This window comes from Molossus molossus, unplaced genomic scaffold (assembly GCF_014108415.1).
Source record: "Molossus molossus isolate mMolMol1 unplaced genomic scaffold, mMolMol1.p scaffold_m16_p_13, whole genome shotgun sequence".
Classification (NCBI taxonomy): Eukaryota; Metazoa; Chordata; class Mammalia; order Chiroptera; family Molossidae; genus Molossus; species Molossus molossus.
In genome coordinates this window covers 67,060,276-67,204,454 of record NW_023425348.1, presented here as the reverse complement: position 1 = coordinate 67,204,454, position 144,179 = coordinate 67,060,276, and the positions used below count along the sequence as shown (strand labels likewise).

The window sequence follows — 144,179 nt, the reverse complement described above, 5'->3', positions numbered from 1 at the left end:
TTTCTTGTGAAACGCTGTTCCCCCTCCAGGTATGTACTTTTCCCCAACAGTCAAACTCGGTCAACACAAGTCTGGGCTTCCCTCTCCCCACCAAGGCAAACACTGTCAATAGCAGGAAAGAAAAAAAAAAAAAAAAGTCCGTGGCTGGAATTTGAAAACCCATGCTTTCATGTGAAGGATCAAGAGCCCTCCACCTTGTCAAACATTATTTGACTTTTGTCGAACCAACACTGGAGTTGAAGTGACACCCTTGAATTCAATATTTGGCATAGGAATCATGGATGATTATTCCCACTTGGTGTACTGGTTAATTGCTTTAAGATAAAGGGACAGACCCTGCCAGAGACTGTGAGTACATTCGCATTGCCTGACTATTTTTTACGTAGTGAAGAAACTGAGTCCCAGAGCAGGTGACTCACCCAGGATTAGTCAGCGACTTCAAGAGTGAGCCGTGCAGAGCAGAGAGTGTCTTTTCATCTCCAGCAGGCTGATGTTTCATATCAGTATCCACTGAAATAAAGCTATTTGTCTTGGATCAGCTTGAAAACACATTCCTAAGACAGGATCTGCTAGCAACTCATAGTGTTTACCATGGCTAAATGTTCTGACTCAGTTTACCAGAATCTCTAATGTTGTGGTTGAGGGTGCAGTTTCAGGAATCCACCTAGGTTTGTATCTCAGCTGCACCACTTATTAGCTGTAGAGTCTTAGAAAGTTTTACCTCTTTGCACGTTAATAACATCCACCTAATGACGTTATTGGGAGAATTAAATGAGATTATACAAACACAGAAGTCAGAACAGTGCCAAGCACATCGTCAGTGCCCGAAAAATCTTAGGCACCACCACATGGGACCTTCAGAAATTTGCTTTTGCGTTTATCACTCATTAGCCTTTTACTCTCTGTGCCTCTGTTTTCTCATCTGCGAGATTATAAATTCTTATTGCTCCACCATTTAAAATAGAATGAGAGTATTACAATGCTGTGTGATGGAGACACGTATTTATTTGTTAACTTATTCATTGCTGAATGAATATTTATTGAGCACCACCTGTGCCAGGCAAGACCGAGGAATTCCCTGTTTTCAAGGACTTTACAGCCTGTGAGGGAGACAGAAACTATATGAGCAGACTCTGCGGTTCTCAACCGGTGGGTCGCAACCCCTTTGGGGGTTAAACCACCCTTTCACAGGGGTCACCCCAGACATAACAGTAGCACAATTACAGTTATGAAGTAGCAACAAAAATAATTTTATGGTTGGGGGTCATCACAACACGAGGAAAGGATGGTAATTGGAACGAGAGCTGAAGTATGGGGTGCTGTGGAGATGCACAGCTGGGGTGACTCAGTCTGAGGGTGCAGGGGGGAGGTTAAGGAACATGGCTTGGAAGTGATGATCATGCCAAAACCCAGAGGACGGGTAGGAGTTAACCGGGCATGAAAGTCCAGCGACTGGAGAAAGCAGCAGAGGAAAGTGGTCCTATCGTATTTCATCTACTACGAGACAGCGTTCGGTCTAAGACGTGCCTGTGTTCCCATACCCCTAAGGGAACAGCATCCACTGCCAGTGAAGCTAGGGCATATGGCTTTCTAATCACTTAGGGTGTTAACACTTTTCGCAAGAACCCTTTTTAAAAAACTCTTATTTGGACATGTATTATATAGCACTCTGTCAAATATAGCAACATAAAACTATTCATGAAATCATTTGCTTTCAGTATTCCTGAAACTTCACTTTTAGAATCAGTTTTGTGAAAGGCATGTCTGATTCCAGGGCATCAACCTCAGGCTTTTCCACGCGATGTGGTCAAGAGCATTGGTGACACGCACTTCTATTGGTTTTTTTTTTTTTTTAATAGAGTGGGAAGGAGAGAGAGGGAGAAACATCGATGTGAAAGGGACACATCGAGTGACTGCCACCCACACGACCCAACCAGGGCCGGGGACAAACTGCAACCGAGGTACATGCCCTTAGCGGGAACCGAATCCGGGTCTCTCTGGTCCGCAGGCTGATGCTCTAACCGCTGAGCCAAACCGGGCAGGGTGACACACACTTCTAAAGGCATTTGAGGACGAGCTGAATGAAGGTCACTGGGGCTGCGCGCTTAGGCTGGCTTTGTGTGTGGAGTTAGTCTTGATTCCCACCTGGGCGAGGTTGCCAACACCTCTGAGCCACTACTCGCCTCTCCACCTCTGCACGACATTTGGTGTTTAGGGTTTAAAAGGTGGTCCGCAGCTGCCTCTGGGATTCCCTTACAAGCTGACACCCATTCTGACAGTTTTGAAGCTGGCGCTTGTCATGTTTGTGCAGGGAAGACCAGAAGGTTTAGTTAACAACTGGTGCCTGTTTTAGGATGATTTTCAGGTCTGCCCCAATCGCAGGGGTGTGATGACCTGAAAAAGTGCATTTCCAAGAATGGAGGGTGTGCATGTTTGTGTGTGTGTGTGTGTGTGTGTGTGTGTGTGTGTGTTGCAGGGAGCAGGCTGAGGTGGACAAGTGGTAGCCTGTGGTCAGATCAAATATCTTAAGGTGTTTTGACTTGATCCTCAAACTGTGAGTTAAGCTAATAAAGATATCAGGCAGAGGAATGACAATTCTTGCAGCTGAGCGTAGACTAAATTGGGTGGGAGCAAGACGAACTCGGCGGATCCCGAGAAGAGGCTGAGGGGGCTCTCTGCTCTGCAGGTGATTGTACGAAAGAGTGGGGGTGTCCTCGTCATCTCGGGGGCTCTCAGTCGGGGCTGCATCCACGAAAGATTACTCATCCAGCCCCCTCCCCGCCCCGCAGTTTCCAGGAAAGGGTGGAGTTCCTAGAGCAGGTTTAAACACAGAAAGATGTTCAGATTTTCACTCTAAATGAATATTCCAGATAACTAAAATTTACCCCTTTAAAAATGAAATTTGTTGATTAAAATCTCTCAATTCAGTACCAAATTAGATGCCTCTTATACTGTTGCCTATTAAATATAACCTATTTTATTTTTACTGAGCACTATTATTAAGAATATAAATATTTGCCCTGGCCAGTTTGACTCAGCGGTTAGTGTTGTCCTGCGGTCCGGAGAGTCCCGGGTTCGGTTCCCGCTAAGGGCATGTACCTCAGTTGCAGTTTGACCCCGGCCCTGGTTGGTTGTGTGGGTGGCAGCCACTCGATGTGTCCCTTTCACGTCAATGTTTCTCTCTCTCTCTTCCTCTCTCTCTCTCTCTCTTCCTCTGTCTCTCTCTCTCTCTTCCCCTCTCTCCCTCCCACTCTTTCTGAACAAAAAATGGAAAAATGTCCTCGGGTGAGGATACAAAAAAAAAAAAAAAATAAGTATTTTTTGAATGAACTGTCAATATTAATTAATGAATAGGAAAGCAATGCAATACGTTCCAAAAGGCCATGAATTGTATAAAACAATTTTCCCTGAATTTTCAAAAAAAAAAAAAAAAGTGGTAATACTTAATATTTGCTCCCCCTGCTATTGTTTTTGAAGGATATTTATAAGGTGTGTGAACATCTTATTTGACTGTCACAGCATCCTTTGTGCCAAATCAGGTCCTCCAGGAAGCAGATGCTTAGATAAAATTAAAAGTGCAAGAGAAGCATTGAGGGAAATGCCTGGGAAAGGTGAAGGGGAGAGGGAGCAGGAGGAGGCAGGGAGAACCTTCGAGGACAATGCAGGTCCGACAGCCAGGACAGGGTGAGACGAGGAAGGAGACTTGGGGAGGAAGAGCCTCAGACTGCAGAGTAGCTGTGAGCAAATACTGGGCTGACAGGGTGCTCCTGAAGAGAGTGCTCCTCGGAGGAATCCTGGGACACACGGAAATGACCTGGTTCGTTGTCCGTGGCCGCCACACCTGGTGAGGTAGGCAGAGCAGGTACCATTCGTCCTATTTTAAAGAAGTTTCAGGTCATTAAAATGTTCAGTGTGATAGTGGCAGTTTCACAGTTTTCGTGGTTGTCTTGTTAAGTGAATTGTTAAAGTATTTTTGAAAAGTCAGGTGTGATAGGTGGTTCTCCAAGATGCCTACCATCTATTACTCCAATCCTGTTGGCCAGTCTGCTCCTCACATTCAGAGGTGGGGTCTGTGACCCCCGAATCTGGGCTGGCCCTATGCCTGGCTTTGACCAACGGAATGCAGACAAAGTGATGTTCTGCAGGTTTTAAGAAGACGGGCAGCTGCCCCTCTTAGAAGTTAAACTTCATGCAAGTGGTGTGACCATAACTTCATTCCAAAAGAACTGATTAGTACTTTTCGAAGGTGTTAAGACCCTGAAAGACGAGGCTGATGAACTTTACAGATTGGAAGAGACTAAGGGAGAAATAACAACTGAATATGATGTGGGATCCTGGATTAGGATCTCGGGATAGAAAAAGATCATTAGTAGATCAATTGGTGAAATGTAATAGTGTCTGCAGCTTACTTGATAATATTGCACCATGCTAATTTCTCAGCTGTGATGATATATTAAGGTTGTCTAGGAAGGTAACATTATGAGACCCTGGGGGATGACTATGGAAACTCTACATGCTAGTTTGGTAACACTGAATTTCAGGGTAATGTTTGATGCAGTGGTAGATATGTTATTGAAGGGTCTTTTGGTTTTCAACCAATCTATTTGCTGGTCTATCGTAAAGCATGTAATTCCCATTCTTCAGATAATCCACTAATTTAAGGCAAGTGCCATAAAAGGTATCACACAACAGTAAATCTGGGAGAGCCACCACAGAAGAAAAATGTTTGGTTAAGTGTTTGGGAAATAATTGCACAATTTATCTACTCTTTGAATATTAACTATGGACGTTAGTATATGAAAAGCTCTGAGAAATTCTACAGAAATCTCTGTAGCTTTATTTAATCTAGAATTTTCCCCAAATTTATTCAATCACAGAATTCTAAATGTGTGTATATACATTTTTTTCTATGGAAGACACTTTAGGAAGTGCCAGATAAAAGCATCGTGAGCTGCAAGGGATTTTGGTAGCCAAACGAATCCCCTTTCCCTAGAAGGAATAAAGAGGAGGCTGAAGGTCAACACTACTTTAAACAGGTCTTCTTCATTGGAAGATAGTTCAAACTCAGTAACCTCTATATATATCCGTTTCCATTTCAAAAGTCAGTCAATGGAAGAGTGTGTCCTAGTCAAACTTTTACAACAGAATTCACTCTGGGAAAAGGATTTGTCACATACATTAATATTAGAGACACCAATTAGTTTATTAAATTTAAATGAGGGCCAAGGAACTTGTTTTGACATTATACAGCTAGAAGAACACAGCACGGAGAAACCCCCAACCCCAGTATGAAGTCATCTAGAAGGAATCCTCTGCCAAGGATGTCTACCTCTTATTACCTATGATGTCAAACTTTAGTCATCACTGCACAGAACCAAGTGCCACGGAAGATGTGGTCCCATGGAGTGTGACCACTACATGATATTACTCTCTTTCTTGTTACTTCTGCTTCCCAAGGTTTGAATGGATATATCTCTTCACAGACTATAAATCATACAATAGATTAGCTGCAAAGGGTTCTGGGAAATGTCGTTCTCCCATTTTCTAGCTTTTATGATATAATGTAAGAAGTTATAATATATGAAGTTATAATAGAAGAAGGCACAGGAGAAAGGTTCTTGAACAAATGTGGAGTAAACCAATATGCAGCATCGGCCACAGAGTGCTACATGTACCCATTCTTCATCGATATATGCAAATATGACACTGGTTTCATATCGTGATTGTCATTTTTTCCCATTTCTACCCAGACCAAAGAACTACTTACTATAACACTAAACATGGTAGCAATAATAAAATATAGAACTGCAATAATGATAATTATCACCATAAAAATAGTACTAAGATAATACATGCAGTATAGTATTAATAGCAAGCCAAGTATTGTAATTATACTTATACTAAAATCCAAAACTATGGTAATAAAAGTTAATGCTAATAAAAATGCATTACTAGAGTAGAATAAAAGTAAGTATTACAATGGCAATAAAACTGAACTTTCTTTTTTTTTTTTTTTATCCTCACCTGAGGACATTTTTTCACTTTTTTGTTCAGATAGAATGGGAGGAAGAGAGAGGAACAGAGAGAGAGAAACATCGATGTGAAAGGGACACATAGAGTGGCCGCCACCTGCATGACCATCCAGGGCCAGGGACAAACTGCAACCAAGGTACATGCCCTTAGCAGGAACTGAACCCAGGTTTCTCTGGACCGCAGGTCGATGATCTAACCGCTGAGCCAAACTGGCCAGGGCTAAAACTCAACTTCCTAAATAGACTGAATGATATGGTTTAAATCTCAGTATTTGAACTTGGTTTCTCTCTTCTTAGTGGTTAAGACCTTGAGTTTTGGTACCAGAGTGCCTGGCTCTTCCCTGACCTTCTGACGTGAGGTTCTCAGTTTCTCACTATGAGAATCGGAGATAATAGTAGTATCTCCCTCATAGGCTGTTGTGAGAGTTAAATGAGAAAAAGCTGGGAAGTATCCTGCCTGTAGTTAGCACTCAATACATGTTAGGTGATAGAGAAGAACGGAAGGGTATGTCAACGGAACTTTCTCTGCTTCCTCAGACACAGGAAGCCTGCCTCTGGAATCTAGCTCTCTATGACAGATTTCCTAATATTCCCTATTTAGCTCTTCCCTGCTGAGTTATTGCTCGTTAGAGGGATGTGCCATTCATTCCCAGTTTTAGGTTAATCCTTACTTTTAAACATGGACTTTGGGAGCTGCATTCTGTCGTAGAGTCTGAGGGCCTTTCTGGGTTTCAGTTTTTAGGGACTAGCCTCCCCTTGAGTTTAGGAGTCTGCCTGTGCCCTTAACTATCTTTCCTTGGTTGCAGTTTTACAAAGAGAGGAGAGGACTTTGGAGCCAGTTACAGTTGGACTCAAATGTTTTCTGTGTTTCTTATTAGTTGAGTGACCTTGGGCAAATACTTTCACTTCTCTGAACCTTGGGTTCACATGTGAAATGGCTTTACCGATACTTTTCTCAAAAGGTTGCACTGAAAAACAGTTAAGTAATGTTGGATGGTGTCTGGTGCAGTTTTTAGCACATAGCAGGTGATTTGTAGCTAGTATCCAGCCCCTCTCCACTCTCTGACTTGTGCTCTGTCCCATGGTGCCATTATTCCTTGTTCTCGTGATACGTGTGTGGAGCTGGGGGCTGGAGACAGAACCTTGAGCTTGTTCTGACCCTGGAAAATCCATGGATGTTGTTGTGAATTTTGTTTTAGTTCAAGAAAAAAAAAATCAGTGTGTTACCTTGTGTATTTCTTAACCTAGAAGTTCAATCAGCTCAAATTCTGCGAACAGAGTGTTAAGGTTAACTAGGTTCTGCTTGAGAGGTTTTGCTGAGTCTCTCCATTGAATGGGTTGTTCCGGTCTCTTGCTTGGGCAGATACTTGACTTACTCTTATGGGGTTAAAGACTACATTTTCCTTAGGGCCCCCAGACACTTTGCACAACTTCTGAGACTTTGTATCAGATCTTAGTATAATTGTATAATCTTAATATAATTATTACCACAGTGCTGACATTCACTATTTTGGCTTTTAGAGCAGAGAATTCAAGGGGTCCGGTATTAGATCTAGACTGAAGTCCTAGGCCATGGGACACTGAGAAAATGAAATCACAAGCTCTTGTTGTGCCATAAAAGGGTACACTAGGTGCTCCAGCTCCTGGGTGGCCAGGACCCTACAAATGGCAGCACTTACAATGAGCTGTACAAATGGTCCCCTTTTCTATTTGTACTTTGACACGACACACCCTGGGTTCTTCATCTGTAAAATGATGATAACAATAGTATCTACCCCATCGGGAGCTGTAAGGATGGAAATAATTACTCTCTACAAAATGTTTAGCACACAACCAGTCACAGAGTACACAATATACCGCATGTCGGCCATTGTTTTTAACTCTAATTGTTATGTAGCTAGTATCTATAAAAGGGGATTTGTAAAGACTCTAATATTAGGTGGTTTTGTGGCTCGGTTGTTTGGGCTCTGGGCTCGGAGCGCTCTCTGGCGTTGCGTCTCCCTCCCGCCTGCCTCCCCCTGCGCTGTTTCTAAGTATTGTCTGGCACCTCCTGATTCTCCAGTCTGTTCTTTCCCTGCCGCAGCTCGGGGACTGGCCATTTCAGCAAGGTGCCCTGCTGTCTTGGATTGAAGGGTGGTATTAGAAACCAAGGTGTGGCCCTGGCCAGTTTGGCTCAGCGGTTAGAGCTTCGGCCTGCGGTCCGGAGAGACCCGGGTTCGGTTCCCGCTAAGGGCATGTACTTCGGTTGCAGTTTGTCCCCGGCCCTGGTTGGTCGTGCGGGTGGCAGCCACTCGATGTGTCCCTTCACTTCGATGTTTCTGTCTCTCTCTCTCTTCCTCTCTCTCTCCCTCCCACTCTATCTGTACAAAAAATGGAAAAATGTCCTCGGGTGAGGATTTAAAAAAAAAGAAACCAAGGTGTGGGTGTTGGATGAGCCACTAGATTCTCATCCAAATACTTCCACTGTTTTGTTATGTTTGTGAAACGTAACGGACTTGAGTGGGTCGGGGAGGCCCTGCAGGGCTGGGTATAGATTAATAATATCCCCCAGCAGCCAAGGAATTGTTTATTACACTGGAGCCCAAGCATACTCAAAAGGGAGCTGTGCTGAGGGGAAGTTGTGGAAGACATCGTGCTTTTTTAAAAATCCTCACCCGAGGATATTTTTCCATTTATCTTCAGATAGAGAGTGAAGGAGAGAGAGAGAGAAACATCGACGTGAGAGAGCCACACTACCGGTTGTCTCCCTCACGACCCCGACCAAGGCCGGGGATGAACCACAAACCCGCAACTCTTGGATCTGCAGGCCTACGCCCTAACTGCCGAGCCAAACCGGCCAGGGCCGTTGTGCCTGCTTTTATAGGCGGCGTGGGAGCAGTGATCTTGGGGCAGTGGTTGCATTCTGGTAACTCCCGAGTGATTTTGTACTGCCGGAAGCCTTTCACGCCGTCCCGCCTCTCCACGGCCGTGTAATACATTACTCCAAAACGTAGTGGTTGACAACAGCCATTCTTTATTATCTTCTTGGTTTCTGTGGGTTAATAATTTGGAGAAAGACTCTGCTGGCTGGTCCTGGAGTCCTCCATTCAGTTTCAGAAGGTTGGTGGCTGCAGCCGGAACAGTAGGGGGTGCAAAGCCGCTGGGGACCAGCCAGATGTGCTCTCTTGTCGAGCTTCTCCGTGCGGTCTCTTCCTGTGAACCGGGCTGGCTTCCTCCATGATGGCCTCAGAATAGCTGGACCATTTACGTGGTGACCAAGGCCTTTAGGGCAGGTATTGCAGTGGACAAGGCAGAGGACCCTCACCCTTTCCGACCTCACTTTGGGATTTACGTCCACTGCATTCTATCGGTTCTAAGCGAGTCCCAGCCCACTCACATTTAAAGGCAGGAGCCCTGGCCGGTTTGGCTCAGCGGTTAGAGCGTCGGCCTGCAGTCCTGAGAGACCCGGGTTCGGTTCCCGCTAAGGGCACGTGCTTCGGTTGCACTTTGTCCCCGGCCCTGGTCGGTTGTGCGGGTGGCAGCCACTCGATGTGTCCCTTTCACATCGATGTTTCTCTCTCTCTGTTCCTCTCTCTCCCTCCCGCTCTACCTGAACAAAAAATGGAAAAATGTCCTCTGGTGAGGATAAAAAAAAATAAAAATAAAAAATAAAGGCAGGGGACATGGACCCACTTTTCACATTTTAAGAAACACCCATGGAACAAGACACATTGTTTTGGTCACCTTTGTGAAAAAATTCTGCCCACACTTCCACCTCAGCTCTGCTGCCAAGATTTAAAAATGTGCTTCAAACTCACCAAGGTTGAAAGCTGCTGACTTCAAATTGATGGGTCTTTGTGTCTTTCTGTATTTCTTTCTCTCCGTGTACGTTCATACTCCCATGGTTTCCTAGCACCCTTGCCTACCCGCTACCATTCGTCTGCCTTCCCATGTCGTGTTTTTTTTTATTCTTTCTTGAAGGGCATAAAGATTTCTTTTAAAACCACTGTTTCTCTTAGCATTTGAAAGACTGAACAGTGACATGTCAAATAAAGAAAGCATGTAGATGGAAAGAAAAGACACAGATAAACAACAGAGAACAGTAGGCATAAGTGATGTTGGGGAAACAGAGTCAGCGGCATTGAATGAAATGCAAGAGCACACAAAGAAGGGCCCGAGAGACATGGAGGAGTGGAAGTAAGGAAGTATTAAAAAATGTGAAAAATTGCACCAGTCCTGAAGAGTGCCACAGGTCTGTGTTTAAAGGAAGAGTGAACCTAGAGATCAGGGATGGGTTTGAGGGACACCCTTAAACCATCAGAATTATGTGCTAAATTGTCCATTCATCCCTTCTCATTCGTTTGTTCTTATCGATGTGTAACCTATGTCCCCATTTTAGCAACTGCCATTGTCCACTTTATTCCACAACTGGGCTCTTTCTCAGACCACCTCAGCCTCTCTCTCTCTCTCTCTCTCTCTCTCTCTCTCTCACACACACACACACACACACACACACACACACCTTTGTTCCTTTTGGTCATTAGAAATTATTTTTCTCCTGTGTGCAATGAGATAAACTGGACATGAGATCTCCATGAATGGAGAAAATGTGGCAGAATCTGGAGGTTAAGAAATCTGTAGAAGAAATCTGTAGTTCATGGCCATGGAGGGACAGGGTTTAGTGGGTTCAGGGGGGACCCCACTGGGCAACAAGAAGAAACTTTATTCTTTATTTTTTTCTATTTTCATATAGTTTGTGAAAGGAAACTGTGTGTGTGTGTGTGTGTGTGTGTGTGTGTGTGATAAAGGCTGTGGATAATTTCCAGTGCAAACCACTAGATGGAGTTCCTGCCTAAAGAACACTCAGAGGCTCCAGCACCGGAATCCTGCCAATTTCCTCCCGGAGATGCAGATGTGAATTAGGGGCACCAGATGAAGCCCCAATCCATCCAGAGGGCTCTGTAATCTTATCTTGTGGGACATGCTTCCTCTCGAATTGCTTCTGCAACTTCTTACTTAGCAACTGCCCCAAGTATGGGTTGTTGAGTACCCTGGTTCATTACATGTAGACAGCTATAGGAATGTAGGAATGTTTACTTTTTCAATCCTTTTTTCCTTTGAATGCCAGATGGCCGGCTTTGTCTCTTATTTTCCATTTTACGACCTTTAAGTGCTGCCTGTCCTGTGAAGAGTTCTTTGTTTCTTCAAAGGAAACCTTGCAAACATAGGTAATTCTTCCAGTATGGGATTCTGAGTGCAAGCAAGGCAGTCAATAAACGCAGACGAATCTGAAGCTAGCTATCCTCTCTTTCCGGGCTGAGTTTTTCTGACTGATACGAATTACCCCACAGCTAAGGAACTTGGGACAGGCTTTCTTTTTTATTGTAAGAATTACTAGAAGCCAGTGTACATTTATTCTGCAAATAAAACTCCATTAATTGAAACATACTATAGATCTATTTAATCTGCTATATACTCATAATATTTGATTTTTTGCTACAAAAAGGCTTCACACTTGAGATTTAGAAGAGAACTGACAAGCCACAGGGTTTGCCTGTTCCCCTTTTGTGTGAGAAATCAACAACTTTGCACTTGACAAAGAATGATTTGTTATATAGCCCAGCCAGATGAAGAATTAGGTTACACTAACGTTAGCCTTGGGAAATCTTGATATTGAGTAGCCTCTGAATCCCTGCTTGCTAGGCTGACCAAGGTCAAGGTGTCGGAATTAAAATCGAGGGCTGGAGACGTTTCTTTCCAGTGTCCGTAGTGCTCCGTCGGAGTCCCCGTCACCGTTTAGCTCCTTTACCTCTGCATCCTTTGCAGGCAGTAGCTGGGAACATGTTTTTCATTTTGCCTGCTTGGCCCCACCCTTTCTCCAAGACGGGCAGAGGCAACATTATCTCACAGTCCCAGCCAACTAGACCAGGGTGATTCCATTGGGATCTTCCAGGATAACTTAAAGTACCCTGAGTATTTAAAAACGAAGGAAGTTATTTAATGCTGTTAATGGGTTACATGCATGATGGAAGAGCTGAGAAGTCTAAGAGGGCAGTAGGACAACCCAAGAAGTCATTACTACCCCTAGGCTGGAAGGGACAAAGGGAGAAGGTGGTGTTACCCGAGCCCGGGGCTGAGGATCACCAAACAGAACCTGGAACTGGAGCCATGGGGAAGATGCATTCCCTACTTGAGATGCCACCAAGGCAGAGCAGGAAGGGGGAATACTGGCTCTTCCTTCCATTGGTTCTCCAGTCTTCCAATAATGCCTTCCAATGGCTGAACTGATCAGAAACCCGCTGACAGGGATCTTGGGAAACTTCCTACAAGGGGCCAGCACCTGCGCTATAGATCAAAGCAGAGGAAGGGCAAATGGGTGAACATCCACACTAGGCAGATCTTCAGGAATTAAAATTGACCATGGAAACAGTACGGTTGCTTCGGGGTGTTGTAGCTGGGAGGTCATACAGAGCTAGAACTGAGGTTTTCTGTTATGATTTTGCAAAAACAGAGAAAACCAGTAGGGATGGAGAAAAGGAGAGATAGAGAGAGGGAAAGTTGGGGAAGGAGAAGGCAAGAAAAAAGGTACATTTAAGAGGAAAAGGGAGAAGCAGAGCTGTTGGCAGCTTTACCAAGCTGGGAGATAAAATGTGGGAATCAGGGCCTTCCAAGGACTAAATACTCCAAATAGAAGACAAAAACACAGGTAGCACTGAATGATGCTTAGGAATATCCCTGATTACGGAAGAGTCTTTTGATGGAGCTTCTAATTTTAATTGGTGTGTTTGTATTCTGTTCCACAATAGACAGAAATAAAAAGCCTACAATTAAAAAAAATATTTTTTCTTTATTTTAGAGAGAGAGGAAGGGAGAGGGAGAGAGAGATAGAAACATTGATGAGAGAGAACATCGACTGGCCTTCTCCTGCATGCCCCTCACTGGGGATTGGGCCTACAACCTGGGCATGTGTCCTGACCAGCAATAGAACCGCGACCTCTTGGTACATGGGTCGACACTCAACCATTGAGCCACACCGGCTGGGCAAGGCCTACACTTTTGTAGCATCTAAATTTGGCGACACATTCAAAAGAATCATACAACTTTTTTTTTTCTTTTTGGTAACTCTTGCCTTATAATAAAATAATCATCAAATAAAGATATCTTAACCAGAGGCAAAAAGAGAGCACCTTTGAGCATATTTGGGCTGATTTTTGTACATTTAATTCAAAATGTAGAAAACGCTGATGTCCTCTACTTAGCAGATTTTTAATTGTGTTTTCTCTGAATCTCAATATCTATAAAGTAGTTTTAAATGAAATATATAATGGCCTACTGAGAAGAGTCACTTAAAGGTGGCACCAATTTACTAACCATAAATATAAATGCAGCTTTGAAGTTTGCAGACAATTTTATGACAAAACTAAAAATAAGATTATGTAAAACCAATGATCAGTAGCATACCAGTGACACAGCATTAGACCCAGGTATATGTTCCAACATTTGCTCACTTATTTTTTTCAATGTTTACAGTATTAATTTAAAGAAGCTTTAACATATACGCACAGATGTCATTTTAACGTTTTAAAATGAATTCAAAATAATTCAAAAATTGTATACATTCAGTAATACAATAAAACTAATTTGTCAATCAGTAAATAAGTATTAAAGGCTCAGAGACACTGTTTGCTGGCTCTGAGCTGCCCGGCAGCTCCCATGGGGAAAGACATAGCCTCTCATCTCCTCCTCCCCTTAATTTTACTTGTGGACATTTTATCTCCTCAGCAGGGGTATGTAAGCCCCCAACTCTCAGAAGGACCCTGTAGTATACTTCATGTTAGTCCCCTCCTGTCCCAGAGCAGACTGTTAGTAATTCTTACTCACATCTCAGAAATTACCATAGAACAAACCAGCAGGCTCCTGGAGGAGAAAATACCCCACTTGCTTGGACTATGGACTCTTTCTGCAGATGATATCCTTATGCTTTGCAATGACATAACTCAGATAACCAGAAAAAGTAAAACAAACAACAACTTGCCTAGAAAAATTTAAAAAGAATGTGAGAGCAATTCAAATTAGAATAAAAACAGGATAAACAATGAAATAAACTTGAATCATAACAAGGCTCTAAAAAGAACGAAAGCTAGATAGCAGTAAAAGTAATAATAAAAACACAAAGTAAACCAAGGACAATAAAACTAGTGTAAAACAGTTAAAATGAAAAGAAAAAAAAAAAAAAGATTCAAAGAATAAATCAAGCTAAAAAGAGCTGAGAGTTAGTACGAGTTTAGGTTCATAAACACTAAATCAATTAAAGACTGGACACGGAGTTGGCAGCATTAGGGGTTCTTTGTCTCACCCTGTCATACAAAACCGTCATGGCTGCCTCAGCCAGCCCTGTAAATCCTACAGACCTCAAAGGACTCTGGAAGGAACACTAGGGCCAAGGGCCCTCGAGGCTATGAGGTGAATACTGTAAGAGAGTTTAGATCTGTTAAGAAAAACCTCTCAGACCTCATTGACTTATTTAGGTCACCGATCATGATGCAGTAGATGGTTCCTTAGAAAAATCATCTAGTCCAATGTCTTTTGTGTAGATTCATTCCAAGGCCCGTGTTGAAGAAAAACAGTGTAATTCCAGTGATGGGGTGGGTTGGTGGCAACGTAGGGAACTTTTCTTGGCAACACCATCTGATTAGGAGGCGTGTCTAATTAAAGACCCGACTTTCAGCACCTTCTTAAATCATCCTTTTTCTTGTACCTGAAGTTTTGCAATTGGCACAAGTGCGTTTGAAGTGCCTGGTGGCCAGTTAGCTCCTCTGGGGTCCATTCCCTACGTCTAGTTGGGTTGCAGTGAGCGGGGCTGCGCAGCTGAGACGTGTCCAAGAGCAGTGGTTTCTCATTAAGGACACAGGAAGCTCTGCTGGGCTGGGGTGAGTGAAGATTGATGCACAGGTGGAGGGTGGGGGAGGAGAGTCCTGCAGAACCCTTGGCTGGGTTTGGTGGAACAGCTGGAGGAAACCCCTCCAGGGGGAGAAAGATTCAGGGCAGGCCACAGCCCGGGCTGGCCCCAGGTTCACTTGGCCTCTCAGGTGGGGCCTGGGGCTGTCTGCAGAGCTGCCTCGGAACCGCCCCCAACACGGAGCTGGTGGCGCCCTGCAAGGCATCTACAGTAAGACCCAGAGGGCCTGCAGATCTCAGTTATGCTGGTTCCAGAGGGAGGGTCTGTATTAGTTTCCTCTTGCTGCTGTTAACAAGTTATTGACAACCTTAGTGGCTTAAAACAACACACATTTAGTATCTTATCGTTCTGGAGCTCAGAAGTCTGCAGTGAGCCTTACAGGGCTAAAACCAAGGGGTAGGCAGGGCGATTTCCTTTTGGAAATTGTAGGAGAGAATTCAGTTCTTCCTTTTTCTGGCTTATAGGGGCTACCTACATTTCTCCGTTCCTGTCTCCACATCTCACCTCATTTCCTTCTCTCTTTCCTGCATGTATTTCCTATGCTGACCCTCCTACATTGCTCTTATGAGTGCCTTCGTGATTCTTTTGGGCCCACTTGGATAATTCAGGATAATCTACTCATCTCAAAATCCTTAATTTAGTTACATCTGCAAAGTCCCCTTTGCCATGTCAGAACTCATTCACAGATTCAGGGGGTTAAGATGTGGATATCTTTGGGGTGCCATTATTCAGACGACTACAGCGGCTTTCATCCCCTGTCATTTCAGTAGATGGCACAGGGTTTTTGCGGAATCACCTGCACTGGAGATGCCTGTTCTGCAGCTCCTGGTCCTCTGCCTTGTGACGTCATTAAATGACGAGTCATTGAAGCAGACGCTTTGGGACGAGTTTGGGATTCCACTTCCTTTGGAATTCTCAGCAACTTAGGCCACTAATTTGTTAGGAAGAAGGGAGCTGAGAGTTGGGTGTAAACTTCATAGTACTAGACATGTCGACTGAGCAAACATATACTTAGTGCTTATAGGGCACTGAACACTAAGCTGGGCAGCAGAATATGATTGGTGAATAAGATGTGGATTTTGTTGATTTTGCTTATTTACTGTTTCCCCATGTAGTCTAAGCTACAGCATCGACTTCGTCGTATATTCTTCACTACTAAACCCTTCTGTTCCCCTTTTTAGGGGTGTTTATGGTAAATTCTTAATAAATTTTTGCTGAATTGGGGAAAGATATAATCTTTGACCTCAGTGAGATTATAGTTTAATATACCGAACTAGGGGTTGGAAAATTCTGCTTCTTGGGCCAATTCTGGCCTACCACCTGTGCTTGTAAATACAGTCTTATCGGATCACTGCCACGGCCATTCATTTACATAGTGTTTTTGTGCTACAATGATAGAGTTGGATGTCTGTGACAGACTACATAGGTTGCAATTTTGGGCTAAAATATTTATTATTTGGCGCTTTACTGGAAAAGTTTGTCATTCTCTGGACTGACACATAAAATAGTAACTGTACGGAGTATATGAGATCTGATAGGAAATATACTACAGGATGTATAGGGTGCCTTAGGAGTGCGTGAGAGAAGCGTTATTTTGGTTATTCTTAGAGCTTCCTATGCTGCCAAGACCATGTCTTTAGAAGGCCCTTTAGGGTATTTGTCAAACTGTCCAGTGGTTGTCATGGAGATGCCATTATTTCAGTTTTCTGGTCCCTGCAAGTTTATTGCTTTCCAGTCATCTAGGAGGATCTTTGTTGAGGTGGGAGCTCTAGTGTTAGGTAGAATTTAGAGTCCTTGGATAAGCCATTCTACTTTCCTTCTTAAGTTCTCTTCACCTTCACTTTCCTTCTATCCTGCCTGTTGAAGTGTAGGGCTTGGATCCCTACTGTTCACAAACTTCTCCCTTTTCCCTCAATGGCCTGCAATTGTTTCCTATGACCTCATCCCTTCTCTCTCCTCTCTTCCTTCCTGGAAGTCTAACATCATCTCATTTCCTCAAAAGATGTAGATGTTTACAAAATACCTCAGCTTCTAATGTTCTCCTATCAGAATGCTCACAGCAAGAAATTACAAAGCTTTGTTACTAGTTTGAAATAAACATTAAATGGAAATGGTGATAACAAACAAAAATTGTATTTGGGAAATTATCTGGTCTTATTTGCATTGCTAAACAGTTTGGATCGTTACCTGAAAGCAATAAATTTCAAATAAGAGAAAAGTTTTAAGGAAGACAGTGACAGGATTAGCCATCAGGATGACATTCAATATTTAACAGCTGCTACATGCAGTGACCCTTCAGTCCGAAACAACTGTTGCAGCAATATGGATACATAGCAGCTGAGGATCAGTTGGATTTGTGTGTTGGAAGCTGTCTAGCTGTCAAGGGCAGAATAGATGGGAGGCATCCCTATAGGATTAGAAGGACACTAGGGAAGAGATGTTAAGTATCGTAATCTAGGAAGGAGATGATGGGGCCTCTATTTAGAAAGTGACAGTGGGGATGGAAGTGAGCGTACAGACTCTTAACTGTCATTCAGGTATAGAATCAAAGGGGTTAGGTGAGTGATTGGATGCCAACATTGAGAGGGAGGGAAAGGGCATGGATTGCCCATAGATTATGGGCTTGGGTGATGGGATGGATGGTGAAGCCCTTCACTGAGCTAGGAGACAAGGTGGAGGAGCGGGTGTACAGTGTGTGGGGAAAATGTAGCATGAACTTGGCTGGAGCACTGAACCTTCTGCTCTACCTCTGGAGTCACTTTGAATTGTTTATTAAGGGACCTCGGAGGCCCTAGGCACTTTAGGAAAGAGAAAGTGCCTTAAGCAGGAACGGTGGACATCTCTGCATTGAGGGAACCATTCTGCTTTGTGCTGGCTCAGTTCAGGGGGCTGGAAAGGGTGCATGTTGTGTTGGGGACATAAATGTTTACTAAGTCACCTTCTGCTGTCCTGCCAGCATTTGTGTGCATAGACCTCTATTCAGTTGGGAACCCTCTGGTCTGATCTCTTTCTTCTCTGTTTGGGGTCCAGATTGTTCTAGGAGGCCTTTGCAATCTCGTGAAAGACACAAAAAGCCTTTTCCATTCTGATTTGATTAAGAGTATGTGTCTTTAATTTACTTTTTCTTTCAAAATAAGTTTTATAAACCCCCCAAAATACAATCCATGTTGGGTCCATTTACTGTGATTCCCCACAGAGAGATTTCCTGACAGGAAAACACAGATAAGACATGTGGCAACACTAACATTCCGTCTATATTTTTTTATAACCTCAAATATCATGAAAAACACCTTCTCCCACAAGGATAGGATCTGACCATAAGCAAATGGTCATTTTAGGCTGTCAAATTATTATCTGCCATTGAAGCAGATGGCAAAGTTATAAAAAGTCTGTAAGACTACTTTCTCCTCTCTCCCCTCCCACTTTCCCCATCTTTTTCTTCTTTTCTACCCTCTGTTTCCCTCCCCACCCATGTTCCTTCCTCCCATAATAGTAAGCACCAGTGACCATTCAGTAGTTTAAACACCCTTCTCTGCTTAGAATTCCCAAAATAGAAAATAGGGGTGAGGTTAAGAAATGCACTTATGAAGTATCAAATGATGGAAACTGTTAAAAACTTTTCCAAATAAAATTTAGTTTCCGATTCAGTCCAAATTCTTTTTTATTTAAGTGGTTGGATCCCACTTAGGATCTCTTCAGAGAGTAAAATAAAATGTTAAGAAGCAAAATTTTTCTGGTAATTTAACAATACAAGGGCCTACTGTTTTTGGCTTCCCATTAGAGTCATAGCCAAAGGACAGATGTGTTGAACATGTAAATGTGCTTTTAGAGACAGTTTTTTTTTTTTTTAATGCCATATTAAAGTGTATATATATATTAAAAAAATTTTTTCCCCCTTTATTGATTTCTAGAGAGAGAGGAAGTAAGAGGGAGAGAGAGATAGAAACATGGATGAGAGAGAGCATCCACTGGCCACCTCCTGCATGCCCCCCACTGGGGATCAGGCCCACAACCTGGGCATGTGTCCTGACCGGGAATCAAACCGGTGACCTCTTGGTGCATTAGTTGACGCTCAACCACAGAGTCATACCGGCCAGACTATATATATGTTTGTTAATTTTATTTATTTATTTATGTTTTTATCTTTATTGTTGTAGTACAGATATTTCCCCTTTTCCCCACATTGATCCCTCCTCCCTGCTCCCATCCCCCTCCTGCTTTCCCCAAACTATTGTGTGTGTCCATTGGTTATGCATTTATGCATATATCCCACCCCCTAGCCCCCTTCCCACTGAGGTTTGTCAGTTTGTTCCCTACTTCCATGACTTTGGATCTATTTTGGGTGACAGCTTATTTTGTTCATTGTATTCCATAAACAGCTGAGATAATGTGGTACTTGTCTTTCTCTGACTGGCTTATTTCACTTAGCATAATACTCTCCAGATTCCTCCATGTCATTTCAAAGTGTGAGAGGTCTTCATTATTTTTAAATTCATAAACAATTTTTAGAGCAGTTTACTGAAAAATTAAGCAGAAAGTACAGAGGATTCTTGTATATTCCCATACACATGAACAACCTCCCACATACAGTGGTACATTTGTTATAATTGATGAACCTACATGGACTCAACACATCACCCAGAATCCATAGTTTACAGCAGGGTTTGCGCTTGGTGGTGTACATTCCATGGGTTTGACGAATGTGTAATGACACATATCCACCACCACAGTATACAGAAAACTGTCACTGCCCTAAAATTTCTCTTCAAAACACCTTTACAGATTCCTTCAGATATAGTGTTTCCTAGTTATCTGGGCATCCTGCAGCCCAGTCAAGCAGACATAAAAAATTAACCATCAGAGCAGTATCTGCTTCAAATATTTTAAATATTAAAGTATTTTAAAGACATTAAGAAAGAAAACTTGTTTTTAAATTTACTCAGTTTTTACTATTTTGGATGCTTTTTGCTCATTCTGAAAGATCTGTATTTACCTAAGGGGTTTAGCAACGGTTTCTTTACCTGTTAAAGAATAATTAAAAACGTACTGTGGAATGCTCACCAGTGTCTTTCATAATGGAGGTATTTAGTATATGCTAGATTCTCTCACTTTGTGTAGCTCCACCAAGTAAGGGAGATTACATATATCAGATAAATGGAATGCAAAGTGAAATCGTGTTTAACAGAGGATTATGCAGAGGAGCAAAGAAGCGAGACCATCTCCCACAGTATGGAAGGAAGTGGGAGAGCTTCAAGGAGAAGATGTTCAAGCAGAGCCTTAGCGGGTGAATAGAGAAGACAGGCTCAAAAGCACACAGAGGTTCCAAAGCATGTGGCGAATTTGGGAGACCAGAGATTGTTACAGGTAGAGTGAAAATGCCATATGGCAGTAGAGGAGGGAGTAGAAAATGTGGCTTGGATGATTCATTCAGGTTTGGGGGTTTCATTTTGTATGTAATGAATGACCATCATAAAATTTTAAAATAGGAAAATGATATACTCTTAATTTGGAAAGAGAATTTTGTGATAGTGAGACCAGGAAATTAAAGGTAGGATGATTAGTTAGGAATTCTTTACAGTATCAATAGCTACCATATTGATTATTAAGTATAATATATTAATATGAAGTGTTAAATATACATATCAATCATGAATAAATATTAAATATTTGTTTTAAGCATAATTATTAAGACACTGGGATAGTTTTTGAAGATAATGTCATTTGTTTCTTGTATAATATTTAATCTTCATAGTAATCTCTAGATTATTGACTATTTTAACATCATTTTACAAATGAGGAAGTTTAGGCTTAGAAAAGCTAAGTAACGTGCCCAAGATCACACAACTATTAAGATCTCTTATCCTTTGAGATGGCATGGAGGGACCTGGAGAGTATCATCCTAAGCGAAACGAGCCAAGCAGAGAAAGACAAATATCACATGATTTCACTAATTTGTAGAATATAATGAACGTAACAGTATGAGGAACAGGGTAGACCCAGAGACGTGAAAGTAGGGTACAGACTGACCCTTCAGAAGAAGGGGTGGGGGGAAGAGATAAACCACAGAATTTATTTGCATATATGCATAATGGATGGACATGGACAACAAAGCTGGGGACGGGGTGGGGGAAGATGGGGAGGAGGGTGTCAATGGGGAAAAAAGGAGAAACATCTGTAACAAAAATTAATTAATAAAAAATAAAATAAAAAACCAAGCGAAAGAACTGAACCAAGTTCTGCATGACTCTAGCAGTTCAGGTGAGAAATGACGAGGGTAAGAATTAGGACAGAGCAGGATGGAATCTTTCCTTTTGTGTTGTTCAAGTGAGATCTAGTTTAGTCTTCTCAGAATCATCCTTCCTTTCTTCCTGCAGTTCATCGTGCAGATCTTGATTGCCACAGAATTAAGCTGTTGTTATTCAGGAAGCATTGCTTAAGAACCACTGTTGAAAGAGACGCAGATGTCCCATTTATGAGAATGCTTCTTGTACTGATGTTTTGTTTTTTTTACAAGGTCAGGTTTTTCCTTTATCTTCTAGATTATGTGTTTTACCTAAGAAGGTCTTCCCTACTCCATGATTATAAAATAGTCTCCTCTAGTTCTTAATATATGCTTATATTTTCTGCACTTATTTTGACACCATAATCTATCTGGAGTTTATTTTTGTATATAGAATAAGGTGGGTGGGGGTGGGTTCGGGGGAGAGTCTACATTTAAAGCTTTCAATATGGAGGGCCAATATTTATTTTTTTCCAATGCTGTTTATTGGAAAAAACATCTTCTCCCCATTGATATGAAATATCACTTTTATTAAAATAACATTATAGATATGTTTCTGGACTCTATCTTGTACCATGAAAGAGTTTTCTATTCTTGTGCCAACAACATGGTTTTTGTTACTGCAGCATAGTTTGCTTTGACATCTGGTGGGTACAAGTCTTTTCTTTGTTTCTCATGTTCTTGGCTATTTGTGCACCTTTTGTCTTTTACGTGAATTTTAAAATTAGCTTGTTATAGATCATAAATTAACCAGCTGGAATTATGGTTCTAATTTTATTTTATTGCAAATTAATTAATTGGAACAGAACCGACATTTTTATAACATTGAATTTTTCCATCCAGAACCAGAGTGTCTCTACAATGTTTAGGTCTTTTTATGTGCTTTAGTGAAGTTAACACTGTTTTTCATCTTAGTTTTTCATATATGTTGCTAGATTTATTTATTCCTATCTATTCCAAGTTTCCTTTTAAATTACCATTTCTAATTGGTATGGCCAGTCTTATTTTGGCAAGAATTTACTCATCTCAGAGAAATTAATTTGTTTGAGTCATGTAAGATTCTGTCCTGCTGAATAATATGGTAACATTAATTTTAAGTAGAAGAAAATATACTAGATTTAGAATAAAAATAGGATTATGCCCCACTACTTATTCTATATAAGTCATTTGACTTTTGTTATTTTGTTCTCAGATTCTCATCTGTAAAATGTGAGTAGTAATTTCGACTTCACACAGGGTCATTATGAGTATCTAATGAAATAATATTTGGAAATATGTCCTATATTAATGTAAGGAACTCTCAGTAAAATTCTTACTTTTCACTAAAATTCTTGGGAAAAAGGTGAGTGAGTAAACATTTTTATGGATTAAGAGGCTCTACAGGATCCTCCTGATGGAACTATTTCTTCATGTTACCATAACCCTTTAAATTAAAGCAAAGTGAAAACTTGGTAGAAAACTTTAAAAAATCCTATTAGAACCACTGCATCGGTATATTTTGAGAGCTTCAGGTTGTCTAATAGTGATCATCTGTTGAGCAGCATCTAGATTTTAGTCACAGCACTAAACCCTTTACACATATTATTTAAATCTATAGGTAGATATTATTTTCTCCATTTTAATGATTCTTTCTTTCCTTTTTTTTTTTTCCTTTCAAACTTACTGAAAAGTTGCTATAAGAATAGTAAAAAGGCCCTGGCCGGTTTGGCTCAGCGGTTAGAGTGTCGGCCTGCGGTCCTGAGAGACCCGGGTTCGGTTCCCACTAAGGGCACATACCTCAGTTACAGTTTGTCCCCGGCCCTGGTCGGTCGTGCGGGTGGCAGCCACTCGATGTGTTCCTTTCATGTCGATGTTTCTCTCTCTCTCTCTGTTCCTCTCTCTCCCTCCCACTCTACCTGAACAAAAAAAAAGGAAAAAAAAAAAAAAAGAATAGTAAAAAGGATTTTTGTATAATCTTAATTCAGATTCTTCAAAAGTTAACATATTAATATATTTATCTTCTAGGTTTCCCTTTCTCTCATTTGTAATTTTTATCATTGTATTATTATTTTTGTTTTTCTTTTTTTTTTTAAATTTTTTAAATTTATGTTATTGTTACAGATATTTTACCTTTTTTACCCCATTGGCACCCCCCTCCCCACCCCAAACCCACCCCGTCCCCGGCTTAGTTGTCCATGTCCATTGGTCATGCATACATGCATATAAGTTCTGTGGTTTATCTCTTCCCACCCGCCTACCCCGTCTTCTGAGGGATGTCAGTCTGTGCCCTGCTTCCATGTTTCTGGGTCTACTATATTCCTCAGACTATTATGTTCATTATATTCCGTATATGTGAGATCATGTGGTATTTGTCTTTTTCTGCTTGGCTTATTTCACTTAGGATAATACTTTCCAGGTCCCTCCATGTCGTCTCAAAGGATAAGAGATCTTTCTTTCTTACTGCTGCATAGTACTCCATTGTGTATATGTACCACAGCTTTTTATCCATTTGTCTACTGATGGACACTTGGGCTGTTTCCAGATCTTAGCTATTGTAAATAGTGCTGCTACGAACATGGGGGTACATATATTCTTCCTAATTGGTGTTTCAGGCTTCTTAGGGTATATTCCTAGAAGTGGGATCACTGGGTCAAATGGAAGTTCAATTTTTAATTTTTTGAGGTAACACCATATTGTTTTCCACAGCGGCTGCACCAATCTGCATTTCCACCAGCAGCGTATTAGAGTCCCCTTTTCTCCACACCCTCACCAACACTTGATGTCTGATGATTTGTTGATGGCGGCCATTCTGACAGGTGTGAGGTGATACCTCATTGTTGCTTTAATTTGCATCTCTCTGATGATTAGTGATGTTGAGCATTTCTTCATATGTCTCTTGGCCGTTTGTATGTCCTGTTTGGAGAGGTGTCTGTTCAGCTCCTCTGCCCATTTTTTAATTGGGTTCTTTGTCTTCCTTTTGTTGAGTTGTATGAGCACTCTATATATATTGGAAATTAACCCCTGATCTGATACATCATTGGCAATGATGTTCTCCCATACAGTGGGTTGCCTTTCCATTTTGATGATGGTTTCTTTTGCTGTGCAGAATCTTTTTAGTTTGATGTAGTCCCATGTGTTCATTTTTTCCTTTGTTTCTGTTGCCTTAGGTGATGTGTCAGTGAAAATTATGCTGCGTATGATGTCCGAAATTTTGTTGCCTACATTTTCTTCTAGAATTTTTATGGATTCATGGGTCACATTTAAGTCTTTTATCCATGTTGAGTTTATTCTTGTGTATGGTGTAAGTTGATGGTCTAGTTTCATTTTTTTGCAGGTAGCTGTCCAATTTTCCCAACACCATTATTAAAGAGGCTGTCTTTACTCCACTGTATGCTCTTGCCACCTTTGTCAAATATTAATTGGGCATATTGCCTTGGGTCCATTTCTGGGTTTTCAGTTCTGTTCCACTGGTCTATATGCCTGTTCTTGTGCCAGTACCAGGCTGTTTTGGTTACAGTCACTTTGTAGTATAACCTGATATCTGGTATTGTGATCCCACCTACTTTGTTCTTTTTTTTTCAAGATTGCTGTGGCTATTCGGGGTCATTTTTGGTTCCATATGAACTTTTGAAGTATTTGTTCTAGTTCTATGAAATATGTCATTGGTATTTTGATGGGGATTGCATTGAATCTATAGATTGCTTTGGGTAGTATGGACATTTTAATTATGTTAATTCTTCCAATCCATGAACAGGGTATGTGCTTCCACTTTTTTATATCTTCCTCTATTTCTTTTTCCAATGACCTGTAGTTTTCTGCAAATAGATCCTTTACTTCTTTGGTTAAGTTTATTCCTAAGTATCTTAATTTTTTTGGTGCGATGATAAATGGGATTGTGTTTTCAGTTTCTCTTTCTGTGAGTTCATCATTGGTGTACAAGAATGCCGTCAATTTCTTGACGTTAATTTTCTATCCTGCTACTTTGCCAAATTCATTTATTAAGTCTAGTAGATTTTTGATGGAGTCTTTAGGGTTTTCTATGTATAATATCATGTCATCTGCAAATAATGACAGTTTCACTTCCTCCTTTCCAATTTTGATCCCTTTTATTTTTTCTTCATGTCTGATTGCTGTGGCTAAGACTTCCAGTACAATGTTAAATAAGAGAGGCGAAAGTGGACATCCCTGTCTTGTTCCTGTTCTTAATGGAAATGTTTTTAGTTTCTGTCCATTGAGTATGATGTTGGCTGTAGGTCTTTCATATATGGCCTTTCTTATGTCGAGATATGATCCCTCTATTCCCACATTGCTGAGTGTTTTTATCAGAAATGGATGCTCGATTTTGTCGAATGCTTTTTCAGCATCTATTGATATGATCATGTGTTTTTTATTCTTCATTTTGTTTTTGTGGTGTATCACATTTATTGATTTGCGAATATTGTACCATCCTTGCATCCCTGGAATGAATCCCACTTGGTCATGGTGAATAATTTTTTTGATGTATTTCTGGATCCGATTTGCTAATATTTTGTTCAGGATTTTGGCGTCTATGTTCATCAGGGATATTGGCCTGTAGTTTTCTTTCTTCGTAGTGTCTTTTTCTGGTTTTGGAATTAGAATTATGCTGGCCTCATAGAACGTGTTTGGAAGTCTTCCTTCTCCTTGAATTTTTTTGAAATAGTTTGAGAAGAATGGGTGTTAGTTCTTTTTTGAATGTTCGGTAAAACTCCCCCGTGAAGCCATCTGGGCCTGGGCTTTTGTTTGCTGGGAGAGTCTTGATTATGTCTTCAATTTCCTTAGTTGTTATTGGTCTGTTCAAGTTTTCTATCTCTTCCAGGTCCAGTTTTGGGAGACTGTGTGTTTCTAGAAATTTGTCCATTTCGCTTAGATTGTCGAATTCGTTGCCATATAGTTTTTCATAGTAGTTGTTAACGATCTTTTGTATTTCGGTGGTGTTGGTTGTTACATCTCCTCTTTCATTTCTGATTTTATGTATTTGGGTTCTCTCTCTTTGTTTCTTGGTGGATCTAGCTAAGGGTCCATCAATCTTGTTTATCTTTTCGAAAAACCAGCTCTTTGTTTCATTGATCCTTTGAATTGTTTTTTTGGTCTCTATGTCATTTATTTCTGCTCTGATCTTTACTATTTCCTTCCTTCTACTTGCTCTGGGGTTTTCTTTTTGTTTGCTTTCTAATTCTTTAAGTTGTGAGGTTAGACAGTCAATTACAAATTTTTCTTGTTTCTTGAGGTAGGCCTGTAGTGCTATGAACTTCCCTCTCAGAACTGCTTTCGCTGCATCCCATAGATTTTGTGTTGTTGTGTGTTCATTTTCATTGGTTTCCAGGAAGTTTTTGATTTCTTCCTTGTTCTCCTCGGTGACCCATTCATTGTTTAATAACATGCTATTTAGCCTCCATGTGTTGAAATGCCTTTGCATGTTCTTGTTGCAATTGATTTCTAGTTTCATGCCATTGTGATCTGAGAAGATGCTTGATATGATTTCAATCTTCTTGAACTTGTAGAGATTTAGTTTGTGTCCTATCATGTGGTCTATCTTTGAGAATGTCCCATGTGCACTTGAGAAGAATGTGTATTCTGTAGTTTTGGGGTGTAATTCTCTGTAGATATCTATTAAATCCATTTGGTCTAGTGCTTCATTTAGAGTCTCTGTTTCCTTGCTAATTTTTTGCCTAGAGGATCTATCCAGTGCTGTCAACGGGGTGTTGAAGTCCCCTGCTATGATGGTATTGTTGTCGATTTCTCCTTGGAAGTCCTCCAGAAGATTTTTAATATATTTGGTGCTCCTATATTGGGTGCATATATGTTTATCAAGGTTATATCTTCCTGTTGGATAGATCCTTTCAACATTATGTAGTGGCCTTCTTTGTCTCTAGTTATGGTCTTCATTTTGAAACCTATTTAATCAGAAATGAGAATTGCTACCCCAGCTTTTTTTTGCTTTCCATTTGCTTGGAAAATTTTTTCCATCCCTTCACTTTCAACCTATGTGAGTCTTTTGTTGTAAGGCGGGTCTCTTGTAAACAACATATAGGTGAGTCATGCTTTCTTATCCAATCAGCTACTCTGTGTCTTTTTATGGGAGCATTCAGTCCATTTATATTTAAGGTGATTATTGATATGTACTTATTTATTGCCATTTTTGTTTAGTGTGGTTCTATTTTTCTTCCCATTTCTACTGCTAATTACATCAATCCTTTTAACATTTCTTGCAGTGCTGGTTTGGTGCTAATGTATTCCTTTAGCCTTTTTTTTTTTGTCTGGGAAGCTCTTTATTTGACCTTCTATTTTGAATGATAGCCTTGCTGGGTAGAGTAGTCTTGGATTCAGAGTCTTGTTTTTCATGACTTTGATTACTTCATGCCATCCCCTTCTGGCCTGTAGTGTTTCTTGTGAGAAGTCACCTGAGAGCCTTATGGGGTTTCCTTTGTAGGTAACCTGTTGCTTATCTCTTGTTGCTTTTAGGATTCTCTCTTTGTCTTTTTTTTTATGCTCACTCGAGGACACTTTTCCATTTTTTGTTCAGACAGAGCGGGAGGGAGAGAGAGGAAGAGAGAGAGAGAGAAACATTGACGTGAAGGGACACATCGAGTGGCTGCCACCCGCACGAGCAACCAGGGCCGGGGACAAACCGCAACTGAGGTACGTGTCCTTAGCGGGAACTGAACCCAGGTCTCTCTGTACCGCAGGCCGACGCTCCAACCACTGAGCCAAACCGGCCAGGGCAGGATTCTCTCTTTGTCTTTAATTTGTGGAATTTTAATTACTATGTGTCTTGGTGTGGGCCTGTTTGGGTTCTTCTTACTTGGGACTCTCTGTGCTTCTTGAACTTGAATGCCTTCTTCCTTCACCAAATTAGGGAAGTTTTCTGTCACTATTTTTTTGAATATATTCTCTATCCCTTGCTCATTTTCTTCTTCTTCGGGGACTCCTATGATGCGAATATTATTACGTTTCCAGTTGTCCCACAGTTCTCTTAAGCTGTCTTCCTGTTTTTTAATAGTTTTTTCCTTTTGTTTTTCTGATTGGTTGATTTTTTCTACCCTGTCTTCTAATTCACTGATCCGGTCCTCAGCTTCCTTCCTCTACTCTGCTTTTTAAACCTTCCAATGTGTTTTTCATTTCTGATATGTCTTTTTTTTATCTCTTCTTGATGGTTTTTAATTTACAGTTGGCTTATTTTCAGTGTCTCTATGTCGTTACTCATGCTGTTCAGCTTCCTCAAGATCATGGCCCTGAATTCTAGCTCTGTTAACATGCCTAATTGCTCCACATTAATCTCATCTCCGGTGGAGGTCTCTTGCTCTTTCATTTGGCTTCTGTTTCTGTGTTTCACCATTTTGGCTATCACTGTGGGCTTTGGAGCCTGTCTTGTTTTCCCTGTGGGTGTTGGTGTTCTGCTGTTTGTGGCTCCCTCTCCTGGGTTTAGATGAGCGAGGGAGGACCCACGCTGAACACCACTGTCAAGTCTTACTTTCCTGGTTAAAGTTGCCAGCCCAGGAAACTACTGTTATCCTCTAGTTTTTTGCCTGGAGGCTAGCAGTCAAGGTTACTTGATGAGTTTTGGGTTGTCAGTTGATTGAAAAACTCCCTCAGGTGCTCAGAACACAAGTGATTTCCCAAGGGTAGGGCAGATGCTGGTTGTTAGTGAGCCTCAATTAGCACTTCAATGGCCCACAGGGTGGGGTTGGATCTCCGAGGGAGGGGCTGTTGCCTCTCCTCAGAGCCCTGGGAAGGAGCAATGTGGCCCCCGTCCTGCGTGGCTGCACTCAGCAAACGCTCTGAGCTCCCTCCAAACCCCGAGTGTCCCGACACAGTTCCAGTCCAGTCCGCCCTCCCTCCGCCGGAGCCTAAGGTGAGTGGCTGTGGCTGTTTTAGCCTCTGTCCCGGCTGCGCTGTGGAGCCGCCTGGGAGTGTGACCCGAGGGCGCTGCTCCCAGCTGAGGCCGCTGCCGAGCTGCCGACAGTGGGCTCCCAGCCCCCGTCTCCCGCCTTCGCAAGCCTACCGGGATGGAGTCAGTGTCCCTCGTTGTATGGTCCTCGCAAGCTGCTTTTCTGTTGCCTTTTCCTGTCGATTTGTCCTTGTTATAGTTGTAATTCCAGTTTGGTTCTGGGAGACGGTCTGTGTAGCTCCGTTCACTCCGCCGCCATTTTTCCTCTCTCTGTATTATTATTTTTCCAACATTAGAGAACACGTTGAAGAGATAATGCCTTATTACTCTTAATTAATTCAGAGGCCCTCTCCTTTAAAATCATTGGACAATTATTAGAACCAAATAATATTGATATAATACTACTGATACCATTGTAATTAACATAGTTATTAATAACAGGAAAGGAGCAAAGGGAAGGCCACATATTATAGGCATGTCATTTGGGTAGCTTCACCAGGAGGCTACAACTTACACTCCCCAGGAAACTAGGCAAAGGGAAGATAGATGCATGCTCAGTAAAGTTGGGGGGACTCTTGAAGGTACTTGTTGTCACACCTGGGAGCAGGTCATTGGCTAGAATGAGTGTGACCACTGCAAGGACATGACATTTGAAATATTTAATCCCCTAAACAAAGGAGTTCCCTGTCTTGGTTGCCCTTGACTGCCTTTGGGACTCTTGTTGCAGGAGGCATGCTTCTTGGTTCCCCAGCATCCACCCACATGGTTCATGGCCTTGTGGGCCCCACACACAATGGACTAATGAACTTTAACTAGCCTGATGCTGAACTGAACCCAGCTGCAACATGGGGCAGAGACTCTGGACACTGGCTTTGCTTCTAGCTCTACCGAATCCCCAGCTACACTTCTTGAATAACTGGACTAAGGGAAATGGGACTTTGGAAATCCTGAGATGTAATTCCATGAAAATAAAAATCACTCATCCTCCAGTGCGAGTCTCAGAAAATTATTTTACTCAAGATATTGTAAGTTCTCCACCCTACGTGTGGGAAGGGATACCCCAATTTCTCTGATAACACTACCATTCCTATGCAGACCCCACATTTAAACTTTGCCAATTGTCCCAATAATATCTTTGTCAACAGTATTCTTTCCTTTTTCTCCAGGACACTGTTGAGGATCACCTGTTGTATTTAGTTGTCATATCTTTTTAGTATCTATTTGAACTATCACTTTTGATGTTGTCTTTTATTATTTAGTTATAAGTAAAGTCCACTTTACTTTGTATTTATTAATTATAAGTAATTATATTAATAATAAATTAATACATATTTTATGGTGAGGTATTTTGAGACTATGTAAATACTTTATTCCTCAACAAACTTTTATCTATTAGTTTCAATATTCATTGATGATTTTTATCTGAATCAGTCATTTGTTAGATGCTCAAATTGTCTTCAAATTGTCCATTTTCAGTCAGTTGAAACCCCCTGGCTCTTGTGTCCTTTTGACATGAATTATGATTCTTAAGGCACTTGTTTCTTTGTCACACAAGAAATTTAGCTTCACCTGTATTTTTTTCTTTTTATCTGAAATCATCCTTTTAATTTAATTTAATTTTTTCAATCCTCTCCTGAGGATATTTTTCCATTGATTTTTAGATAGTGGGAGTGAGTGAGAGAGAGAGAAACACAGATGTAAGAGAGACACATTGATTGGCTGCCTCCTGCAGGGCCCCAACCAGGACCGGGGATCAAACCAGCAACCGAGGTCCATGTTAATGCTCCAACTGCTGAGCCAAACTGACCAGGGCTGAAATCATCCTCTTTTGATGGTTCTGGAATCCGCCACGGTTCCTAGAATCTCTAGTTCCTTTGAGTGGATAATGGCATTCAGCCCTGAGATGTCAGCAGCCAGTTCACAGCATCCACTATTTATGGTATAGGACAGTACAATATTCCTCTTTGTGTAATGTGTTTTTGTTTTTTGTTTTTGTCTTAAATACTGTTTTGAGAGAGTGTTGCCACATTTTTTTGATTTCACATATTTTTCCTATATTTTTTCATCCTTTCTGTGTTTTATCCTTTTAAGTGTCTTTTGATAAATAACATACTATTGGATTTTTAAAAAATCTTTTAAAATTTCCATTTGCAATTTCTTTTAATTTGTAAGCTTACTCCTTTATATTTATAGTAATTGCAGCTATTTTGGGACTTATTTTTCCCATTTCTTTCTGTTTTCTATGTTGTCTTTTTTCTTCTTTTTAATCATATGTCCCAATTCCCAAGTTCATTCTTAGCTGAATTAATCCTGCTGTTTATCTCATATTTATGCCCTTTATTTCAACTACTGAATTTTTCCTAGCTATTATTTTTTTCCTCCAATTTTTATTAATTTATTTTTGTTACAGATGTTTCTCCCTCCCCAGACACCCCTCCCCCCTCCCCTCTATTACCCCCACCCCCCCAGCATTGTTGTCTATGTCCATTGGTTAGGCATACATGCATATAAGTTCTTTGGTTCATCTCATCCATCCCCCCCGCCTCCCTTCTCTGAGATTTGTTTGTCTGAACCATACTCCTTTCTATGTCTCTGGGTCTACTTCGTTCATCAGCCCTCCTTGTCCATTATATTCCACACATAAGTGAGACCACATGGTATTTGTCCTTCCCTGATTGGCTTATTTCGCTTTCCTAGCTATTATTTTTACTAATGTTTTTTAAAATAAATTTTTATTAGTCTTCTATTGCTATTTCTTTTATATTTTTAAATATATATTTTCTTGTTTATTTTAAGTTATTCGTCCATTAGTTCTGTCTCATTCTTTGGTTGCTGCCTTTCTTTTATGGTGGTCAGATCCAAGGTGACTAGTTATTTTGTCCGGTGAGATCACATTGCCCTGGGGGTAAGAATTACTCTGGAAATAAATATTAAGGAAAAGCCAAGGCTACGCTCTAGTCTCTGTTCAGCTCCGTTAGTTTGAGGATGGGCAGAATGAGGCTCTGCACCCCACCTCCGAAGATCATTCTCATTTCCGCCTCTTCCCCTGGTAACTTCTCTCTTTACTCTTAGGAGACAGGAGCAGTGTGGGGAGGTGATGGCTGCAGGTTGTCATGTTGCCAGGCCTGGGGTTTTGGAAGTAGAAGGGTAGGATCCGGGAAACCGTACCCATTTTCAACAGTTCTTCACCTCACTGAGCTTCCTAGATTGTACCTGGCTGCCGCCTGCAGCTCTGGATGGTGTTACTTCGGGTGCTGAGGGGACAGGCCGTGCTTTTCCCAGGGTCACAAGCCTGAGACAAGAAGAGAATTGAAAAGATTTCCCCCAACTTATCTTCTCGCTGCTTTTCAGACCACGTTCAGCTCTATGCTGCATCCGCCCACTTCCTACACAACCTGGTCAAGAGAGTCATCATTCTCCGCAGGGTTTCTCACATTTTCTTGATGCTTCTGGAATCCGTCTTTTCCTCTGATGGCTGTGGTTTCATCAGGTTGGATATTTGGCAGGGAGCCCGCCGGTTTGCTGTTCAAACAAAAACTTGCAAAGAAGGTTTTTATATACTCAAATGGCTGTAATTTTTATTGTATAATTCTGGGTTTTCAGTGCAGGTTGCACACGTAGTGTCCTAGGTTTATTGTCAAGATTTTTATTCTTAGAAAAATTTAAGCTGTGTATCTATCTGTAATTATTTATTTTTTGTAGATGGTGTGAAATCAGAATAGGGAGGTTTCTATTTTTAGCTTTCCAGAAGAATTCCCAATGGTGTCAGTCATCATCAATTAATAAAAATCCATCCTTTTACTTTGGAATTAAACTACCATTTTTGTCATATACATTCTTTTACCTGGTAGGTTTTATTTCTAGATTCTCTGCGCCATGTCCCTGATCTGTTTGGCTATTTCAGTACCAATACCACATGAATGGATTAAAGTAGCTTTGCTAGGAATCCCTTGAAACATTAGGGGCACAGCTGAAGTTACTATCCGGACGATTGTGTCACCAAGGAAGAGACACATTTCCAGAGTCCCCAATGCTGGCTATGACTCACTATTTCAACCAGAAATACTTGCTGAACCACTGTTTCTGTGTGCCAAATGTAAAAGGTAAAAATGGCCAAAATATCAGCATTTGCTGTAAGCGTCATCTGGTTTGGTTGGTCTATTAGATAAATAAACTGTATTTTTTTTCTTTTTAAATACCATATTTTTTTTTAAAAAGTAATTTAAATGCTATATAATTAGTGGTTGTTGCTAAGGGAAAGCCAATGGCATCTTAGATTGTCTTACTTAGAGGTTTCCCCTTGGATCCTGGTTCAGTTTGTTCGCCAGATGCTTCCAGCAGAGAGCAGCGTGGTAAGAGCTTCGGACGGGGGCCTCTTAAACCCCGAGATCCTTTGGTTCCTGGGAAAGAAGGCACATTATTCATCATCATCCATGCTTTCAGTTGTATCCCAGAAAAAGTGGAGGACTTTTCCAGAGATCATTAGATGCTGGCTTTCACGAGCATTTCATTTTAATTCTGGCTGAATTCAATATTTCAAAGATGCTGCCTAAAATTTGAAAGCAAATTGTGTAGGGGGAAAACAGAAACCACTAAATAAGTTTTCTTTCCATGTGCATATTTATATACACTTCATCCTTTTTCCCATCTGGATCTGCCCTACCACTGGCCCAAGAATTAAGTCTCTCTCTGTTTGATTTAAGTCAAAACAACTAGGACTGCAGTTTTGCCCAAGAGTATTAAAAAGGAAATGCTGTAATTTGTGTCTTAAAATGAAACCGCGTATCTATCTGCATTGCATCTTTTGTACCCCACTACCCCACCACCAGCTGAAGAATTAGGTTTCTTTGAGTATGACTTAACCCAGAGCAACTCGGGTGGTAAGATCTGTAATTTTGCAGAGATCTATTAAATAGGAAACCTTGTGATTTATATCTTTAAATATGTAATGAACATTAAGCAGCTGGGTCAGCACAAGAAGATTTCTTGGAGAGAAACCCTAACAGTATTTGGGTTCATCAAACATCATTGACAGTGATATTTTCCATATGTCTTCCAGACAACGTAAAGCATAGCTCAGAGCCACTGCTTACATTATGCATAAATAAGCCAAAAGAAGCCTTTTTGTGCTTATTGTAAATGTTTTCTCATTATATTGATTTCAGCCGTTTGAGAACATTTATAGCCAGCATCTTCCAGGCCACATGATAGGAGGACCTTTGGAAGTGCCACTTTCTCCAAAATGAAAAGTAAGGGAGAAAGATTTCCTTTCTACCTACCAAATAGAAAATTTGGATTATTTTCAGAAGAAAAAAATCTGTACCCAGAAGTCATACTTTGCTTGTGTATTCAGCAACAGTTCATTGAGTGTCTCCTGGGTCCCATATATGCTGTGTACTGTGAATATCACAATGCCCAGGGGGAAAAACCTGGATAATTAATTATGCAGAAAACCCTTTGATTACAGTTATGATAAACACTTCCAAGGAAAAGTTCAGTTTATAAGGAGAGTGTGTGTGGGCAAGAGTCTGAAGAAAGAATCGACCCCCTGGGAATGAAGAAGGATCTAATGATAGTCCCCTAATAACACAGAGTAGGGTAAGGAGACCCTCTTTGACATCTCTTTCACTACTGGTCTACCAAAAGAAGATAAGGAAAACCTTGAGCAAGGAGAGTAAAGCAAATGCAGACAATGTGTGGCTATTAAAAGTCTCAGAGGCCTTTTAAAAAATGTTTTCTTCTAAAAAATTTTTTTATTGATTAACTGATTTTAGGGGAGAGAGAGAGATCAATTTGTTGTTTTACTTATTTATGCATTAATTGGTTGATTCTTGCAGGTGCTCTGACTGGGGATTAAACCCACAACCTTGGGGTATTGAGCCAATGCTCTAACCAACTGAGCTACTTGGACAGGGCCCAGAGGCCTTTGAAGTCAGGGCTGGTATGTTTCTTTCAGACCATGTAATCAGAGCACTGTTTTTTGTTGTTGTTTTTTAAATTTTTTTTTCTTTATTGATTTTTGAGAGAGAGAAACATGGAGAGGAGAGAGAGATAGACACATCCATGAGAGAGAACATTGATTGGTTACCTCCTGCATGCCCCCCACTGGGGATTGGGCCCACAACCTGGGCCCATGTCCTGACTGGGAATTGAACCGGCGACCTCTTGCTGTTTAACCACTGAGCCACACCGGCTGGGCCAGAGCACTGTTCTTAAAGCATGGTCCATAGACCACCTATAACCAGATCCTGGGGATGCTTGTGAAATATCAAGATTCCTAGAACTAGACTTACTAAATCCAAGTGAAGGTGTACTGGGAGTCAGCATTTTAAACAGGATTCCTAGTGATTTTTTACACGTTCCATAATTTGAGAACTTTTTCAGTGATTTAGATTCTCATAATTATGAGATCTTCAAATGACCTTGGTACCTTTTCACTTTATCTCTAAATCCTCACAGTGTAGAAAAATAGAAAGAAAGAGAACTGAACTGAAAACCAATACTAGTGTTTGAATTTTGGCTCTTGTCACTCGTTCTATTTGGACATGGGAAGTAATTTCTCCTCTCTCATTCCATTTCCTCGTTCCTAAAATTATCAGCATTTCCCAAACTTCAGTCAGTGGAGAACCACCTTCAAAATAGTATCACCTGTGCTATTAGAAATATTTTTCTTTCAATAGTTACGTAAAGTTAATTTGGAAAAACATGTTTATATCATTACTAAAAATAGAGAACTAATCATCACTTACTGTAATTAGGTCATAATTATACAATTACAATGAAAAAGTTTATCCCTGAAGCTCAAAAAATCAAGTCCTTGAATATTCTGTTCTGTACTTTTTTTCAGTTCATTTTATAGCCTTGGAAATTTTTATTTTTAAATTCTCAAGCTCAGAAATTCTTTCCTTAGCTGTGTCCACTCCACCTGTGGGTCCATCAAAGATATTATTCATTTCTGTTATAGTGTTTTTGATTTCCAGAATTTCTTTTTGATTCTTTCTTAGAATTGCCATTTCTCTGCTTACATTATCCACGTGTTCTTGCCTATTGTCTACTTTTTTCCATTAAAGCCCTTAGCTACTAATCATAGTTTAAAACAATTTCCTTGTCTGGTAATTCTAACATGCCTGCCGTATCTGACTCTGGTCCTGATGCTTTTGCAGACCCTTGAAACTGCGTTTTGGTCTTTTAGCATGCCTTCAAAGTTTTTTGTTGCAATGTGGACATGATGTACTAGGTCAAAGGAACTGGGAGGACTAGGCCTGTAATGATTTAGTGATAAGATGTGGGAGAGGAAGAAAGTGCTCTGTGGATCTATGATTAAGTCTCAGTCTTTGGGTGAACCTGTGCCTCTGGGCTGTGAACATCACCAGTGCATCTTAGTTTCACCCCTTAGGTGAGACAGGATGGCTGGAGGGGTCTGGACTCGTGTATTTTTCTTCCTCCAGGCAGGTTAGGCTCCAACAAAATAGTTTCTGAGACCAGGATAATCTGGCACATTTCAAAATGATCTTTCTTCCCCTCCTCTGGGGAAACACAGAAGGATTTTTTTCTGATAGTCTCTATGAGGACCTGTTAGAGCTTCTGGAGGTAAAACATGAAAAATGTGAAGGCCTCCCTGTGACTGGGTCCCCTGGAGTTTTTATCTGTTAGGCTTGTCCATATTGAGCATTGGCATTTGTCAATTTTTAATCAGGTTTTCCTACCCTGGCAACGGTTCTGTGGGGCTTTCTGCTCTGGGAAGTTGTGAGTCTCTGTATTTGCCTGTTTGTCTCTACAGTTTGGGGGGTAGCAGTTTGCCCTGTGTCCTCGCTTGTCTGGTAAATCTGAGAAAGTTACTGATTTTTCAGTTTGTTCAACTTCTTACTTATTCTTAGGATGGAGTGGGACGTTGAAGCGCCTGACATGAGGGTCTGCAAACTGCAAGTTTCCTGCTGGGAGGTTTTAATGGGTGAAATGGACGGATCCTAGCAGACAGTGGGAAAGCTTTGACGGCTACGATTGGGGATGTGCATAGTTAAAATGTGTTCGGAGGGAAGAGATAGGAAGTCCTGCCTGGTATACAAATTGAGACTTTTCACAATGACTGAATTTCTGGAGATGTGAGTTGGTTTCATCAAGATGTAAACTGGAGGACACTCAAAGAAACAATCACCCTAGGTCCTTTCTCTTGTTCCACAAGTATTTAGGCACTGGGGAGACACAAATAAAAATATCTCTGCCTAGAGCGTTCATAATCTATTTGACACTGTTGGTTGGCTACTCAGCTGCTAAATATGTGGCCTTTATCTGTTTCTTCAAGAGCACCATCTAGCCAATGACGTCTATTCTGCCTGATACACTCTTTCTACCTGCTTATCCCTTCTACCTACACAAGCATCTCTTATGAAAAGCAGCCATGTCATTTAGCATTCATCTTTATCCTAATTTTTTACTCCCCCACGCAACCATGTACACCAGGGATAGAGACTATCTCCCTAGCCTATGTGTATGAGAGTGCATTTGACACAATTCCGGTCGAGAAGGCGTTAGCGAAAGCCTGTAGGAGGGGTTTTAAGGAAGGTGTCTCTGCTTTTAAGAAAGAGACACAGGAAAAGTTAGTCTCTTAATGCTATCTCTTTTATCAGGCTGAGGTTAAAGCACTGAACCAAGGGAACTAGAGAGATGTGGGACTGGGGATATACAATGTGGGAAACCTGCCTTAGGTTCTGGAGTTTATGTTTTGTGAGATTTAAAAAAAAAATCCTTATTGGAGACCATCCTTCACTAAACAGCTCACAAGTCACTTCCTCAGGGAAGCCCGAGCCCCACCGCCCTGAGATTAGTCCTGTCTTATTTTATGAGCCTGTCGTTTCTTGGATTTTTCATCTATAGCCTTTACCACAATTAGTCATTTATCTCTGTGATTATTTGATCCATGCCTGATACTCCTACTAGACCGTTAACTTTGAAGTCCCTATGTCGGTCTCACACAACAGTGCCATGAATAGTGTCGGACACATAGTAGATGTGCACGAGTATTGCTAGAATGAATGGATAAGTACAAAAACAGGTCTGTAAGGCTCAGTGGGGATCGGAGGAAAGGATGCTCAACCTCACTGGGCGGGCCAGGGAAGGGTTCACAGGGAAGGTGAAACAAGCTGAATTTTGAAGGAAGGGAAGGAGTTTTCCAAGCACAAAAGGTTGTAGGGCAGAGGATTCCAGGCAGCTGGAAAATATGTGCAGAGACCCAGAGGTACACTCTAAGCCCGTAAGTCCAACCAAATCACATTTTCATTGCAAGAACTTACAGTTCAAATTTATCCTCAAAATGATTTTTTTTTTGAGGATGACATAAAGGGTATTTTTGTTTATAAAATGTCTCCTGTTTCTTAGTTTAAATTCTTGAACAGAGAAATTGCCCTTAATGTCAGTTTTTCCATAGAATTTCTTCTGTTGCATAGCTTCCCTCTACCTATCTAGAAGATAATTATGTACTCAGGTAGGGGGAGATACAGAGACCAATGAAGACACCTTGTGACATGTCATTTTGGTGACCTGTGGAGTTATTCCAGTTGACCAGCCAAGAAGATAATGTGTTCCGAGTCAAATCAGAGAAATGGAATAGACAGTGAGTTCACACTGCCAAATAGAGGTGAATTCTAATCCAAGTTACATCAGGTCTATTATGAGTTTGGGAGAAAGTCAAATCTTTAGCCCATTATATCCAGGAAACCTAATCATCTTTAGACGGCACCAGCTGCCATAGCCCATAATATGTCATGTCCTATATAACACTTCAGAAATTGTTGCAACTGTATCCAATCCTTCTGTTCTTTCTGTCCAGGGCAAAAATAAATTTTCAACAGAGAAGGAAACATCTAGTCCATGGGGTACTGGCTTGGGATGCTGTCTTCTAATGACAAAATACAACGTGTAAAAGAGGTCTAGCTGATTTTGAATACACGCCACCACTGATTCTTTATGTGTAAAGTGTAACTGATTCCACAAACTAGGCCAGTGTAATTAGCTTATCATCATACCATGAGGCTTATAACCTTGGTCACAATCATGAAATGTCTCCAGGAAAACAAATAATGATTTCATCTACCATCTATATACTTTCCAACTATAGATCTCCAATCCAGGTCTTTGTCCTGCGTTGTAAGTGTATATATGTCCAATTGCCAAATGGAATTGCTCAGGGGAAATGCAAGTTCAGTCTGTTCAAAACTGGATTCATTCTCTTGCCCACAAGCTTACTTCTGCTATTGTGGCTTCTCTTTTTGAGCATGGGATCACTGTTAATTTCTCCTAACTAGAAACCTAGAAGACATCTCCCTTTTTTTTTACTTGCAGTGGGTCATCAAGTCCTCTAGGTTTAGCCTACTAAGTATCTCTCCACCCCCTCTCTCAGCATTACTAATGTAATCTTCTTAATTTCTCATCTGGCTTTCTGCAGTAAATTTATAGCCTAATAAGTGGATTTATGGCCTCTAGCCTTTCTCATTTACAGTTCCCTCCACAATGTACCCAGATGGATCTTTAAAAAAATGAATATCTGATCAAGGCACTTTATTGCTTGAAAACCTTTAAATGTCTCCTTATTGCTTTCAAGATTAAATATCAACTCTTTAGTGCAACACACGTTTCAACATTTCATGACTTGGCTCCCAACTCTGTGTCCAGCCTCGTATATCTCTTCTCACCCTAATCTACCTGTTCCCTTTACAATCTATGTTATTATACTTAATAATAGTTGACATCTATTGAGCATTTACCCTAAGCTAGGAACTATGCTAAAAGCTTTAAATCAATATTTTCCAAAATCCTTTGATGGTATGTATCACCTAGGATATTTGCTAAAAATGCAATTCCTGGTCCCTATTCCAGACCCATTGAATCATAATCTTCAGGGAATGAGCCTGGGAAGTTGTAATAAGAAAAGAACCAGCACACACAAAAACATCATGGTGACTCTCATCATCTGAGAAGTTTGAGAAAACAATGCTTTACCTAAACTTTCATTTAATCCTCATTAAAATGAATGAGGTAAGAACTGTTGTTAGTCTCATTTATTGATAGAAAAACCAAGGCTTACAGGAAGAGATAATTTGGCCAAAGACACATAGTTAACTGTCATTATTATGTTCTGAACCTCGGCATCCAAGTCCAGAATATATACCACTGTTATATTCTACTCTCTCACACATGTGTCAACACGTGCTGTGTTCACACTCAATTCTCTATGCCTGTTCTGCCCTTTGACTTGGGAAGTCATTTTTCCATCTTTGACTGGAAAACTGTTAGCCTTTATTCAACTCAGCTGAAGCTTTCATTAGCCTCCCCAGTCTGGCTTGGTTGCTTTCTTATGGACCATTCTGTTGACATAACATATCATTATCTATATCCTTACCAGACTATAAGCAGGTGCCTCTCAAGTCATTCTGTGTCCTTGGTCTAGCAGAGTGCCTGACATATAACAGGTATGTGATAAATATCTGCTGAATGAATAAAAGTATAATAAGTCACTTTAGTTTGGGGCTTAGATGCTGTGAATTGATGGAGCTAGGGTTACTCCAGAAAATTCGTCGTTTTTAGGTATTGAATGCTGCCTTTTAGAACCAGGCCATGTCCCTTTGAACGCATCTGGTTTTCATTCTAGGAGTGTCTTAGGAGAGATGGGATTGAGAACCTATCCCGTTCTTTTTGAAGTTCAAAGGAATCAAACTTGTGATATACTACAGTAACTCCAATCAAGACCAGATTGTAGAAAAAGACAGTTGAAGGGCCCAGGAAAAGGCAGTGTTATAAGGGAAAGAGGTATCTAATCCGGCAATGTGGGTGCACTGACATGGGCTTAGGGATTCTGGATTCAGACTCCCCGTGCTGTGGGTGCACTGTGAGTGTGATGCAACAGTTAGAACATAGTTGGAAGTGGTGTTTTCCCTTCACCTTAAGGCAACAGGTGGAGCTTTGCAGTGGTAGCACTGAGTAAGACTTTCAAAGTAGGAGGCTTAGTGAGGGCCCAAAATGTATGGACTAAACGTCTACATTTTATCAGGATTTCAGCAAATGGTGATACTGAGTCTACCCTTTTTGGCAGGGGTAGGAGAAGGACCAGGCTAAACAGAAGTGGGATTTCCATGGCTGCCAGTGACACCTGTGTTCCACAGCTAGGAACAAGGCAGTGGCCACAGAGGAGGCCAAGGCCCTCGGGAGAAGCTGCCCAGAAGTTAACCAACATCACGTTCATTTATGAGGGTTGCATGCATCTTGGTTCTACCTTTCTCGGTTATTAGTTGAAGGCAAGGAATGAGGGGAGCTGGCTCATGGATAGGTGTAAGTCATCCTGGCAGGTCTTAGGAATATTTATTTGTGGCATGAGAAACTTAGGGAAACTAGGTTTTCTCTTAATTTGTCATGCTTGGGTTTCATGTCATAATTTAGGTTTAAAGGAAATGTTGAGATCACCAGGTCCAAGAGGTCTGGAAATGTGGGTGATAGAATTCTTTAACATAAGTGAATAAAACCAGTCTTTGAAATATGAACCTCTTCTTAAGCATGCTAAAGACAGTCAGATGCTGTCACGAAAAATGAGACTCTATAGGCAACAGAGCAAAACCATGTTTTAGATGAGACAAGTTTTGTTTGAAACACAAGCTTTATTTAAAACAAAAACTTTCTTTAAAAAAGGCATTATTTGAAGACAGGTTTTATTTGCTACAAAACTAGTTGTAGGCATTCTGGAGACTGTCATTTATGGGCAAAAGAAATCAGATCATACATGCATTAGAACAGAAGGGTTGCTGTGTTTGGAAAAGGGAACATGCCTACAAACATCTCAAGAGTTGGCATTAGAGATGATTACAAAGAAAAGAAAATTCTTGTGAGACAGGTGATACATTCAATGTTAAGGCAATTAATATGTAAATGACATGGATCATGGTCTGTGAAGTCAAATATCCTTATCATTTCTTACCAGATACATTCATTGGAATCTTACTGAGATTAACAGGGGAGTCAGTTTCTATTCTGGAGAGTCTTCCTTAAGATGCGGAGCCTTGACATTACCACGTCCCAGTCGGCATAGGCTCCTTCCAGATGGCGGGATATCTCAGTTCCTGCCTCGTAGCTACATCGGCCATGAAGTAAGCGCCAGTTATCAAAAGTAATCACATCACCTAGACACAAGATTGTTTTCAATATGAATAATCACGTCTGTACTATTTGCAGAGCTAGAAAATGCAAAATGCAAAGTATCACTGCTGCTTAGTTCATATCAAGAGATAGTATGTTATTTCTTTACATAAAACCATAAATGCACTTTTTAACAAATCAGGCCACTGGATGCAAACAGCTTGAGACATGTTGATATTTAAAGTACAGAGCCAGGCGGGTTCCTGTAGACACTTTTATCATTCTTACTTAAAATATTATCTCTGTGTAAAATTTTTGAATTGTTCTTCCTGACTGTTAGTGATCCCTGACTTATACATGTTTATTTTCAGTTTAACAGCATCACATAGTTATAAAGATAGTGACATTCTTGGTTTGTCTTCTATGTTTCTGGTATATTATGTACATTATTTCTAAGCCTTATAAAAATCCTAAAAAGAGAGTATGATCTCACCTTTTCACTCATGAGACAACTGAAGCTCTGAGAAGTTGAGGAATTTTCTCAAAGCGACAGTGCTATTACATGGTGAAGCTTGGATTCCGGCTCCTATTTATTTTGTATTTTTCTCCCATGTTATTTCCATTTCACATGTTTCTGCTCTTAAAATCAACCTGGTGGGACTGCATAGCAGCGGGTTTGTGGAGCTTGCTAGTATTACTTTATTATACCACGACCAATCTTAAAAAACATCACAAGTGGAAAGAACCTTCCGCTTGGTTAAATCAGCGGCGGGGAGAAAGTATACTTTTTATTTAAAGTCTTGAGTTTAATGTCGTTTTACCCAGTCAAGATGGTCCAGGAAAAACACACTGCTTTCTGCTCCTTTATTTCAAATAGCTGGACCACTACAAGAATGGCTTTACTTCGGGTAGCACTGCATCTGCCAGATCAGATAAGCTGACGGGGTAAGCATTACGCCTGTAGTTCAGACGGAGAATCGGGAGGGTAGTGCCATGTGTTTACCAGGAGAGAAGAATTAAGTACAAGCTTCAGTTTATATTGATGGGCCATCAGGATAGAAAATATTAGTCATCAGTCTTGATATCAGGCATGAGATTTCATTTGGCCCATAGCTTGTCTTTCAAGTATTTATTCTTTAGGTTGGAGATTATAACATTTTGGTGTGCTTAAGGAACACCTAGGAACTTGTTTAAAATGAATATTTTGAAGTCTGGAGAGTCAATAGAGCCGGAGTGGGGGCCAGGAATCTGCTCTTTAAGCAAGTTGGCTGCTAATCAAGATTCTATTATAAGTGTTCCACATTCTGTGCTTGAGAAAAACAGGTCTCTCTATTGTTCTAAATGGTTAATTTGGAAGAAAATATATCTTTTCAGTTGTTTGAGAAAACATGTTCACTGACCTGGATTCATCTTAAAAGTAAACTTGGATTCTTCACAGTTCATGAGGTCAACAAAGTGCTTCAGAGCCTCATAAAAGGGCTGCACCTTTTCAACAGGTACATCGAACACTGTGTCTCTCGTGGCGTTATTGAAGTTGATGCGAACCACTTCACCTTTATCATCTAATCTATTTTTTTAAAGAGAAAAAATAAATATTTTAAGTCCCAAAGTATCTATTTACATTTATAAGGGTCGATTTGTCTTGGAAGATGTTTCTGAAATACAGCATTAAAAATCCAAACACACGTACAGAAGATGTTAATGTTAATGCATTTCTTTCTTTTTTTCATTTATTCATTTAGCAAGTATTTTTAAAAATCTTACCACCTGAGTGCCAGAATGATTCAGATTAATTTAAAATAAACATTATGAAGACTTCAGTTAAAAAGTTTTTTGTGTTTAGAGAAATTAATTTATTCTTTATTCTTTAAAACATTAGCTTTTACATATTGAAGTATTTTTATGTTATAAGTTTATAGGTCCATCATTTTATATGTTTTATTAATTGGGATTTTAAGTATGATTTTATTGGAACATTATTGTAAAGAAAGATCTGTTTTCTAAAAGTGTGAAATACACTTTTCTCAAACAATCCCTAGTTTACAAATGGGGAAACTGAGGCACAAAGACAAGAAGATTCTAGCCTAAGGTATATTCTTTGAATCTTTCTATCTATGGCACCTTTAGTGCCATCCTCCATGTTACTGACATAGACTGTCATGACTTTGAATCTTCTTGGGGGTCTTTCACCTTAGCCACTCTAGCGATCAGTTCTGTTTACACTAACACCACAATCCCTCGATGGGGATGGTTATGCTGGTTATGAGCTCTCTCTTTTAGAGTCCATGTGTGTATCCTCACACATCAGTGAAAGGAACTGTGCTTCAATAATCTAATGAAGTCAGAATTGTGTGTCTCACAGTACATTGTACTAAAGCTTTCATTTCTAAGAGTTTACATATATAAGCAACAATAATCACTTTTCTCAGCAATGATATGAGGGGAAATAGAAAGCACATTAGTTATGAGGTCTAGAGAAGACATTATTTTGATGATTGAAACATGTTAGAGGAGATGAGTGGCTGGCATCTTGAAGAGCAACCTAACACGCAACACTGAATCTTTGTAAGGAGGAAGTCATGTGTGCAACAATAGAATGAAAGGAAGGTCCCAATGCAAGGTTACATGCTGAGGAAGGATAAAATGCCCCCCAAAATGAAGAATGACTGGCTATATATTAACTATACACAGGCAATAATTCAAACATAAACCAGCAACATGGTGACTGCACACCTGCAAAAGTTCATCAGTGATGCCAACAAAAGAACACAATGGAAGGACTGTAGTTACCATATTATGTCTCACTGAGAGGTATGATATTTGATGGGACTTCCTGTAAATTTATTTCAGATTACAAATATCTTGAATCTTGCAGATTAAATATGTTCCCTCCTTTCTTCTGTCTCTCAAAACTCTGAGCTGTAATTAAAATCTATCACCTGTAAATGTGTTAAACTTTATGGAAATTATAGCTAGCTAAAATTTATGCTGCCCTTTCTGAGTCAGAAGGAAGCATTCATTTATTATCTCTATTAATTCCCACTTCAATAGTATGTGGTATAGATATTAACATTACTCCTTTTTACTGGCTTCCTTTTTACTATGACTTAGCCAACATAAGTCACTTGACCAAAATTGTACCACTAACAAGGGAAGGAGTTTTATTGCTGTGATTGAATTTGTAACCACTAAGAAGCCTTGCTATTACTCAATCTCACCATTATTATTTTTGTCCAAGTTTCCTTATTTGTTTATATTTCTTGTACTGTACCTAAATCTATCAACAGCCTCCAAGGTCTTTTTTGTACCAGGACATGAACATCTCAAAAGAATTAAAGAAGTTAATCACAAAGAAAATGAATACAAACACAGAGATGACCAAGGCCCTTGATTAACTGAGAACCCTGTTTATTTCATCTCCTGTTGTTAAAAATACATTTGTTACCACTTGTTATTCTCTAGGGATATCCTAAGACCTTGAAAATGGCCAAATTTTGGAATTTTACTACCAAAAATAACAAAGCCAAATCATGATTCAGATGGTGAACATTCAGTTAGTCTCAATGAATAGCTAAGTTTTTTGCTTCTGTTCACTAGCCTTGCAGAATCTGCAATCATATTGTGCCACAAAAAAATTAAAATTTGTCATGGACTTTTCCCCTTAGTAGGCCCCCCTTAAGTCTAGTACCCACCTGATACCATACATAGTTATTACAATATTATTGACTATATTACCCATGCTGTACTTCACATCCCCATGACTATTTTGTAACTATTTAATCTCTACACCTTTTCAACCATCCTTCCCAACCTCCCTCCCATTTGAGATTTGTCAGTCTAGCAACCAATTTGTACTTCTTAATCCCTTCACCTTTTCCACCCATTCCCCCAACTCCCCTTTCATCTGGCAACCAACAAAATGTTCTCGGTATCTATGAGAATGTTTCTGTTCTGCTTATTCATTTTGTTTGTAGATTTAATTGTTGATAGATATGTATTCATTGCCATTTTGTTTGTTCATATTTTTTATCTTTTTCTTCAAAAAGACCCTTCAACATTTCATATAATAATGGTTTGATGGTGATGAACTCCTTTAGCATTTCCTTGTCTGGGAAACTCTTTATATGGCTATCGATTCTAAATGACAGCTTTGCAGGATAGAGTAATCTTGGTTGTAGGTTCTTGCTTTTCATCACTCTGAATATTTCTTGCCACACCTTCTGGCCTGCAAAGTTTCTTTTGAGAAATCAGCTGACAGTCTTATGGGAACTCCTTTCTCTTGCTGCTTTTAGGATTCTCTGTGTCTTGAACCTTTTGCATTTTGATGATGATATGTCTTGGTGCGGGCCTCTTGGGGTTCATTTGTTTGGGACTCTGTGTGCTTCCTGGACTTGTATGTCTGTTTCCTTCACTAAGTTAGGGAAGTTTTCTGCCATTATTGTTTTTGATAATAGGTTTTTGATTTCTTGTTCTCTCTCTTCTCCTTCTGGCACCCCCAAGATGCGAATGTTGGCATGCTTGAAGTTGTCCCAGAGGCTCCTTACACTATCCTCATTTTTTTGGATTCTTTTTTTCTTTTTGCCGTTCTGATTGGGTGCTTTTTGCATCCTTATATTCCAAATCGATGGTTTGCTTTTTTGGCTTTACCTACTCTACTATTGAATCTGTGTAAATTATTCTTTTGAAATTTCAGTTAGTGCCTCCTTCATTTCTGACAGGTCCTTTTTTATGCTCTTGAGGTTCACTGAGGTTCTCACTAAGTTTATTGAGCATCCTTATTAGCAGTATTTTGAACTCAGCATCTGTTAGGTTGCTTATCTCCATTTCACTTAGTTCTTTTCCTGGGGTTTTGTTCTGTTCTTTCATTTGGGACCTGTTTCTTTGTCTTCTCATTTTGGCTGCTTCCCTGTGTTTGTTTCTATGTATTGCTTAACAAGAAGTATGGGGCTAGCTGAGACCAGATGCTGCTTGTTAGAAAGGATTTAGGAAAACCTGAAGTAGGATCCAAGACAGGCCAATCCTTTGGTTAAGCAACTGGCAACAGCTCCGGTGGGCCTGGAAGTTGGGTGGAGCAGGGCCTCAGGGAATCACCAGGGCGGGGCTACCAGTGTGAGCCAGGTTGCTGGAGTCCCAGATATGGGGACTGTCTGCCGCCCCCGGGAAGGGCTCACCAAAGGAACAAAGGCCTCTGACAGCATGTTTGTCCCGGAGAAAGCCCCCTCTCCAGCCCTTACTCTAATGCCAAACAGCTTAGTTCTTCCCTGTATGTCTCTGGTGCCCCTCGAGCTGCCTCCCTTCTGAGCTCAGAGGGAGAGAGTCCGATAAGTCTGTGCGCGGGCCCTTTAAGGAGCTGCCTGGGGCTCCAGCCGCTTCAGCCTCCCTGAGCCTCAGTTCCCGCTGGTTTTTCCAGCCAGAAGTTATGGGGATTCTCTTCCTGGCACTGGAACCCTGAGTGGGGCACCTGGTGTGGGACAGGGACCCCTCAGTCCTCAGGAAGGACCTTCCCAGCCGAGGTGTCCTCCTGATTTTTATCCACCACATGTGGGTGTGGGACCAGCCCGTCCCCTCAGCCCTCCTACCAGTCTGGATGTGGCTGCTGCTTTAATTCCGTAGTTGTAGGACTTCCATCCAGCTTGATTTCAGGCGGTTTTGAATGATGGTTGTTCTGTAGTTTAGTTGTAACTTTGATGTGGTTGTGATGACGGATACCGCGTTTACCTACCCGCTGTCTTGACCGGGTCACGTAGGTTTTTAAGGTAACTCTGAACAGTGGAAACTGTCATGTTAAAACTAGGATTCCATGAGTTACTTCTTTTCTTTCCTGCCTCAATGACTGACCTCTTAGAAAACGATGTTCTGAACTAGAATTTGTTTTTGATGTCTGTCTTTCTTTCATACCCTTCATCTACTATGTCAGAAAAATATGCTGTTTTGACCTACAAAATATACCCCAAAATGAACCCTTCTCCACACTCCCACTATCACTATTTGGACCACTCATGTGCAAGGCACCTTCTCTAACTTAAAGTCCTGCAGTCGCTTCCTCACTGGTCTTCCTGTTCCTCTCCTTGCTCTTCTATGTTCCATTGAACACAGCAGCCAGGATAATGGATTTAAAATGTACGTGAATTCAAATAAGTAAATAGATAAAATGTATATACATGTGTATACATGTAAATGTCTCTCAGTCCAAGTCTTGCAGCAGCTTCCTATTTCATTAAGAGAGAAAGCCAAGGACTTACAATGGCTATCAAGTCTCTTCATGAACTTAACCTCATTTGCCCTCCTGTCTCAATACTCACTGTGCATTGGCCCTTTGTGTGCCTTGACTGCCGCAGGCATGTCCTTAGATTTTTGCTCTAGCTGTTTCAGGAAACTACTAATCTTCTGGGCATCTTCCTCATTCCTTTAGCTTTTTGCTCAAATATCACCTACTCAGTAAAGCTCTTCCTTGACACATTAATTACTTAATGGTGCAAGTTCTACCCTCCGTAATTCGTTGGTTCTACAGATTCTCCTTATCCTGCCCTATGGTGCCTTTTTTCTTCAGTACTTGAAAATGTTTTCACGTTCATTGTAATTTACACATTTGTTTTAAAATTTGCAATTCTCCCCTTCTCTGTTAGACTGTAACCGAAGTAAGGGCAGGGACTCTTACTTTGGTTTACTGATGTATGCCAGGCACCAAGAAGAGGGGCTGGCCTCTATAAATATTTATTGAATGAATAAATGAAGGCTCTATGAGTTAATATAGTGGAAATCTGACTGTTTATTAAATGACTTTACTTTTATATTATTTGGTGATTTCTCCTGAAAGAAGACTATAAACTCAATTCTAAAATTGGAAACACCCCAAAATTCACCAATGGGATCTTATTAAATAAACCATGTCCTAGAAGCACAATGTAAATTAATTTTCAAATACAAGGGTACATTTGTGGCCTTTGTAGATCTAAACAATTATGACCAAACACTATCAAATGAAAAGAGAACACAAAATGTTCTATATAGGGAACATATGATTTTAGTTGGCATCAATTTGGGGAGACATCCCTGTTTCATTCTCAGCCCATGTGGTTCAGAGGAAGCTGTCCTTGCTCCAGAGCTGAACATGTGACCCAACAATGGCTAATCCTAAGTGTCTGACTGTCTATGGTGATTACTTCAAGGATACACTTGAATTGGGCAGTGAGTCATCTAGCTTTGTTGTAGCTATTGGGAAATAAGTGCTTTCTCTGTGCTGTGATTACCAGCTCTTAGAATAATGAAAACTTGGAACTTGCATTGATTATTTTTGAAAATGAAGCCAACACAAAGGATGGCAAAACTAAGAGGTGAAGAAAAAAGAGATCAATTTCAGATAAGGCTGTTTAATTCCTGGATCTGTCTAATGCATTAGATTCTTTTACTTTTGGCTGAAAGTATTCTGACTAGTACAGCCATATAGATTATAACTATGTAGAATTAATGTTATAAAAATTAAGTGTACACAAAGTCTTAGTTAGTTCTCTTATACTGATTGAGAACAGAAGATTTTATGAAATTTGATAAAGATTTTATTTATGGTGAAAAGATTCTCTCTCTTTTTTTCTCTTTCCTTCTAAAATTGCATTAAAGAGTTAATAAAAAGCACAGCTCTGGAGTTAACTGAAGCTTTCTGCTGTTTAAGCCTTAGGTTAATGAAGTTTTTGCTTTTGTTTTATTTATAAATAACACTTACTCTATAATTTTGTGTTTGGATTGTACCGAGAAATCGCAGTAATCCACTCCAATGTCTGTGAAATCCACAAAGGTGGAGGACAAAATCTGGAATGCCCGAGGATCTTTTTCCTTGAGCTTTCGGCATATATTAAATCCATCCACAATTTCCGAATCACCCCCCGTGACTGTTTGTTTTATGCAGTGCAGAAGCTGAACCTATAAAAAGAAGTAGAAAATAGGTTTTAAAATGACATGTACTTACATTTTTGACATTGTAAAAAAGAAAGCTACAGATGCACTGAAACTGACAAACCTTTTTGTTTGTTTTTTAAATTTAAATTTAATTTTTTTATTTTTTTATTTTTTAAGAGAGAATAGAAGGGAGGAAAAGAGAGAGAGAGAGAGAGAGAGAGAAAGAAACATTAATGTGAGATAGACACATTGATCGGTTGCCTCCTGCATGACCCCGACCAGGACTGGGGAATCGAACCTGCAATCCAGGTACATGACCTTGACAAGGAATTGAACCCACAACACTATAGTCTGCAGGCTGATGCTCTAATTGCTGAGCCAAACCTTTTAAATCTGTCTTTGTGTCAGCAGACAAAAGGGCTGGGGAGAAAAAGTTGCTTGCCATCAATATTTTATAATGCAAACATTACAGCTGAAGACATGTTCATTAGTATACAAAAAGCACAGATGATAATAGCTGCAGGAGCCTGCACCTCATGTTGGAGTGTTTATGGACATTATGCTGGCTTTACAAAGGAGGTGGGATTTAATCTGGGTCAAGGAGGAGGGACACGATTTTGAATATGTAGACCAGAATGGAGAGAATCAGGTGGCATGATGATGGGTATGCAAAAATGCACACTTCACCGGGCATCAAAATGTTTAGCTGCAGTAGAGGGTCACACCCGGGCATAGTAGCTGCAAGTGGAAAATTAATTTGTAACCTCATCAAGGAGAGTCTTGAACGTCAGATGGAGGATATTGGACTTTGTTTTGTGCTCAGAGGAGAATCGTTAAAGGCTTTTGCATAAGGAAGTAAAGACTGAAGTGAAGAATATCAATCCAGTGGAGTTACATGGGATGCATTGGTTAAGGTGTGAACCAGTGAGAGAGTCTAATGCAACAGGTCATGTGTAAGGATAAGAGGAAATGTTTAATTCCTACATTTAGACGCTGGTTTTCTGCTTAGAGAAACTAACACCATTCAGCTGTGAACACTTTATTCTTACCGAGTGAAATAAAAATAAAAACCTATGTCTGACAGTTTGTATAGAAAGGAAGAGACAAATATGATATAATACCCAGACTAGGGAGATATCATTACAAGTGGGGAAAGTATCCATGTAGTTTGCGGATCTCCATAGACTATCCAGAACCGCGCTGTCCATTCGAATTTCCTGTGATGATGCAACTGTAGGCACTAGCCCTCCACGGCATTGTGCCTTTGAAATGTGGTTAGAATGACCAAGGAGCTTTTAGATTTTATTTAATCTTAAATAATTTAAGGTAAACTTTAAATTGTCAGTTGTGGCTCGTGACTACAGTGTGACATAGCACAGGTCTAGGACACAAATCCTGCTGTCCTGTCAGCACTGCATGTATTTTCTCAATGTTTTAAATCTCTTTATTTTTTTAATCCTCACCCGAGGACATTTTTTCGTTTTTTGATCAGATAGAGTGGGAAGGAGAGAGAAGAAGAGAGAGAGAGAGAGAAGGAGAGAGAGAGAGAGTGAGAAACAATGATGCGAAAGGGACACATCGAGTGGTTGCCACCCACATGACCAACCAGGGCCGGGGACAGACTGCAACCGAGGTACATGCCCTTAGTGGGAACCGAACCCGGGTCTCTCTGGACCACAGGCCGACGCTCTAACCGCTGAGCCAAACCGGCCAGGGCTCAATGTTTTAAATCTTATACGTTCTTGTTCTCAAACTATGATGGTATAATTTACATTTACCGAGTCCTCACTATGGTTCTTAAAATTTTATACTTCATCTCCATTTTATAGGTAAAAAAACTGAGATCTGAGTTGAAACATTCAGCCATTTAGTAAAACTCTGCTGATACACGGTAACATTGGTAGCCAAACTTTGGTCTATTTGCCTCAAAATCCTCATACAGCAACTTCCTTTCCTATAAAGAGAGAAATCTCTTCACAGCGCTCCTAATAATTCAGTATTGTGTGGTGTGTGTCTATGTTCTTTGTAAAAGTAAACTTTCATTTTTAATTGATGATGCCTTATTTTCTTTTGTTAGGAGAGAACTGCTCTAAATGAATAATAATTCCATCCTTAAACTGATGCCATTTTTTTTTAAACTAAAAAAGCCCCAAAATACCCACAACCATGTGCCTAAGCTGACCAAGTCATTGTGGAAAATCTTCTAATCACCAGGGCAATAAGGGGGTGGAACATAATTAAAAAGAAGAAGAAATGAAAATCTCAACTTCAAGTCAACCAAACTCCAAGGCAAAACGATAGCATCACTTTGTCTCTGGGAGAATTGGTGTTCTTTAAATTTTGTTAGAGTGTGCCATAATGAAGTCATAGAATATTTCAAACACAAATCTTTAAAAAAAGGTCATCTGATGTCTTTTACATATGGCAAAGCCAAGTAATAATCTTCCCGTGTATATTTACATGTTAATGCAATCTTATGAAAGAAAAAAAGGAGATGGAGCCAGACAACACTTTTACTGCTAATTCAAAAGGAAAATATATGCCTGATGTGTATAAAACCCAATTTTATTTCATGTAAGTCATTCAGAACCAAAAATATTTTCTTTCTAAATGTTGCTTTATGGCAGCATGTGACTTTTGGCCCAGACAAAGGAGTCAGCGAAACAACATCTGTGTTTCGTTAAAGCCATGTCTCCTCATCCCTGCCCCACATGATCCAAATCCATCAAACGGAACTCTCAACAGGTAACGTATCCAGACCATTCCGTCTGCACTAAAGGAACACGGACTAGTTCTGTTGGTTATAAAAACACTCGAACGTAGGGGCGAAAACCCCTCAATCGTTCAAAATGGAAACTCAAGCAATACACAAACAGTGCCTACATTTTAATTCTTCCTCTGCTAGACTCTAGACATTTCCAGAATCATGGTGTAGTTTAAAAATCTCTATTAAGTCACTTAACTTTGGGTGTTTCATTTGCTGATGGAGACAGGCACAACCTTCACATTTCTTCGCCTACTTATCGCATATCTCTCAAGTCTCTATTGCATGAAAGGTGCTGGGTTGAGTCTCGAGATATAGAGAAGTCCAAGATTAAGTTCCTGTATTTAAAGGGTTTGTAATGTATGTCTATAAATAATCATCACGTTATATAAAGTATGGAAATTAGAAAATGCAACTCAAGACCCATGTAATGAAGTGAAGGATGGAGACAGGGTTGAAGTTCAAGTTCTCTATTAATCAGATGTCACCCTATGAATGTATTCAACCTTGTGGTACATTATTTCCTCATCTGACATGAAAAAGACATGAACCATCCTGTCTACCTTGAAGGAATATATTAGACAAAGTATTATAAGCAAAGATGCCTTGAAAGAGTATAAAATGCTGCGAAAATGTTAAGCATTATACTATACCTCAGGAATATATATGAAGTCATTTAATTACTTTTCCACAGATTTTTCATTTTAACCGAGATACAAAACCTAAACTCATAAAAAACAGCAGATAATTTTAAAAATTCAAATAGACGCTTGTATTTTCTAGTCTAATTTTTGAAACTTTATCCCATCTAACTTCTCCAACCTATCTTGACCAGATGACTGAGCTGAGTAATTTGGCTTTTAACTCCAAGGGTTTTAGAAACTTTCTAGATCACAATTGGAACAAATCACACACATGTCTCTTCTTGCCCCCAAACCCCACCCGAAAAGGTGACTATAGTGGTTATTTCAGTATCATTTAGTAACAGTGTGGTGGTTTCAGGGGGTAAGGAAGGTGGTGGAAGTGAAGAGGGCATAATGAGGATGGATAAATGGTGGCGAAAAAATAAATAAATGCAATATGAAGTCATCTTCTAGACTAGTTAGTTAATACTGGAGAGGACAGTGGGTAAGAATATTGGCACAGAGGAAGTGTGTTCAGTCGACATGTTGGGAAAAGAAAGACTAATTTTGATTTTTACCCATTTTACCTTCATTAACCAGAGAATTGTCCCAAATCTCCACTTCCAATTACCCTTGAAGATATAGATTTTTTGTGGAATATTTCATTCAGTCCAATTTAGTTCTAAAAATAGAGACTACCTTTCCCAAGGTAGTTTCCTGTTTATTTCTTGGTTCAGCAAAATTATGCTTTTGTAAAAATGTAGCCGGTTCAGTAAAATGACAATTTTGTAATAACATTGTGGAAGGGGGTCCTAGACGTTCTCCTGGGGGACTTGTGGCTCCCTGCTGAACATCTCCCTCCTTGCGGAGGAATCTGAGAGATGGGAAGGTGGAAGGGTTCCAACACCAGCCGAGGTGGTTCTGCTGCATTTACACCCCTGTAGTCCGCCTTTGCAGCTTCCCCAGAAAAGGTGACCTCCACTTCCTCACTTCTTGAATCTGAGTGAAACTTATGATTTGCTTTGACCGAAAAGCATGGCAGAAGTGACATGGTGTTGATTACTAGCTCAAGTCTTGAGAGGCTTTGTATATTTGGCTTTTCTCTAGAAGCCCTGCCTGAGCTAGCCGGCTGGAGGATAACCTGATAGTGCACGTGGTCCAGGGATGAGCCATCTTAACCACCACCTCCGTTACCCAGCCCCCAGCCAGGCGACTCAGCAGCAGCACTGCGCAGATCAACGCTGCCCAAACTGAAAACACGACCTAAGTGAGTGGCTGTTATTTTAAACTACTAAGTTATCGAGTGTGTTTTTGTTTTTGTTTTTGCTTTTGCAGTACTAGCTAACTAATATGAATGATGGTAATATGATGTTGTGGGGGAAAACTCTGCATTGTGTTCCCTTGTTTTATTTTATTTTGTTTAACTCTCTTGAGAATGGTAAATGTGCAAAAAGACCTCAGGATGTACTGCTGTGGTAAAATGTCTTGGTGAAGCAAAAAGTACCAATGGTTACAGGAAGGAATAAAACATGTTAAAAAATATACATGAAAATCTTTCTTCCTTTGGGAATGAGAAGCTATTCAGGGTTCAGGTATGGAGATATTGTGAGTTTGGATTGTGTTTGGAGAAAAAAGATCTGGCTAAGACAAATTAGCTATATAATATGATCTTCTAGGCTCAGAATAGAGGATATTGGTTCCTGGCCTGCCCTGTGGAACATGTTGAGGCTCACCTTACCCCGGGTGGATGATGGAGGGCTGGATAATCAGTGTGAAAGCTCAGCTTCCCAGTTGTGTAAGCCACATTGTTTGCGGCAATTTTGTCTTGCACCTGCCAAGTATGTCTGTAAAATACAAGACACATATGTTTAAACAGGCTGTACCTAAGCCAGAGGAAATGTGTTAGAACGAACTTGATACATGGGGGGAATGGAAACTTCATTTTATGAAATAATTACCATAATGATGATGAGCCAGGGAAGAGAGTCTGACCTTCCTTTGTCTAAAGCAATCATTTTGAATTAGCATTTCCTCATTGCTGTTCTTCTCTACAAAGTAGGATCCGTTTGTCTATTCCACAGAGTTTACAAAGAGGTGTATGTGAAATTTAGGCTTCATGCCTTTTTATAAATGATTTATTGAGGTGAAATTGACATAACATGAACCATTTTAAAATGAATAATTCAGTGGCATTTGATACACTTTTAATGCTGGTAACTACTACCTCTCTCTATCTAGTTGCAAAAACATTTCCATCACTCTAAACTAAAACCTCTTACCTATGATGAAGTCTCTTCCCATTTTGCACAGTTATGGATAGTTCAATATGTTCTCCTATCTTCTGTGTTTCTGGAAAATGGGCAGCTAAATGCAGAGGCTTAGACAGATTCTGTTTTCTCTCTTTGCTAAAATGAAATGGCATTATTTTCATTTATTCCAAGACACAGAATGTCTAGGTGTCTTTCTTTTTGTAATGTTTGTGCACTTTTAATAAGATCTACTTTTCTCTCAACTACTATTTGATTTCCCCATATAATAGTTTATATTAGGGATGAGAAACATGCTTGATTATTTCTCTTTATTTACCATTTTTCAATGTAATAAATTCATTTTGTATCACTCTTAGATGAATGATTAGTTTTTTATTGATAAAAATGTATTTAAACTTGAGAGAGGTAATGGTTTCACAAATTGTCAATGTACTAAATGACCTAGAATTGTACATTTTAAAATGGTTAATTTTATGTTATGTCAACTTTACCTCCATTAGCAAAAAATAGCTTGGCTTAAATTTTTTTTTAATTAGTTAACAAAAAACACTATGAATTACTTGCAACCCCGTGAAAAGAAAAGAAAGCGTTATTGAGATTCTGTGAGGCTTTTCCCTCAGAGGATTAAGACAATGGGAATTGGAAGGAAACCGAGTTCCAAGGCAGTTTGAAAAAAAGTCACTATATATGCACATCACTTTATTGCTCTTATAATGTCTATTCATTAATCTATGTTCACATTTATTAAATCATTTTTCAATAAAGATATGTTGAACACCTATTCTATTCCAGGCATTGTTTTGCAATAGAGCTAAAGGAACCAAAAAAGACAAACATAATTACCAAGTCTAATACCACACAGAGATAAATGCTACAGAAAGATAAAGCCAGGAAAAGAGCTAAGGATTCCAAGAATGTCACGGCAGAGATGTCGCTTTGAGAAGTACTCCGGAAAGAGCTGGAATTTTTCACAGAGATTTGATCAAATCAGGGAAGAAGAAGGATGAATTTCTGGGACATATATTTTAGGCAGAGGAATCTGAAGACAAAAAATTGGGTTTTCTCCCCATTTTCTGAGGTTGAGAGTAATACTACCTTTTTGTGTGCATGCTCTCTCTCTCTTTCTCACTTAAATGCTGGATGGAAAGCCTGGTATATATTTCAATAAAGGTTGAAGAGCTATCTACTTGTGGCCACGAAGTGCAAAGAGACCCAGTGAAAAATGGAGTATATATAGCCTGCTGCAACTCACTTCAAGTCTGAGTCAAGTGACCCGGTACATATAGTGACTGTAGCCAAGAAATACATGAGCTCCATGTAGTTCATGGCACACATATAATAGATTCAGAATATTGTCAGCATCAGCATCCCAAACACATAGGAAGGGATTTAAGGTGACAAAAACACAAATTTTATCAAGTTGCAGAAGAGATAATATCTTCTGACCAAGCAGAGGATGCTGTTGACACAGTCAGTAAGAAATGACTATATTTAAATTTTCTTTTCAAAAGTGATGATAGTTGTGCATTGATCCATTCTCTTTCTTGGTTCCCCCCGTGATCAAGGGCACACTAACTGAGTCTTGCTGCAACCAAGGGCTGGCTGAGAAGGGAAGTTGGAGCGTTAGCCAGGGAACAACTCTCTCCTTTGTTTGACATTAACTGGCTTCCCCAGGGAAGGGGCCTGTGACATGACTTCGTCAAAGCAGTCCTCCAGCCCTCTGAGCTAACTGGCAGGAGACGATAAACATTTTAGTCCTAAAGTATCTTAGGCATGGTGTGGGGTGTGTCGTCTAAACGTCTGTGCTCACACATAATGATATGTCCCAGGAAGGAGCTCACCAGTCCAATCACAAGACATTCTCCTAATGGTTGTAGCATAAGTCTGGAGAAATCCTAGCTATGTCATTTGGTCTACCTTTCCTTGTGGGAATGAATCACGCCGAGAGGGCTGCTGCTGACTGTGACGCTAGGCTTCTACTTATCCTTCTCAAATCCAAATCCCCAGTGAGACACGGCAGAAATAAATGCAAACACCATCCATCGGCCTGTGTGGAAACTCGTTTGTAAAAGCCCACTTGTGGCACTTCAGTGAGACGAGGATGTACTTACACGCACTTCTCACTTGAGACATATTTTAAAGTGTTCCAAGTAGGCAACAACTCAAGAGGATTATCGAGAATTCCCATGACTGCAGCGGAGGCAGGGCCAGATTCTTCTGAAAGTGAGAGGCAGGCTGAGCGCAGCATCTTACCCCAGTGGCACAGATGCTCGCTGCTGTGCTCCCAGCAATCCTGCTTTCGCCAAAGGTGCTGTTTATTTATTTGTTTGTTTTTTAATATTTTTTCTTTATTGATTTTAGAGAGGAAAGGAAGGGGAGAGAGAGAGAGAAACATCGATGAGAGGAAACATCGATGGGCTGCCTCCTGCATGCCCCCCACTGGGGATCGGGCTCACAACCTGAGCATGTGCTCTGGCCGGGAATCCAACCGGCAAACTCTTGGTGTGTGGGTTGATGCTCAACCAGTGAGCCACACTGGCCGGGCCAAAGATGCTGTTTGATTTATGTTTTTATTGATTTTTTTTTTTCTTTTTTTTTAGGGAGAGAGAGCTAGAAGCATCGATGTGAGAGAGAAACATGGATTGGCGGCCTCCTGCACGCCCCCTACTGGGTATTAGGCCTTCAATCCGGGCATGTGCCCTGATTGGGAATCGAACTGAGACCTCTCAGTCCATGGGATGACATTCAATCCACTGAGCCACACCAGCCAGGCATAAAGATGCTGTTTTAAACAAAGCTAACCAAACAAAGATGCTATTTTATTTTAATTTATTTATTTTGTTAATCCTCACCCAAGGATATTTTTTCCATTGATTTTTAGAGAGAGTGGAAGGGAGGGAGGGAGGAGGAGAGAGAGAGAAACATTGGTGAGAGAGAGGCACATCGATTGGTTGCCTCCTGCACACACCCGACCAAGCCTGGGAATCAAACCCACAACCCTTCAGTACTCGGGCCAACACTCTACATATACCTTGAGCCACACTGGCCAGGGCCAAAGATGTTATTTTCTAAAAAATATTTTTAGTGATTTTTAGAGAGAGAGGAAGAGGGAGAGACAGAGGGAAATATTGGTGTAAGAGTGGAACATCAGTCGGCTGCCTTGCCCCCTACCGGGGACTGATCCTAAGCCCAAAACCCAGGCATGTGCCCTGACTGGGAATCAATCAGGCAACCTTTCATTGCACAGAATGATGCTCAACCAACTGAGCTGCACTGATCAGGGCCAAAGATGCTATTTTAAACAAAACACTGAGCTAAAAGTACATGGTGTCATTCTCAGCATTTAATGAGGACTTTCCTTTATATTTTTCTCCATTCAAGGGTTTTGTGAAAAGTTTCTGTGTATTAAAATAATTATTTTTAGAGACCATTTCATGGGCCTGGTTTAAAAGGTAGTTTAGTAGATTCACCCTTGTCCAGATGGCCAGTCATAGATATAATATTTCATTATATTAATCGTATTTGGTGACAAATTAAAAACCTTCAGAGTTTATGGGATGCTTGAATATTGTTTTTGCTAAATTTGTTCTTTTTACCCTTGAGGATTTCATACTCTTTTGGTTCGTGGCTGACACTTGGTAAATCATGCTGGATTTATTTGTAATCTTTTTTTGGTCTTGAAACACTACTTATACAAAGCGAAGTTCTATATCTGCAACCTGGATTTATGATTACCAGCAGCTGCCACCCCAGCGTCGACCTGTGCAAGCTCTCCTTGTCAGAGCATGGAAGAATCCCTTCTTCGGAGCATCATCACTTATCCCAAAGGACTAAAAACACAATCTTCATATCTTATTTTAATTTTTTAAGTTGTAACATGCAAAATGATCTTCTAGCTAAGACACACAAAACATTTCATAGTTAATCGTCCAAAGGAATACCACACTGTGTATTATTTGTAACCATAGTTGTGATACTTCCACGCGTGGCTTCCCAGATGCTGTCACTCAGCAGAGCTCCAGACATTTATTTTTCTAGTATCACCTACGAGACACTTGCAGTGGGCCAGGGGCTGAGGGTGCAGAAGAGAGTAGAATAGACGTGTACTTCATGAAACTTGCAGTCCACGGGGAAGACACATTGGTATCAGTAATTTTCAAAGCTAAAGTACAAGGTGTTAAGAGCATAAAGAAGTGAAGATGATATGGAGACCTGAAGACTGAACAGGATTTGCCCAGAGGAGTGAAGGTCATCCCAGGCAGAACTAGTTTGCCAGGAGGCCCCCTGGAAGGAGAGAAGTTCAGTCTGGGCTGAAGCAAAGAAGGTTTGTTCTGTGTCTACTCTCGGCTTCCCTTCAAGTTTCTGCTCCCCATATTGTCCTGTAAAGTCTTACAAAAAATATCTCATTACATGAGGGAACTGAGTTTAAACATACTCTTTACCTCCTAGCAATTAACCATCTATGAAAAACATTTTTTGAATAATAAAACTGATATTCTGACGGTTAACTTTAATCCTGGTGTAAACTATATATTTTAGGTCTACTTCAGTCGTGACTCCTTTACTTATCCATCATTGTTGTTGTCTTATTTCTAGGGGAAGAGTTACGGTTATTTGTAAACGATACTTGGCAAAGTCGCTAAGGTTATGTTTTAAACAATCATTACCTTTCAGTCCATGCATTATGAACACACATTTACACTGTGTTTATTCCTAAATATGAAAAAGTTCCTACCATTTTTAGGTGAGAATTAATATTCCCAAACACAAACTAGAAAGACAGAAGTAACCTTTCTGATATGTTCTTACTCCATCCATTAAGTGAATATGGAAATCTCCATGAGATATAAAGATGAAAGTACACAAAGAAGATTCTGAGGTTATGATGCTGACACTGTTTTTAATTTCTCTGAATTCTCCCTGCAAGACACCTGGAGTGCAAACCCCAAAACTCAGGAACAAAATCTAATCAAAATTAGGGAACGAGATATATCCATGACCCCTCAACACACACACTCAAAACGAGTGGGTATAGATATACCTTCCAAAGTCATAATACGTGGTATCAGCAACCGTGGAGGGAAAGCAGAGGGAAGCAGCTAGGTACCTGATGGATCTGAAAAATTCCCAAGTCACTAATAGATACTTACTGGAAAGTGCAGGAGGGCAATTGGGGAACAGCAGTTAAATCTGAGGGAGATTTTCACGTTCCAGTACAGCTGAGCACAAGAAGTTCGTGTAAGGGACTGGCATTGTCAGGGCGCCATGAACTCTTCAATATTTACCAAACTCCCTCCATGATTAAGCTTCCATGTGAGGGAAAAACCCCCACAAAACTCCGAATTGAGCCTCATGGGGACAAAGTAATAAAAAGTCCCAGATGAAAGCGCAGGAGAGGAACCAGGAGGTCTTAGAATGTTATCAGTCGTAGTTTTGAAATATGGCTTAAAACCATAAGTTACAAAAGGTTTCTAAATCATATCTCCCTTTAATAGTTAAGAAAGCCGATTTCACATAAAAATTAGCAACATAAAATGATTAAAGTTTCGTCTATTTATAGCTACATCTAATGAACTAAAAGATTTTAATAAATGATATAATATATGAAAAATAATCTACATGAAAAGTAGAACTCAAAAATAGGATGATATAGGGTATCCCAAAAGTATATACACAACTTTGAATAACCATAAAGCCAGTGTTTATTAAAATACATTTCATTTTCAAAATGTAATGGAATGTACAGATACCCTGCATACATTTTTGGGGGACACACTGTATATTCAGGAAACAGTTTTTAAATCATAAAAAAAAAATGAAGACCAAACTTGAAGGAATGCAAGATCAAATAAGTACAGCAAATAATGCCTTTAGATAACCAGAAGATAAAAGAGAATCATTGAAATGTTAAAGAAAACGAAGAGATGAGAAGGATTTGAAAGAAAGTAACGAGAATAGGCAAAGATGATTTAATATATGCATATTAGAAGTCCTTAAAAGAAGAAACCCAAAGTAAAGAACAGAACAAATAATAAGAACTACAATTTTAAAAAATTCTTGAAATTAAAAAAAAGATTTGAAACTGCATACTTAGAGACCAAATCATAAACTCTCTTAAAAATTTCCCCAGAACAACCAACAACACATAGTCTGAAAAATTACCAGTCTTTAAAAATATATATTTTGGGTATCCAGGTAAAAAGTATATATATATATATCAAATTACTAAGAAGAAAAAGAAAATTAGATAACCAATAAAACCATGGTGCATATTAAAGATGTCATGAGCCAAGAATTTTATATTTAGCCAACTTGATTTTCAAGCATAAGGGCCTTAAACTGTTGTCAACATGCAAGAATTCAGAGAATATTGTTCCCATGAGTCCTTCCTGAGGAATTTACGACAGAATGAGCTTCAGATGACTAAAGCGAGCAGTGTTACAGAGAAACAGCACTAGTGCTGATGACTAAATTTGTATCTACTAGTACGACTAATTGCAGGCAAGAAAAAACAGACACCAAAAAACTGGGAAGTTGAGAAACCAAGCGGCAGTGCCAAGTGATGCACACTTGGAGCTAATGCTTTAGACCAAAAGAACATGAGGTTGTGCACTTCATAAAATTCGGAAGAGCCATTACATTTGGGGACTGGTTTGGATATGTGCGTGGGTTCTGGAGTGATTGGCAGTGTTCCATTTCTTGACCTGGATGGCATTCAAAAGTGTAAGCCTTGCTATAATTTATTGAGCTATACTATTGTTGTATGTGATTTTTATGTATCTGTATTATATTTTGCCATGTGAAGTGTTTTTAATATTTATCTTAAAATGTTAATGATATTCCCAATGGTAAAAATAAAGACAGGTAGTTATAGAAAAGTAACCTCTGAAAATATAAAGAAAAATGTTATAGCAATGTGCTCCAAAGTCCCAAAGCCCTTCATTACGAAAAACTTTGAATGTAGTGTATTGGGAAATAATTCCACACGAAGCACCTTTAGTAGTATTTTTTTTTTTTTGAATAGGAGGTCAAATTCTGCTAAATTTATTTCACCTGAACAAGAATTGGATGCTAGCCCTGGCCAGTTTGGCTCAGCGGTTAGAGCGTCCGCCTGCGGTCCGGAGAGACCCGGGTTCGGTTCCCGCTAAGGGCATGTATCTCGGTTGCGGTTTGTCCCCGGCCCTGGTTGGTCGTGAGGGTGGCAGCCACTCGATGTGTCCCTTTCACATCGATGTTTCTCTCTCTCTCTCTCTCTCTCTCCCTCCCACTCTATCTGTACAAAAAATGGAAAAATGTCCTCGGATGAGGATAAAAAAAAAAAAAAGAATTGGATGCTAGTTTAGATTACTGGTGTGAAAGATTAAAATATAAACTTTATTTTCTCTTGTGGCAAGGTAGCTGATTCTTTGTTGATTGTCATTTTTCCTTTGTATGAACATTTGGCTACAATTGAACTCAATAGAGGGGAAGGGAATTAATATTCTGTCTCTGGTATTATAATTTAGTATAAGAAGTTTCTATATTATCCTGTCAAATTATTCCCTAGCATCTGAGTTATAAATATGAGTAGAAGCCACATTTGATAGTCAACATTACTATGGCATTAGGGACAATAGGGGAAATGTTAGATGACAACAAACTTTCAGAGTAGGAAGTTTGCAGACTGTTGAATGAAGTAAGCCTGAGTTGCAGCTTAATGGTTCTACCTCAGTTTTCTTACCTTTAAAAGGTGGATTATGTTCCTTATTGGAATCATGAAGATTCAAGGTAATGATGGTAAGGCATTTAGCTCAATATTTAGCACATAAAAGGTGCTTAACAAAAAATTATTTTGTCTGACCAGTGTGGCTCAGTGGTTAAACGTCGACCCATGCACCAACAGGTTACTGGTTCGATTCCCAGTTGGGACACATGCCCGAGTTGTGGGCCAGGTCCCCAGTGGGAAACATGCAGGAGGCAGCCAATCAATGTTCTCTCTCATCAATGTTTCTCTCTCTCTCTTCCTCTCATTCCTCTCCTCTAAGATCAATAAAGGGAAAAATATTATGTTTCCCATCCCAATAATAACGGCTGTTTATCTTGGCTGCTGAGAATATAACCAAAGAGGCAATGGGGTTCAGAGGACTTGTGAAGAAGCAACTGCCTTATTAAGGTATCTTATAAATTTCGTCAAATGGTTTCTAGAGGAGCATAAGACACAGAAGTTATTTTTCCTTTCATTCATGAGATGACCTCATACTCAACTGGTTTTGTTGGCAGCAACTTTAATTACCACGAAACCTGATATTACGAAGGGAACCCCAGAGACTGACTCTTGGCTGATAACATAACCTGGGGTTCACAATGGCCAAAAGAACATAGTTTGTAACTCTGCGTAGGAAACCCTAATACTCACAAGAATACGCATTTTAAAGGCCCCTGCCCCAAGTCAAACATGATGGTTAGTATTAAATCTTAAAACAACTCATTAAGAAATCCCAGTGTGAATTTTTTACAAAGTAGGATGGAATTACAACTAAATTCAGAACTCAGACAAGTTTGCTTTGCTTTCTTCCCAAGTCTGAATTGCTTTTAGGTTGTTTTTTTTTTTTTTCATAACTCAGAAGCCATTTTTATTCAAGATGGGCCGTGTGGTTTTTCTCAAGCAATTTCTTGGCTGGAACTTCAACAACATGGGTAAACTTGCTGTTTTTCTTTCCCTGTCCAGGCCCTACACTTCACAAATGTTCTCTGGTAACGTGTATCAGGCAAGTAGCTGTTCCGAAGTCAGTTTTGGAGGCAGTGCTGATGGCAGTAGCAATTTCTAAGGGCCCGGAGGCCTAGGAACAATAATACTGTTCGCTCACGCACCCTCCATCTCTAGGACAACCCACCGTGTGGGACGCTGCTTGGCTGGCCTACAGCAACGCTCGCACAAATTCAGGGAATCCTGGAAGGGAGATACACTATACTCCCCAGAAGCCATTTCAATTTTGTTCATTCTTAACTGGACTGGCTGGCATGTCTGACAAAGGGCCCACCATGACCATTTCCCGTGTGACATTATTTTATTTATCTCGTGAAGCCTGCATGCAAGGCACCCATGCAGATGCAAAGCTGGGCAGTGGTAGTGGAATTCGACATTTCTCCAGAAAATTTTCATCTAAAGGCCTCAAAGGGCATGACAGGTATTCACACACTCCTGTAGAGAGAAGAGGGTCCTCGGCTGAGGAGAATCCCAGAGCTCCAGGAAATTCAATGAAAATTTGGATCAACTTCCCACTTCCAAAGAGCTGGTGGTGAAGCCAGGACTCAACTGTTTCCCTTGGTCCGATGGGCAGCTCTCTGGGCAGTAATGGGATACAGATGTTCTCTCTCTTTGGGGCATTGGGTCCTCAATTTTTTTTGGAACTAAGTGTCCCACAGTATTTATTTATATTTTATCTACATTTTGCGGCATTAGAAGGTTTATTGAGCAATTCCACAGCTTCCATGCTTGTTTCCACAAGATAAAACTGAAGTAGCACCAAGATTCATAAGTTCCTTTTCTTTTACCCCTTTTCCTCATTGTCTATCACCGATTTTACTTTCTTCCTGATGCTAGTGTTTCAGAAAAACTTATTTTTTTCATCTTCATCTCATTATTCTTGTTCGTCTAATCATTGCTACAGGTACATTAGTGCAACTTGCTGTGTCAGCAAATGAAACGTTCTTAGAAAGAAGAAAATCTGAACTTCTGGGCTCTGTTCTGGAAAGAAGGCAGACTTGCTAGCAAAGGCTGAAATTTGTAGTCTCTTCTGAATGACTTAACTCTGTGACTCAGAGTTGGTCATGAGGTTCATTTTCTAACGGAGGACTGGTAAATGTCAACAATGCTAAGAAAGACTTTTTGATTTTCTGACCAATAGAAGTCCTCATGTTTTGGCATACATACCCTTTAATTAAAATTTCCTGAGAGAGAAGTGTGCGAGGCTCTGAGCTAGTACTGTTTTCTGTTGGGTTAAGTTATGTCATAAAATTCAGATAATTTCTTTAAAACAGAAAGCTATTTTTCTCCATTGTTTTTGATGGGGGTCAGGAACAGGGGATGAGGCATTTGGCTCTACCCTGTAAAAACTACAGTGCCCTCAAATCAAAGGTTTATATCCCCCTAAAGAAGTTATCTTTTTATGTGCTGTCCCACAAATATATATATTTGATAACACTGACAGTGGAAGTTTCTTTAGCAACTCTTGTTTTCCTCCCAGGAATGCTTTCATCATCAAGGCATTAGGTTTCTGAGCATCTCACATGGTTGTGTGAGAAAAAGTATAGTTAGATGATGCACTGACAAAATCATGACAAACATCTGAGAGAATACAGATGTGGATCATGTCATGTGCTTTTGTCCTCAACATTCGTACCCTTTTGACTTAGTAGTTGAACATAATTTTATAGCTATAAAAAGCTCTAATGATTACTGCATTCATCCGTTGCTTTGTAGTCCTTTAAAAACAACCAGGCATACATTTATTCTTTAAATTTATTCATTAAACATTTATTCTTTGCCCATTATATAACGAGGCTGCACAAAGTGCTGGAATCTACTGTTTTTGTTTATCCAATCAACCCTTTGATAATTGAGATGATAGCCAAAAACCAAAAATAGATATTGTATTTCTCATTTTAGACCCATACAATTCAAATTCTCCGAATACACCCCTATTTTAATGGAAAGTGCTAGGTGGATAATAGTTCATTAGGGAGGCACGCATAAAGTAGTAACACCACACTAATTCTGGTTTTGGCACCTGAGCAAGAGCAGAAACCAATCTCCTTGAAAAATCCGCACAAAAAGCAAAGTTTTCCTTTAGCCATACCCCTTTCCTTTCTCTAGCCCTCCCCTAATTCCGGCAGTCCTCCTCCTCCATTATTTATTGGCTTCATTTATTCATTGCGTGCACTCACTCACCAACCAGTTACTTTTCAAACAAGAGTAAGGCACTCGGCCAGTGGAGAAACAAAGATGTGAAAGAGAGGGACCCTGATTAAGGCCGCTCTTGATTCTGTTGTGGAGACAGGTCACATCCGGGCATTAGAACAGTAAAAAGACACACATGACAAATGTCACTTAGTGTACATAATTGTGAGAGCTCAGAGGATGGGAAGCACCCAAGTTCTTTGCCCATGAGACCAGCGTTCCCTGAAAGGACCCCTTCCTCTCAACCAGAGGCTTAGAACCTCGCTGCACCTCAGAGCCACCCGCAGAGTTTTCAGAAGTCCTGATACTCAGGCCAAATTGAGGTCCTACTAAGAAAATCTCTGGAGATTGGACCCAAATATCAGTTTGATTTAAAAAAATTTTTATTAATTTATTTTTGTTACAGATGTTTCTCCTTTCCCCCTCATACACTCTTCTCCCTATCCCCACCCCCAAGCATTGTTGTCTGTGTCCATTGGTTACGCATACATGCATATAAATTCTTTGGTTCATCTCATCCATAACCCCCACTCCCCTCCTCTGAAGTTTGTCAGTCTGAACCATACTCCTTTCTATGTCTCTGGGTCTATTTTGTTCATCAGCTTTTTTTTGTTCATTATATTCCACAAATAAGTGAGATCATGTGGTATCTGTCTTTCGCTGATTGGCTTATTGACTAAGCCAATCAGTTTGATTTGTTGTTGTTGTTGAGATAGAGTGGGAGGGAGGGAGAGAGAGAGAAACATCGATGTGAGAGGGACACATTGAGCAGTTGCCACCTACACAACCCAACCAGGGCCGGGACAAACTGCAACCAAGGTACGTGCCCTTAGCAGGAACCGAAACCGGGTCTCTCTGGACCGCAGGCTGATGCTCAAACCACTGAGCCAAACCAGCCAGGGCGAATCAGTTTGATTTTAAATTGGCTATTCCAGCCCTGGCCGGTTTGGCTCAGCGGTTAGAGCATCGGCCTGCGGTCCAGAGACACCTGGGTTCGGTTCCCGCTAAGGGCACGTACGTCGGTTGCAGTTTGTCCCCGGCCCTGGTCGGTCGTGCAGGTGGCAGCCACTCGATGTGTCCCTTTCACATCGATGTTTCTTTCTCTCTCTCTGTTCCTCTCTCTCCCTCCCACTCTACCTAAAACAAAAAATGGAAAAATGTCCTCGGGTGAGGATAAAAAACAAACAAACAAAAATAAATAAATAAATAAATAAATAAATAAATAGGCTATTCCAATGTGCAGCCTAGGCTGAGAACCATTGTTTTAAATATTCCCTATTCTTTTAAATCTCATATTACCCAAACTTTAATATCACTTTCCCTCATTACCATGGAAAGGAGCGTAGAAGACAAATAACATCAGGGAAAATACTCACTTTTCTTATTTTCTTAAAAAAAATAAAATCCACAAATAAGCAAACAAACAAATACAAAGCAACAAGATTGTCCTTTTCTGTAAGTTCATAAGATAGGAAATGAAAAAGTACCCCTCAAAAAGAGAGATCTTGATAACCAGGGGTGGGCATAGCAGTGAGGTGGCAAGAAAGGCACCTGTGTGTGGCCTGTGGTGTCGTTTGAGAGATTCGGGAGAGAAACGTGATCATCAGAGGAAGGGGAGACTGAGTAGGTTAAGCCTATCTGGTCCGATGCGCTGGTCTTGGACAAAGGAAGTGGAACGGTAGAAGGCGGTTTGATTTATTTTGACAATAAACTTTTAGTATTCCAATAAATTTCACAATATTAGACTGGTGGCCAAATTATATTTTTATGATCTGTAACAATAAAACAAGCAAACAAACAAACAAACAGAAGTCATAAATCAAGACTTGGACTCTGACCTTTCCATGATGGATGGGGATGGGAGTTGGGGAACTACAATAAAGTGCCCCCAGTGTGGCCACTGTTATGAAATTGTGAAATGTGTTGGCATAGTTACAAAAAGTCTGCTGTCAGCAATGAAGGTTAAGTGCAACAATGCAGAAAAGATTTGTTTTGAAATGTTCTGTTTATATCTGATGACTAAAAGCATCTTTTCTGTTTTTCCTTTATAGTATTGACAGTGATATGAATTAGGAAGCCAATAATAAATTTATTTATTTATTTAGAAGCTCAGGGAGAGAAAAGACCCAGGTCCTGACCCTGGTTCCTTGTTAACTACCTGTGGGAATATGGGTTATCATTTAATTCCTTCTGAGTGAAATGGGGGATAGTATCTATTTCAGAAAGCTGTCAAATTTAGATAAAGAACAAATAATACAGTTGAGGCTCTTAGTAATTTCAAGGCTTTTCCTCTTTTTTTGTTTGCCTGTTGTAGCTGCTGTGATCACTAAGGCCGTTCCAGTTCTTACAGATGTAGGGAAGGTACCTATTTTAGACATCCATGGAATAGAAGGAGGGGCTGCGTCACCGAAATCTAAATATAGCATCTTCTGCAATTAATTAACTTGCTGAAATCACTGGGGGCAAGTCATCGAATATTTTCAATCTTCTGTCGATCAACAGATGAGGTCTTACTATAGCTGAGGGTGGCAAACTCAAAAACTAGCTGGGCCTGGCAGGTTCTATGGTGAACTGGAGAGTGAGCCGAGCTCTCTTCAAGGGGCAGCCTCTACTGAGTTTCAGCAGGTTGCTGGCATGTAGGAATTTAGGCTCAGTTGAGGCCAGACTTAATTCTTCAAGGAAAGTCAGATCCATATTTAATGTAAAATCTTCCTGTTTTAAAGCACTGATGATGAATTTAAATTTTTTTTTTATCCTTTCCTGAGGACATTTTTCCATTTTTTTGCTCAGATAGAGAGGGAGGGAGGAGAGAGAGAGAGAAACATCGACGTGAAAGGGACACATCCAGTGGCTGCCACCCGCATGACCCAACCAGGGCAGGGGACAAACTGCAACCGAGGTACGTGCCCTTAGCAGGAACCGAACCGGTCTCTCTGGACCACAGGCCAATGCTCTAACCGCTGAGGCAAACCGGCCAGGGCAAATTTCATTTTTCTTGTAACATTGTGGGGGCCAAACAAAACCCATCTGAATGCAGCCTGTGTGCTACCAGCCTGCACCTTTGGATTTTGAAGACCCTTTTCACTTCCAGTACCCTCTGCTCTAGGAGCCCAAGAAGAATTGTCTGCATCTCAGGAGAGCCTCTGCCTGAAGACTAGAAGTAAACTCATGCTGCTGTTTCCAGGTCAGTGTCTCCTGCTGTTAGTGTTTCACCCTAATGAGTTTCACCTCCCGGGCAATAATTATTCAAACAGCTTCTTGTTCCAAAGTTAAAATCCATTATATTTCCTGTTACTTGCTTAAGTGCAGAGACATAACTGCCTGCATGTTAATGTTATTTTATTGTTTATTTATTTATTAACACCCGTGGTTGCTGGTTTCAATCCCCCAGGGCCCACTTTTATTTTTTTGCCAACTCTTGGGAGGTAAAACTTTAATGAACTTTAACATTTGTAAAGCTGAGTGTTTTATAAAAATCTTGAAGAAACACAGTCTTCCATCCCACGTGTTATAGACTGAATTGTGTCCCCTGTTATAGACTGAATTGTGTCCCCTGTTATACACTGAATTGTGTCCCTTCAACATGTATATGATGAAGCCGTGACTAACCCCCAATGTGACTATGTTGGGAGATAGGACCTGTAAGGAGGTGATTAAGGTTACATCACATTGTGGGGCCTGTAAGACTGGTAAGAAGAGGAGTGGACACTAGGAGTGTGGGTGCACAGAAGAAAGGCCATGTGAGGAGACGGGGGAAAGTGGCCATCTGCAAGCCAGGAAGACAGGTCTCACCAGAAACCAACCCTACTGGCCCCTTGACCTTGAACTTCTGGCCTCCAGAACTGGGAGGAAATACATTTCTGTTGTTTAAGCTACCCAATCTATGGTATTCTCTTATGGAAGTCCCAGCAAACTAACACATGATTTCCAATAAATACAGACGATAGATGCTTTCAGTATTTTAGGCGTCTTAAATATCCCAGTGATTCTCAGAGAAATCTCACTTTTAGACTCATCATCCCATCTGACTTCCTGCTCAAGACAGTATGGACATTTCTGTATCCCCAACCTAAAGAGTACCTCTTCTGAGAAATATATTAAACTTTATATATAATGGCAGAATACAAACTATTTGGTAACTCACCCATAAAATGTGAGATAAAGGAAACCAATCCTTTTCCCAAGTTTTAGAACTTCTCCTCGTTTGTTGGATGCTCCGGTGAGTCGCACTATGCCTACGTTCTTGAGGCTGGAGAGCCACTTGTATGCATGTTCATCATTTTTTAAAACATCTTCAAAATTCAGAGTAGGTAGCTGGAGTTCCGAGCCCCAGTACTGACATTCTGCGAATTAAGAAGATGAAGAAACCAGATGAGATTACTTTGTTTTCACGTACAGTGATAACCTCAGAGAAGGGACTACTAGTTCCATGAAGCTGGCCTTTGGTTTATTAAATTTAAGTCATACTACAAATGCTCAAGTTACCACATTTTCTTCCTTGGCAGCATGCTAGTCTATTTATATGCCACGGCAGGGATTCATTATACCACATTTGTGGAGGGAATGTAGTTTAGCTTATAGATGGCTCTCAATCTGTATGTCCTCAGGGCTTCTCTGCCTGGATACTGTTTAGAAATAACCCTGAGCACTGTATGTTTTAACAGCCGTCATATTGCTCAACTCTAAATAGATGATACAATTGGAGTGGTGGACTAGCACATTATAGGCCTAATCTTGGGAGTGGGGGGAGTGTTTCCCATGGTAGGTACAGTTCCTTATTTCTTATTTCATCTGATAAGAAGCTTTGGGGTTGAATTGTACTTTGGAGTCAGCAAAAGCTGGCCATGGGAAGGGAAGATGAACAGTGGAATCCTGGGATGCTAGAGTTGAAACATATTCAAGATACCATGGAGGTATCAGATCTCCTGACCTCTGAGTTCACGCTCCTTCAAGAATGTCAGCTCTTCTTTTACAGGTATGAAGTCCCCCAGTCTGTTCCTCATGCCTCAACTATTTCTTCTAAACTCAAACAGGGCTGGTTTTATATGAAAGAGCCTTTTCTCAAAGAGGCACTCTACTTGGCTTTGTTTCAAACATTCAACGATGTGGTCGTTTGCTTTACCATCCCATTTGCTCTTTTCATTTAAGTCTCCAACTTGTAATATCTGATACCAATCAAGAAAGTCTGCAGAAAGAATGTGATAAATGTCATAAATAATGCTTATTGGCTGCCTAACTAGAAAAGTCATTTGGCTTCCAGTTAGGAGAAAAATTTCCCGGGCAAAACATCAGTGGCAAGGACATACATAAATCACCATCTCCTCTTTCCAAAGTTTACCCTAAGTAGGCTCTATCTAGAAACTTAAAAAATATTTGAAACAGCTTTAAGCTTATTGACCCCAAATGAAAAGCATAGGCCCGTCGAGTATTAGAGATGGATGCGATATTAGAGACACAGCTGGTATCTTCACATTGGCATTAGGATTTTCGGTCATCATTAGTTCTGGTTGTTGACCAAAAAGATTGTCTAAACCACACCTGGGGATCCTCCTGGCTCTAGGACACTGAGATGATCTGGTTGAGGACAGGTTTCTCATTGCTGTGCAGACGGTTAGATTAGTATCGTCTACGTGCACATATGACGAATGTGTTATCTCTGTTACAAAGAGCTAAATAATTTATTGATGAACCTTCCTTGTAGTGTTCAGAAGAAAATATTATGTCCCGTTGAGAACAAATCAGCCTTAAGAGTGAGTATGGTCTAGTTGCAGTTTGTCACATAGACCTTCTGAGATGATGGACATATTCTTTATCTGTACTGTCCAGCTACTAACAACACCGTATGGCTATTGAGACTTGACATGTGGCAAGTGGAACTGAGGAACCGCATTTTTAAGTTTCATATTAACTAATTTAAAATTAAGTGCTCACATGTGACCGGTATAAGACAGGACATAAATAAAGGAAAGTGCATGAAGGTACAGAGGCCTGGGTTTAAATAATTTTCCTGCCTCTTACTAGCTAGTCTCTTGGTCTCTTCTCTGAGCCTCTGTCTCATAAATTATAAAATAGCCATGGTTCTATTTACCTTGTCTTTTATTGACAAGGCAGTGAGATTGTACAAAGAGCCTAGTACAGTGCCTGGCACACAGCAGACCAATAATAATAATGGCAGCTAATGTGTGCTAAGTGCTTTCTAGGTGTCAGGAACAGTACTAGGTACTTCCTATACATGATTTCCTTTAATGTGCCCAATAAATACATGCGATAGCTGCTTTCAGTATTTTCATGTTACAGGGAAGGGAACAGAGATCCAAGTCCTATAGCTAATGATTTGCAGAGCTCGTCGGTCAAATCCAGGTGACCGATTCCAAAGTCTGTAATTTTAACAACTGCACATAAAATAAACATTGGGTGCCTTGAAACACTGTCATCCCATGTGTTTTTATGTTACGTGTCTGAATGTCCACAGCTTGTTCTGTCCCTTATGAAGGAAATCGACCAGATAAGGAAGAGAGGAGAGAAAATTCCAGTGGGGAACACTTTGTCTGAACTTGTTCAAGCATGGGTGTTTAAAGATACACCTTGGCTCCTCGTCAGGATTTTAAATGCAGGAAAAACATTATGAGTAGGTTCCATTGCACAACACTACAATGGCATTGCTTTGCACCTTCTGTGAAGTGAACCGAGGCTCAAGAGTCAGCTAGCTTCTCTAATGTATGCCTCTGTAATTGAGGATCCGTGTCAGTCTGGTTTTACTTAAGGCCATTATCACTTTCCAGAGAGCTTTGGTGACTGTGGCCAGGAAGTATACCAAAGAGAGATTGAAAATACATTTTCACGAGAAGTAAATGTTTTTAAAACTTTGAGTTTGTATTTTGACTACTTTGTGGATTCCAGCAGCATCTGCTTAGGGCACATACTAAACACATCTGTCTACATCTATGGCATGTTTCAGTGAATTTGTTCCTACGTGAGTCACTTTCCCATGCTAGAGTAACACGCACACACACACAGCATGCTCTCCAACACACAAGTGCGCACACAACCCCCTCTGTTTAAAAAATACAGAAAGAGCCCTGGCCGGTTTGGCTCAGCGGTTAGAGCGTCAGCCTGCGGTCCGGAGAGACCCGGGTTCGGTTCCCGCTAGGGGCATGTACCTCGGTTGCAGTTTGTCCCCGGCCCTGGTTGGTCGTGCGGGTGGCAGCCACTCGATGTGTCCCTTTCACATCGATGTTTCCCTCTCTCTCTCTTCCTTTCTCTCCCTCCCACTCTGTCTGTACAAAAAATGGAAAAATGTCCTCGGATGAGGATTAAAAAAATAATAATAAAAAATACAGAAAGAGTTAGATTCTTTCGATCAATGTTATACTTCGCATGTGTAAAACCAATCATAGTCTTACAAAGACAGTCGGTATAAAGTAAGACTAGCTATGCCATAGACAGCCTGGTATGTGCCATGAATAACGGACAGGATTTTACTTTCAGAGTGTGGTTACAAAGATTCTTAAGTTCCACGAAGTTCACAGTTCCTAACTAGGACGCTCATGTCGGTGCGCCCTGGCAGGGGCTCTGCAGAAATCAGCGACCCTGGGCCACAGCCCCGTGCAGAACCTGTGTCCGAGGATGAGCCCCTCACACGCTCAGTAATGCTAGGTGTGACTTCCAGGCACAGCACTGTCACTAACCAGTTTCCACACCTATCATCACATTTCGAATATAAACCACTCTAGTTCTCATGAGAGATAAACTACATTTTATGAAGTCCACAGGAAAATCATTCCCTGATATCCGCATAGAAACCTTACCATTGAAAATGTAATTCAGAAGCCTCATTTTCAGTCTTCCTCAACTGCAAAACATGACTAGTAGGGACCCAAAAGAAAACATGTTTGACTAGAGTAAATCATCTGTCAGGTAAATACCTCGAACACAAATTTAAATTTCCCACTTGGGCCTGGATACATAAACAGTATGGAAAATGATGGAATATTGAAGGCACGAACCGCCCCGTCTCATTTAACTTACGGGCCTGCTAATAAATACTTCCTTGAACATGTGCTTCACACATCATAAAGTTTACGAACAGGCTACATGCTGGCTTTCAAGAAACCATTTGTACAGGCTTCCCTTCTCGGGTTAAGAATCGCATTCCTGGATCCTAACTTGCATTTCAGAAAAGGAAAGACACAAAGACGCTCTTTAGTTACAGATTCATGAGTGAGCCTGCTGGGTTGCAACATGTTATTTCAAGAGTTGGGGACCTTCTGTGCATCTGCGCTGATCTGCGCTGTTGGCTCCGAAACAGCCAAGCTCATGTGCTGGGGACCAGCCAACCTCTCGCACTTTTTTCTATGAATACCTCGCATGGGTCCAGTCAAAGCAAAAATCTGACCCCTAGTTGAGGAAAGACACCTGACTGGAAATTGGGCTTTGATTGTTTTCTCTGCTAAGGGGACCCAGCCTGCTTTGGATGTGCTTTTACTTCTTGTCTAGTGAACTCTACATGTTTTTCAAGATTCTAGTTCTGTTTCCTCACTTAGTCTGAGATCTGACCCTGAGATGAGGACTTGAATGCAAGCAATTGTTTTTTATTTATTTTTTTTAAATATTTTTTCTTACTTGATGTGAAAGAGAGAGGAAAGGAGAGGGAGCTAGAAACATCAATGAGAGAGCACATTGACTGGCTGCCTCCTGCATGCCCCCCACTGGTGATCGGGCCCATAGCCTGGGCATGTGCCCTGACTGGGAATCGAACCGGTGACCTCCGGGTGCATGGGTCGATGCTCAACCACGGAGCCACACTGGCTGGGCACATGCAAGCAATTATTAAGGAGGTGTCCTGGAGGTACTGTTAGGAGGTGGGGAAGTAAGACAGGGAAGCCTCTGGAAGGTGTTTTAATCAATGGGTCACTGCTTTTGGCCACAGGGGCTCAGCACTGCCATGGCAACTCTGTAGAGCACACTTCAGAGCTGTCCCCCCCGGGGGCAGGCAAGCTGAGATGCACTGGCCATCACGCCCACCCCCTCTGGTTAAGGGCAGTTCCTCTGGGCATTCGCTCACTCCTGGGTCTCTCTGACCTTCCCTGTGCGTCGTGGCCAAGCATGCTCCCAGCGGAGCAGCCTTCCAGCGGACTGGCAATCCCGCCACAGGAAGCTGCTGGCAAGCACGGGAAGGGTGCTGGGGGGCGATGGTGGGGCCCCGACAGCCTCTGCAGTGCCTCCTTCAGGCTCCGCAGGAGTGGCTGTCTTCTCTGGGCCCCTAGCCCGGATACACGCCACAGTCACAGTGCTTGCCACCCTGTGCTGAAGCCATCTTTCATTTATTCCACACATATTTTTAGTGAAAGCCTTGTGAGGCAAAAGAGATCTCATGAGCGAGTAGAAATTGGTAGAAATTGATGTGATTGCTGCCGTTGAGAGGGAAACTGAATAAACAAAGAAGCGAACAAATAGGCACATAAAAGTAAACATTGTATCAAGTGCTCTGGGCGTAACAGATGGGGTGTATTGATCATTATTGGGAGATAGATGGGGAACCTATGTAGACATGGCAGGTATGAAAGGACTAGCTAAAGAGATGCTATTTAAGCCAAATCCTGAGGGGTGAGAGAAGCCAGTCATACCAAGGGCTCAGGGGCAAAGAGACGAGTGTCCTGGTGGGAGGGACAGGAGGAAGATGAGACATCTCTTAGCTGGTTGGAGGAAGTCAAAGTCACTGAAGAGAACACCCGAGGCCACGGGCGTGTAGCAGAGGAAGTGGGAAATGAGCGAGGGTAGGTCAGGTGGGACCGCATCTCTCTCTCCCACTAGACTGTATGCGCCTCACAAACTATGGAGATCCTGTCATTTATCTTTGGTTTCTCACCACTGTTGCCACTTTCTCTCCTTCTCCCTGGTATGTAGAGTCCAGGGCTGGCGCCCATAGACTTTCAGAAAATGAATATTTTCTGTATCCTGAACAAATTTTTGTTTTTTTCCTAACGATGTCCAGAGACCAGAAGCAACCCTTGAGAAAATGAAATTGTATCTGAGCACACTTCAGTATTTTAAAAGACAAAGAAATACATAAAAGACCTTTTCTTTAGGCAATATGCACACCAAACTCCGAAAGTCTCGCTGAGAATGTGTCAGAGATGCTTCTAAACAAGTTTTAAGCCGCTTGAAAGGAGAAACACGTTTTCATCCTGCACCATGAGGTACCCGGCACATTCTGTGTGCTCAGCCCTATGACAAGATGAAACGTCTGGTTGGAGAACACGAGACCCCGTGCAAACAGGAAGTGACACTAAATGGCAGTGTGTGATCCATACTGGGGACAAGGGAAAGAGAACTAACATCTCCAGGCCCTCTTCTAAGCACCTTACACGGACTCATTCATGTAATCCTCACCACAGCCCCATAATAGAGGTTCCATTATTGTCCCCATTTTATAGATCAGGGGATTGGCATCCTAATTACACACACTAATCACACACACTAATGCATGTCAGGGCTGGGATCCCTACAAAACAATTCGACTCCAAGTACTCTTTTTTAAAATGTCTGTTGACAGAAAACAAGCACCAAAGGATATCAGGAAAAAGAAATTACTATCTCAGGCTTCCGTAGAGTTGGCAGGGAAACCAGAAAATTCAGTGTTGCCCTCTGTCCTTACTGTGACGATCCCAGTGACATACATGCAAAGGTTACAGAATACATAGCACGCATCTCCCTATGGGGCAGCTGCTCAGGAGGTTATGTCTTCACCCTTCCGCTGTCTCCAGCTGGAGACAAGCTTCTTCCTTATGCTTCGAGGCAGAGTCTACCTTTGTTACCTTTCTTTTAAGCCCCGATTCTGTGCTCCATAATCACACAGAATATGGTAATATCCGTACGTGTACAAAGTCAGCTAATGTGTTAAGTTTTCTTTCTGACACTAAATAGCCCCTTACTTTCCCATATTTTTCATGTTTTATGGCTTCCAAGCCCGGCACTACCTCCTTTGATTTCTTTTGGATCGTGTGTTCAAGTTTGCTGATGCCTCATGGTGGGCTCACTACTACATCTTTTTTTTTTTTTTTTTTGCTGTCTCAATTCTGTTGACTCATATTGACTTTTCAGCCACTATCTCCAAAGTCTTTATTTCCGAAGCTAGTTCATTGAGAATGTATTACTAAGTATATAACTCATGTTGGTCCAGTTTGTTAGGGATGGTGTGTCAAAGTTACTAACTCAAGGTAACGGATCTAGATTCAAAAATGAATTCTGATACTCCCCATCTGCATGACCCTCATAAAGTGACATATTCCATCAGTTCAATTTCTTCATCTGGAAATGACAGAATGAAAACAAACTGCAGGGTTGCTGTTAAAGTTAAATGAGGCGACATCCTTGAGGAACTCACCATAGTGTGTTTGATGAAATATGCACTTGAACCAGAGCATCTGAGCATGATGGGAAGAAAATGCACTTGGATGGCTGATCTTATTGCATACCCACCAATCTCCAGTTAACTCTTATACTCCCCCAGCTGACAGCAGCTTCTCATGTTCTCTATCACCAAATCTCCCACACTTCCTCCTCCTACTCATGCTCAATTGCCAACTTTGCTACTTATTTCAGAAGAAAAACAAGAGAAAGATTCAGAAGAGAACTCCCATTCACTCCCACCAGCATGTTCACCAACCTGCCTGCATCTGTGCCTTCATCACCATTTGATGCAGTATAGATGTATTTGTAAATTCATTGATCACTTTCTCTACCAAGATGTAAACTGTTTAGGGACATGGCCTTTCTCTGCTTGGTTCCCCACTGCATCCCCAGCACCTAGGACAATGCCTAGAACATAGCAGATATTCTTAAATATTTGCTGAATAAATCCATAGTCAATGATAGATACTCAATAAATAGTTACTAATTTTGGTTATTTCCCTAGATTCCAAGTGTCTAGGGGGGCAGGTGGTCAAGGCACAGACACTGACCATTCATTGCAATAACTGCAGTGACACAGAGAAAGGAGCCCACACACATTGCTGTGACCACACAGACCAGGGGGAGGATGAATGGTATTTAATAGAACAGATGCTCTTTAGTCAAATCTTGGCTCTGCTAGATCTTGTCTGTTTGATTTTGGACTACTTCATTTCTATCAGCCTTGTTTTCCTCATGTGTAAAATGATTGTAATAATAATGCTGCCTTTGTGAAGATGTTGCTAGGATTAAATAGACAAATACATATTAAGCCCCGAGCTCAGTGTCTGGCATATAGCAATGCTTTTGTATACTTCTGAATATATTAAATACAGATAAAATGACATTAATTCTAGGATACAGATGAACTGTCTGATTACCCTGATGATAATCACAAGAAAGTTGTCTGTGTACTTAATTCTTGCCTTGCGGATGAGAAAAAGAGTTACTTCAAGGTATATGAGTTAATAATATTCTAGACACACATATAAATTCTTTAAGAATGTGAAGAAGATTGGTGATGGAGTGGGAGAAGAGATAGGAAAAAAGAGGGTGAGTGATGTTAACAGGTCAGAGTTGTAGTGACAGGATTTTCATGTGATTGGATCCTGGATTATTTTGATCATAGAGGTAACAGATTTTCTGAGCCATTGGATCTCCAGGACAAGAGATAAAGAGGAGTCACGGGTGATTCTGCTGCCAGAGGGATGGAGTTGCCATCAACTGAGATGAAGAGGCCTGTGCAGAGCAGGATTATCCAAAAGCATTTAATCCCATTGGAGGTTCATCTCTCCTCTCTCTTTTTTTCCATTTTTTTATTACTCCAAGTAAAGTATTTATAAACCCCCTTTTGGCTGTCTATCATATATTTTGCTTGATCACTGTATTCTGAGCTAGAAACCTCCATTATGCACTATTGAAATTAGAGTTTGGAGATGCTGCTTCCTCCTGGTATGAGCATATCATTTTCTTTATCTTCCTTATTGAGATTATCTGCTTGTATATGGTTATGAGATGGTGCCTAGTTTGGGTCTGGAATTTACTTCATCAAAGTACTTAGTTTGTACATGAAATATGTCTGCTGATTGCTGGTATTTAAACATATTTCTTTAAATTGATTTTTGGAGAGGGGAACAGAGAGAGAAAGAGAGAGAGAGAAATATCGATGTGAGAGTGAAACATTGATTGGCTGCCTCCTGCACGCCTGCAACTCGGACACATGCCCCAATGGGAAAGAACTGGCAGCCCTTTAGTGCACAGGAAAATGCCCAACCAACTGAGCCACACTGTTCAGGGCTGTTTGCTGGTATTTTTTTTTTTTTTAATCCTCACTCGAAGACATTTTTCTATTTATTTTCAGATAGAATAGGAGGGAAGGAGAGAGAGAGAAACATTGATGTGAGAGGGACACATCGACTGGTTGCCTCCTGCACCACCCCGACCAGGGCCGGGGACGAACCAAAACTGAGGTACATGCCCTTGACCGGAATCGAACCAGCAACTCTTTGGTCCATGGGCCAACGCTCCAACCGTTGAGCCAAACTGGCCAGGTCTGCTGGTATTTTTATCTGTAACAATCTTTAACTAATTAATAGATAACACAGCCACTTTCTCCCAAGTTTACTGACCATTCCAGATTCAGCAAACATTTCTAAGTCCCAGACTGAAATTAGGTTCAGAGCTGACCAGATGTTTCAATGCCATCCTCAATTTTATTTAAATCAAACTATTTTCCAAGAAGGTAAAATTTTGGTCCAGATTTTGAACCAATATCTGAGTGACTGAAAGCCTTTTCAGGACAATAGTTTGCCTCTGAGCCACTCTCAAGTTTTCAATCAGAAATTACATGATTATTCTTCATGTAAGAGAAAGTCAAGCATGAGATCTTATCATGCCACTGTTGCTTCTCTCCCCTCTTCTTACCCAAATCCTCTTCACTGTGCCTCTGCTCTAAGTTCATGGCTCTCTGAATTGGAGGAAGAAGGGAGAAGAAAAGGACCTAACAGGTGCTGAGCATGCACAGTGTCCAGGCACTGCTGACTCCAAGCCTGTTCTCCCTCCATCACACAGCATTTCACAGGGGAAGAGCTTTTTGACATACCACACTCTTTTACTTTCTCTCCTAACAAATTCTAACAATCATTTTTTGAAAACTATATATACTTCCACTATTATATGATAGTCTTGCATTTTAGTGAAATTATGTTTATTTCCTGGGCTTTTCTTTCTTATCTGTAGTTTATGGTTTGGCTCAGGGGTCCGTATACATAAAGGGTAGAATCATTGATAAAGGACTTCATTGGGATGTGAGTGGGACCTTGCAGGACAGACAGGGGAAGTTTGGCCAGACAGAAAGAGTGGAATAAGCAATCTGGAGAATGAGGAGAGCTTGGATAAAAGCAGACATTCATGTGCTTCTGGGGTGGGGCACCAGACTGGGGGATGCTTGGAAAGCCCCAGTGAAGACTTTGGAGTTCATTGGGCCACAGGGAGACAGAGCAAAGGGGAAGAGAGAAGATGGCAGGCATCAGGAAAATTACCCTACAGAGTTGTGCACACTGGGTGTGAACACAGAGGCCGTGTTATTTCTAACCAGACATGAGATGATAAAGGGCTCCAACTAAATTATTGGTGAGAGAGACAAGCTATTCAATCTTTCCCCTCCACAACCTAGGCATATGTCTTGTGTGTCAAACAGACATATGCATGGAATCTTGACAGCCATTGAAGGAAAGGGAGAAAGAAATTTCACTGATAGGATTCAGCATTTTTTTTTTTTTTTTTTTGGTAGATATACTGCTCAAGAAGATCAAGAAGCCCTCTCAGGACTGGCTGGTCTCTAGTTACATCTTCCTTCAAGGGAAACTTGTGAAGATTGTGTTAATACGGAAGTGTGACATTGCCCTTCACTTAGTATTGCACTACTCTAGAAGATAAGTAGACACTGTTTCTATCATACAGGTAAAGATTTGGGGGCATAGAAAGGGTAAGTAACTTATGATCATAGACCTAGCGACACCCACGGTCAAGCACCCTCTCAACCTCAATTTTACAATTCACTTGATTAACAGCAAAGTTACAGACTGATACAAATACAGAATTTTGAGAAAAAGAATACAGTAAAGTTAGAGCATTTACTGAATAGAGCAGAAGTTAAAAATGATCTAAGTTGTTTGATTACTTTTTTTTTTCCCCATGGATATATTTGAAAGTTTGGGACTGAAACCTAAAAAAAAATTAAGTATGATGAAGATATTTATTACCTTCAAACTAAAGTTGTATAGTTCTATATTCTGCCATTTTAAAGAAGCAAAGTAGAACCATAAGTGAGAGGTAACAGTTTTCACCCAGTTGTCCTCTTTTTTAAAAAATTTTCTTGTCTGATAAATCTCCTGATGTGTAGGCACTAGTAAAAATGACAAGCTAAATATATAACGTGTGCAGGTTTGGTAAAAATGAAGCCAGCTTATAAAGTGGCTCTTACTTCTTGAAATGGTCACACTTTTGAATTTTCTAAATTTATAAATGCTAAATTTGTAGTCCAACTGCCAATGTTATAAAACACATTTCTGGTCTGTGAGAAAAAGTAAGCCTAGTTTCGATGAAATGGAAGCTTTTCACTCATTGAAGAAAGCTCATTCTACTTTTACTCTGTTTGAAAAAAATATATAAAATAAAAGGAGATTTACTTTAGTGTAACTAGAGAAAATTATTTTTCCAAGAGTAAAAAAGTTGGTATATTTTCCTTAATTTTTGATGTGGCATGTGTACTGAAAAAAACAGAAAGGAAATGGTCTGTAATAATTCTTCCTTGAAATAGATTTACTTTAGGGTCTCAAAAATATCCTCAAATGTTTTTAAGACTTTTCAACACACCAGCTTTTAAAATATATAATTAAAAACACATGGCCAGGATGTTATTTATTTAAACATTTTTATATTCATTTATTATTGTTTTAATTGAGGTAAAATTGGCACATAACATATTAGTTTTAAATGTATGGCATAATAATTTGATATTTGCTTATACTACAAAGTGATCACAGCAATAAGTCTAGTTACCACCCATCAGCATACAATTGACCTCCTTCACTCATTTTGTCCATCCCCCAACTCCCTTTCTCTCCAGTAACCACCAATCTATTTTTTGTATCTATGAATTTTATTGTTTTATTTGTTCACTTGTTTTGTTTTTATAGATTCTATATATAAGTGAAATTATACAGCACTTGTCTTTCTCTGACTTATTTCACTTAGCGTAATACCCTTTAGAGTCTAGATCTATCCATGTTGTTGCAAATGGCAAGGTTTCCCTGTTTTTTATGGCTGCATAGTATTCTGCTGTGTGTGTGTGTGTGTGTGTTTGTGTGTGTGTGTGTGTGTGTGATCTTCTTTACCATTCACATATCAATGAATGGACACTTCGGTTATTTTTGTATCTTGGTTATTGTGAATAATATTGTAATAAATACAGAGATGCATATACCTTTTGGAATTAGTGTTTTTGTTTTTAAAAAATAAATGTGAAGAACTGGAATAGCTGGATCATATTGTAGATCTATTTTTAATATTTTGAGAAACCTTTATACTGTTTTATATGGTGGCTGTACCTATTTAATTTCTTATCAAAGGTATATGAGGGTTTCCTTTTCTACACATCCTCTCAAGAACTTATTTGTCTTTTTGATAATTGCCATTCTAACAGGTGTGAGATATCTCATTGTGGTTTTTATTTTCATTTCCCTGATAATTAATGAAAAGTGACTTTTGGACATCTATAAGTCTTTGGGGGAAAAAATGTCTATTTACATGTTCTGTCCATTTTTTAAATTGTTTTTGTTGTTGTTGTTGTTATTGAGTTTAATTATTTATATATTTTGAATATTAACCCCCTATCAAATATAGGACTTGCAAATATATTTTCCCATTCAGTAGGCTGCCTTTACATTTTGGCGGTAGTTTCCTTTGCTGAGCAGAAGCTTTCTAGTTTGACGTAGTGGCACTTGTTTATTTTTGCTTTTCTGTCTTTGCTTTTGCAGTCAGATCCAAAAAGTCAACAAGACTGATGTCAAAAAGCTTGCCACTTATGTTTTCTTTTAGGAGTTTTATGGTTTTAGGTCTTACATTCATGTCTTTAATCCATTTTCAGTTAATTTTGGTGTATGGTGTAAGACAGTGGTATAATTTTAATCTTTTCATGTGGTTGTTCAGTTTAAGAAATTGCCCTTTCCTCATTGTATAATCTTGGGTCCTTTGTCATAAATTGATTTGCCATATTTGTGTGGACTTATTTTTAGAGTCTCTATTCTGTTCCACTGAGCTGTGTGTCTGATTTTATGTGCATATTATACTGTTTTGATTATATAGCTTTATTGTATAGTTTGAAATCTGGAAGCATGATACTTCCAACTTTGATCTTCTTTCTTGAGATTGCTTCAACTATTTTGGCTCTTTTGTGATTCATAAAATTTTAGAATTATTTGTTCTAGTTCTGTGAAAAAAATGTCATTGAAATTTTGATAGGGATTTTATTGAATCTGCAGATTGCTTTATGTAGTATGGACATTTTACTGATATTGATTCTTTAAATCTATGAGCATGGAATGTCTTTCCATTTGTGCATTCTTCAATTTCTTTCATCAATGTCTCACAGTTCTTAATGTATAGACCTTTCACCTTCTTGGTTAAATTTATTCCTTGGCATTTTCTTTTTTTATCCTCACCCGAGGACATTTTCCCATTTTTTTGTTCAGATAGAGTGGGAGGGAGAGAGGAAGAGAGAGAGAGAGAGAGAGAGAGAGAGAGAGAAACATCGACGTGAAAGGGACACATCCAGTGGCTGCCACCTGCATGACCCAACCAGGGCTGGGGACAAACCGCAGCTAAGGTACATGCCCTTAGCAGGAACCGAACCCGGGTCTCTCAGGACCGCAGGCCAACGCTCTAACCGCTGAGCCAAACCAGCCAGGGCAGCATTTTATTTTCGGATGCAATTATAAATGGGATTGTTTTCTTAATTTCCCTTTCTGATAGTTCATTGTTAATGTATGGAAATGTAACTGATTTCTGTATATTAATTTTGTATCTTGCAACTTTACTGAATTAGTTTATTAGTTCTGACAGTTGTTTTGGTGAAGTTTTTCAATGCCTAGTATCATATCATCTGCAAATAGGGACAGTTTTATTTCCTCCTTTCAAATTTGGATATCTTTTATTTCTTCTTTAAAGGCTTTTTTTTAAAATTATTGCCTAATTCCTGTGGTGAGGGCTTCCAATACTATGTTAAATAACAGCGGCAAGAGTTATCTAACAGCTTTTCACTATCGAGTATAATGATAGCTATGGGTTTGTACAATATAATACATGGCCTTTATTATATTGAGGTATGTTCCTTGTATACCCATTTTTATTTTTAATCATAAATTGATGTTGAATTTTGTCAAGTGCTTTTTTTTACATCTTTAAGATGATCATATGATTTCTATTCTTCATTTTGTTATTGTGGTGTGTCATGTTGATTGATTTGTGGATGTTGAACCATTCTTGCATCCCTGGAATAAATCCCACTTGATTATGATGTATGATGCTTTTAATGTATTAGTGAATTTGGTTTGCTAACATTTTGTTGAGGATTTTTGAATCTGTGTTCATCAGAGTTATTGGCTTGTAATTTTAATTTTTTGTGTGGTGTTCTTGTCTGGTGTTGGTATCAGGGTAACACTGGCCATAAACAATGAATTTGTATGTGTTCTTTCTCCTCGGTTTCATGAAAGAGTTTGTATAGGGTAGATATTAAATCTGAATGTTTGGTAGAATTCACCACTGAAGCCATTTGGTACTGGACTTTTGTTTGTGGAAAAATTATTTTGATTACTAATTCAATCATCTTACTAGTAATTGGTCAATTCAGATTTCTTATTTATTTATAATTCAGTCTTGGAAGATTGTGTGTTTCTATGAGTTTATCCATTTCTTCCAGGTTGTCTAATTTTTTGGTGTATAATTCTTCATGGTAGTCTCTTATGACCCTTTGTATTTCTGTGGTATCTGTTGTAACCACTCTCTAATTTCTTATTTTATTTATTTAAATCCTCTATTTTTTATTGATCTAGCTAAAGGCTTCTCCTTTTTGTTTATATTCTCAAAGAACCTGCTCTTAATTTCATTGATCTTTTCTATTTTTTAGTCTCTATTTTATTTTATTTCTTAATTATTATTATTGTTATTATTTTTTAGAGAGAAAGGAAGGGAGAGATGGAAACATTGATATGAAAGAGAAACATTGATTAGCTGCCTTTTGCATGTCCCCCAACTGCGGATTGAACCCACAACCTGGGCATGTGCCCTGACTAGGAATTGAACTGGGACCTCTCAGTCTATGGGACAACACTCAATCCACTGAGCCACAGTGGTTAGGCCGTCTCTATGTTATTTATTTCCTCTCTGATTTTGATTATTTATTTTCTTCTATTCATTTTGGGCTTTGCTTGTTCTTCTTCTTCTTTTTTTAGTTCCTTTATGTGTAAAGTTAAATTGTTTATTTGAGGTTTTATAAACATTTTTTGAGGTGGTCCTGTATTGCTATAGACTTCCCTCTTAGAACTGCTTTTGCTTCATCCTACAGATTTTAGAACGCTGTTTTTCTATTTTTATTTTTCTCCAGGTATTTTTTGTTTTCCTTTTGATTTTTTTCATTGTTTTGTAGGATGTTGTTTAATCTGCAAATATTTGTGATTTTTCTAGTTTTCTTCAAATTGATTTATAGTTTCATGCCATTGTGTCAGGAAGGATGCTTGATATAATTTCAGCCTTCTTGAATTTATTGAGAATTGTTTTGTGGTGTAACATTTGATCTATCCTAGAGATGTTCCATGTGCACTGGGGAAGAATATGTATTCTGCTGCTTTTTGATGGAATGTTATATATATATATATGTTCTTCTAGTATAAGGTGTCACTTAAGGCCACTGTTTCCTTATAGAATTTCTGTCTGGATGACTTACCCATTGATGTAAGGGAGGTATTAAGGTCCCTTATCATTACGCTGCTGTGTATTTCCTCCTTTAGTTCTGTTAATATTTGCTTTACATATTTAGGTGCTCTTATGTTAGGTACATAAATATTTACAATGTCTTCTTGTTGAATTGATCCCTTAATCCTAATGTAATGCCCTTCTTTGTCTTTTATTGCAGTCTTGGCTTAAAGTCTGTTTTCCCTGATTGCTCCTCTGCAGCCTCTAGCTGTGTGGTAAACCTGAAGCCCGTGCCTCAGGCTGATGCTTCAGGACACGAAAATAGGCCTTTTTCACAGGAAGACTAGAGATCTGCTGTCTGTGCTGTGTCCCTAGAGATCTGCTGTCTGTGCTGTGTCCCCTGGGTGGTAGCCTGTCCAACACTCTCTCTTTGATTGTTTTAATCCCAGCAACACAGTCCCTCCTGGCCAAAGAACCAGGCACTCAAGGGGCATTCCCTGTATGGATTGTACATGCCTGCTGGCTTCAGCAGTGCCACAGGGGATGGATGCCAGAGAAAGCCCAAAGGCTGCAGTGGAGCTCTGGGAGGATGCATGGAGGGGCGAGCCGACTGGCTACAGCTGGTGGAAAAATGGCATGAGGTGGGGCCAGCTCACCATTACTATCAAGGTGGGATAAGAGAGCAAAAATGGTGTCCACCAGCACCTCTGTCCTTAGGGGAAGTAGCAGTAGACCCCTATGCTTCTGACAGATGCTTTAAGATTAGCAATTAATGTATGGCCTAAGTCCTTTTCAAACTGATGATTTTAAAACTGCTGTTTTTGCACTGGTTTCTTCAGTGAATCTGTAGGTGAGCCCTTTAAGAGTGGACTTACCATTACTTATAGCCTTTTGGGTCTCCTGGCTATCAGTCCAGTTGGTTTTCAATGCTAGACATTGTTGGGGCTTGTCTCCTTGGTGCAGATCCTAAGGATTGGGGTGCCTGACATGGGCACAAATCCCTCATTTATCAAGGGGACACGCCATGTCTGCGAGATCCCTAGTGATTGTGGGTGGCCACAGCGGGTGGAGTTTTTGGCCAGACCATGTCTCTGCCTTTCCCACCTGCCTCCATGTGGTCCTTTTAGCCTTTGTTGTAAAAGGAGCTGTTTCACTAGATTTCAGGTCTTTTCAGAGGGAGTTGATCCATACGTAACTGCAGATTTTGTGTGTCCATGGGAGAAGATGACTTCAAGATCTTCTCATGCTGCTCTCTTAAGACACTTTTTAGAAACACCAACTTTGCAACGTCTTGTTTAGTACTAACTTTGACGATACTATGATACTTTATGAAGTTTTTAAGTAAGAAAAAGACTCTTAAAAAAAGAATATAATTAATGTCTTTTACTTAAGAATTTTAAAAAAGTATTAGATGTAGTATACAATCTTTTTTGTGTGTATTTATTTATGTATCCTATTGTAAAATAGGCTTATCTGTAATAGTTATCACTGACCATGTGGTATGTGTTTTCTAGCTGGAAATATAAATGGAGATACAAAAAGCAAAAAGAAGATCTTACCAAGCATTTACAAGTGAAACCAAATACTAGGCAAATGACTGCAGAAACTTTAGATTAGCTGCACCTGCTTAGGACAAAAAGTAAGTCTCCCATCCTTGTCACTGATAAAACATGGGTGGCTCCAACTCATTTCGGGAGGGTAGAACACTTACTATGATGCCCAGTGTACCAAGTTCAATGCAGATATTGAGCATAACAATTAATAATATGTAATTCAGAAAAGGACAGGACACATTGGAAGACATCAATATAACCCAGATAGAAAATGAAGCAAAATATGCATGTATGACCTCACAGACATTTAAAATACCCACATTCAGAAGCACATAGCTTGTTCATGGATTGGGAGAATTAACATCATTAAAATGTCCATATTACCCAAAGCAATCTATAGATTCAATGCAATCCCCATCAAAATACCAATGACATATTTCATAGAACTGGAACAAATACTTCAAAAATTCATATGGAACAAAAAAAAAAACAACAAACACAAAACCCCAAATAACCACAGCAATCTTGAAAAAGAAGGACAAAGTAGGTGGGATCACAATATCAGATATCAGGTTATACTACAAAGCTTCTGTAATCAAAACAGCCTGGTACTGGCACAAGAACAGGCATATAGGCCAGTGGAACAGAACGGAGAACCCAGAAATGGACCCAAGACATTATGCTCAATTAATATTTGACAAAGGAGGCAAGAGCATACAGTGGAGTAAGATAGCCTCTTTAATAAATGGTGTTGGGAAAACTGGACAGCTACATGCAAAAAAATGAAACTAGACAATCAACTCACACCATACACAAGAATACACTCAAAATGAATAAAAGACTTAAATGTGACCCATGAATCCATAAAAATTCTAGAAGAAAATGTAGGCAACAAGATTTTGGACATCATATGCAACAGAATTTTCACTGATACATCACCTAAGGCAACAGAAACAAAGGAGAAAATGAACACATGGGACTACATCAAACTAAAGAGCTTCTGCACAACAAAAGATACAATCATCAAAATGGAAAGGCAACCCACTATATGGGAGAGCATAATTGCCAATGATATATCAGATAAGGGGTTAATTTCCAAAATATATGGAGTGCTCATACAACTCAACAAAAGGAAGACAAAGAACCCAATTAAAAGATGGGCAAAGGAACTAAATAGACACCTCTCCAAATAGGACATACAAATGGCCAAGAGACATATGAAGAAATGCTCAACATCACTAATCATCAGGGAAATGTAAATTAAAACAACAATGAAGTATCACCTCACACCTGTCAGAATTGCCGCCATCAACAAGTCATCAAACAACAAGGGTTTGGTGAGGGTGTGGAGAAAAGGGGACTCTAGTACACTGCTGGTGGGAATGCAGACTGGTGCAGCCACTGTGGAAACACTATGGTGTTACCTGAAAAAATTAAAAATTGAATTGTCATTTGATCCAGTGATCCTGCTTCTAGGAATATACCCTAAGTAGCCTGAAACACCAATCAGGAAGAATATATGTACCCCCATGTTCATAGCAGCACTATTTACAATAGCTAAGATCTGGAAACAGCCCAAGTGTCCATCAATAGACAAATGAATAAAAAAGCTGTGGTACATATACACAATGGAGTACTATGCAGCTGTAAGAAAGATCTCTTATCCTTTGAGACAACAAGGAGGGACCTGGAGAGTATTATCCTAAGTGAAACAAGCCAAGCAGAGAAAGACAAATATCACATGATCTCACTTATTTGTGGAATATAATGAACATAACAATCTGAGGAATAGGGTAGACCCAGAGACGTGGCAGTAGGGTACAGACTGACAACCCTCAGAAGAGGGGGTGGTGGGAGGAGAGAAGAGATAAACCACAAAACTTATATGCGTGTATGTATAACCGATGGACACAGACAACAAAGCTGTGTACCGGCTTGGGGGGGGGGGGCGGGGTGTCAATGGGGGAAAAAAGGAGAAACATCTGTAACAAAAGTAAATTCATAAAAAGTTAAAATAAAATAAAATACATTCATTTTATCAAAACCCCAAAGACATTTCTCTGGAAGTCAGTAGGTCCATTTCACATACAGTGGGCCAAACAGAATAGCGACATGTTTCTTAAACATATGAAGACATTTAGCTATTCTCCCACCTCTGCATCAGAGGATGAGCCTGGGCGACCTCAGGAAAGGAATCTTCATTCGGTCCTTCTTTGGGAAGGGAACGTCTCTGGGAAGTGGCACGGTGGCTAGATTGCTTTGATGCATCTGTTTGAGGCCATTCTTACCTGGCAGCCCTGACACAGCTGGGACATTCTAAGGCAGCCGAAAAACCACCTCCCAGACCTTTTATAATTACCAAGCAGTATGTGAAACAAATACCCTCAGCCCATGCCTGCCCTACATTGCGGACTCCCGCCTCGGGGGGTTCAAGAATGGGTGAAGGGTGGGGCAAGGCTTAGAGACTAGAATGAACTAACACATATTTATTGTGTACATTACTTGCTAATTAAAAAAAAAAAGTATATTTTTGCTCTTTTGAAAAATCCCTGTAAAAATAAGCCTTTGCACCAAAACACCCCTGTTCTTTGCACTATAATAAAAATTTTCATCTTCAAGGACACACATGGCCCTACTCAAGAAAGGGGAGCTCTGTTTGTTTGTTTGTTTGTTTGTTGTTTTGCCATGGGCAAGCCACAAAGATTTTAGAGGGCCCTGATAGAGAGTTTTCACTCCCTCTTGTGGCATATTCCTTTTGAAACACAGGAGGGGGTTAAGGCTACGAACTGAAGGGTGGCAATCTGATAAAGCAGACGGAGAAGATTTGCTCTACAAGGAGGTCATATCAAATTGAGAGGAAATGTTCTTTTCCTCTGTGCAATGTACTCAGCAGTCATTGGATTGCTGAGAAAACTGAGCAGGCTGCTTCCATGGGAAAAAGTATTCCTCAAATGACAACCTTTTAAGTCTCAATGTGCAATGACAAATATTACTAAAGTCAGAGAATAATCTTAACCCTAACCCTAACCTGAACCCGAACCTATACATATATTTTAGGACCAATCCAAAGAGATAGGATAACAAACAATCATTTTGATACTGAGTGTTAATTTTAAAAAAATTAGGTTGATATACATATATAAGAACATATTGTATAATAAATTTTTCCATTTAAGTCCTATCAATTATATTATGGGAATTTTGCATATTGAAGTTAGTCACAAAAATGAGTGAGTAATTATGTCAGTTACACATGGAAACTAAAATATCATTACATAAAAAACTTCATATTTCCAATGTGTTATTAAAGTTTTCAATGTGCATCCATATGTTTGGCCATGTACACACATTAGTTTTCATCAATCAGTTTTAAGGTTGGTAGAGATTAAAGAACGTGTCACCAACCTCCTATCCTACGGGTCAATATATGTTTCTCTTGAACATGAATTCTACCCCCATGCTCTGTTACTTCCCTGCTTTGAGCTCTCAGTGTCTTCTCCAGGATCATTTCTAGGCCATGCTATGGTCACCCTGTTCCCAGTCACTCCCACACCAGTCCATTCAACACAGATGACCAGACCAAGACTTCTCTGCAACACCAATCCAATCACTTCACTGTCTTTTATTTTTATCCTCACCCAAGGACACCCTGTTCAGATAGAGTGGGAGGGGGGGAGAGAGAGCGAGAGCGAGAGCGAGAGAGAGAGGTGAAAGGGACACATTGAGTGGCCACCCCCCACACGACCAAGAAGCGAAGGGTATACAGTGGAGGACGGGCAAGTGCGGCAAGAGAAAAACGAATCTCAGGAGACGTTCACAACTTTGTTAGCGTTTGAGAAATTATATGCATTTGGTCAAAACCAGAAGTATAGAACTCTGAAGATGTCAAATGCATTCTAAAAAAACAACAACAATCTTCTTTTTAAGTGTCCAAAGATCTTCAACGCATTTGAATGGCTTTATAAAATAAGCCTGAGAACCAGTGAAAGGGAATACGCCTGAACTCTGTGTGGAGGAAACTTCCTTGCCGAAGGGTTTAGGACTGAAACTCTTAGTCAGGCACTTAGACCACTTCATGGTTTGTTCCCTTCCTTCTTCTCTGTGGACTAATAATTTTAATTCCCAGCCTTAAACTAATTGCAATTTCCTAAACCTACCTTGCTATTTTATACTTCCGTGACTTTCCACAGGCCTTTTTCCTTTGTTGAGACTTTCTTTGCTTTCTATCTCTGCCCGCACAACGGATGCTTCCAAGCCCAGCTAAAGCATCACCTCTCTTCTGGGGACAATTTCCTTATCTCAGACTCCTTCCTCTATGTTATAATTAACCTTCTATGCATGCGGTAGTGGACTTAAAATAACGTACTGTACTTCTTTGTTTTCATGGCTAGTGTTCCCTCCCAGACGTGATAAAACCTGGAGGACAGAATCCGTGTCTTTTTTTAACTTGGTATTTCCTTAAAGAGGTTCCAGCACAAAATAGGTGCCCGATCTACGTGCCATGAGAGAGAAGATTATGAGGGAATGCTAATTATCCATGCCTTCCTTCCAGCTGTGTCTGTCCCATGACAAGCGCTTTCTCTGGCTGATTAGCATCTGTCTTTGCATTTCTGAGCTCAGCATCTAGTGCCAAGAGAAGATCAAGGAGAAGTGGTCTGCATCTTGATGCCAGATTTTAAAAGACTTTACTCACTTGGAGGAAAGAGCAGACGTGGAAAAAATGCCACCGAGGACTCGAAACAAAACAAAGTCCTTTCACAAATGGGGCTGCGTTTGTTTACATGTTCTGGAGTACAAATGTTTGAAAATATGCAATGGCAGTACAATAAGGTGTCGACTCCTGCAGGCAAAAAGCCAGAGACACACTCTCCCAAAATGGCCTATTAATTTCTCCTTTTAACCCACCCACTGCACAGCTTGAGAATGTATTTTAAAAATCTGATCTTGTTTTAAGCCATTAAAATATTTTCCAGTGTCTAAATAGCAGCCAGTTCTTCTTATATTATTCATGATTGCAGTGTGACCAGTTTTTCCACTACCTAACTGAGTGTAGTATCGTTTCCATTTGCCACTGCCTGATAGTATTGAGAAATGTAAGCTATAAACTGCACTCGTCAAGAAATATTAATGGGGGGGGAGGGTGGCCGTCTCTTTTTACAATACTTAAAAGCTTATGCTGTAATAATAAAAAGTTGGCCTTTATTCCCTGAAAGAGTTAAAAGAAGAACCTGAAGGAAATGAAAGTAAAATCCAACAGGATTACACAATTAAGGTGGGGTTAAAGAAAAATATTTTTAGTACCAGAAGAAATTTAAAATAAAGAACTAATGATAATAATACATGAGCGAGTCTGCTATTTGACCCAGCTGCTACTTGGTTATGTAACTAGAGAGTCCTTAACTACCGAGCAAGGCATTCACTGGAGAAGGCAGGGAAAATATATTTCCCTGGGTACCCATATGCATTCCACCAGCTGGCTGGGCTAGATAAAGAGGAAAATGGATTCCTGGTGGTTTAGACAGAAAGCACTAGAACAAAATCATGTCAGTTGTTGGCATGGTGAGACTAAGGGAACAGTGCTCGACAAGACTGGCTTGGGTGAGAACTGGAGGGGACAATGTCATACCCTACTGAGAAACATAGGACAAGGTGAAGCTGTGTGGTTTCAACTTATTAATTAGTAATATCTCCATACCCCGTAAGCTGTTATAAGTCTAGCATTTAAAACCATGGAGAGCCCTGGCCAGTTTGGCACAGTGGTTGGAGCATCGGCCCATGAACCAGAGAGTCCCAGGTTCGGTTCCTGCTAAGGGCACGTACCTTGGTTGCAGTTTGTCCCCAGCCCGGTTGGGGTCGTGTGGGTGGCAACCAATTGATGTGTCTCTCTCACATTGATGTTTCTCTCTCTCTTTCTCCCTCTCTCCCTCCTGCTCTATCTGAAGATAAATGCAAAAATGTCCTCTGGTGAGGATAAAAAATAAAGAAATAAAAATAAGACCACGGAGAGTTACAATACATGTTTAGGAATTTCAGAATGAAAAGGGGTAAGGTAATATCTCTACCTTGGGATACGACCCAGAATTCCCAGAGAGGTGTAACAGAATTCACGAATGCGGGCTGTTGCTCAAAGAGGCTAAGGACCCATATTTCTGCTTAACAGTGGAAAGGAAAGTTCAGGAAAACTTGCCTTGTGAGTGTGTTTGTACAAGTCGAGATTCTAGTAAATACATAAGAATCATCATGTTTTTTAGGACTTGCCTTTGACCCACATAATCTTTGATACAAATCTTCAAAATACACAGAGAGTGAATTATTAACACTTCCCACTTCTTTCCGGGGCCTCTGCTTGAGCTGTAATTATTGTATATCTCCTAAAAGCCATACTTTAAAAAGAGCTTTCCACCTATATTATTTATTTTACTTTGTTCCTCCACTCAAGAAGTAAGTCTTCCCCCACCCCCTCATCAAATCCATTCATTGCAGATTTTCTGAACATTTATATAGACACAGATTCCCTTGAGATATATATAAACTGTCCCCAAGCAAATTTTCATCCCATAATTTTGCCTGTGGGTACCAGGGTAGGAATTCCTGCTTTGTTGATTTGGTGTTATTCTGGTTTAGGTCGCATTATTAAGAAGGGCAACTCTAGTTTGTTCTGCAACTTTGCCGTGAACCCCTCCGAAGTGTGTGTGTGCGTGCGCCAGGTTCTGCGGTATATGACGAGATTGCAAGTTTGCTACATTTTTTCTTTCCTGTCTCTTTAGAATATCTAGAACTCATCCGCATTTCTTTCCATCACTCTCCAAGTGATCCATGTTGGTAAATCATAAAATATTGCACATACATTACCACAATATTTTTATAAAAGCCCAAGTGTTTGAATTTGCTTCTGAGCACATTTCTTCCCATACAAGTGTTGAAAGACATTGAAGACCATGGCAAAGTTACCTGGAAAAAACAATTCTCTTTGGAGTTTTTCTCTGGCCTGCTGCGAAAAGCATCTCTTCTTCAGCCATTCAGCTTCAAATTCACTGGTATGTTCACTTGGCCATGTGATAAGAACCTTATAACACAGAAAGTAAATATTACCTATATGTATGCTATGCTCCTGTGTACTTCAGTTTTCCACTATTGCCCTGTTTCTGAATGTCATGTAAGATAATCAGGGAATCCATTTTTTTTTTTTGGTGGGGGGGTGGGGGGAGGCTATGTATGCACAGGCATAGAATAAGCTTTTGGAAAACAAGATCACTGGAAGCCAAAGGGATCCATCTGAGTTCTGAGACCCCTCAAATATCACACAAGAAATAAAACCTGGCTAGATCTGACATTGTTATTGCATGTTCTCTAAACCTGTGGTTTCCAAAATTTCTGTGATGAGTTGTAGTTGGATATAACTTAACATTCCTGCCCAGAACATCAGAAATAGTCATGATGTGATCAGGCAGATAATAATAATAGCACAAAAATAACACCATTTTGAGTGCATACTATATAATGAGCACTACAAACATAACTCATTAGAACTCATGCAACTCTGGGGAGAAGGTACTGCTATCTTTCACCTTATTTCAGGTGAGGAATGTAAGAGTAAATACTATTTCTATGGGCACACAGTGAGCAAGCAGTGAACCCTGGGAGTAAAGTCCCTGAGTAGAGAGAAGATGATGACCTTGTGGTCACAATGGCTTTTCTGGTGACTATCAGATTATTTGGAAGAGAGAAACACAGGGTGGTGGCAACATCTAGTTTGTGGTTTCGAGAGCTATGCTTTTGGGAATTCTAGAACGAGCCTTGCACATGTACTCACTAATTTTGAGTGCTGGGCACTTTGTTAAGCATTCTTACCTATATTATTTCATTGAATCCTCACATCATCTCTCTGAGCAAATTCTATTAGGATCCCTACTTTACAGATTAGTAAACTGAAGCCCAGAGGCACCCTTTTTATTACAGAAATAGCTTGGTTGTATCTTCAAGTCTGTCACTCATTGAAGGAATACCAAACAACAGTGTAGATTTTATTAAAAATAGTAGTAGCAATAAAGATAGGAGTAATACCAGAATTTTTCATTTACTGAGCAGGCTTGCTTTGCACCAAGCACTATACACACCTGATCATGTACATGATCAAATGAAAATAAATTTATTTTTTAAATTATTAAAGACTAGCCCCTTTATTCATCTTGGGAGAAAAGGGAGAAATAATTTAGAGATAATTACCCTTTTTCTGTCAAACGACAAGTCTTTAATACCAATGTTCACATCAAGAGATTCCACGAGAAATTTCCGTGCTTTTGCAGAATCCAGGTAGCAGTCGGGGCACTGACAGTTGTCTCTCAGCCACACGGCAGGGTAGAACGACTCTGTGCCATCGTGCCAGAGAATCTGCATCAGATGAGCCCCGTCCAGCACTTCTGCCTTCTGAATGGCACAGTGCATGTTTCTGGTCCTCGCGGCTTAATCTTGTCAGCTACCTGCAATGACAAATTGGTGTTAACAGGGATCTCTGGCAGCTTGAGTCTGAGCTTGACCTCTAAGAGTGTGTGAACGCGTCACGTGGACTCTGGCTTTGGCTGTTGGCTCATCTGCCAGAGTTTGCGGTTTGATTTATCCATGCTGGGACCTTTGTTCTGGTGAGAATATTTCATAGGTTGCAAACAGAAACACAGTCACTAAAAGTCAGTAAGATAAACATGCTGAGTCAGGATCCAAATGAAAAGAATTCCTTTTTTTCCTCACAGACATTTTAGATAATACGTTCAGGACCAGTGACATACACTTTTATAATTATGTGTGTATAAAAGCTCTGGAATGTTTTTTAAGGGAGAAAAATGCTCCATAAATTGAAAGCACAACAATCATACCTGCGCTATTTTAACTGATGCCCAATTACACCTACGTTTTGAAAAAAAAGTTTCTATGGCACAAAATTAGTAAACTTGTTTTAATAAGGGGAATATTAATGCAATTTTTAATTTTATTTTAAGAGGTTCTGTAATCTAGTACATTGTATCATTTCTATTCTATCATTTTTTTTTTTTTTATCCTCACCCGAGGATATTTTTCCATTTTTTGTACAGATAGAGTGGGAGGGAGAGAAAGGAAGGGAGAGAGAGAGAGAGAAACATCGACGTGAAGGGACACATCGAGTGGCTGCCACCCGCACGACCAACCAGGGCCGGGGACAAACTGCAACCGAGGTACGCGCCCTTAGCGGGAACCGAACCCGGGTCTCTACAGACCGCAGACTGACGCTCTAACCGCTGAGCCAAACTGGCCAGGGCTCTATCATTTTTTTTAACTTATGTAGCGCATTTTCTCAATGCAATATAAAAGTCCCTCGGCTCTGCAAAGAACTCGTTTGGTTTGCTGTCTGAGATTTTCTTTTTTAATAGAGCACGCCTTGATATTTTGGTTAGTTTACTCCAACCCTTTAATGAATACTTTGATGACTTTTCTTGGAATGCATCACTTCTTCTTAGTAAGAAATCCACCAAAGTGGAGCGGACGCAGTCCTGACAGGAAGGGGTGGGGTGGAAGCCTGCCACGGTGCTGTGGACTGAGCGCCCCAGCGTTCATTCTGACTCCAGTCAGGACTGTGCATGTGACCTTCAGAAATCGTATGTGTCCTAAGTCTCACTTTCTGCATGTATTATTTTCCAGGACTCTGAACTTATGTGGAAGAAATAGAATTTATGTCGAAGATGTAGAACTTCTTCCACATTATAATTAGCTCTCATTAATAGAAGGGACACATGACAATGGAAACGAGACTACATTCTCTTGGGATTAAAAGGAGGCGTACACATGCGTGCACGCACACACAGATATACACACAAAATGACTGTTTCATAAGTATCTCCTGGGTACCAGGCCCTGTAGTTGTCAATGGAGGGTTCAGCGACGAGCTAGACAAATGCCTCCCTGTCTTTCTTAAACTCATCGAGGAAAACTTTATACATCATTACAATAAGTTAAAAAAAACAACCAACAACACTTCCCCAACATTAAAATAAAACAGCTTTTAGGTGATTGTTTTACATATACTTCCTTAAATCATTAGCTTGGATAATCTAGTCAGGTTATAAAACAGAGCCAACACACACACACACAAAGACTGCTTTCTTCATTTAGCTAACTCCCTCTAAAGTTATCTAATGATGGAAAAGAAAACATGATTCATTGGGATTCATGGTTGTTTCTACTTGGTAACTCCCATCTATTTTCTCTTAATAACTTATATAGCAACAGGAGAGCATTATTACCTAAAAAAATCATCTAAAATATAATTATAACCAAGATTTGGAAGCAGCCCAAGTATCCATCAGTAGATGAGTGTATAAAAAGCTGTGATACATTTACACAGTGGAATACTACTCAGTCGTAAAGAGGAAGAAAAGTTTATCCTTCGCGACAGCATGGCATGACCTGGAGAACATTATGCTAAGTGAAATAAGCCAGTCAGAGAAAGACAAGTACCATATGATTTCACCTATATATGGAATCTAATAAGCAAAATAAACTAACAAGCAAAAATAGAAGCAGACTCATAGATACAGAACAGACACACAGATGTCTGGTGTCAGGGGGCGTGTTGGAGGGATTGGGCAAGAAAGAGAGAGAATTCATGGACATGGATAACAGTGTGGTAATGGGGGAGGGGAGGTGGAAGAGGGCATAGAGGGGATAAATGATGATGGAAAAAATAAAATAAAATAAAAATATATATAATTTAATTTAAACTTGGGTGTTTATCTCATAGATTAAAATAGAGGCTCTTGTGAAACCCCAATATCAGTTTCTTTGTGGAATGAGTAGGAAATTTAGTTCTCCTGATAGAAGGGGAAGCTGGCAGGTTTTTCTCACATGAATAGTTTCAAAGGACAGTGATGATTCCAATAAGTCTGGGATAAGATAACTAGTTCATTAAATCACACATGATACACCTGGACAAAGTGGAAAAATGTAGTAAATTTTTATCTGAGTCGGGTTGGCAATCATTTTTGTAAAAGGGAAGATAGTACACATTTCAGGGTTTGCAGGCCATATACAGTCCCTATTGCATATTCTTACTTTATTTTTACAAACACTGTAAGAATGTAAAACTATCCTTGACTCATGGACTGAAGGAAAACAGGCTGTCGGTCGTATCTGGAGTAGGTTGCCTGTCCTTGACCAAGTTATCTAAGTCATGCTTTTACTACAGTAGGATATAACCACACTTAAATACAGAAAATGGTTCTCTTTTTCTTCTCATACATCAGGTGAAACTGATTCAAACATATACTAAGTATCTTTTTTTTTTATCCTCACTGGAGGACATTTTTTTTTTTTTTTTTTTTGCATTTATCTTCAGATAGGGCCGGACGGAGAGGGTGGGAAGAGAGAGAAACATTGATGTGAGAGAGACACATCGAGTGGCTGCCACCCACACGACCCCAACTGGGGCCGGGGACAAACAGCAACCGAGGTACATGCCCTTAGCAGGATCCGAACCCGGGACTCTCCAGTCCTCAGGCCAACGCTCTAACCGCTGAGCCAAACTGGCCACAGCGTAAGTACCTTCTTTGTGCCTGCTGCACTAGAGGGTACAAAGATCACCCTGAAGTTCTAGACCTCAGGGAAAAGTGAGATTATTCTGAAAGTCAATAAAAAGTGAGCCTGGGCACCAATGGCATTTAGAGTTGTCTGAGAGGCACCAGGAAACCTCCTTAGAGAAAATAAGAGTAAGTCTTAAAGGCTCTGTGATCAGTGCTGCTGAATGCATATTAATTCCATCTCCTTTTCCTTTCTCCTCCTTCAGTGTAAGCAGGTGACTAGGAATTAGCTATATTTCATAGCTTCTCTTATAGCTAAGATTAGTATGTGATATAATACTGGCCAGTGAAATATATTTAGAAGTTGCTGGACGGATAAAAATTTTTTTTAAAGAAGTAGACTTATCTGTCACATGATGTTTTTTCCTTCTTCCTGCCTGGAATGTAGATGTGTTATTGGCAATGGGGCAGTCATTTTGCAAACATGAGGCAAGAAGCAGAAGGTTAGAATCTAAAAGTAGCCTAGGCTCCCCATGGTTCTGTGAAATCACATTGCCAGGACCGGACAGTGAGGTCTGGACTTGTTTTTACACAATAAAAATAAACTTCTTGCGCACGGAAACGTCTTTCTGCCAGCTTTTCTGGCTATAGATAGGTTGGGTCACACAGAAAAAAGCATGAGAGCTCCTTCCAAGGAGAGGGGGCAGAATGAGCCAAGGGACAAAGATTTGAAAGTATGGAGTTTAAACAAGAGAAAATATTTGGTGTAGCTGGTGCCAAAGGCTATGAGAGAGAAAACAGGTCAAAAGAAATGAAAAGGTGTGTTGTTACCAGATCAAGGAGCATATGCACAGAGGAGTTTGGGCTTTATTCTGTTATAAATGGAAAATTTTAAATATATATATTTTTCAGGCAGGAGATTGGCAAGGGCGATGATACTGAGAGTGTTATAATGTATTGAAAACAGGTAAAAACACTAGAATCAGATGGTTTGGAGTTTTTGTGGTAACCAAGTTAAGACTACACGAGAGCCCTGGCCGGTTTGGCTCAGCGGTTAGAGCATCGGCCTGCGGTTCGGAGAGACCCGGGTTCGGTTCCCGCTAAGGGCATGTACCTCGGTTGCAGTTTGTCCCCGGCCCTGGTTGGGTCGTGTGGGTGGCAGCCACTCGATGTGTCCCTTTCACGTCGACGTTTCTCTCTCTCTCTCTTCCTCTCTCTCCCTCCCACTCTATCTGTGCAAAAAAAATATGGAAAAATGTCCTCGGGTGAGGATAAAAAAAAATAAAGACTACACGAGAAAGGCGGGAGTGGAGGTATAGAAGGATAAGAGGGGAGGACAGGTGTAAGCAATGTTGCGAAGTTATATTTGAAAATGTCTCTCAGTTTACGTCCTCATACATTTTTCTTTTTCTTTTTTTTTTTATTAAAAACCATTTTATGGAAAAGAATGGCTCCCCCTCGCCCCCCCCGATTCTACAAGAAAACAATTTTTTTTTGAGCCTGCTTAAAAATAGCAATGGCTATAATCTGTTGAGGATGATCAAGAAATGCAATACAGGATGCAACTGCTCACATGGACAGCCCTATGAAAATGTGGATGTGTTTACCAGGCATGCGGTTACACCCAGGTTTCTTCTAGTGAAAGGCTATGCTTTTTCAGTGAGTGGAAACTAGACAAATGGGGAGGATTCTGGTGTCACAGCAAATAAATATCAACAGGAATGATGGAGAGCCCAGAGGCAACATAGAAGTAGGAAGAAATTATTTACATATATCCTGTTTTGTTTATCTTGTTTTTTCTTTTTGCTACTTAACCTGTGTTTATAAACTGATGGATTCATCACTTGCTAAAATTACTTGCCAAGAATCAAGGGCAAAAAATATCTCAAAATATCAACACATGCAAAACAAACATATATAGCTTTGAAGCTCATCTTCTGTATGCTAAAATCATATTTACCTTAAAAAATGTTTTTCTTTATTGACTTTAATGAGAGAGGAAGGGAGAAGGAGAGATAGAGACATTGATTGGCCAACTCCTGCCTGCCCCCCATTGGGGATTTGGCCCACAACCTGGGCATGTGCCCTAACCGGGAATCAAACCAGCGACCTCTTAGTGCATGGGTCGACGCTCAACCACTGAGCTATACCTGCTGGGCAACCATATTTACCTTTTAAAGTACACCTGACAAAATAGCCAAGGGGGTGTAAAGTACAGCATAGGGAATACAGTCAATAACATTCTAATAACTATGTATGCTGGCAGGCGGGTACTGGAAACAATGGGTGATCACTTTGTCAAGTACATGATTGTCTAACCTCCATGCTGTACAACTGAAAAGAATATAAAATTATATTGAATGTAAACCGTGACTGAAAAATAAAATTTAAAAATACATTTACAAATCCGTCATGGCCTGATATTTCAGTTATTGTAAACCATAATTATGTCTCTTTCATTCTCTCCCTTCTCTAAATCAATTTAGTCTTTCAGATTATTTTCATAAAATGTGATATCTAGGTTCTGCACCTTTCCAGTTTACAAGTGTCTTTCAAAATGTGGGGGCACAGAATTACAAGATACCATGGATGTAATGTTTGTAGTATAAAAACAAACAAACAGGAAGACTAGAATTTCTATGGAGGATGAATAAAGAATATCTAGAAGGTTTTTTATTTTTTTTATTTTTTATTTTTACCTTGTGAGTTTTAAAGGATAGTGGTAACAGCTATGGTAACTTATGAAAGAGCAAATGGTTTGGTTCTCAAATTAGACTATTTGTTTTCATTATATCGATAGCAAGGTCACAATAATAGCAACTGTAGAAGTAATAGTTTACTAGATATGTTTTCATGCCACTCGCTGTTCTAAGTGCTTCATGTACATTAACTCATGGAATCTTTATTACAATCCAGTGAAAAAATCTGCAATTACCCAAATAAGCAGCAGAGAAGAAGGTTAGGGAATATTAGCATACAGATAATGGTAAAAGTCATCTAAAGTTCTCCAAGGGAGTAAGACAATTAAGAAACAAATCCTACTCATTTACATTTATCATTCAAGTTCCATGTGTGTTGGTCTATATTCTAAACTCAACTCATTGTCAGTACAATGGTGATTAATGGGTTTGAAAATGTTTGGTTGAAAGGATTCTTATAAAACTTGAAATCAGATGCATTGATTCTTAATAGATACATGGTCCCAAGGGTGCATTTTTCACCACAATAAACGTTGTTCCTGTAGGTACAGATGGCACTGTGCCCATGTTCTACTTACTGTTGAAGTGATCCCACCTGCAGACATCTGCACCCACACTAATTACAACCCAACTTCCTCTTCAAGCTTTCTGTCTCTTTTCCACCTTTCTTTTGACCAATGGATATCCTTAGGAGGATAATTTCCAGAGAGGTTTCACCTTCTGGACGGGGGCTGATGGAAGGTTGCCCTAGGCCCATGAGAGGGTGGAAGAACCGGAAAGACATGGGTGTTGCTGAAGTTAATTGTTTGAGTATCTGTGAAGGAACTTGGTGGGTCATTTCTACTCTTGACTGTCGCTTTCTCAGCTTTATGACAAATGTGTGTGGCACTCTGAACCAAAGCAAGGATCAATGGGAGAGCAGTTCCCCTCTTTAACTTCCCTTGGCTTATGTAAAGGTCTGCTAGGGAAAATGTGATGAATGTGAAGAAAGAAAAGAGTCAAGGATCAGTATCTGAAAATAAATTCTTTCTGAAAAGTGATAGGCTGTATATCAGTGTAATTTGTTAAAATCTGGTTTTCCATTTAGTTCACTTGACTTGTTAAAAATGAGCCCTTTTGAGGTACCATGCTCATGTAGTTATTTGATCAACTATCGTGTTTCTCTGGAGAAAAGAAAAGAGAAAAGTAGATACCCCTCCCCCTCATTGTTCTACTTACTTCACAATTATAATTTAGTTCATGAAATATCATACTGATTTTGAGGGGAGGAAGTCATTTTTCGTGACCTGAAAAACAGAGCTTAGATTGGTGGAGATCTCCACAGATAGAACAGAGCTCATCACCTGGGGTGTGTGTGGGTTTCTTCCTAACTCACTTACCCTGACTTTCCCTGTCAGAGTTATGAAATTTGTTTGTAACTCCTGTTTGGCACAACCAAATCGTCTTACAGATTATCCTATTTTAGCAATGGGTGTGGTTTCTATCTTTTTTGATCTGTTTAAAACTGAGATGAATTCAAGTTTTGTCAGCTGGTTTCTCTAGCACTATTGGAGAAGTCAGGAACGTAGCTCTGAAAGTTATTTTATGCATCAACCTTAGAAATGAAATAAAAATAAGTGTAGAACTCGAATTCTAGAACCAGAAGAAACAACCTGCAATATCACCGGGTTTAGTGCAAGGAAAATGGGAGCTCAGAGATGTTGGGTGTGATCCGTCCAAGCCCACACTGCTTGTTATGGGAGAGGTTGTCCCAAAACAGGTTTGCCAGTCCAACGTGCATATATAAAGGGGGTGTTTTCTAATCCTAATAACAGAGAGTGAAACAATTTCTCAAATGCTGATTGCAACTAATTTGAATAATAGGTTTTAGATGGGATTCTCAGGAAGCTGGTACAGAAACTTCATAGTGACTACACATAAAATTAAAAGTAATGGAGATTAATAATATATACTAGAGAAGGCTGATTCATCTGCTAGATTACTCAACACTCAAAATAAAAAAGTAGCTATTTCTTGACTGTCTTTTGTTTTGTTTTGTTTTGTTTTTTAGTGGAAGACAAGGATAGAGAGAACTCGTGTTTCTAAATCTCAGTATCATGTTACCAAATGTCAGTTGAATTTCATCTTTTCTTAGGTAAGTCATCAGACCCACTATCGTATAGCAGGATCCTCTCATGAGTTTGACCTCCTGCCTTTAAGTGGTAGAATCACAAAATGATCAAAATGCAAGAAATGTGCATATTTTACAGGTGTACTGTCAGTACAGGTGTATTGTATAGGTATATATAAAAAACCATTTAGTCAACTCTTACTATGTTCTAGCTGCTCTGCTAGTGCTTTCTACCTGTTAACTGCATTTCATCTTCTTGAGAACCCTATGAGATCAGTACCATCACGTCCATTTTATAGATACTCTGAGCTTGGAGAGGTGAAGTAGCTGATGAAAGCAGAGGAAAGAGGGATTCTTGACTACTGCCTAGGACCACATCATGGAGAATCTATGGCCAAATACTTTTCCAGGCAATAATTTCAATTCACCAAAAATAGACTATTAAAATAGTAGCTGATTATCTCAAGATTGTTGGTTGTTAGTTGACCTCACCATACTACATTTCAGCCTTGGAGGGAAAGGACAGAAAGCTGTTTCCCAGACATTACACCATAAAGGCTTAAAATATTACTATCCCTTTGTATTTCAACCTTTAAATTATGAAACTCAATTAATTTCCACTTGGTAAAGTAGAAGTTGACCAGACTATATTAGTAGCATCTGAACTTTAATATCACTTAAATATATATATATATATCCTCTAATCATTATCCTTGCTGCATAAGACCCTTTAACTTAGAGATTATTTTATTTTTTAAACTTGATTTAATAAGTGGCGGAGCTACTTAATAACGTCTGAATATATTTTCAGGTGAATAACAGATTCTGCAAAGCCAGTCTGTTCTCTGGAGCAGGTTCACCATCCTGCTTGCTGTCCTGTCTAAAGTGTCAAGTTTTATGCAAACACTTCTTCTTAATTAGAAAAGGGAAAACTTCAGCTTTACTCCGGTGGGATTACCACGCTGAGATCGGAATCCCAATTATCAAGGCATTCCTTGACTGACAGTGCAGAGTGTTTGCTAGATTTTAAGATGTCTAAATCTTTGAACCAGAACACATGTTCATTATGAGCAATTTTATATTTTCAATAAAAGCAATGCAAAATAGCTGTCATATCTCTTCTCAAACTACATGTAGGGAGCAACACAATCGAAAGGGCACACAATAGCCTCTCTTAACCAGTATTCTAAAGGCGCCTGTTGCATCCAGCTTTTTGGATTTCACAACGGGCCAAGGTCTAATACGAAGTCACCTTTCTCTGGGCTGGATTGTGGATTATTCATTGAACATTTCCACCATGAACCTTCCCTGCCCCCACCATCCAGTCTGCTTTTTAGACAGTATTCTCTCTGTCCCCTCTGTATGCTTTCTGGATCAGTTTAGGGACTGCAAAGTAATTTGACTGCTAGACTAAGCCAAACATAATTAGGAAAGAGAAGCTGCCAAGTAGTAATCAGACCCACCGCATTCCAGAATCAAGTCTCTTGCAAATGCCTGTTGGACCATCCCCGTTGCAGCCCACATGGCTATGAGATCCACGTGACTGGATTTCCAATTGGATGCCCCCCCTCCCCAATCCATAGACCTGAATCCACAGGCTCTTTAAATAAAAGCAAGTTGAGCTCAATCATACCTGTTCTCAGATGTGCTTTGGACGCCACACCACGCAATATATACCAAGGAAAGAAAATGTCAGCTTGGATCCCGAATGTCCTTTGGGGCGGGAGCCTCTTGGTGCCTGTCACATCCCAGATTGATCTGCCCTGGTTTCCCTTTGTCTGATGTAGGCTATTGGAAACCTCCTTTCTGCTCCTGGCAGCTCACAGCAGCCCTGCCCCCAGACACAGCTAAGGTTTGCAAATGAGGACGATGTCACAATCTCAAGGTGTAGCAACTCCTGAAAGGAGCTTGGAAATTTAAAAGAGTAAAAGAGAGAGAGAGAGAAAAAAGCTTTTATGGCCTAAAGGGGAAGCAGTTAGAAAGAAAAAAATACTTTCACTACTACAAGTGCCTGAAACCACAAAACCTCAGGGTTCAATGGAAAGCATTGCCTTCGTTTAGAACCGTTCCTGACAGAAGGAAGAGCAGGTCTCACCTGTCTTGTCTCTTGTCCCTGCGCCAGCAGCAGCAGCAGCAGCAACTGAAGGAACTCTCACTCCTGCCCCACCTGTTCACAGTGACAGCTCTTTTATTGCAAAACTCACCTGGAGAAAAGGCATTGAGATACACATTGAACAGGGAGGAGCTTCCAGCTCTCACCTGAGCGACAGGTGAGGTGGTATCTACCTGGCCATAGAATATTCCATATGAACCCCTTTAGTGGGAGCTGGATTAGTTGTCCGGGGCTGGTAGAAGGCTGGAGTGGGTCCCCCTGAGCCCTATGCCCTCCTTTCTCTGCCGCTTTGGCTGGAATGAACAGTACCGCCAGAGAACATGGGCTTTTCTGAAGGCACCTGGTTGCTCAGTGACTTGACTCACAACACACAGCTTTTAGGGCAACAAAAGGGAAAGGCCAGGGTGGGCAGAGCGCCAGGGACCCAGAGCCTGGCTGCCAGCATTCAGATGGGAAGTGCCCAGTGCAGGGGGAGGGCAGGTGGGTAAGTCTTGAGTCCTAGTTCCTAACAGGGGCCAGATTCCATTAAAGGAAGGTCTGCAGGTGGCAACGAAAGTCCAGAAAAGAGGCTCTGCGCCCTCTGCCTTCCTCTGGCTACACCAAAAGCAGCCTCAGCCTTCAGCTTGTTGCTTCTTGCTCGAGGGGCATTCATAGCTGTGAGACTCGGATCTGGAACAAAAGCGCTAGCCACAGAGAAAGTGCAGCCCAGCTCTCCGTGGCCTCCTCCGTGGCTTGTTGCCCACAACTCCCCTTCCAGGACTGCAGTGTCCCCTCCTCCCTCAATGATGCCCTGGCAGCTCCTTCCACGCAAAATTTCAATGGCATCCCTTCCTGTGGTCCCCTCCTCCACCTTCCTTCTTCCTTCTTCCGAGTGCAGGTCCAGGTACTGACAGCCAGTGACCAGAGGCAATGACAGCAGGTTGTATTTCCTGCAGGGCGGGCCAGTGTGTGGAAGTGAGGCGCTCTCATGAATACTGCCAGCTTCTCAACCCACAGTGGCTGACTTCACAGGCATGCCGGTAGCAATCAGTTAGTTACACTCTAAAATAATAAAAATACACTCAACGAATTTCTACCTCACACCTTGGGCATGGTAACAGTTGTTAGAATAAATGTGGTAGATTCTGAGTATGCTTTAAGAAAGTTGTTGGAGCTCTGACCGGTTTGGCTCAGCGGTTAGTGCGTGGGCCTGAGGTCCAGAGAGTCCTGGGTTGGTTCCTGCTAAGGGCACGTACCTCGGTTGCAGTTTGTCCCCGGCCCTGGTTGGTCGTGCGGGTGGCAGCCACTCGATGTGTCCCTTTCACGTCGATGTTTCTCTCTCTCTCTCTCTCTGTTCCTCTCTCTCCCTCCCATTCTACCTGAACAAAAAATGAAAAAGTGTCCTCGAGTGAGGATAAAAAAAAAAAAAGTTGTTGGAAAAAAGTGCTGCACGTACATGTTTTATAAAACAAGAGTGAAAACAAACAAAAGCAACAAACTAAAACCTGTCAACAGTTAGAGTTTAAAAACCTGCACAAAAAGAATTAATCCCCACATTGAGAACAAACAACAGACAGGCAAACAAATCCTACTCTTGAGTGTGAGAAGCCCCTTTAACATTGAAGAAAAAAAAAACAGGAGCATTTCCCCGAAGGGTCTTTCTTTCCTGTGTTAACCCTTCCGTCTCCAGCTTGCTTTCACATGTCTTCTTAGTCGACTATTTTGGAAGTAGCAAACAATATTAATACCCCGGATCTCACATGGAGAAAAAGAGACTGTACAGGTCCAGGGACTACAAAAGATCACAAAAGAGCATTGGTACCAGAGCAAGAAAGGTTGAAATTTTGCCCGTGTTCCTTTTTCCTTCCTTTCTTTCATTTTGGATCTTAGAAAAGTTTATTCTTAAAATTAATTCCATGTTAAGGTCAGTTAATTGGACGTAAGTATTGCCAATGCATTAAACATTAGAAACATTAGAATTCAGTGTTCATTTTAGACAGAAGTGTAACGATGCCCTCATTATGAGTGAGGATGCTCTGGGCTGCTTGGCAGACTTCTTCAGTAATGTCAGGGTAGCAGGGTTTGATGAGATTGTGCAAGATCTCACTCAGAGATTTTTAAAAATTTTATCGTTTAATTATATGATACAATATATTACTTTCAGGTATACAACATAGTGATTAAACATTGAGATGCTTCACAAAGTGACCGCTATGATAAATCTAGTAACCATGTGTCCCCATACATAGTTATTATATTATTGACTACATTTCTATGATGTATATACATCCCACTGACTAATTTTATAATGAGCAGTTTGTACCTCTAACCCGTTTCACCTATTTTTTTCAACCCCCCCAACCCCCTTCCCATCTGGCAGCCATCAGTTTGTTCTCTGTATTTATGTCTTTGTCTCTGTTTATTTTGTTTCATATTTTAGATTCCACATATAAGCAAAATCATACGGCATTTGTTTTTCTTTTTCTCCTTACCCAAGGATATTTTTACATTAATCTTTAGAAAGAGCAGGAGGGAGAGAGGGGGGAAGAGAGAGAGAGAGAGAGAGAGAGAGAGAGAGAGAGAGAGAGAGAGAGAGAGAAACATCGATGTGGGAGAGACACAACCCCAACCGGAGCCGGGGACGAACTGCAACCAAGGCACGTGCCCTTGGCTGGAATCGAACTGAGGACTCCTTGGTCCGTGGGTTGATTCTCTAACTGCTGAGCCAAACTGGCCAGGGCTGGTATTTGGTTTTCTCTGTCTGACTTATTTCACTGAGCATGGTATCCTCTAGGTCCGTCCATCACTCGGAGATTTGATGGTAGGTGGTATTTCCCGAGGACGAAGCCTTTGGAGCCTGGGGACCCCACTGGCAGCAAACCTGTGTTATTTTTACCACATGCAGGTGCTCAGGTTGCTGTCCTGGGCATGGACAGCAAGACTATTTAGCTTCAGTAAAACTAGTACCTATGGAAAGATTCTGCTGTTTACACCACTTCCCATTTTGAAGAGGAAACATAGTAGAATTTGCAAGGCTACCTCTAATACACACAGTCGACAGCAGCATTCTTTTTGATTCAATTTTGGTAATTGTATAAAGGTTTAAGAATTTTCGTATCATTTAAACACACAAACATGCGTTTTAATGAGACTAAAAAGACAATTTTATATATTCTTGCATATAAAGGGAAAACCAAAATGGCCCAAAATCCCAGTGCCCTCACATTATTAAGAAATTTATAGAAAGACATTACATGACATGGACTTCTTTTTTTCCGCCCTCTTTCAAATTCCTTTTCCCAGAGGTAATTACTGTTAATAATTTTTTTGGCCTACACTGAAGTATTTACTATACATATGTGCAACCCAGTGGTATGCTGGTAAACACTGAACAACCAGCTCTCTGTGCCCATGTGTTTTTAATTCTCAGGTAATAATGAAAGTGCTTTTATTACCCATGGTGATGGGACCCAGGAGCAAGGAGAGAGCCCGGGCCAGAATTTGCAAAAGGATTCAGCTGGGTATGTAGAAAAAACACTTGCATTGAGTAGGAAGCTGTCTTGAGTCCTTCCAATAACAAAATCTGTCACACTAAATAAATATTAGTAATCATTTTGCTAACTGAAATCAATAGCTAAGCTCTGAAATTTTAATCATTCCGTCTCCAAGAACTTAGTGACTTCTGAGTAAATAATACACTGTCAAGAAATGGTCATTCTTAATATTATTTTCTAAGGCTGAAAAGAAAGGTGGCAATAAGCCCATTTAATCTTGAAAAGAATTTGTCATAGGTGTTTAAATATTTAGTACATCTCCTCTTAGTGGGACATAACGCCTACGAAAGCTTTGGGACTTCTGTATTTAGTCCCATTCTTAGAACAGGAAATAGAGGCCTCTACCCTGTTACCTGTGTTTTGGGGGACTCTACTCTGGCCCTCTTCTATCTGTACTGCTCCCTACAGTACAGGGGACCTGCCCAGAGCCTGCACCATCCCCCCACTTCAGATAATACTCTGCCAGCCAGACCCTAAAATTTTAGCCTTTCAAAGACTTGAGTCTGCTTCCAGGGCCTGTGAGTTCACTCTGTTCTTTCAGGACACTGAGGTTGCTCTGCCCCGCTGGTCTGTACACCCTAGTCTGAGAGGGGGACCAGGGGCAGCTGTACTTGTGTGTGCACTGTACAGGGAGATGGAGGTTAGATGTGTGCTCTGGAGTGGCCACACCCTCTCCCTCCCACGGCAGGATGCACCTTGAAACCCAGTGAGATAGCTGTAGGACTCGGGCTACAGGACGCTGGAGTCTAGGGACGCTCTCCCTTCCCAGCCAGATTTCTGTTGCTGTTCATCCTCACCTGAGGGTTTTTTTTTTTTTTTTTTTTTCATTCATTTTTAGATAGAGTGGAAGGGAGGGAGGAAGAGAGAGAGAAACATCAATATGAGAGAGACACATCAATTGGTTACTTCCCACATAACCTTGACCGGGGCCAGGGATCGAACCTGCAACCCAGGTATGTGCCCTAGACCAGGAACCAGATCTGTGACCCTATGGTCTGCGGGTCAACGCTCTAACCGCTGAGCCAAACAGGCCAAGGCCCCTGCCAAATTTAAATGTGGAGCAACAAGGAATGTAGGAATTCTAAATTCAAGCTTGATTTTCTAGGATATTATGAAGGTATTTGGATTATAAAGCATATTTTATTCAACAGGTTGGTAAAGTAGTGGTGTGTTGCTGGTAATGGTTTAAGGAGAGAGAGGCTGTCTGAGAAAACACGACCACCTAATTGCAGTGTTTGCCATTGCGGTGGCGTAAATGTCCTGCCAGGCATAGCCAGTTTCTGGCCACCAGTGCAACATTACTGAATGCGACTTCCGGAAGAGGTGCATACAGTCGGCTCTCCTGAGCGGATAACAGCTGAATCCAGCACACCACTGTTTATAATTTCGAATACAGTCGTGTGCCACTTAACGACTGGAATATGTTCTGAGACATTATTGTTAGGTGGTTTTGCATGCATCATGGCATAGCCTACTGCTCCTAAGCTACAAGATTGGACAGCATGTTACTGTATAAAACAACAGGAGATTAAATCATGCACAAGAGAAAATGGTGCAATCGTGAGACAGTAAACAGGAGATGTATGACCAGCATCGTTTTACAGCCAACTTTTCAAATAAGTATAAAGAGTACATTCTAAAATACCAATACAAGTGTAGTATCGTAAATGCATAAACCAGTACCACAGTCATTAACCATCATTATCGAGTATGTACTGTACATAATTGTGTGTGCTAGGCTTTTACACCCCTGGCCGTGCAGTGGGCTTGTTGCACACAGTTCTTGGCACCTTATATACAATCAATAAATGTTGAAACAATAAATACTATACATACAGTCTTGTCTTTTTATTATCATATATGGGGAAATTCAAGTGTTTTAGTTTAAGCTATTAGGTGTGTGCCATTTTCTGCATTTGTCTCTAGGTCAAGACAAATGCCCATTTCTGTTAGGGTTTTCCTTGGAGAACCCTTTGTGGTAGACATCTCGCTTTCATACGGTTCCCAGGGGAACAGTGCTCACACAATGTTACTCATTTTAGAAAGTCTGGTAGAATTTCATTTGGCTGCATGTCTGTTATCTGAGCCTAGGAGAGGAAAGGCAGGGTTTTTATGCTCTAATGTTGTTCTCAGTTGTATTTCATATTCTGAGTAGTGGAGAGAAAAGTAGCTTTGAATGAATGCTTGAAATTTAGTCATCCTGTATGTTATCCTTAGTGAAGAATGTATCAAGTTTTTAAGATGAACATGTGAAAAATAGGAAGTATAAATGATTCAGCAGTGGTATCCTTCCTCTCCTTTGCTTGGCTAATTTAATAAAGCTTAATGATGAGTGATAATTTCTACTTGGTATAGTTATCACTCACGAACAAACCCCATTGGTTGGTGATTGATACACTTAGTATGAACATTATTTTTTTCTTCAGTAATTTTTAATAGAATATATTTTACTTTTCATGGGAAGTTTTCTTCCTCCCAAAGTATTTCAGTGTTGCTAACATGAGCTTAATGAGCCATTTTCCCCTCCTTGATATTTTTCCGGCAGTTAGACATTTTTTTCTCTTTGTAGTGCCACAAACAGCCTTTAGTTTTTTTTTTTTTACCAATTCCTTTAAAAAAAGGTTGTTTGACTGCGTTCTGTTTCTATAAACTCAAAATCTTAAGAAATAAATCTCTTGCAAACATAGTAAAGACTTTGTCTAGGAATCTTCCTTTATACTATCAAAAAACACATCTTTCTCCAAAAGATCTCCATAAAAGAGTATCCCCTATCTGATCACTCAAGTGTTGAAAACTCATCTGAACAGGCTGCTGAATGAAAACACAGATTCATCAAAATGGACATTAAGTTAAAGGCAGAGCTCAGGAAAATCAGCAAATGTAGACGTATAACTTACAGTTTGGAAGAAACTTAGATATCTTCTGATCCAACAACAACCTTATTCTATAGATGGTGAATCTGGAATACTCCCAACCTAAAGAAAAACCAGATATCATCAGGGGACCCTCTAGAGATTTTCATGTCTATATTAGTGAGAATGGGCTGGGTTATGGTGTGTAAATAGATAACTGCAAAACTCAGTGGCTGAAGATAACTGAGGGGTATTTCTCACACACATGACATGCCAATGGTGTGTGGGCAGTGGGATCTGCTCCATGACCCTACGGATCAAGACTGATCCAGGCTCTGCTATCTGGAACATCACCAGATGCTGTGAAGAAGGAAAGTAAGCATGGCTAATTATGCCTGGAATTTAAAGACGCCCATCAGTAAGTGTTACATATCACTTCTTCCCATTTCATGAGTCAAGCAAGTCAAATGGTCACTTATTCCTTCAAAGAAGTCAGCAACTGCAGTCCAACTATGTTATTGGAAGGGGAAATTGGAATATTTTTTTATAGTCCCAGTGTCTGCAAATCTTTATGACTCCTCTTGTCACTGACAATTTTCAAATGTGTGAACTCATAAACACAGGCAGTAAACATGAAATATGCGAAGGCATAATAAGACCTTGAAATAAGATGTTTTGGGAATGCAATAATAGGACATTCATTCTAGAAAATTATCACGGGATTGAGTGGATGAAAAGTTTCTTCCATCTCTCACCTGGCTGCATTAGTAAGACCCAAACAGTTGCAAGATATATGATATTAACATATCTAAGGAATGGATCAGTAGGAAGGTGAGGAAACACTGAAAAACAGGAGTTAGAATAGGGAAGCTGATGGCACCCCTCCAGTACCACCCAAGGATTTGGTAATACAGATGGGTGCATTAATGTCTGATAGCACGTATGATTCAATAACGTTGGAGACCCAGAGTTCTCCTTGCTCACTGAGGCATTTTTATGTCAAAATTTGGCGTCCATATATATTTTTTTTCTTAGAGGGAGACAATGGACTGTTCAAGCTAATATGAATACTTGACATTTGAAAGTTGTGTTCTTATTCAAATCCAACAAATTGGTCTCTGCATTATATGCTTATATTTGGACATTGAAAGTCAGTCTCACTGAGTGTTATTAACTCTGGAGATTTGATTATGATAAATTCACTCAAGAAATGCTACTGGTTCAGACCTATTCATTCAAGGTCAGGTAACCTTCTGGCAGTATCTGAACTCCCGTCTCAACCATCTCTTACCCTCCAAAAGACAGTTCTTGCCTTCTCCATTGTTACATTATCTTCAAAGTATGATCAAAAGGTGCCAGTTGACTTCCCTTCTTAATGTGATCTATATTCTGCTCAAAGAAAGTACACCAGTGGTAGGTGTCCCATTAATTGCAAGGTACAGCATCTCGTCATCAAGATTTGGCCTTGCCTTTTCCTTAGCTCTTTTCAAATGCAAATGTCCTTTGAGAAAAGCACTACTAAGTCACTATTTATTGAGCATTTCTTATTGGAGCAGACACTTTAATCCGTGTGTTACCCTTAGGTTGTTTACTCTTCACAAGACTCAATGTAGTAGATAACTATAATTCTTATTTTACAGTTGAGGAAACTGAAGCTCAGAGAAGTTTGGTAACACCCCCAAGTTTACTAAGCTAGAAATTAGCAAGGCTCCGACTCAAATGCACTTCTGACTCTGAAACCCAAACTCCTCATCGGCATGTAGTGATGAAGAGACTAAAAGTGACTGCAATATTCATTGAATCAACAAGCATGTTTAGAGCCCACTATGAACTCTTTGGACAACAAGTGAATAAATTAATGAGATCATTTCAATCAGTGGTAAGTACTGTAAAAAATAAAAAATACTCAACACGGTAATATGATGGAGAGAAATTTGAGAAAAAAGATAATAGCCATGCTGGTCAGGAAAACGTTTTTTAAAAACAATTTTATGGAGAAAATGCTCACGCTGAGAGCTGGATGATGAGACAGAGCCAGTTTTTGGGAGAGGGTGAAAAACCTTCCAGGCAGAGAGGACGGAGGGCTGGAGAGAGGATAAGAACAGGCCAGGCAGGCAGAAGAACCCTGCAGACATGGCGGAGATAAGGGCCAGCCAGGTGCCCTTCAGGACCAGATGCGCATGGTGATTAGGGGGAGAACGGGGGGAGAGGACATTAGACAGATGGGCAGGGATCAAATCATCTAAAGAAGAACATGAAAAGAGCCTTATCTACTCTTGGATAAAAGCACAAGAGGGAAAAGTTTAGGAGTCTCAGAAGGCAGAAGCTTTTTTATTTATATTTCTTTCCAGGGTCAGTCATGCTCCCAGTTATTTATTTTTTTTTAATTATTGATTTTAGAGAGAGAAGGAGAGATAGAAACATCGATGAGCAAGAACATCGACTACCCACCGTCTGCATGCCCCCCACTGGGGTCTGGGCCCACAACCTGGGCATGTGCCCTGACCAGGAATCGAACTGGTGACCTCTTGGTGCATGGGTTGATGCTCAAGCATTGAGCCACACCGGCCGGGCACTCCCAGTCATTCTTAACTTTGGCACTTTACCCCATCCTGGAGGTAAGTATTACAGATTTGGTTTTAGATATGCAAACCAGTGCACCCATTCCTTCACGCCCCTGTTGAACTCAAGACGTGAGATTGTCTGTGGTATGGACTGCAGTTAGGCCAAGCACCCACTATTACAAACAACTGGGCCTCAGCCACCTCCACCCACTTCAGAAGTTAGTGTTTAGATTTAGACTTTACATTGAGAAAGATGTGTAACTAAGTGTGGTGGCTGAAATGAACTCCAACAGCTGGAAAGGGGACTAAATGAATGTTACCTGTGGATTTGAGGACAGGCACTGATGAACTGATGCTTTCCTGAGATTATCAAATAGTTCCCAGATCAAAACTGTAACATTTGCCAGAATCCCACAGGTCCACCTTGAAAGTACAGTAATGGGTTTTCTCTGAGTCTCATGGCAAAGATTCAAGTGATCTCAGAGATGGAACATGTCATTTATTCTTAGGCGAAATTCTAGGAGACTCAGTGGGACCCAAGGGAACTTTCCTTGCTGTCTTTACTTTTTTTTTCTTTCTATTTTTAATTAAGATATAATTGACATATAATGTTATGTTAGTTTCAGATGTACAACATAATGATTCAATATTTGTATATATCTTGAACCAATCACCACAAGCCTCCTTGACATCCATCACCAAACATTGTTACAAATATTCATTTTAAAACTTACTCTTTTAGCAACTTTCAAACATCCTTGCTGTTTTCTTGTGAGTGTATCTCCTGCATGCCCCTTTTCTGCAAAGCCAGCTATCAAGTTACTTCAACAAAGTAACATATACTTCTGTTTGCTGACTTCTTTAACAAATGAAGTGCTCTCCAGGCTGTTGGAATACTTCAACAAAAGACTTAAACATATGGCTAGGTACATAGGTTTAGGGTTTGATAATATGCTGTGAAAGATGAATTTAGAATGTGTCTGGAAGAAAATATATCCTACACTGGGACCACTTCATAGACATGGTCCAATGTGTGCGATTCGTGAACAAACTTGCCTTTGAGAAAGTATATTAATGACTTTTGCTCACTTGACACTAGATCCTAAATCTTGCACTCTTTTCTTATTTAGATGTATTTAAGATGCTTTGTGTTTGTTCTTAGGTTTACAGGGTTCTATAACATTCTTTGTTTTTCTTTCATGATCATTTTCCCAATTAGCTCACAAGGCTCTGACTGCATTTTTGGCATAAAGAAGGTAACTCCTTACTCATTGCCTGTTTTGAGCAGTGGGTGAAGAGACTTAGCACACCCTTTATGTAAAGCATTTGGAAAACAGTGATTTGTGAGTTTATTGTTTGTCTAGCCAAATCTGAATTCCTCAAAATACTCTATTTTTTCCCACTTAGGGAACTGTGTCATCTTGAATATCAAAAGCCACTATTAAACGCTTCAGCCAGACATGTGTGCTTAATTTGCCAATGTGGGAGTAAATTTTAATTTTGAAATGCTTTTGGATAGATAAATTGAAGATATAAAAACATCTCAATGGAAAAGTTGTTTTACTGTTCTAATAAATTACTTGAAAGGGTTAGGCTGGCCCATTAATGGCTTTAAACAAAAATTAATAAACACAGAGCTCTAAGGCTGAATGTCTCCTCCTAAAAGAAATACAAATGGAAATCTGGAACTCATTTGTTTTATAGTACGTTAGCATGACTTGGTTACTTTCATGAGCCCAGTCACATATATGTGTAGCATGAGATTTTCTTCGTATTTCATCCCTTATAATTAATAAGAGGGTTATCATTATTGACTGCCTTATCAATAAAGGATTTAAAATAGCTTTTATTTATAACTTACAATATTTGATATATTATTAAGCTAAACAACAGTAGTGATAAATGCCAGGCACAGAAGAATTGTGACACATTATGTGAATATACTAATTTATTTCTCAGTGAGATTGTAAGAAATTATTAAATGGAGATTATGGCTACAGAATTCTGGATAATAAAGAGTTTTGTTTTATATTTAGGGAAATATTTTAATCACTTTCTTTTGTTATAAAATCTTACATGATCATAAAATTTTAAATAATATAGAACTATGTGAACTTCAGAATTAAAGTTCTCTCCTTACTCTCTATCCCCAAATTAATTTTTAGGGAGAATCATGTAATGGTTTGGAGAATATGTTTTAAGATTTTTAATGTTTCTATAGACTTACATAAAGGTATGTCTATAAATACACCCACATACATGTACACATTTACATTTACATAACATGTTTAAGTTCACATGTATATAGTACAAGAAATGAGATTATATTACATTTAGTTCTACTACTTGCTTTTTCACTTGTGAAAACCTTTCCATATGTGCATATGTAGTAATACTTTACTATTTTCAACCGCTAATATTGAAATGATGAGATTCTGTTTTTACCTATGAGTTCGGTAAAATCGGAAAAGACTAAGGCCTATTTTTAGATGGGCATGGAGGAACAGGTCCTCTTACATCCACTAGATAGGAATGTAGACGGTGATGATAGTTGTAACAGCTTTCCTGGGAATTTAGGCGGTATATGACAAAGTTTGGCCTAGAAATGTTATTTTTAGCCTTGCCAGTGTGGCCCAGTGGATAGAGTTTTAGCCTGAGCACCAGAGGGTCTCAGGTTCAATTCCTGGTCAAGGACACATACCTGGGTAACAGGATGGATCCCTGGCCCTGGTCAGGGCAGGTGCAGGAGGCAACCAATCAATAATGGTTCTCTCATTCTCTCCTCCTCCCTCCCTTTGACTTTCTCTCTCTAAAAAAAATAATAAATGCTACTTCTAGTGTTTTAGCTTATAGAAATACTTTCTCAAATGCATAATGATATATGCAAAGAGATGTTTATTGCAGCTCTCTCTCTTTCTCCTTTTTAAGACTAAAACAGTCATTCATGAGGGCTTTGGCGACTGGTTTTTATTCCCCCTCATCCTGCCCTGAAGCATGTTTTTTATTCCCACCCCTCTCCTTTGGCAGCCATCAGCTTGTTCCCTATATGTGTGTGTTTCTAGTTTGTTTTGTTTATTCATTTGTTTTGTTTTTGTTTAGATTCCACATATAAGTGAAATCATATGACATTTGCTGTTTTCTGTCTGATTTATTTCACTTAGCATAAGCACTCTCTGAATTAAAACATTTAAAAGTTAAACAACCTCATGTTTATCAATATGGTCAACTGGCTAAATTCACTCAAATCTAATGATTTCTCACACTGTGCCAGTAATGAGAAATACATAAATTTGAATTATTTTAGCCAGTCCACTGTTCTAGACAGGGCTTGACTATAGTTCGTGAGTTGGGCTCATTTCTTCTCCATGTGTCTTCCATCCTTTGTGGACCAGTGACCACTGAGGCGTGTTCTCGTGGTGAAAGGCAGGGGTGCAAAGGGCCGGCCAATCCACATAAGTGCTTTTGAAGTTCTTGCTTATGTCAGGTCGGCCAGCATCTCACGTGCCAAATCAGGTCCCATAGCCAAGCCCAACATGAATGGAGAGGGTTCATGCCTTCTCCCCCCCTCTATGGAGGAGGTCAGGGAAGAGGGAGTGACCATTTGAAAAGAATCTAATTGCAGCCAATAATCTAAACTATTTTAGATGGATTCCATAAGTTTCCAGTAAATTTTAGGGACAACGAAGTCCAGTCCAGTCTAGTTGAATTTAAAACTTCAATGTCATACTTAATTTATTGCTATGTCCAACTCTTCTGCATCCAACTTCAGCTTGACCCAGGGCCAGCACACCTGCAAAGATCTCTCCTCTCTCTTGCTTTTCTTGGTCTTTCCAATTTGGAAGAAGACAGAATAGGACAGCTTAGGAATTTTTTTTTTCTTTAGCATTGGGTCCTCAGGGTCAATTCTAAGGAAATGGGAAAAGTTGCATTCAAGTTCACATTACTGAGCATATATAAAACTAGATTTCCAGTCAAGAGCAGCCTAATTTTGAAAAACATGCAAATAATAATGATTATTTTTTTAATGTATTATACTCTAGTTGACTATCTGGTAAAAATAAAAATAAAAATAAATAAAACAAAAAATGCTATATTTTGTGAAGCAAGGCCCATGAAAACTGGTCTTGGATGACAACCAACATATACTGATTTTGAACGTTATGATCATTTCCAATTTTCATTATTGCCCTGTATTATTCATTCCAATGTGTGTGCACATGCACACACACACACACACACACACACACACACACACGCACTACATCAGTCAGTGTCGATTCTTCCCCATAGTTACCAAGTGAAGGACAGACAGTTTTTTGTATGATGTAGCTGTTGTTTACTGGGCATCCATGGATTCGAGCATGAGGAGGGAGTACCTCACACAGCTGTCTTGGGATATGATGTTTACATTCTAACAAAATAAGTACATTAGTCCAGGGAGCACATATGCATTTGCTTCACAAAACATGTTGCTCATGGCCTACAACTATCATGTGACACCCCAAAGTAATTTTTACCCTTTGACAGTTGCCTTCCCAGGAAGCAACCTGCTCTAATGGGAAGAGTGTGAGATTTGGAGCCCATGTAAAAAGACACCAGCTGTCCACCCAAATTCACTCTTCCCACATAGCTCAGCCTCCCTCACAGTTAGGTGTGCTGCTTCTGTGACTTAGTTTCTTCTAATGCGATTTGAGTAGGAATAATGACTATCACTCCCAACCTGGCCTGTACCACTCCCTCAGTGTGTTCTTGCATGTTTTTTCCCTGCACATAATGATGAAAACCTGGAAGATTATGGAGCCACACGATGGAAAGAGTTTAGGCCACTGGATGACCACATAAGAGAGTCACTCCATTGACTCAAATGATGCTCCTGGGCCCCTTATGTGAATAAATAAACTTTCATTGTGTTAGACACTAGAAGTTTGGGGCTATTTGTCACTGCAGTTTAATCAAACTAGTACATGGTCAGATAGACATAGGTTTAAGTCTGATATTTAACTTTTATTAGATGTGTAGGGTCGTGCTATTTACTTATTCTCTCTGAGATTATTTTGTATGTCATATGGATATAACAATAGCTTCACCACATATTATAATTAAATTTTTAGACAACATATGTAAATCACCAAAGTTAAAACTATAAGATCATTTTTTTTTTCTCCTCTTGTTTTGGACTCAGGAGCACAGGATTAGATTAATCATAGTCTTTAGTCATGAACAGTTCCATCGCTGGCTCATGATTGGTTGTATTTGTTTTATTGTTTATAATTTTCTTTTTATTCTCAATAATACAACAAACATTTGAGGAGTCACCACTCAATATAAGAACTAGAATAAGCCCTGGCCGGTTTGGTTCAGCGGTTAGAGCGTCGGCCTGCGGTCCGGAGAGACCTGGGTTCGGTTCCCGCTAAGGGCACGTACTTCGGTTGCAGTTTGTCCCCGGCCCTGGTTGGTCGTGTGGGTGGCAGCCACTCGATGTGTCCCTTTCCCGTCGATGTTTCTCTCTCTCTCTCTCTCTGTTCCTCTCTCTCCCTCCCATTCTACCTGAACGAAAAAATGGAAAAATGTCCTCGGGTGAGGATTAAAAAAAAAAAAAGAACTAGAATAATGCCTGAAATTCCCCTTTGCCCATCCCATTATGGGGTAGGTCACAGTTACCCAGCATAGGTAGGTATCAAACTAGAGAAGACCCTTCTTCTTGGGTTACAGGGCTTTTCCTCTCTGCGGTTAAGGATGCTCCGGCTCCTCTGTCATTGTGCTTGGAGTCCAGTGTAAAATAGCAACATGACATAGCAGAACTTTCAGCCCAGCCTTATTCTGCTAGTTGAGACTTCTTAGAGAGTAACACCAACATCTCCCTCGCAGTAACGAGGAGGTCAGGTTCTTCAGGTTTCCAATCTCACGGATGTACGATGATGTGAGTGATTAGCAGAATTTGCTACATGACACGCGTCACATGTTTGTGGAAGCACCATTCCGTCTTGGGACATAATCTGGGGACTGGGGTCTAAGCCTTTTGGTTAACTGGGATTGATGGCCCTAAGTATTTGACCAATGCTGGTTTTCATGGAGCTTTGTAGGAGACAAGCTCTTTTTCTGAGAGGTAAACCTGCAGTGGCTTGGTCTTGGAAAGTTTACCTCTCAATCCTGTCCATCTGAATTTTTTCTCACACTTGGTATTGAAAACATTATTATTATCATCATCATCATTTTTATCAATATAAAATAGTACCTTATGTTGTAATTTGTATTCTCCAGAGAGCTGATGGAACTAAATCTCACTGTGTTTTCACATGTGTTTTCTTTATCTCAACGGGCTTGCTCATTCCATTGACCATTTGTTATTGCTTTATTAGTCCTTGCCTTATGATTTTTAAAACTTCTTTAGATATTATTAATCTTTTATTGGTCGTGCATGTTGAAAATTTCTTCTTCCAGTTCATAACATGTGCTTCGTTTTCTTTAATATTTCTTCTGATTAGCAAGTGGTCTTAATTTTAACATAGTTAAATTCATTCATGTTTTAATTTACATTGGCGTATTTTGTGTTTTAACTAAATCCTTCTCTACCTTGAGGTCAGACAGAAATTCACCAATATTTTTCACTAAAATATTTACTTTTGCCATTTAGGTCTCTAATCCATCTGGAATTGATTCTTGTGTGGCAGGCAGAAACCCCATTTTATTTTTTCCTGTATGGATAAGCAATTTGTGATGGTTTTTCTATTACATCATTTGTATTTTCTGGGATTTGAGTTGGACATTCTACTTTGGTTAAAATCACGCATGGTACAGAAGGGGCCACATGGCTCAGGCAGACAGTCTCCATCATTACTCTAGCTGGGGGGAGGGGGGCGGTTCTCTCCTCTCCAATGCTGTTTATTTTTTTGAAGCCGTAAATTTTGTTTCTTACATTTTTCTTAGTGGCAAAATTATTTGATTTACTTTTCTCTAAATCATTTCGCAAAGAGGTTCTTTCAGGGCAATTTTCCTGGACTGGGCCATATATTATTGCCCCCAAAGCCTCCTTCCCTGGTCACGATCAATGACTGAAGGTGAAAGGTGGGCTGTGAGTGTCTCATCTCCCTGGATGGAGGTTCCATCCGCATCATGCAAGGGTCACTTTAAGAAAGTAGAGGTTTGAGTGTTCTGCAAAGCTGAGGAACTGGATCAAGAGTGGAAGGCTGCGGAGAGGTTACTGTCTGCATGGCATCTGTGGAGCCAGTACAAGTGTGGGGTGGTGCTGAGCGAGTGCTGTGGCCTCATTGATGAAATCCAGATCTCTGTGGTTAGCAGAGCTGGTGGCTTCCAATAATGGCTCTCTCCAGGGGGAGAGGTTTATTCTCAGGAACAAATAAAAATACTGCTTGAAAAAGTGTGTGTGTGTAAATATATATATATATATATATATATATATATATATATATATATGAACTTTTGAGCCATGTAAATACTGGCCACTTTAAAAACATCATTCTTGCCCTGGCCGGTTTGGCTCAGTGGTTAGAGCGTTGGCCTGTGGTCCAGAGAGACCCGGGTTCGGTTCCCGCTAAGGGCATGTACCTCGGTTGCAGTTTGTCCCCGGCCCTGGATGGGTCGTGCGGGTGGCAACCACTTGATGTGTCCCTTTCACGTCAATGTTTTTCTCTCTCTCTCTTCTTCTCTCTCCCTCCCACTCTATCTGACCAAAAAATGGAAAAATGTCCTCGGGTGAGGATTAAAAAAAACAACAAAAAAAGCATCATTCTATTTTTATTATCTTAAAATTATATCTTATTAAATAAGTTGCTTAAGAAGAGTTTCCCAGGGACACAACTGCAATCTCTCATTTTTTATTTAATAGACTTTTGCCCAATTGACAAATGGAATTAATCTAATGCTAAATAAGGGAAACACTATAGAAACCCAGTAACAGAGAGAGAAGACATTTTTTTTATCCCAAGCTTCAGAAGGAAAACCTAATCCATGCTATTATCTGCAATTCTAATTCAGCACATATTTCCCCCTCTGATTCCGCAAACCAGCGTTGCTGTGAGTCAGGCTGTGGTTAAAGCAGAGGCCTGAATGATGCTGCCGGCCGTTACAGCCACCTCACAGTGACACACCACGAGCAAACACAGCCCGTTGCTTTGGGAAAACATTTCTCTTGCAAATTCTTGACAGAACTCCTAGTAACATAGTGAGGCACATAATTTGTCTAAGAAGTGTTTAAATAAGGAGTTGCTGAAATCTTATCTGTCAAGATTCCAGAATGTAATCTTGTGAGCACAATTTTTTGAATGGCGGTGAAATAGTCTAGTTTTACAGTTGCTATGGGTCTGAGAAAAGCCTGCTTAATTCATTTCAATTCGGTGCCATTCAACGGTAGTTGCTGAATATCTGACACACAATAGGTCTTTTATACAGACTTTATGGAGTATCTATTATATACAAAGTACTGTGCTGGGGGGAGGTGATGAAAAGCCATTTCTGCTGCTTTCACAAGGAGACTAAAAACTCCTTGGCAGCAAACAATAAAAATTCCTCTGACAGCTTTAACCAAATGGGTTTTGTGGAAGTATTTCAGGGGATCGTAGAATCATAAAATTATTTTATCCTGTCATTTATAACACTCATATAAGCAGATGGCCAGATAAGCAAAATTCATACAACCCCTAATGACTTAAATGTACACTTGTCAATGTGCATTTGTCCTTATCACCAGACATTTATTTTTGTAAGATGCATGACAAACACCACAAGTTTATGCAACAGTTCTAATTATACACATCCTTGTTCATGCCTTTTCGAAGCTAGTTAAAAAATTGAAGAAACATGAGGAATGGTGCATAAATATTATTCTCCTTGAAATATCTTAAGAAACATTTTTGAAGAATTAATGAACATGTTGTAGAGATTAGTTTTTTATCATTTTCATCTGTGAAGACTCTTGATTTTTACTATATTAAGCATTTACATTTTTTTCTAGCTAATGAGATAGCTAGATATGAACAAGTGAATGTTGTGTTAAGATATTCAATACGACATAACTTGTAGTTTTAATGAATCCCAGTTAGCAATGAAGTTGTATTAATCTGATTGCTACTGCAAAAGGATTACCGAGCCAAGGCTTCAAATTCAAGATATTTATTAAAAATGTCCTCAGTTGCTATAAAAGCATTATAACATAAAAAAAAGTCAGGGGCCCTGGCCAGTTTGACTCAGCAGTTAGAGCATCGACCTGTGGTCCAGAGAGACCCGGGTTCGGTTTCCACCAAGGGCACGTACTTCGGTTGCAGTTTGTCCCCGGCCCTGGTTGGGTCGTATGGGTGGCAACCACTCAATGTGTCCCTTTCACGTTGATGTTTCTTCTCTCTCTCTCTTCCTCTCTCTCCCTCCCACTCTATCTGAACAAAAAATGGAAAAAATGTCCTCAGGTGAGGATAAAAAAAACGTCAGGAGACAAAACTGAGGAATAATAGAAATCAATATATAGTATTTTATAACATAATATTTAACAAGATAATATATGATGATTTATATTTATTACATATACATATATACACAAATAAAACACATATATCAATTCACATGTCAGTCCAGAGGCCCAAAATGCAGGAAGCGTAGACCATTTAACAAGTATCTCCAGCAGGAACTAGCATTCTGTACCCTGGTGCTATTAAGTGACTGCCACTCTCTCCTCCCAGGTGATAAGAATGACTCCCCCCAAAGTCCCCAAATCATCTGATTGGTTGCGATTTGGTCACAGATCTACCCTGGCTGAACCAAAAGTCTGGTCCATAACTGGAGGTGGCATGTGCAAGCCAGGCATCACCCTCCCCAGAACTTCCAGTATAGGGAAGGAAAGCTAACTATTCTCCCCACCCCCCACATCGGAGGACGACTGAGAGGAGGAATAAGGCTGCGGCGTGCCTACTGCCGGCGAGCCGAACATTGCTAGCAGCATAGAGGTGAAGGAGAAAGAGAGCCACGTAGGGGATGTCGAATTCGAGGGTGACTTGGAAGGCCACTCTGGTTGGTGGTAGATGGAGTAACGACGAAGTGTCCCCTGGGAACACACCAAGTGAAAGAACACACAAGGTGAAATGAGATGGCCACATGAAGGTTAAACTATAAAATGAGCGCTCTAGGTTTGCATGGTCAGAGATAGGCAGGATTACATAAACGAGACCCAGTGCAGTTCAGGCCAGTAACACAGAGCTGAAACCTGATTGAAGGCACTACCTTATTTAAAGAATGAATGTGTCATTCAGAAGGGATGTTGGCCCACAATGGAGAAGCAGAGAGACACAAGCCAGAGAAGGGAGTGCCCTTATTAGATGGTATAAACATCTGTTTCTCACAGGCAGATGCATCTTTATCCTGGAAGCAAGCACACAGGTGTCATTAAACATGTCAATCACCAGAGTTCACTAGAGACCCACTTTGTTGCTGACTAGGGTACTTTCGGGTAAACTGGCTTCCAGGCGGCTTTTCTACAGGGAGAGAACACGCAACGGAAAGAGATTGTCCCACAGTTCTGCTCCTCAGTTTCCATACCTTGGTTTATCAATAGAAATCAGCACACGTTCTTATCCCAGATGTAATCAGCTCTGAGAAACGACCAAGGCCAAATTACTGATGCGGTGATTTTTTGAGAAATGAGTCGCAATGAGGAAATGGTCACTGAAGCCAGACTGCAGGGGTGTAAAGCATGTAAGTGTCTTAATTACAATACTCCTTTATACGTGTGCAATGTCTTATCGTTTTCAAAGCATTTTCACTTACGTTATCTCATTTGACTATTTTGTGAGGGCAGCAAGAATTTCAAAACCCACTCGAAAGTAGGGGCACTGGCAGGCGATTGACTGGTGAGAAGTGGCGGAGCGAGTTTGCTTCGACCATTCCGGTGTTTACCATTGGTCGACACTTTCTGTAATTTCCTCTGCAACGTGCTGATCACCACTGGGTTGGAAGTGGGGAGTGGAGCACGGTTCTGGCCCTCAAAGAGCGAGCAGAGCTGCACAGCTACGCACGCACGTAATTCATTCTGTACTCCAGCTTTGAGAGGGATCAAGCCAGTCACTCGCCAGTCCAATCTAAGAACTCTAAAACCAACATTATTAAATGCATGAAGGTATAAGAAAGAAAACAGTATTATTTAATTCCACTGCAACCCCCATGTAGATTTTACACACGCGTCAAAGTTGACATTGACTCCATTATTTCCTAATTGTTTTCATTTTTATTATGTTCTCTTTCTGATCTTCATTTTTTTTTCCCCCCTTCATTTTTTGGCTTTAAAGGAAGGGTCTTGGCTGCTCACTTACCAAATCACTCACAGCCTTGGAATAAACAACATGTCTACAGCACTCCCGCTTGGGGGTCACTCAACCCTGGTTCTCCTCCACTTTCCTTTTCCCCAGCGAGCTCTTGCCATGTTTCTCTTGTCGACTGCCTCCTTTAAGAGCGCTGTCTCTTTCTTTTACATTTTTGGAAACGTAAAGACATTTCCAAATGAACTCTGCTTAGGAGACACAAAACACTCTTTTAAAAGAGTCCTCACACTTAGAAAGAGGTATTTCTTCCAATTGAGAAAGAAGAATTTCCCCTTTAATGCTGATTTCTAGCAGAGGGACAGAACAAATTCCACATCTTATTTTCTCAATCAATTTTTGTAAAATTAATTTTCTTATTTTTCAGGGGATTCCTTGCCCACGTAATTAATTAGAGCTGTAGTTTCAGAAGGTTGTTCTAAAAATATTTTGAAAAAAATTCTATTTTCTGACACCACAGAAAGTTTAAAATGATCATGGCACTTTTAAGAGAATGGTTGATTGAATAGTAACTAGAAAGAAAAAAGTCCCTTTCCGCTTTCATCCTGAACATAACATGTAAAGATTCCCCTGACCTCCCTCACCAGGTCTAATCCCCTTATTACAAACTGTTATAGAAATATCTCCTTCCCAGTTATCCCATCTATTATAGTTGGAAGTATTCATCTAGTCACTTAATCTACTAATATTTATTGAGCATTCTGTTCTGTGTCAGGCGGTGTTCTAGGCTCAGGAGTCACAGTGGGAAACAGTACAGACTAGGTCCTACTCTCCGAGTTTTTCTCCTGTTGGGTGAGACAAACAACAGAAAACTAAGTAAAATAAGTTTAGGTACTGATAAGAGCTATAAAAGAAGCAAAATAGAGTAATGTGATAGAAAAAGAATGTGGTGGCGATCTACCTGAAATATGCTGTGTTTTTGCTCTCTGTTGCTACAAAGTAAAAGACCTCCATACTTGGTGGCTTACAACAATAGCAATTTAGATTTCTCATAGCTCTTTGGTTGGCTGGGTTCAGCCAGGTGGTTTTTCTGTTTCACTTTGTGAGATGAGCTTACTCCTAGGGCTGCATTCATCTGGGAGTTTGGTTAGCTCTGGCATGGCCAACATGGCTTCTCACCTTCCTGGTCTTGCTCCACATGGGTTTCTTCATTTCAGTAGTTTAGTATTCTTCACTCCTTGGTTGCTAGCAAGGGTGGAAGCTCTTAAGTCTTGTAAAGTTTGGGCCCAGGACTCATGTCTATCATAGTTTATTGGTCAAAGCAAGTCACAAGGTCATCAGATTCAAGGGGAGGGAAGTAAATGCTGTTTTCTAATGAATGAAGCAGCAAAGAATTTGTGGCTGTCTTTAATTCATCAAAAAGTAGCATGACTGTTGTGGCTCAGTGGATTGAGCATCATCCCATGGACTGAGAGGTCCCAGTTTGATTCCCATTCAGGGTACATTCCCGAGTAGAAGGCATGTAGGAGGCAGCTGATAGATGTTTCTCTCTCACACAGATGTTTCTATCTCTCTCTCCCTTCCTCTCTCTCTAAAAAATCAATAAAAATATATTTTTTAAAAAGTTTTTAAAAAGTAGATGATTATTTGATTACTGACTCTTCACTAGACTTTAAACTCTCAAAAAGCAGGGATAATATCTATTGTTGTCCACTGTTGTTAACACTAGTGTCTAGCACTGGTACCAGAAATAAATGACAATGACAATAAATGTCAGGAAAGGATAAGGAAAGCAAATACTTTGTTCATGTATTACCTCCTCCCCATCTTGTAATCATGGAAAGCATTTCTAATGGATCACAGAACTCCTTCTCCCTAAACTCTGATAATAACTTAATATTCTGCTTGACACAGTGATCCAGGTAGTACTTACCAATCAAAGTTGTCATGTACAATATCACCATGAACAAGAGAAAGCTTTAGGGAGGTAGAATGAGCTGGACTTGGAAAGATAAGTAAGACTTGGAAAAACATAAAGAAGAGAGAAGGCTCCTACTAGCTTATATTGTTCCTTTAGATGAATTAGAACAAGGTGTCCCTCTTGGAAGATGAATAAAAAACAAACAGAAAACAATGGTCTCCTTCTGTATGAATGCTTCTCCTTGGGTTTGTGAAAAGACTGCAACTTGTGTGTGAAGGAAAAGGACCCCCTTTCTCTAGGCAGATACTTTCCTGGTCCAGTGAATGTGACTTGATCTGTTGCTTTGATGGATTGAACACACTTCCCAGGAGTGGAAGGTGACTTTGTGAGCGTGATTGGATATAAACAATTGCAGGGAAACATAAATGAAGGTTATTGCTGAGTTCTTCATTTTTAACTCAGGAGCTCCTTTTTCTTATAAACAATGGTCTTTCAGGTTGAAGATTCATACCTACAATTATTTATTTTAGGACCAGTTGTTTCTACCCTGAGATCAGCTGGATTTACAATGATGACTAGCAAGCATCCCGCAATGATTATGTTTCCTTCATGTCAAACCACCAAGTGAAAAATGAAAGCACCAATCAACCAAATGTTTTGTCTACATCATGCCAAACTATTAGTTAGACTAAATCAACCCTCCTCATGCCCTTTAATTGTCTTGCCAAAGTGTAGTGAATCCCTAATCAATGGAAAGATCAGAACTCCAGCTATTTGTCTGTTAAAGCCAAGGAGCTAAATTTAGCCAGTTGACAGATGCTTTCATTTTTCAACCAGATGTTGAGGCATTATAATCATAATAATATATAAAATATATGAATTTGAATTAGAATGCCTCAACTCTTTAGTATCTGTATAATCTAATGGGTTAGACAAACTTTTGTAATTCAAATCTTCCTAAAATTCTACTTTCTTCATCCTTTGAATCCTATGATACACCCATTACCTTTGGGAAAAATCTTAACTAATATTCGAGATCCTCAATGAACTACCTTCTCTCCCTCTTATCCCACTACTTTATGTGTTTTTTTTTTTTCTTTTGTTTTGTTTTTTAATATAGGGTTTCTCAACCTAGGCACTGTTGACATTGTGGGCCAGATAATTCTTTGTCATGAGGGCCCTGTCCTCTGCACTGTAGGATGCTTAATAGTATCCTTGGTCTCTACCCCTTTCCTTTTATATTCTATTCTATCCCCTAATTCATGTGGTTTTTCCTCTGTGATAACCTTTTTTTGGGGGGAAGTAGGGTGAGTAGTGTGTCAGTGCAGTTTTTTCCTTTTTACAAAGAGCCAAGAGGGAGATATGTAAAGAAGAGACCAAACAGGCAAGGAGAAGGAGAAAGGGTGTGGACTCATTTTGATTCCACCATTTTAAAAGGACAAAAACTACTTACTATATGTCACTTTACACTTAATGAAATAGTCTAATATGCGTCCCAGACAATACCAAGCTGGATTCTCTCATTTTGTGCTCCTCAAAATTCTATGAAGTAAGGACCATTATATCCATTTTACAGAGAAGAAAACTAAGGCCCAGACATGTCAGTCATCTGCCACAGATAACCTAGATCACAACGGGAGCAGCCACGACTCAGTGCCAGGCAGGCTGTGTCCAAGAATTCTAATATTGTTTCAAAGTGTTAAATTATTCAGGAGACATTATCCTTGAGGCGGTTTGCTTTGGTTTCAACTTCCTGTTGTTAAAAGATAGATCACCTGAGAGAAAAAGCCAATTGAATTCCCATTTCCCCATGTATTTCTATTCCAGGGCTTTCATTGGACTTTAATGACTTTCTCAGGCCTTCCTCTTGAGAGTGAGACCTTCCAGGGCTGAGCTCAGCCCAAACATGAAACTTTTGGGAAAGAGTTAGGAAAGTCTGTTCAGCTGTTTTTGTAAAGGGAGAAAAAAACAGATATAAAGTACCTTTTCTCCTGTCCTCCAAAATAACTTGGTGTTTAGAGTTTCAAATTAGCATATTGTCAGACTTTTATGAGAAAGTCCAGAATTCGTTGCAAAAGACTCGGATTGAAGACTCTTCCTTCCTCTTCCATCACTGCGCAGAGCTGTGAGCATGAAGCAAACTTGCATGTGCTGGTTGGTGAAGCTGTGATGGAGTGAGCTGCACAGGAGGCTGGTCAGCCGTGGAAGCTTTGGTTGTCATGGGCCTTTCCTACCCATTCTTCCTTTGACCCTCGCCCCCACAGTCCTCCCTAGGTTTGCTAATCAATTGATAAAACTCACTTATTAATGCTGCATCTAGCACTCAACCAGGGGTTCATTCATTCATCCATTCAAATATATTTGTTGAATTCCTACACAGTGCTAGACATGGTGCTTGAAATTTTATGTACATTATTTTTTATTAATTTATTTTTGTTACAGATGTTTCTCCTTTTCCCCCCCATTGACACCCTCCTGGCAATCTAGCCCCCACTCCCTGCCCCAACATTGTTGTCTATGTCCATTGGTTACACACACATGCATGTAAACTCTGTGGTTTATTTCTTCCCTCCCCCGCCACCCCTTCTTCTGAGATTTGTCAGTCTATATCCTACTTCTATGTCTCTGGGTCTATTTTGTTCATCAGTTTGTTTTGTTCATTGTATTCCTATGTGCATTATTTTATTCATGTACCTCAACAACCCTATAAGTATTATGTCATACCACCAATTTACATGAAAGGAACCCAGGGTGTGGTCAGAGTATGTTCACTGCCCTTGGACATTAATATTGTGAATGCAACCTTGGCCAATTTGGCTTAGCAGGTAGAGCATTGGCCCACAGACCGAAGGGTCTTGGGTTTGATTCCTGGTCAAGGGCACGTACTGGGTTGCAGGTTTGATCCCCAACCCTGGTCTGGGTCATGCAGGCGGCAGCCAGTCAATGTGTCTGTCTCACATCAATGTTTCTCTCTCTTTCTCTTCCTCTCTCCCTCCTTTCCACTCTCTGTAAAAACAACAACAACAACAACAAAAACAATGGAAAAATATCCTCAGGTGAGAATTAACAACAACAACAACAAAATGTGTGTGTGTGTGTGTGTGTGTGTGTGTGTGTGTAGTAAGTGTAGAACTAAACCCAGAGATTTGTCTGTTTGGAAAGCCCATGCTTTTAACCACTGTAAATCATGGCTTCCTGGTAGTCAAATGCAGTTGGGAGACCTTGCTTATCATTGATGTTACAGAAGGAAGAGTTGGAGGAATTGGGCATGTTGCACCTGACCAAAGAAGTTGTCAGGTCTTTGATTAACTTGAAGTGGAAAAGGGATAGATGGGGGCTATGGATCCCTGAACAGTGGAAATCCCATGATGAGAGATTTAAGTTCAAAATATGGAAGGGTTTTTTAAGAGTTAGAACTCTCCAACAAATTAATCCACTCCCCCAGAGTGAAGGGAGAGCTTGTAATTTGAGGAGTATAAGCGTGGTCAGGGTGATCACCTGCCAGGGCTGTGATGTTATAGGCAAGGTTCAGGCAGGTGTTGAACAGGTGCCTAGGGTGAGCTTGGCCCTCTGGGTTCCATTTCTGTGACTCTCTGGCCTTAATACCATGAATTGATATGACCCAGAATAAGTTTCTTCACCTGTTTAGACCTCAGAAACTCCATTTTTCAAGGTCATGTCTAGCTCTACTGTTCTCAGACTGTGTAGCTCTTAGAGCCAAACTCGTTAGGGATATAATTAAAAGGACAGTTTTATTACTACTTGAGCCTGTCAGAGGTTAACATAATGTTGGTATCTTGGGTTTCATTCTCAGGTTAGCTAGCTCAATCCTGGAAACTTGAACCTGGAGTGAAGTTCTTTTTTTGTGAATTCTCTCATATTTTTTTTTGTCTCTATTAAATCCAAAGTTTGCTTTATTTAGTTCCCTGGGTCACTCTCCAAATATTCCTGAACTCCTGGTTTAAGGACTTCCTGGTCCTTCCAGAATTCTGTTCCATTAGAGGATAGGATGGGCCACACCGGGAGAAAGTGGTAGCCAGAGATGGGATGGTGGCAAGGCTGGGATCAGGGAGGAGGACACAGAGAAGGACTAGCCTAGCTATCGGATGACATTCCAGAAAGGTGGGCAAACAGTTTACAAGTAACCCTTGTGAAGGCTTGTTGCCAGGATTACCTGTGTTAAATACACATGACATGCTCAGAATAGTGTGCTGGCCACATGCTAAGTAATGTATCACTGTTCTACTAGTATGACTATTCTGTGAATCTAGTATAGTGATTGCAAATAGTAAGTATTCAGTAAATATCTGTTGAATGACCAGAAAAATAAATGAGTAGTTCCTTTGAAAAATAGTATTTTTAAGAACAATTGCAAGGTAAAGTGGTGGCTACGTGTTTGGGTAATGGTAAGATTTTTATGGAGGAAATGGGAAAGCCCCGTATACCCTGACATCCTGTTAATATCACGCTGTTATTTTAACTGTCGGTCCAGATTTTTCACTGCTATTCTTTTTTCATGATGAAACTCTTGGAAATTTAGAGGGTCTATGGAAAATGTGATTATGGGATAAGTATTTATCATTAGTATGGCTTTTGCCAACTTCTAAGCCTGAATGAGTTTTTGTTTGAGCCAAACAGTTAGAAATTGTTCTATTTCTGAAGCTTCCCAAGTGACCAAAATGCCTCTAATTAGACAAGAAACACGGCTTATTCATTCCTTATGTTGATTGCTAAATATACACACATATTAGTGTTGCCTGGGCCAGATTGTCTGCTTTTCTATTGAAGAAGGTGTAGAGCCAAGTATTTTCTGGGCGTGTGTTGCATGGGTCACTGCGCCCTTGTGTAACTGACCCAAGCCCGCTCTCCTTCAGCCCAGGTCGAGGCTGCACGGGGAGAGACAGGCCAACCAGAGAATCACCAAACTGCTTCTCACTTCGGGAAGTCTGCAAAGCTGCACGCCTGTGTCCCCAGGTACTCGGTGAAGCCCGCTTACACCCGAGCCGAAGCTGGGCCGGGATATGTCCAGTCTACCAGCCCTGGCAAGCTCATGACCAGGAGGCCGCCAAGGCAGTTAGGGATGGCGAACCCCACGGTGTGAGCCTGGGGTTACATAAAGAGGCTCATGCTGTCCCTTAATGCTCTCCTTGTGTGTGAGATCATCACATATGGGGGCTGGCCTTCAGTCCTGTGGTCCTGAAAACCAGACTTTTCCAGGGTACTCAGGACCAAATATATATTTAGTGCTCAATAGATCTTAGGAAATAATATTCTCTCTCACTTCATAGCCCAGTTACGAAGTTTTGAGAGCCGTCTAGGTACCGAAATTCCCAAGCGTCCTTCATGTACAGCATCTCCATGCTCAAGGCACACAGCAAGGGCACTGTCAACATTTGGAAATAAAGGGCAAGCAGGTGGGCTAACTGTTACTTCCTGCCGCAGCCGTTCATTCCCTTGGCCAAACAGGGAGGCATGTTTGCAGTGTAAACACACGCACAGGAGCTTCTGTCATGTGAATGGGAACAAACGTGCCTCTGGCTTCTGAGGCGCCTGCCGGGGACGAGGACGTCCACACTGGTTCGTAGACATACACAGAATGTCCCCGCTGCTTTGAGACCCGTCTTTTCATGCCAACCAAGAACACACAAGGTATCCCTCCTTAGAATAAGGTCTGCTATGAGATACACATGGGTGGACAGTGTGAGACTGGTGGCACTTACTTCTGCTCGGAATGATACTAAGTCCTCCCCAGACATTGGCTTATCAAACCCTCCCGAGAACCCTGAACCCTACGTCGTAATTCCCCCTGTGCCGGGCAGGAATCTGAGGCTCCGAGAGGTTACACAGTTTGCTAGGTTCTGCAGCTAGTAGTTGCAGGGGCGGGACGTGAATCAGGATTCTGCCTCCACTTGGCTCCTGACAGCCAGAGCAGAGCGGGAGATGCCAGGCCAGGCAGGAGAGAGAGAGGAAGGGCTTGGCTAAGTCAAGAGGGAGGGGAAACCGGGGCAGGAGACACTGACACTGGAAGGGTAGGCAAAAATATACCTCCGAGCAAAGAGAACCCACTATGTTTGCGGCTCTTTATAATTTAATCCATAGTAGAATCATGTGGAAAATGTTAGCGGTTGACCCAGCGGGGCTGCCAGCAGAGCATACATTTAAGAAGTTGCAGGAAGCGCCCGTGTTTGCTCCATCTTGGAATGAGCTGGGCAAAGATCAAAGCAAGAGAAGACGTTCAGGAAACACATTTCTTTGACTCCATGCAGGAGGAAACTTTTCTCAACTGGAAAATGCAAGCGGTCGCCGCCAGCCCCAGAGCACAGAGGTTTTACCTCATTAATCATAGCTGTCAGGTTCCTTTCTGTAAACAGCAAGCTGTTGACATACAAAATATCTTCTGTTTTTCACAGAAAAGCAAAAACGGGAGATGGTGAAATGTCCAAGTCGTTGAAGTAAATGCTCGCCTGTGTCAAAATAGGATGTGCTGTGACCTTATGGAATATGAGACAATGTGAAATGCTGAAGTCAGGGAAAACTTCAAAGAAAAGTCTTGTATTTAGCTATAGCTTATCTACTTAAAGCTCACATAGAAGAAAAGGAAGAATAAGTAGCAATGCAATGATGATGCTAGAGATCATGCATAAAGGGAAGATGTCTAAACTTTCATGTAATCACAGTGATTTTTGTGTACGAGTCAATCATGTGACACATTCCTGTGGTTTAGTACAAATCTCCACCTTCACAGGTATGTCCATTCCAGCCCATCAAGTAGGGTACGCAGGGCCTGGCTGCTGGGTTAGAGGTGGGACTTCATGACAGAGAGGCTAGCTGGCATCCATATATTGACTGATGTGTCAGGAGGGCAGCCAGATGTCATTCACGCATAGCCAGCTACCTTGGCGGGGGAGGGGGCAGTGGTCAGGAATCTGAGGGAGGCACTACCAACATCAAATCCCAAAGGGGGAGGCAGAGAAGAAATGGAGCCAAGAGTCAGGGAATTGGATCCACACCCAAGGTTGGACAGAATGGCACGCATGATTCTGGGACACGTTAGTAAGGATCAAGGTCAGTTCTGGCTGTCTTCACTCCTACCACCTGAAACCTAGCCTCTGTCATCTCTCACCAGCACGCCCTACAGCCACTGTGCCAAGCGGCCTTCCTGCCCCCCTCCCATGGGGTGTAAGTCAGATCCCATCACTCCTCTCCTTCGGTCTCCAGTGCAATGATATCAGAATGTTCTTCAAATGGAAATCCAATAATTAAAATTTGAATAATACCCAAATATTATTTATTAATATCTAAATGTATCAATTAATTAATATCCAAATATATGTTCTCCTCTGACCTCCGGTACATAGAAATCAGATGAATGTTCAGATTTCTCAGGATGGCCATCTAGTTCCTACAGTACCTGGCCCAGTTCTCTCTGACTTCAAGCTCTTGAATTTCTTCTCCGTGCTATAGTCACACTGGCTCCCCTGCCCACCCTCCACCCCCTGCTTCTTTGCAAGCATAGAAATTTGTCTGTGCTCAGAGGATGTTTTTTTTCTTGCTGTTGTCTTACCAAGAACACTCTTTTCTCTAATCTTAAGATTTTTGGCCTTCTACTACAGGTTTGTGGCTCTGTTCAAATATCTCCCAGATAGGTCTCCTCTAAGACCTGTCTCAGAGAGGTCTTCCTGAACCGTTTTATCTAAAATAGTACATATCACTGCCTAACATTCTGGTATATGTATTTTAGTTTATTTGTTATCTCTTCATTAGAGGACTCCCAATGAATTCATTAAACTTTCACATTCAAATGTAAGGTCAAAGAGGACATGGATTTTTTTCTGACTGCTATGTCCCAGAACAGTGCCTGATACATAGTAGGCATTCAATAAAGTCATTTTTTTTTTTTTTTTAAATAATGAACAAATGAGTGACAGGCAGACCTGCAAGGAAAGTGGTGCATGGACAAGAAATCTTTATATCTGGATTCAATCTGGACTAACTTTTCTAGCTGTGAATGTCGGACTGCCATCTCCAGACAGCAAATACCATGCACTGTCCTGAAGTCCAGCATCTATAAGCATGTCTTACGATCACATGTGCTAATACCCATGAAAGTGCTTGGAAAATATAATACTGAGCAAGGAGCCAGTTGCTCTTGGGCAAAGAATCAGCCTAACGCATGCAGGTGTAAGACATTTATGCTTCACCCAACATAAAATAAAGCAGAGTCAAAAGTTCTTTGAGAGAAATTGGGTCTGAATGTTCCAATTAAGAAAATCATATAAGGAAAATGTTCATTTCACAGGTCATTTATCATAGATCTTAAAATAGGAAGGGAGTTAAGAAATAAGTCTGGTCTCCTGCCTTCAGAAAGAAAACGCGTTGTTAGTGGTTACAAGGGCCATACGGGAGTCAGACTGGCTGCCTTTGACTCCAGTCCTGTCTAGCTGTGAGACCTTGGGTAAGTCACTTAACCTCTTCGTGACTCAGTTTCCTCATCTAAAAGTTCAGATAATATATCTATTTGAAATACAATCCTGGGAGGATTATTTAAAAGAATGAATGGAAAACACTTTGAGCAGTGCCCATTCAATAAATATTAGCTATTATTATCTTCATTTTGCAATGAAGTGACTGAATTTTAGAGCATTTAAGGAACTTTTTAAAATTGCACAGCTAATACATGAAGGGGCAAGCTCTAGAAACCAGATCTTCTGCCTCTTGAAGTGCTGTGGCTACATTTTAGCATTTAAAAAAGATTGACGCAGTTAAGCACATGTAACACCTAAAACAGGCATTGGCTCTAAAACAACGTATTATTGCAATCATTCTTCTAAAGAAAAAAATACATATACATAGACATGTATGAAAAATCCTGAAAGAATGTACACCACAATGCAAACAGTTAGTGTATGGAAAGGGAGTTTGAGAGTCTGAACAGTTTTATTTCCTCCGTGTCTTGCCGTTTGTCCTGTTATTAGAATTCAGCAGGTATGGATTAGATAACCAGAAAAAATACCGTTTAAAGGCAAAGCAACAACAATAATAGCATCAGCAGCGACGCTGCTATATCTCTTAAATGTGCGATCGTATACAGCTTCATATCATTTACAGTGCTGTACACTTTCCAGACAATCCTGGTTTAGACTCTTGCTGAGCTGACACAGACCTTGTCCTTGGTTTGACCCCCATGCTGCACCTCGAATTCTGAGCTTGTCCGTTTGCACATGTCTAAGCACTATTTCTGTCCTGGGTACCTCATATGGTGGCACTTTAAAAATGTTTGATGAATGACGGAGCCCTGGGGATTCTGACTCATGAAATAAGATTCCTAAGGACCACCTCATTCCAAAGTCACTCAGATGAGTTACAGAATCTCATTCTCCACACTGGTGAATTGTTATGCATTTTGGTATTTTCTTTCTAACCATGACTTATGTTGTGCTTTCTTTTGCATTAGAACATTTATAAACCACATTTAGCATTTCTATTTCATATCCAAGTATTCCTTATCCAGATGATTTTTATAATCATCCTCTGGAAAATGTCCTAAGGGAATTTGACCCTACTACCCTTTAGGTTGATTTCATATCTGGAAGTAGTTTCCACGAACATTTTAATTCCCAGTTAAAATAGTTTATACTCTAACAATCAGGCTTTTCACAGAAAGTTTTGAGCCTGTTTCCTTAGCAGGTTTATAAATGAGAGTTTGAAAGGCAATGAGAAGTATGTGAACCACGGGATACCACCGTCCCTAACGCACCTCCACCTGCCGGCTCCTGCCGGCTTCTGTGAGCGTGGCTTCGGCTTCGGCTGCGGCAGAGGCGCACGTGGCCTGGTGTTCTTCACCCACAAACTCTAGATAAACAGATCTCTATCTTCAAAGTAGAAATGCTTCAAAGCGGGCATATGGAAGTTTTCACACGGTCAAATTGGGAGCGTAGAGATTGGTGGTGTTAAACAATGAACCATACAGAGAAAGAACCGGTGAGGGCTTCTGTAAACAGAGCAGTCGCTCAGCTCCTGCCCGCCAGCAGGCAGACGTCTGGCCTGCAAGAGGAGGTGGGCTGGCCGGCGGCACATTTGCAGTGGACAGCGGCAGCCTTCCTGGACCCCTACCCTCCACCTTCCTCTTTTGTTTGAGTATCCATCTCGCTAGGCAATTGTTAGTTTAAAATGTGAGAACATAGTGAGGGATATAAGACAACACGTAGCTTTAACTTTGGGAAAATTGCCTAGGATTGCTGCGCCTCAGTTATGAACATAATGGTAATGATAATAATGGAAAGAACAAGTAACATTTAGAGGGTTCAGTTTGTGTCGGGCCCTATTCTAAGCATTTGACGTGTACTAATTCCTTTTATAAAATGCTCCCCTCACACAGTTCGTTGTTAGGATTAAGGGAAATAACAGGCAAAGTTCTTAGCACAGGGTCTGACCAATAATATGAGTTTCCACAGAAGTTAGCTCTTTCATTGTTATTATAAATAATAATGATAATAAATACATCTTCCTCCACATAAAAGTCTAAGAGGCTTTAAACATTTTTGGCTAGATGAAGTCCCAAGGCTTTGTCATATCTCAGAATCACCCACAACCTGACTCCATGCCTGATACGTATTAGTGATTGGAAAATATTTATAAAAATAACAAATATCCTAAATTGTCTGGATGTTTTTGTAAGCAGATTTCTCAGGAAAGACAGTAGTATGTAGTTTTCTTCAGATTCTCAAAATATTTTATGGTCTAAGAAATAAAGGACCACTGCTTTGAAAATGAGTGTGTCACCATGTGGGTGATACAGTCCTAATGAGAACAAGTGGGCAGCAGGGAGGAAAACCCGAGTGTGCTGGCTGCCCACCATGAGGATCTGGAAAGCCTTGTGATGCCAGCCTCGGGGTTCGCGGTCCAGGATGGCTCCCTCTCCCCACTGGAACCTCCCCTTCGCCCTCTGGGGCCTTTGTCAGAAGCCTGTGGGGTTGCTGGCTGTTCATCTGGCCTTGAACGGATGATTCAATGTCAGATCACTTCCTTCTGGTTTTGTAGGAATGATAGGATATTAGCACAGGGAGAACCTCATCCGTAGTCTATTTCGGGGTTTTCAAATTTATAGCAGATGCCCCCCCCACCCACCCACCACGGAAGATATCTCTAATTGGGGACAGTGTTCTTTACATCTGCGTCCTCTAAATTATTCTTAATCTAGTACTGGGTGCAACCATTACCAGCTGATTCAAATTAGCATGTGTAAGAAAATCAGTTTGCCATCCATAACATATATCGAATATCCTTCTATTACAATTGGGAAAATCGAGGAGATGACATTAAGTGTGTCCATGGGTTAGACTTGAGCACTGTGGAGAGAGTGATATGAAAGCTTGGAGAGAGGGAGGGTTGTGACTACAAACTACAATCATGTAAGTACCAAATATCATCTCCTGTGCCTCTGCTCTTATTTTCCCCTAACCTTGCACAGAATAAAGAAGGACATACTTTTCAATGGTCATCTACTTTCTTACCACACACCAGTCTAGAGGCAACTAAAGGCAGAGTTCTGGGTGATGAAATTACAAATAGTTAAATATTATTCTATATGTTTTCTTTTTCTTTTAAACAACAAGATAGTCATCAAAAGGCTCAGGTCTCAGACCACGCCTCTCGTCTCTCAGCATCCTTGAAAAGAGCAGGGTGGGAAAGCCCTGTACTCAAATCTAAGAGCTGGGAGCAGATACAACTAGCTGAGGGTCAGTCATTTTCTGGGCCTCAGTTTCCCCTACTGTAATAGTAAGATATGCAATACTTCGTAGGAATAAAAAACTGGACTCCTTGTACATGGAAGAGAAAATAACGGCTCACTGCTGAAGAGTAGATTATGAATATTTATTTATTTCCTCTGTATATGTGAAAAGAAAGCACATTTAAGTGAGGATGAGAATTGGCCAGGGAAAGACATAAAATAAAGTGCATTTCCACTTTTTAAAACCATTAATTAAATAACATAGACCTGGCTTCAAATTACTAAACATCCTTGTAATTTCTATAACTTTGAATGGAACCCTCCCTCTGCATTATGAGGGCATATAAGGTATGAGCCCTGCCATAGCATTTTCCCATTGATTCTATGGGAAAAACTGGAGTTTTTAGGCAGACCAGAAGAGATTAAGTTCTGGCATGGCCTAAGATTTTTCTTTTTTCTTTTGAAGATTGTGAGGGTGGCCAGGGAAGGATTGCCAAATATGTAGTTCTCCCTCTGCCTTTAATATATACTCTAAGCAAACTGGCTCAAATCCCATCCTTCTATTTCCTTCTGCTTTGGCCCCTCTTTGCAACGTGCAAGTTACAGACAGAAATTAGAAAATAAGCCAGCATTATACGAGAACATATTTATTGTCTGAATAATAAAACTTGCTTAAGGAGTTATTAACATTTCCCCTACCTGAAGTACAAGTTTCCAATAAGCAAACAGAAGCAAAACCCCCAAAACGAAACAATATATTGGTAACCTCAATCATAGGCATTTGGGGGTGTGTTCAAACAATCAATCTCCTTCTTCGTCATGGACCATAGCACTAGTGACACGGACATACAATGAGAGACACAGCAAATCAACGTATCAACATGCGTGTACGGCCACCACCAAGCTTAGACTTCTTCAATGTGGTCTCTTTAATTTACACACACCCACAGAGGCATTCAGACGTCTCCCTGCAAAGGATGATTTGCATATAGTTTCTAGCCAATACTCTTACCAAGAAAAAACATAAACAAATAAAAACCCAAACCCCCAACAGAACCTTAGAGACAATGGTAATAAATAAGAGAGAAAAGGTGAAGAAGAAACAGGCAACTTCCATCTGCCAACAGGCATGCAGAGCGGTGCCTGTTCCCTCATCTGAAAAACAGGCCGTTTGACAGCTTTCGGAGCCCAGGAGAAGGCTGAAAGCAGAAAGGGGCTATGCACTCTGCTTTCTGGGTATTTGCACCAAATCTCCAGGATGGAGAAGCTAAACACTGTGTCATTTGGGTCCTTTTACATTGTGGCTGAAACAGGTGTCTCTGCAGAATTATCAAGCCTGCATGGCTTGAAACTGTTCTTTTCAGGTGACACATCAATGGCAGTCACATAAATAGTGTACAAAAACAAAACCACTTAAATCCCACTTCTTTCCTTTTAAAGATGATTTCAGATCATTCTCCAAGTGCAAATCTGGATCTAAAAAATAATAAGTATAAAGGAAACGTTAGCCCTGTCTTCTGTCCCCCACCCTCCACAGCAGGGCAGACTCCATCCCCTCTCCTGGCTGGGTGCCCCATCACCTACACTTTAAGATAGTCGTTTTTCAGCCGACCTAGCCGGGTCCCGTGGCTCCTGATGGTGAGGGCCAGTAGCTCGTATCTGTCCCTGAGCCCCACAGAGATGTCCAGAGTTTCCTTCAGCAGGGACTTGGTGTGGACCAGCATCCCCAAGAAGTCCTCGTTGAGCCTGCTCTCCTGCCGGCTGTCCTGTTCCTGGCCCTGCTTGAACTTGCTTTCCAGCTCCGTGAGGGACTTGTCCGAGTTGGAGTAGGCATCCCCGATCTGGTGGGACTCCCGGCGCAAGTACTTTCCGTAGCTCTCTTCCCCGTCCAGGTCGTAGGAGATGCTCTTACTGATGCCCTCCAGGACCCGCCCGGCGTCCTCCACCTGGCGGCCCAGCACCGTGAATTGCTCCCGCAGGGTGAGGCTCAGCAGTCGGCTGGCCTGGCTCCCCTCCCCTTGGGAGCAGCGCCGGTGGTCACTCACCCTGAAGAGCAGCTGGCACTTCTCGGGGTCATCGTTCTCCTCATAGTCCCCGTCGGGCACGAAGTAGTGGTGCAGCGTCCCATTGGACATCTCCGGATAGAGAGGGCCATCGAAGTAGCCCTGACACAGGTGGCAGAGGAAACCCATCCAGAGGAGCTTCAGGAACACCATCTTGTATAGTCAGGATGACAGGGGACCCCTGGAGAAGACTTTTCACCCAGGCACGAGGAAGGGGGTCCCCTCGGGAGTCAGCGCTTCCCCGAGAGGGCGGCAGCCTCAGTCCCAGCCGGCTTGCTGCACCCTGGCCCGCCCTCCCCAGCGGGCTTCATGTGGCTGTGGCACCAGCGCCTGGGCAGCAGGGGCAGCAGCGCAGGGTGCACGAGGTCCTGCGCTCCTGCGCTCCTGCGGCGGCTGGGAGTCAGCAGGCTCTGTCCCGCGGATCCGGGGCTCTGGCAGGACACTGACTGTGTGGCCGGAGCTCGCTCTCCGAGTCTCCCCTAGCTGCTGGGAGATGGAGCCTGTAGCTGGAGAGAAAGGCTGGCTCTTGCCCTCTGGTACTATTTCAAGTCCTGGACTGGGTGGGAATGCGGAGCTTTTCCTTTGGCTAATGATATCCTGAGGATCTCTCTGCTCTCAAATTACAGCTGGTTTCGTCACTTGGAAGCCAGGGAACAAGTTTGGAAAGAAAACTTTAACCAGGTTTCTGTTATTAAAGGTACAGGGTCTCTTTTTAAAGATTGGAAGGGAGTCCCTCAAAAACTGAATTTGGCTTGCAGGAAAAAATGGGTAAAGGATGATTAGAATACCTACAACAGAAAGACTGCCTTGCTATTAACATATTGGGAGGAAGAAGGGTGATTACCCTGGAGAAGTGATGTTTCACAGTTTCAATAGGTATCAGTTAGATTGGTTTCGATGAGTATGTTTATCATTAAAATGCCTGTGAGTCTGAAGGCAGATTTGAAGTAAGAGAAAGTAACAGTTTGATTTGAAACGGGTTAATTAAAATTTGCAATAACAATACTTTGGATGCAATAGGAAATAGAAAACTGATCAGTGCATGTTTGCAAGTGCATTTAAGAATAAAAGCTGAAATGGAATTTTGCCAGTTTAATAAGTAAATGGACAGCTGTGATAATTGTTTGATTTTATGGAAATCCATTTATTCTAAGCTCCTGCATTGTATCTTTGGCTTGACACCTTTACAGTTATCACCTCCTTTAGGTTACTTAAAAGTGTTTGAAGAATATAGGGCTGGTACCATTTTTCCGTTTTCCAGATGGAGAAAAAAAAGGAACATTATATTAAGCAAATTATTTATAGTCACAAAGTTACATTGTAGTTAAGATTGTAGTTGAGCCACCACTCATTAAGTCACAGGGTTTTTTAATTTAAGAGAAAAAAGTCTTTTTTTAAACCTGGCCACTATAGTTTCTGATTTATTAATTGATTAGCAAATCACCATCCTTTAGGCCATCTCATTTTTCACAAATGTTTGTTGAGCATTTACTGTATACCACAGTCTATTAAAATATTACGAATAGAACAATGAAAGAAAAAAATGGAGAAAAACCCTTTCCCTCCTGGA

The 144,179-nt window shown here is 40.4% G+C and overlaps 2 protein-coding genes across 2 annotated transcripts; both read right to left on the bottom strand.

The window, feature by feature from the left end:
- Positions 1 to 42,140: 42,140 nt before the first annotated feature.
- BBOX1 (gamma-butyrobetaine hydroxylase 1) lies at positions 42,141 to 96,667 on the bottom strand. Its single transcript, XM_036259840.1, has 7 exons — positions 96,449 to 96,667; positions 95,174 to 95,288; positions 70,891 to 71,089; positions 55,276 to 55,381; positions 49,978 to 50,174; positions 43,658 to 43,824; positions 42,141 to 42,301 (listed from the first exon to the last, which is right to left on the bottom strand). The coding sequence occupies exons 1-7, from the start codon at positions 96,665 to 96,667 to the stop codon at positions 42,141 to 42,143; spliced, it is 1,164 nt and encodes a 387-aa protein (XP_036115733.1).
- A 44,552-nt stretch (positions 96,668 to 141,219) lies between these two features.
- FIBIN (fin bud initiation factor homolog) lies at positions 141,220 to 142,879 on the bottom strand. The gene has a single exon (XM_036259392.1). The coding sequence runs from the start codon at positions 142,760 to 142,762 to the stop codon at positions 142,127 to 142,129; it is 636 nt and encodes a 211-aa protein (XP_036115285.1). The 5' UTR covers positions 142,763 to 142,879; the 3' UTR covers positions 141,220 to 142,126.
- Between the last annotated feature and the right edge of the window lie 1,300 nt (positions 142,880 to 144,179).

Bases quoted from the DNA above. Each gene is read 5' to 3' on its own strand.
- BBOX1 (XM_036259840.1), bottom strand. From the start codon at position 96,667: ATGCACTGTGCCATTCAGAAGGCAGAAGTGCTGGACGGGGCTCATCTG. The intron at 71,090-95,173 runs GTAACTTTGCCA...CTTAATTCGCAG, and splicing joins AAGAGAATTGTTTTTTCCAG to AATGTCAGTACTGGGGCTCG. The intron at 43,825-49,977 runs GTAAGTGTTATT...TTAAAAAAATAG, and splicing joins TCCAAACACAAAATTATAGA to ATTAGATGATAAAGGTGAAG.
- FIBIN (XM_036259392.1), bottom strand. From the start codon at position 142,762: ATGGTGTTCCTGAAGCTCCTCTGGATGGGTTTCCTCTGCCACCTGTGT.